The sequence below is a fragment of the Rhyacophila brunnea genome, unplaced genomic scaffold (genome assembly GCF_057557595.1).
Source record: "Rhyacophila brunnea isolate RB1 unplaced genomic scaffold, BYU_Rbru_1.0 scaffold_15, whole genome shotgun sequence".
Lineage (NCBI taxonomy): Eukaryota > Metazoa > Arthropoda > Insecta > Trichoptera > Rhyacophilidae > Rhyacophila > Rhyacophila brunnea.
This window is the reverse complement of record NW_028232806.1, coordinates 11,488,684-11,632,458: the sequence shown is the minus strand read 5'-3', so window position 1 is coordinate 11,632,458 and position 143,775 is coordinate 11,488,684. Positions and strand designations below refer to the sequence as shown.

The window sequence follows — 143,775 nt, the reverse complement described above, 5'->3', positions numbered from 1 at the left end:
TGGTTTAAACTTGACTTTTGATAGCCAACTATATTTATTTATATAGATTAGTGCCTTTAGAATCACTTGGTATATTTAACTCAAAAATTGCAAGAATGAGTTATGACTCTAGACAACTCATATATACATATATATCATCATCATCATCTCTCTCTTTCTCCCTTCTTTGAGCTGTTTTTTTGTGTTCAGCCCATTTCCATTCTAGGTTTTTAGTGAACTCTATTACAGCGTAAACCCTTGTCTGATTCCTTATCCAATCATTCCACTTTTTGTCCTTTCGCGTTATGCCCAGCATGCACCATCTCCATACCACGCTGTGCTACTCAAAGTTTCTGGATCTCGTAATAATATTAGCTATTTTTTTAAAATTTTCAGTAAATTCTGCATTCCTCTGCAGGAATATTTAATACAATAATTACAAAAGCTAGCATGGTATTTCTTCCAATAAAAAAATATACTTATATTTTTAAATTCACAAAAGTATAAAATCGATAGCGTACAAAAGGTCCGCAAGATAGACTTAGAGGCCGCTGGATCGATGACACGGTTAAGTATGTGGCAACGCAACGTACAGGACCCAGCTTGGAGAGGCCTTCAATCAGCCGTGGATATAGATTCAGGGCAATGACGATGATGATTACTTAAATAATATAATATTATACTTAATTATAATTAAAACACAGGGCTTGTTTGATAAAACGATATATATATAATTAAAGGTAAATACAAAACAAAACAATTAAAACTGATAAAAATGTTATAATAACAATGAAGTATGCTTAAAACCTGATTTTAAACAATTTTAAACAAAGATAACATTGACATTCAAATATTATTGTACTTAATTGAAAACATTATTTTTTCGAGTAGTGAGTATTGACTAATACCTTATAAAAGTCATAAAAACATTATATAATATCGTAATAAAACATGTATGTTACCCATCCTTTCAAAGTTTACTTTTAATTTTAAAAAAATACACTTTTAATACGATGCGTGTTGTTTTTCTGGATCTGTTAACATTTATTGTATGAAATGATAAAATTACTAACAATACACAAATTATACTGATTTTTTAAGGATGCCAGTAATAGGTATTCATCTCTAAAGATATACATGTAATGACATCTAGAAAGATACACAATAATATATTTGTTACAGGCTTACACAGTAAAACTTTTTGACTAATAAATATAAATAATATTATATCAAATTAATAGATACTTCATTAATAATTAATAATGTTGTATTAGTTTTGGTAGTTTCATTCACCATTTTAATAATTGACATTTTCTGAATTAATACTGTCCCGCAATAAAATTATATCAATATAGTTGTCAAGTGGAACCATCGTCAATAATAATTTAATTTACCCACAAGTTATTAATTCGTATTATCATATAAAAGTTCGTGAATGTAATATAGCAAAATATATTCAATCAGAACTACGAGTATGCACGTCAGCAATCAGGTATGAATGAATTAAATAGGATTAGTATGCATATTTATTAGTTTTAACCTAATCTGTTAAAAATATTAATCACATCTATGCATTGATAATATGATAGTTTAGATAATTTCCATTACCCACTGGTGACATCTGTCAATTAATTATTAGAGTGAAAGGATATTGCATTCATTTATTGTTATTGAAAGTTTTATGTACAGTGTAATATAGTAACATTATTTTAATCAACACAAAACAATTAAAATATTTTTGATACATGAAATTAATTACATTATTATTATAAGTATTGTCTACAGCAAATAATTATTGTAAAATTACTGAAAGATTCCACGGTAGACCAGTGGTAGATGTCTCGTCTCTTAAGCCGTGGATACAGGTTCAATCCAGCATCTGGTACATGTAGTTTTTCTTTCAGAGCATATTTAATCCAGCGCGAAAACCCGTTGGATTGAGCGAATGGCTGAAAACGTTTCCCCGTAAAAAGTATGTTACGTGTGTGCAGGTCCATCTTAGGAGCAAAAATGCCAATTTACCTTAGTTTAGTAATAGACAGTACGAATGTTAACAGCCATTTTTTCAATAAAACATATAATTGAATGGAGAGAATGTTATATTATTTACAATTTATCTCATTTTTATCAAGCACAAAAACTCGGAGAACAGATAATTTGTAGTGTTTTTTAGTTACTACTAATTAAAACTTTTATTGTGTGGAAGAATACTCGCAAATAATAAAAACACAGAACTATTTTTAACTATTCTTGTTTAATGATGGAATCAAAATGAACAAGAGAAAAAGTGACATTTGTTTCAAAACAAATGAAAAGACGTAATAAAAAGTGAAAGCGCCAACTTATTTATTTTATTTTTAAAACAAATGAAAGTGCAGTATACTGCATTACTGCTCGAGCTTCCATTTATTATTTTCGCCAATTGATGTCACTACAAATTTGATAAACTGAACAAGAAAGCTAATTATTTACAATTTAATTAAAAGTTAACTAAATAATTATTGTGGTTGAGATAGTCTGGCTATTTATAATATACTCGTATTATGGAGAATGTATGAATATTTTAATGATAATGTAATTATTAATATTAAACATGTAACACTTATATATTATTATAATATTGTTAAACAACTATTTTATACAGATTTATTGTCGTCTTCACAACAGTATTTGCCAGACATTTCTATCAAGGCCCTATCCTAGCTTATAACCTAAAACTAATCATGGAAATTCAAATATGTGTTGAAAATATTAAAAAAAGTAGGAATAATTAATTTGCAGATTTGATTTGACTAGGTTTCCAAAGATAATTATTAGAACTTATATAATTTAATAAGTAAATAAAAAGTATAGAAATAAATGAAATCATTTTAAAGTAAAACGTCATAACTTTTATAGAATGCCACTGAAAGCAATTAGTATATTTCGTTAACCAGCTTCTCCGTTTCATTGTGCCCATGGCCCCCCACAAATGAGGGCTGACAGGGCTCTAGCCTGGGGCCCGGGCATATGGCGGGCCCGGCGTGGATAACCTTGACGATAGATACCTAGGGGACGCCGCAAAAAATTCTGGCCTGGAAGCCCGCTTTAGGATGTGGGGGCCATGCCCACCACTAATGGAATGTTTGGCGCCGGAATTGAGTTGTTATTTACTTGGTAACTTACTCTATAACCTCATCACAAGATATTCTACTCGCAGTCGGTACAGTGGAAGAAATACGCTAGTTAACTAAATATTTTTTTTATGTAAGTACGCCATTAATTTCGTTGAAATATGATAATTTTAAAATATAATATACGTATCGATAAGCACAATTTCTTAGATTATAATCGATTATAGTTTAATTAATATTTAATTACATTTTACATTGACATTTTATTGCTACTAAAAGAAATACACGAATTTAAAAGAATGTCTTCCCGCCCTTGATTTTGACAAGGACTGCATTCCTGTAGGTACAGATGTTTGAATGCCTTGCTAAGATTAAAATTGCACATTATACAGAGGAGCTTTTTGCACTTTTATTGATAGTTGCTTTACGTTATGCATTTATAAATCAAGTGAAGTGAAGATAATAATTATCTTTTCATGTAAATATATCAAATCACTGCAATGGAAACACTCACATAAGAACGAGAATATAATACATATTATATAATTTTTATTACCCATTTAAATTTACTAGATGTTGTTCATAGCTCATATTTTCGAATACGTCACTTGATCTACTCCTGCATGACGCGAGCCAAATTAAAGTATACCTCTTCTTTTTGTTTACCTTAGCAAGATAATAAAACCAGCGTTTCTCAAAAATAAGTCATAGATGTGCCATTATATCATATTTCCACTATTAAAAGAATGCATTCTTATATAGCTGATGGCATAGTGGACTATTGAGCTATGTTATGTCCGTCTCAAGTGGGCTACACCCAGATTATTTTGAAAAACACTGATTTAGATGTCAACATATTATTTACAATATAATAATATTATTTTATAATAATCTTTCCCAATTACACGTTTTAATCGTTCAATAACACATTCTTTCCATAAATCAAAATCATTAAAGGAAACGAAGGGGTATTTTTTTTATAATTCAGAGAAAATCTTATTTATCAATAAACTTTTAAGTATATTTTTTAAGTCAGCAGATGTCTACTTTTTAAATGGTCTTGTAATTTAGATACCTGTATAAGTGTTTAGTTTCTTCTTTAATTTAACATACTTACATATATTTGTTAAATGTAGTTTTATCAATCGCTTGGTAAACCATGTAAATTTTCAACATGGCAGATGATCATACTTATTTCCACCGCATTTAAACATAATTAATACATTCAAAATAAGATTTATCTAAAAAAACAAATGAACTTACATATTATTGTATACATTTATACACTCATACCTGGAGAGACCATTTACACACATACATAATATTATATACACTCAAGTGCTTCCTGCAATCATTCCATATACTTAACCTTTTTTTCATTCATTCTCAATTAGTATATGCTCTATGACTAAATAGATATGTTTATGAATCTTTATTCATTAATTTCGGTAGTCATTTAGACAAAATTTAAACCACAAAATCCTTATTTAAAGACAGCAATAGTAACACATATGAGGCGTGTATTTTCAAAGATAACTTATTCCACTTCAACAAATTTTTGGCAAAAGCATACTGTTTTCGGTGTTGATATAACATAATGTTTTTTGTATTGGAATAAGTTACTTTTGTAACTAACACCGATTTTGAAGTTGATTTTTCCACTGGATTGAATGGTATTAGGTTCTTCTATACAAAAAAATACTTGTTCAAAATTGTATCCTTTAAAGTCTGGCATTTATAACTCATTTTCGTCTAATAGTGGAATAAATTCACTTTGAAAATACACCTCTCAATATTTGATGTAGGGTTTATACAAAGACATACATAAAAAGCACGCGTTAGTTGAAAAAGGTTTATATAGTTACGCAACCTGAAAAATCGGCCCAATGCACTGGATCTAAGGAAATTATGGAGTCTGTATATAAGCATACATCCGCGTATGGCGTGAATATATTGTTATCTGTGATAAATCAGATTATATCTATGTTTTTAGATGTTTGTAAATTTGAGTAAAATGTTTGTAACTTCTCAACAATCTAAAATTTAAAAACATTCCTGATTTACCACAGAAAGCCAAACATACAAAGAACTGCCCTGAGAATTGATGTTTTTAGACTTATCAACACATTTACGCTATACGTGGAAATTATTTACTGTCGTCAAAATGAACGGTGTACAATTTTCACTTCGTAATAGTTATACGTTTATGTTGAAATTAGCGCGACAGTGAGTGGATTTTTGACTCATTTATAACGTCTCTATTGATGTTGCATGCATTAGACAGCGAGTTTTTGATTGATAGAAAACGTCAACACAGAAAGTAGAAGTATAAAGGTAGGTACAAAAAATAATATTTGTTTATAAAAATTAAATAATTTGTTGTAAATGAACTCATTTAAATAAAACTTAGCATATTATATTACACGTATTCTGATATTTTTATGTGTATACATACTTACTGTTTTTATTATTAAAATATATACTCTTCACATGCACGAACATACAATGTTTATAATAATTATGTATACCTACACCTTTGGAAGCCCTTCGTGATATTGTGTTTTAATTTTATATTCTTGGTTGTTTCCTATAACTAATCTTATTTTCTAATAACAAAAAGAACATCTTAAAACATTCTTCATAAAAATATAATGAAACATTTTGATAATATTTACCACAAAAACTTAAATTCAAAATAGTTTCCACCTGTTAGAAATCAAATTGTTAAATTTTATACATTATAACTCTTAATGTTTTATTCATTAGTATACCCACATATTTGTTCAAGAAATTATTTGACAGACACTATACAATAAAGAGTTTTAAAAAAACTAAAACTTTTCATTATTATTGAATACATGTGCAACAAGAAAGGGTCGTAAACGAAATGAAATATGGGATCAAAAATAAAACAAATCATAAGGAATTCAAAATAAATTTAATAATAAAGAAACATAGGTATAGGTTAACAATATTCATAATTGGATAAAATATATCGATAATTAATAAAAATCAATTACTTAAATTAATACTAGGTGATACAATTATAAATTGCAATAAATATTTGGATATGTGTTAAGTGCATTTTATTAAAATGGATATAAAACATATTATGCTTTGCCATTAATTCATAAAAATAAAAGATCTTTTTCCAACGCTTTTATTTATATTTGAAATATTCATTGCACACCCCGACATAATAATACGTTTGTAATTAGATAATAAATTAATCTAAATTTCTTAAAATTATTTAAAAACGATAATTTTATTAATTTTATTAGACTAGATTTATATACGCAAGCATCTTTAGAATTTTTGATTTTATTTTGTGAAAATGTCACAATTAGGTTGTATTTTTATTATGAGATAAAGAAATTGTCCGTGATATTAATAATAATCTAACTCCCATATTGTATTTTTGATTTTTTATACAATTTAAAATTCGTGAAATTAAAAATGAAAGAGTTCTTTAAAGTTTAAACGAATGTTGTATGCTTCCATGAACAAAGGTATATTATTATGAAAGATGGTTAGTAGCTTCAGAAAATTGTTCAGTGTACAGTATATTACTGATATGATTTGACTAGCCCAGATATTAAATAGAATACATAAAGAAGTAATGTTATATATTTTCGCCGATTATGTATCCATTTATTAGAACTCAAACCTTTAAGTGATTAAAACAGAGGTGCCTGATCGCAGTTGCAAGCGGCGCCTCCGTCTCCCCGCCTGCATTGGTACGAGCACCACTGCACCCAGATGTCGGAATTCATCATTGAAAAAAGGAGATTTGGTTTCAGTGGACTTGTCTCTTCGATACCCTCGCATGCCGGGCAGCCGCCGGGTCTGTATGGAGACGAGGAGTAGCAGAAGGCGGAGCAGATGGATATCCAGGATGGAGGTCCGGAGTTCGTTGGTTTTGCGGCGCATGTGCAGAGAGGGCGACCTGGAATTTGTATAAATGTTTAGTTAATAATTTTAATTATTCACGTTATATAAACTGATTTAATTTCGTTAGTAAGTTTACGGCCTATTAGAGTCACCTCGCGGCAAAATCCGAAGTTACCAATTGAATTCGTAGGTATCTAAAAAACATTACTTTCAAAGAAAAATAAATATTGTTTCAAGTCAAACATAAAATGTACGTTTTTTAAAGGATCTAATCTTATGATTTTTTATTATTTCATCGATATATTTATCAACTTAGTTTTAAAAGTATTATTGTAATATAAAATATTTTTGAATAATCCGTAAGTAGTTTGAATATTTTATACTTATTTAAAAAGAACGTAGATTTATCTAAATAATACAAATATATTTTACTTTAAATCCTTTTTATTTATATCGAATCTAGTTACGGTATGGTCACAATATTGAAAGTCGATTTAGAGCAAGAAAGTATTTAGATTGATATACAATAAGGTTAGCACATCTAATTCAACACTTCACTGTATCCATTTAAAACCAAAATGTCAAGTTTTTCGCAGTATTGAATAGTCCTATAGCTTAATGAAAGTAATAAGCGCAGGTTCTTGCAGTTCTACGAATTTTATAGTGAGGAGAGTCTCCATATTTCCATATCACTCTTATAAGATAATATTATATAAAGTTTTATTATTGGGTATATGAATGTGAACGCTGTCCAAAGAGGTATATGTGCGAGTTATCAAAATAAGACAGAAAAAGAGCCAAAAGTCATTACGATTTCAAACGTACAAAACTTCCCGATTAATAGTGTCGGAATTCCGATGTATTTGAATGACAATATTAATAATAACAAATAAGCATAAAAGTGTCAAGTTGGGTTTGAAATCCCGAAATCCCAATCGATTTCTTGCACCTGTCCGGAATTGAAAATGATAGAACTACGGGACTTATGTTTTTATAATATTTTTCAGAAAAATGAATGTTTTTTTTTCAAGAAAAGAGGTATTATTGCAGTAAACGTATAGTTTTTAATTATGATTCAAAAGTTTTTTAAATGTAAAATTGGCTGCATTTTTTTAATGGTATAAAATCTAATTATGTTAAAAAAATCTGCAAAATTACACAGATTTTTCGAGACAACTTTTACATGATGCTATAGAAAACCATCTTAATATATTATATATAATCATGGTATCGACATACAGAACGCAAATTATTGTAATGTATCCAAAATTACTAGTAAATTGCAAACTCCAATGAAAATTTTACCAAATATATTCAACTATATAATGTTATTTTTTTATCATTCAAACTAAACGTATAGTGAATGTAGTGATATGAAAATAATTTGAAAATGTGCTATAGGCATGGACTTCTGCTGTACCGAAATATGGCTTCATTCTAAATTTTAAACGACAAAGTTTATAATAATGTATTTTTATGGTACATATTTAATTGTATATACTCATATATTTTATATGCTTTTAGGATGAACGGTTATTTCTTTTTGCGGAAAATATTCCTGGGGATTATCAGTCAGACTCAGAAGAAACCGTAGCACTTGGTAACGATCAGATTTTCAGGCTACGATAGATTCCGGAAAATACATGAGAATACAACCAAAATGTTCGCTGTCTATGAGTATGTGCATGGAGAAACTATTCGGAACACATTAAAATGATTCAAAATCTAAAAGTGCTGATCGACATGATGACAGTGTGGATGGATGCATCTAAAAGCAGGATACATATACAGGGGAATATATTTGAGACAGCTGTACTGAAACAGGACTTCCTCGCTTATTCTGTTTGATCTTGCTCTAGAGAAAGGGATTCCGCGAAGTATTAGACTATGTGCATAATATGTTGGCGATCGTGCGAAAAGAAACACATATATGCGATCTTTTCACTCTTCTGGAGGATGCGACGAAATGAATAAAGCTAAAAGTTAACATGTATAAGAGAAAAGTGTCGAGTAATAATAGATACTAGAGATATAATAGAAGAATAGAGGATCGTTATTTTAAGTACTTGGGAACCGATATCTCCCAAAATAACGAGATGAACCTCGAACTTGCAGCAGATTGATGAGTGGAAATGCAACGTTCTTCACACTGAAGAGTCTATTCAGGTCCAAGCTATTGTCCAAAAAAATAAAATTCCTGATATTCAACGTGACAGTGAGACCAACCTTACTATATAGGTGTAAAACCTGGAGCTTTACGGAGAAATAAGAGAAGGTTATCCAAGTATTTGAAATCAGAATTTCTCCGAAGAATACTTGGACCGGTTAAAGAAAACCAAAGTGGTGCATCCGAACAAATGCTGAGCTTTGTGAACAATTTAAGTCCAGTATAACCAATGTCTTGAGGGTGAGAAGCCTAAGATGCAGTGGCGGCTCTACCTTAAGGGTTCGTAGGGACCATCGCCACACCGTAATAATGTCAAAAATACACGTCCGATATTGTTTATCATTGTCATAATATAATATACCTACCTACTTAATTACATGATTAAATGAACTATTTAATTTATTTTATCCGTCTAAGCCCGTCGCAATTTTATAGAGATGGTTATTATTATTGTACAAATAAATAAATCAATTATTGTAAATTATGTAATAACATAATGACGATTACGCGGTATTAAAATAATTAATTAAATAAAATGCGTTCTATTTGACGGTGACACATATGTACAAATTAAGAAAGATATGGCGTTCATTTTTTGATGACCGGGGTCACTCAGTTCCATCCCGTCGTCACGGTACAAATATCGTTCTACAAAGGATGTGAATGCATTAGGGTTAGTATATGCGTACTGGGGAGCGAATCAAATGACCCCTATGTGTGTAAAAATTCTCACTGTATGTCGTTGTTCAAAAATGATAATGGTAAGTCTGTAATAGTTTTTTTTTTTTTTTTTTTTTCGACCATGTCCAATCCTAATAGGATCATATGGGCCTCTACAGGGTAGAGGTTTGTATTAACAGATTTTGTTTTTACGAGAAATGGATGTCAGCCACTTGCTCAACCTATTAGGTCCATACCCTGCCTCACACACAAATTGAAAAACAATATGTGTACTTGCCAGACCCAGGATTCGAACCTGAGACCCACGGCTTGACATTAATTAAGTTATTATTCTTAAACACGCTTTTTAGGTGTGATTAAGTAACGACTCAGATAATCATATTATTCTGAAAGAGTATTCAAATCATATTATTAGTTAGTAGCTTGATATAAGAAAGTAGGTAGGTATGTATATTTAATAATTATTGGCTAAACCCCACCACCTAGAAAGTCGTCGAGCCGCCACTGCTAAGATGGGCCGGTAACGATGTCTGATGCGATTACTCTCTATAATCCCTGTAAGCTTTTTACCTCTGTGTTGCCCCCGAAGGTTAATAAGTTAAATAAGTAAGTAGTAATAATATGATGATCATAATATAATAATAAGAGCATATCGAATAATAACATTTATATATTTCGTAATCTATAAATTTTAAGATTACGCATCCAAAGAAACCGTAATATGACAGTCCCGATTCTCAAGCATTATAAATAATAACATATAAATACTATATTTGAATTGTAACTCACCTAAGCCATTCTCGCAAAGCTGCGGGCAGACCTCGAACCTCGGGTTTCCGACTACATCCACACTGGTGCTATTATCAGGTGTAGGCGGATTACTGTTATCGTTGCTATTGTGTTTCATGAACAAATCTGCACTCGGGCTGGCTTCTCTGGTTGGCGTAACATCGTGGAAGAGCTCGACTATGTTGCCGGGGCATGAGGGACCGCAAGGGTCACCGCCCAGCCCTGGAAAGATCAGAAATTAGGACAACGTTAGAATAGGTACCAATTCAATCTTAGAATCAAAATTATTTTCATGTTTAATACGTCTTCGATTCTAATGGTTAAAACACATACTGTTAACCGATTATCTATTTTTCTTGGTGTGTATGCAACCTTTATTTAAATTGGCAGCCATTTCTGGACTGAATTTTAAACACCTGGGATAACATAATTATTCGTAAGAAGAACAGTTGTATTGTAAACAGTTAATGGGTGTAATCATCGTCCATAAGGGAAGAATGTCTCAAATTGTTATTTATATTAGATTTTTCAAAACGATATTGATTTATTATTTATAACAATTAACCTTGGATTTTTAAATTAGATTTCCGTATTGAATTAAAAATATAAATATTTATCACATAGAATATAAAACATATGTACTTAACAAAAATAAAATTAACACCATCGACCTTTTGTTTTTTTTTTACTTATTGGCGCTATGAACCGGTTTGGATCTTAACCGCCTCCCAAAATTTGTTTCTTAATATAAATTGTACATAACTCAAATCATTTAGGATTTTTAAATTACCTTTGATGAAATCAAATAAATTAATAATATTATAGCATTTATTCTTGCAATTATGAAAATAAATATTTGAGATATGACACTTAATAACGTTAGGTAGCAACACTAACATGTATTAGTTTATAAGAGATTCGGGAAAACCTCTGATAACTCTCTTAACACACAGTCGATTTTTCTCAAATACATAATTAGGTATGTTTTAAAAAGAGAAATCCGTTTGCCAATGTAATATCTATTCTAGAGTATGAATAATTGTTGAATGTAGACTATTATGTTAATACAATATTATGTTAACACAGTAGGCATTAGGTTACAAATTATAAGAGCTTTAACAATATTGCAGTAGGTTGGTGGACATATTATTATCAAAATTCTACCACGGTTATTAATATTTCTCACAAATTCGAAAATCAAAATATAATTAATTAACGGGATCTAATATTATGTTTTACATACTCTTATATAATATCATTAAACATTAGATAATGGACACTATTTCACTAGATTTATACAATAATTTAATTTCCAATGTGTTATAAATTACATCTAGAGTACTTAGGTAATTAATTCTGCACAATTTAGTATTTATTTTCACTTTATAAGTAATTAAACAGTATTATTCATTTAAATTGGTTGGTACTGTTCGGTTATCAGGAATACAGCGGAAACACATTTTGAAAATAGGCGATAAACTGGATTATTTGTTAGGTTAAAATAACCAAGCCTAACCTAAACTAACCCAAACTAACAAATAATATACAGTATATCGGGTATTTTCAAAATGTGTTTTCCGCTGTATTCCTGATAACCGAACAGTACCCAAAAAACGGACAACTTCAAGTCAATGATTTTTCTAAAAACGAATGGTATTGAAAATATTAATATATAATTAAAATAAAAGATTCGCAGAGCAATGCAATCTATTTATATGTCATCTAATTAGTTTTTAGAATAAAATAAAATTAGAAAAATAAAATCAACGATTAGTGAAAGAAAAACTCACCGGCGGAACAGAGGTCCGTGCACAGCCGCCGCTTGTCCAAGACTGACGGCCTCCAAGAGTGAGGTTGCCCTCCCCTATACCCATCCCCTTCCGTCTGCGAGACCTTCAACTCCTTTATCATCCCTCCCTCGTATTGAACACTAAGCAGCGTCTCAATGGGGAAATCCACAGCGTCATCGTCGTCTCTGTCCAGCGCAAGCGACTTTGGAGCGGCGTCGTCGATTTGGGAGGGTTGTATAGAGCGTCGTGACGCCTTTATTGGATGCCCGTGATGCGAGTGGGCGTCCCCGTTATGGGAACCAGGAGCCGCGCTTGCGTATGAAAATATTGCACCCAACAGCGCCACCCCCGTGAGGAATTTTAAGTGTTTGAGATCCATCTTTTTTTAGATATGGACCTTTTTTTGTTTTTACTGCAGTCTGCAATAGACAAGGGATGATAATTAATATTGGTTACAAGAAGTAAAGGAAAGGCACTGAGAAAACTATTCGTGTGTAGAAAAATCTTATTTTTAAAAAATCTTGACGAACGTTCTATAGTAAGACAGATGACACAAATAACAGTAATAAAAGAAAATATATTTTATTATGAAATATTTTCTCACTACATAATTGTCAATATCATCATTATCTGTCATACAACTCCAATCTCAATTAAAATTAAATTAAATATTTAGTACTTATTCCACATAATTTAATATTATTATGACAGGTTTGATTCGCTTCAATGGGACTTTGTCATATATTAGAATTTTTCAATTAATTATTTTCCATCTTCAATAAATTATTTTGACTTAAAACTTTGTTAGTATTAATAGCTGTAAGATAGCATATTTTGGTATACCGGTCCTGATAATTATTAAGCTATATGGAATAAGTAAGAATTGACAGTCCCGTTAAAGAGATTAACTCCAATCTAATGAAGGCCTTCCAAAGATCTTTCCACTTCAATCGTGACTCCTGCTCCTTAGATTTGCATACATTTTATTATTATGGCCATGTCATATAATGAGTGGAAATATGACTTATATACGACGAGACGAAACTGATCGATTGTTAATGCATTCAACAATACAGGCATGTTATTAAGAGATCGTCACTGTGCTTGGTATACAAATTTAATGTTAGTGGCGAACGGTGGAGGTAGGCTGTTAAGATCCGACATAAATAGTGCACATGAAACTTTGTCAGTCATACGTATTTGTTTTTATTGAACTAAGACTACACTTTACCGATGGTGTTGGTTAGTTTTTAAAAATCAATTAAGCCCTGCCTAATCCAAACTACAATAGTTGTGATTCGACAAAATTATGCACACTTTTTCATTCATATTTATTTGTTTCCGTTGAATTAAGAATACATATTAGGTACATATTTTGTTAGTTCGTTTTTTTTATAAATTCATTAAGCCCTGTCTAGTAACGTCTAGGAACGTAACACTAGACAAACCATAATATATATAAAATATTATTATATCTATAAAAAATCCAAAATTATGTATCATTTAATGGCATAAATTTCAAAAAGTAACTAACAACATCTATAAATTGTAGTCTTAGGTTAATGAAAACAAATACGTATGACTGACAAAGTTTGGCGTGCACTAATTATGTCAAATCTTAAGAGCCTACCTCTACCCTTCGCCATTTAATTGTCCAATGTTGATGCTAGTTAATGCCTGTCACCACCGATGATTTGTATTAGTAAATAATTACCTCGATTAAATCATAATGATGACAACTTCCCTTTGGAAAAATTATGAAATACCTAATAATTATGCTTAGTCAGAATTAAGCTGATAGCTCAATTGGGAGAATCGTCATCCGGATAGTAAATCCAATTTTTCTAGTACCTATGTCTGTTTTCTGATGTTTTGCAAGAATCATATATTTTCAATAATAATAATCTAACATTCTTAAATCTCGTATGCATTTGGTATCGAATAATGAAATAATAATTTTATTATATCAATGTATTATCAAGAATGACCCATTTCTACTATATACGCTACTATACATAAAAGCATTTTTCAATAAACATAACGACACAACAAATATGTAGGTAATAATAAGATGGGATCCTTTAACTAATTCACATTTGAATTCTTTTTTTTCAATTGTAAGTTTATCATTAACTTAATATAGAAAATATTTTTAATGTCTCAAATTCCAAGCTTCGTATTTTTCGCTAGGTACCTCTGGTAGGTGAAGTATTCACCTTAAATTATTCCTTTACTCGTTAAAATTAACGTCAAAAATTTTATAGTGTACAATCATTGCCTATAAAGTTAATTAAGTAAAAACTATAAATATGCTATTCCGTTATTTTAAAAAACCAAAGCAGTCAGGAAATGAGACGAAATATGTGAACAATTTTAAATGAACCTACACAAAGAACCACTTACAATATTTACACCAACCTACAATATTTTAACTCTCAATTAAAAACTTTAATCTTTTCGTATAGTTTGTTTAAGCCCGGGCTTACTTTTTCGGGAATTCTTGCTAGAAAATTGTGGTGGGATATATTATAATAATTCGAAATTTCATATATTACCCCTTCGTAATATATTTTTTGCGTTATCAAAGATCTCGGTCGGAACAAAGAGGCGAGAAAGGGATTGTATGGGTCAGCCGTAATTTATTCCATCTCTCAGTTACGTTGCTTTTGCTTGAGATAGGAACCAACTGTTCTATGAGTATACTATAAGTATCTTCCTGTTACGTGGCAGCCCAAGTTTCCTCGATATTACCAAAGTTTTGTATGGACGTTTCCGGAATATAGTCAGAACAAGTTAATTGAATATATTTTTTATTATTATTATATTCCCAAGCGCCCTGTGAAGAATAAAGAATTTGATGTATATCTGCGGGCCAAACCTGAATAATCTATAGGGTTTATAGGACAAAAATGTATGTCATTACAATTTTATGTGTTTTCACATCTTAGAAATTAACACTACACGATTACATTACAACATATATCACGTCATGTATGTTTTGTCATCTATCGTATAATTAACATTAAGAAAGCCATTTGATAATTTTACCACATACTTTCAAGATGTTTCACTCCTAACAATGTGTCCTGTTTAATAGTGATTTTTGTATTAATAATTAAATAAAACGAAATGTTTAGTAACTAATTTTACTTCTTTTATTATTATAGTGGACCGGTTTTGTTCGCTTCAAAAGAACATTTCGATCCAATATAATAATAAAAAAGTAGATTTAGTTACTAAACATTGGATTTTATTTTATATTTCCACCATAAATTTACAGTTACACCATTAAAGAAAATAAACTTTGTTTTATCATAAGAAGTCACACATGTTTAATATTATCTCAAAATGTATATCCTTATGCATCCTTAATTATATTTTTCTTCATAATATTTCAATCAACATTTAAAAAAACACCTAACCACCCTTTTTTATAGATCTGGTGGTAAAGGGAAGGGTGTATCCTGCGGTGGTTTTATTGTATAGAATGCAATACTACACTTTTGAAGCTAGCGCAGTGAAGACAGCTTGAAACAAACTCAAAGGGGATAAAAACGTTTTCTGGAGGCTGTCAAGCCCCACATTTTGTTATAGTGCTGATGATAAATGGATCAAAAAAATATTTTCACAAATTTAAATAGTTATTTACAATTATTTTTTTCTTTTTTACATGTAGTAAAAAATGCAACGAATATGTAATCGATCATAGCGTGTACCTACCTAATCATTATTTTATAATAAAATAAATACTTATTATCAATGTCAGTGAATGTTCCTCTACGCTCGAATGCTGGTTTGTTTTTCGCTTTTCCCGCCGCTTTCCATGAACTCCCGCCCTTTTCCGAACGGAGCGGTCTATCAAAATGGCCGCCGTGGTTCAAAATGGCGGACGGGGAGTTTTCAGCGGGAAAACGACCGCACGGAGCGGGTGTGAGAAGGAAGAAAACGGAGGCTTTGGTAAACAGGTATTGACGTCATCGGCGACAAACAGGCGTCAGCGGGATAACAGATTACATAATGGTAGGAATTATCATGCCTACAGCTTGAAGAAAATTATGGCCGTAAACGGGGTGCGATTTAATATTCACGTCGCGTTTTTATTGTAATTAAATTGTTGCTTTAATATTAAACATTAAAGCCTATATAGATTTTTGAAGAGTGTTTTTTTATGGGTATAATTTCACTTCTAAATGTCGACCAGCAGGGCCAGATTTAACTAGTTGGAGGCCCTACTCACAGCATCAATAAAATAATAGCATTATACGAGGGTGGGTCAATAATTCCTTAGAAAAAAGCATTAAAACAGTTTTTATTTTTGTATTTTTTTTTTATTTCTCAACATAATCTCCTTGGAGCTCAATACACTTGGTTAGATGTTTCTCAATTTTTTTTAAACCGTCAGAAAAATAAGTTTTCGGAAGGTCCTCAAAATAAGCATTTGTCAGATCGATGACTTCTTCATTTGAAAAAAAACGTTGTCCACTTAGCCATTTTTTTAAGTTTGGGAAAAGGAAAAAGTCACTGGGGGCTAAATCTGGCGAATACGGTGGGTGGTCGACCAATTCGAACTTCAATTCTTCAATTTTAGCCATTGATCGTAAACATGTGTGAACACGGGCATTGTCCTGATGAAAGAGGATTTTTTTCCTGTTTAAATGAGGCCGTTTTTCTTCAATTTTGTTTTTTAGCTGGTCCAATAAAGATGCATAATAATCCCCTGTTATTGTTTTTCCTTTTTCCAAATAGTCAACGAAAATAATTCCACGTGCATCCCAAAATACAGTAGCCATAACCTTACCAGCTGATTTTACGGTTTTCGCCTTCTTTGGACATGGTTCGCCTTTCGCAATCCACTGCTTTGACTGTTCTTTCGTCTCGGGAGTATAGTGGTGTATCCATGTTTCATCTACAGTCACAAAGCGACGAAAAAATTCATCCGGATTGCGTTGCATGAGCGACAACAGGGCTTTAGAGGCCACCACCCTATTGCGTTTATTGTCGACTGTGAGCAAACGCGGCACCCATCTTGCAGAAATTTTTTTCATGCCCAATTTGTCATGTAAAATAGAAATGACGCTACCTTTTGAGATCCCTGTAACCTCAATTATCTCACTCAACTTTAATCTTCGGTCACTTAACACCATATCGTGGATTTTATTGATCATTTCTGGTGTAGTCACCTCTACAGGACGTCCTGAGCGTGGTTCATCCTTTGTTGATGTACGACCACGTTTAAATTCATTTAACCAGTTATAAATAGTTGCAAGTGAAGGAGCAGATATGCCGTGAACTAAATCCAACTCATTTTTTATTTCCTTTGCTGTTAACCCTTTTATATTAAAATGTTTAATAGCAGCTCTAAACTCAATTTTCTCCATTTTCCATTTTTCCATTTTCCACAAGCAAATTTTTTTTTAAATGTACGAGAAACACACAACAACCCGACCAATCTGATTGAAACTTCGCAGCATACTGAATCGGTAGTGCCGCTGCATGAAAACAAACCGCTTACAGTACTAGTCGCGCCACCTGTCGGCTTTTCTAAGGACTTATTGACCCACCCTCGTAATAATTATATTTCAAATTCAGCAAGTAATGTATGACAGACTGTATTATTTTTTTTAAATAAAGGTATCTAAATATTCTTTATTATCATTGAATATGATTTTAATTTTGTATTTTTGCGTTATAATCGAGTTTACCTACAACCTCTTTTGACGACAGTGCGTATTTCTCTGTAGACAAAAAAATCATTTCTCATTTTTATCATACAAATCTGGAGAGAAGATTCTACAACCAGTAAATGAACATTTGTGTGCAATGCATTTATTTTTAATAAGCCGCATTTTTACAGTCGAAGCTTCATTGCCAAGGATTTTGCTATGTATTTTTAATATTTATTTTTTTAATCTGGGGCCCTTATCACCATTGGGCCCTAATATTACGTCCACTCAGAATACTGTTAAATTTGACTCTATCGACCAGGATGTTGTCATTAAAGTGAACTGAAGCGCTGGGACATAGTGATGGAAGACGATATTATCTAATTTTAAAATGTACAGCCCGATAGCTTAAAAATTAAAAGTGTATTTAACCTGAATTTATTCTATACCAAAGCTTGATTCAATATAAAAAAGATCTTCATGTTAAACAAATTGTAAATTTATATAAAAAATGCCTTAAACTAAAATACACGAATAGAATAAAATTATGAATCATTTAAAAGTTGATCGCTCATTTGAGAGATAACTCTATTTTAAATATATAACAAATAATTACAAGATAAAAAGAACTTTATATATATATATATATATATATATACAACGTTTTTAAATTTTCTGTTGAATTATATAAACGACTTGACTAGCTCAAACGATCAAAACAAATTCTACTTGATAGAAATACTGAATAATGAAATGTCATTTCATATTGATTTCCATAGTAAGGCACGTATATATTATTTAATAATTTAGTTTCTAGGACCCCCTAGCAACCAATAATGGTATCGAAATAACTTTTCATACAGAACAGAATTAACTAAAAATGAATTTAATTCTACTTAAAGATGGCTAAAAGTATTAAAAAATGCATTGGCATCGTGTTCTGATATATTCTAAAAGTTTCAAATGTATAGCTAGTCAGGAAGTTAGTTAAAAATCGATTGCAAGATTTGTACCGGACAAATAAGAATACGACCTAAGAAAAACGTTGTAAAATACGATTAAACTATACGTCCAATAATTATAGCATTACACATTACACCTTATACATTAAAAATGCTTTGACTTTTAAGGTGTGTGCTTTATCTAACGTATGATTTAATTATTGTAATGTAGATGAGTATTTTTTCTATCGTAATGGTCATTTTTTACATATATCTTTCAATATAATATAAATGTATTGATCCTGATAAATCTCTTTTTTCTGTGACATTTCCATTATCAGACATGTGCAGTGATTTTGGCTATATTTTTCTCCTCAAAACAGGGATCGAATGCTGAGCGCAAATCAGTCTCTCGAACTCTCGAGCCATGTTGTTCTTTTTCTATTAGAGCCTCGTTTACCGGAATTTCTCACTTAAAATACAAGTAGCAAAAGATATCTCTCGGGATACTGTGAAACTATGACAAAAAATGCCTAATTTTTAGTTGTTACCTCTCTAATTGTGTATTTGGTCTTTTTTATCCTCGAAATTACATCGGCATTCGTAACTTTGTCTTTCCAACTAGGTAATACAAAATATGCATCTGTGAGTTAAAGCTTCATTTTTAACGTTGTTTTTGTGAGTGTCCGCGACTAGACTTTGTACAGTAGGATGGAAAAGACAGCATCTTACCATTCTTATTCTGAGTCTCATGTTTAGGTCGTGGCTATATAATATTTTCGACAGTCGTATAAAAGTAGTCATGGCCATCTCGATTCACCATTTCACTTTGACGGTAAAATCCAAAGTGCAACCTAAGTATATAAAAAAATATGCTCTCTCCAAGGACACTCTATTTAGTTTAAACATTTTATCATCTTTATGGGACTTGCTTTATTGTTAGTATTAAAGTTTGGCCCATATTTATTGCAGGTCACCGTTACCTATTTGAAAACCTTGACAACTTTCTGCAATAAGCACTATACTCTCCGCAAACCGCTACTTATTGAGAATGACTCCATTAACTTTGATCCCATCAGAGGTTTGCCGACAATGTTTTCTCAATATATTATATTAAATATTATTGGAGATTCAATACAGCCCTGTCTCGCTCTTTTTTTATCGCAAAGTTTTCTAACGTTTTATCGCTGACTTCAACAGTGGCATTTTGATGTCAGTTAAATTTTCATATAAAAAGAGACAATCTTATTTTAGATAAACTTTTCTTCATTAACCATATCCGCTCTTCAGTTACAGCATATAGATACCACACAATCCTCTGGATGGTATTTAGCGGTCTTCCAAGACGTCAGAATCCTGTAGAAGCTGCTTGAAAAATAGACAAGCCCATAATGCATCCGCAGTACATAACTGAGCCAGGTCAAACATTGCCTCTTCACTCTCAGCTTTCTTTAGGTACATGGAGATTCACATCGCAAGAGACGGGACATTACATAGACAGCATTATCCGAATGGTAATGGCTGGGGCAACAGTCAACATGATGCGGAATAATCGACGAATGCATTCTGACGGGACTGCTTTACACCTTACAAAGACGTATACTGAGGTTTGAGAACATATCGTCACCTCAATACTACAACTAGATAACTTGATTTTCACTGTTTTTGAGATAGCTATTGAATATGATTCTGAATTTTCTTCTCTAGAAAAAGATAAAACTAGGTAATCCATAAGTTAATGGGAACTGTATTAATTTTGTGTTTTAAAATATTAGATAACTTTAAAACCATAAATGCCTTAAATAAATAAAATAATATATCTACAATATTTTTTCAAACCATTGAACATTATTTAATTGTTCCCAATTAGACAAGCACAATTTTCCTTTTTTATTTTAAATGATAATTTTAGCCTAAATTTATGTTAATCAAGTAAAGTTTAAATTTTATTTTCCCAACAATGACCAAATCAGAGTTATCTAGTTGTAGTATTGAGGTGACGAATTATATTTGCAGCAAATACAGATGTGCAATGTTATAACTTTAGGAATAACAGAGATAAGAGGGCTGACCATGACATACAATGTGCGCATCCTGCATCCCCCCTGGAAAGTACTTGCACACCATGCTATCATAATTTAATTGTGAAATTGTTGGTTTTACACGTAAGAAAATTTTCTATAATTTCGTTTAAAAACTTCTAGGTTTAAAAAAATATCATAATAACTGCTATAATAGGAATGAATTTTAGATATAATTACACACGTATGGTAGAGGAAACAGTTTTCATTAATGAATGGCGCTTTTTCTCTTAGAATTCGTTATTAATTACATTGCTATATTTTATAACACAAAACACATAAAAATATTTCGTGATATTTTACAGTTTTGAAATTTATTTAGAGCCCTTTTTAAGGCCGGTCGTAAATTCATTTTGAGAATCTGAAATTTTATTGAGTGAGAAAATATGCTAAGTACAGTTTCTTGTCGGATAAAAGTAGGCCGCAAAAATATATTTTATTATTGAAGTAAAACATTCTTGTGAAAATACCAATGCACAATATCGGAAGTAGACTCATAAATCGTATATTATTGCGTAGGTAAATCACTGTGTAAAGGTATCTTAACAAACGTTTTACGAAGTTTGGCTGATAGTAAATCTCTTTGCTAACTTTGTCGACCATGCCTACGGTCTAATACATACATTGATTAATTATAGAACATAATTTTACCCGGCCATAGATATTCCTAGAAGCGAATTGGCAAATCCTAGTTGTCCGATAAGAAGAGGCAGGTTGCTTCGCGGCTGGACCACTGCATATTTTGGCGAACGTATTTTAATGCAGCACATTCTGGATGTAGTGCCAAACTCTTCTTATCCACCAGCAGTGTGAAGTTTTTATTCTATACTATCCATGATATTTTTTAAATCTTTACTAATATGGTATTTAGCTTTATACTCTAGTGATTGAACCATATGGTCTGCTACAGTGTTAAAATGAATGAACAAAACATTAAAACCGAGTATATAATATATCTAATAGATAAAATAGATTGAAAACATAATTTATAACATGTATATAGTATCTACGTTAACAAATATTTAAACGAAAATAAATGGAATTGTTTCTTTTAATATATATATATATATATATATATGAATGTTGCCATGACAATGTAAATAGCTGCCATCAAAATGAATAAATACAACGTGTAGAAAAATATAATAATTTTAATAAACTGTAATATAACATACATATTTTTTGGAATACATGGCAGTATTCAAACCGTGAGTGTTAAATAAAAACTCTTCGGTTTCAGTCTGTTGGCAAGTAAGACGTATCTTATTTAGTAATATTTGGCATTACACAATATAGTATAACAGGTATTAAAATGTGTTCGCCAAAATATGCAACGGTCCAGCTGTAAGGCTAACTGGATTTTAGCAGTGCACTTCCAAGATTCATGACAATATAATAAATTGATCGACAACGCAAACATTTACTTCTGCTCAACAATTGACGGTAAATACAATAAAACTTGACATCACATTGCAATGGTACTTCAGTTACTGCCTAAACCAGGTCTACTTAATATTTTAAATGTTGTCCTAATTTAATTAAATTTAAATAATTTCTTATTGTACGTGTATGCATTTCTCAGTCCATAAGTTCTCGCACTAACTGACTGCAAAAATCTTGACCCCATACAAACAGAGATAAATTTGTGTCACATACAGCCAACATAAAGCATAATGTAATAAGTGCATTACAATGTTAACCCTGTTAAAGCGAATAGGGCATAATAATTTGTAAACCGGGTATAAATAAACATATTATGAATATGTTGTATGAAATAACTTTACTTAACTAAACAGTTTTATATCCTGCCTAATGGGTCACACTGCAGAGAGGCTGTTGATTGCTTTCCCGTTTTCCTATTTAGTAGAACGTGGATTTAGTGCAGCTATGAATCTCATCACGAAAAAAAGGAACCGACTGGAAATTAGTGCTCGTGGAAACTTACGAATTCAATGTTACTGACAAACATAAAGCCGAACATATATAATCTGATATCATCTCATCAGGTTCACCCATGTCATTGAAAAAAATAATGTGATTTTGTGTTTTAAATCAAAAGTTATAATTTCAATAAATACTATGTATTTTAAATTATATTTTTTTCTATTATGCACGTATATAGAGTTATTTCACTTGGGGGTTCATGGTCAGGGTTTTGCTTTAGGAAGGGGTCCATGGGATAGAATGTCATATCCATTAATTAAGTTTTTTCAACACTTTTACTCACTGCGGTTCGTGAAAAATTAGAAAATGGATAAATAGGCCAAACTTTCAAATATGTTGTGTTTCACTGGAGTAGACAAACATTATCAACAGAAAAAATATTAAATTTTGTAAATAAAGCGTTATATATTATTTTCTTTATTAATCTAATAACTATATTTAAGTAATAATTAAATGAATATTTTTATTTCATGCTTAATAATACAATTAATATCCAAGATATAAGAATGTTGGATTTTCATCGATTTTCTCTCAATGAAAATACATCATTTTGACAAATTTCAGTGTTAGAATTTTTTCAAAAGAAACCTGAACCGAGTGATATTCATACTCACATCTTTCACTATCCGGGTAAATACTCTAATCTTTTTAACTACCGATCCGTCACTAGTCATGCGAATTAATCTTATCAACTACGTTCTATTCACAAGAGAATATACACGATACTGCATCATTTTGAAAAACGTTTTCAGCAAATCTACTAATATAAGTCCTAGAAAAATACTGGCGGAATTGAATAGACCCCGGTTAATGTAGTTATTAAGATTAATTTCCATGACTTATATATGGACCGATCGCTTAAAGGATAAGATCACACGTCCGGGTAGTAAAATATGTTACTTTTTTAAATTGTGTATTATGTACTTATAGAATACTTTCCACCACGTATTGACAGAATAATTAGCACCATGTTTACAATTAGATATTACGTTTTTAAAATGTTTTGACATAGTATACTATTACTAAGTACTTGCAGTATATTAGTGGAGGAAAATGAACGTTTTAAGCAGTGGGTCGCAGGTTGAAATCCCGTGTCTGGAAAATTCACCTAATTTTTTTCGTTTATTTATTGTACCAAACCAAAATCATTTATATATACTTATATATTTTTAAGTAGGTACGGTGGCCGCGCGGCTTAAGCGTTGGACTATAACGCTGTAGGTCCCAGGCTCGAATCCTGGGTCTGGCAAGTACACATATTGTTTTTCAATTTGTTTCTGTCAGGGTATGGACCTAATAGGCTGAGCAAGTGGCTGACATCCATTTCTCGCAAAAAAACAAAATCTGTTAATACACACCTCTACTCCGTGGAGGCCCATATAATCATATTAGGATCGGACATGGTCGAAAAAAAAGATGTTTAAAAAAAATTGGCTAGAGGGTACGACCAAAGCCCAAACAGGATGATGATGAAATACCATTTAAAAACAATACTTTTTCTTACGATAAATCCAGTGGAGATAAAAATATGAAATAACAAAAACAACGGCTTAAAAATAGCCATTTACGACCTTTTACAGCTTTACCATACATCACAGATAACTGAAAAAGGCTTGTCAGAACCAGAGATACTTTACCTGCTCGTGACGCATTCGGATGCCAGCACTTCAGAATTAATGCTTTGGAGCAGAGTGGCGTAAGTAATTCCTGCACAAGTCGGTAGGAGTTGCACATTGATTTTATAATAGCCACTAGTCTGGCATACATGTATAAATATTTAATATTAAAAGGTTTACGCGAACCACTTGTTAAATTATAGTATGGCTTTCGAAGCGGTTATTAGCGTAACCTTAAGATTTTTTTTTAATTTCTAAGCATCAAAAATAGGTACATGTCAATATTGTGTGACTACATTGACAATTATTATGTGACACCAAAGATGGCCACGCGGCTTAAGCGTCGGCCTAAAGCATCGTGGGTCCAGGTTCGAATCCTGGGTCTGGCAACGCGCGTGTTTGAACATGTACCTAACCGATTTTGAACGGTACATATTCAAACACGCGGAAATTTGGGATCACAGAGGTTATCAATATAATTTTTTATCATAAATATTTCACTTTAATATTGTCAATATTAATTATACTGATGGTTTTATAAATGCGTTTAAAAATTAATAAATGTAAAAAATCTTAACACCACTGCACATTTATGTACTGAAATATGACTATATTATAAAACATTAGAGCGAAAGATTTAAAAGAATACTATTTTATATAATAAAAATACTTTATGCAGTCATCAAATGTTTAAAATAAATATAAAGGATAATAAGGCTTCAAAATTATATATATAGATTATCTACAACGTTTAAGGTATGTCCAGGATCATGCTTTGAAAATAGAAAAAAAGCTCCATTTTGACCCACGCTGAGCATGTCCCCCCGAACATATATTTGAACAGATATCAGTATTGGATTTCGAAGTACTAATTTGAAACCCCCTACCCACTATAGAAAACCTGCCGAAATATTCTTACAAAGTTAGTTTTATTAACACAAAATGAATAACCGGTATGGAAAAACAGGGTACGGATTTCATATTTTGAGAAATATGGAACAAACTTAAACACATGTTAAATAATATGTAATTTTCAATAGATACGTCTGCATCATAATACGACTACCTCGTATAAATCGTAATTCGACTTATACGAGGTATAAATGAGAACTCTGCCATTCTGGGCAGTGTTGACCTGTGTGTCCCTGATAACTATCTTAGAAATAGAGAACATCAGTTGTTTATTCTCCCAAGGTGCAGAACCAACCTGCCACTGGTAATGCCAATTGGGAGGGCGATAACTATGTTCAACGAAATTGCTTCGGGTGTTGATATATTCCACCTACGTGAGGATGAGTATAGGTGGACGTTATTTTATAAATTTTTAAAATAGGGTCTGCTTAACTCATCCGGTGTATTTCCATGTACCTATATAATTAATATTTTTGTATTTACATATTTGTTTAATAACATATTATCTATCTCTTTTTTATGTCATGTTGTGAACGTCTTAAAGTTATAATTTGTAATGTCCACAATATGTAAAAATAAATAAATTGAAATTGAAATTGAAATTGAAAAAAAAAAATCTTATTAATCTGTTATGTGGTTTTAGTGCATTACGTACATACTTATCTGTTTCATATTGTTGTTTTTTATGACATGCTCGAAAACAAGAACGCACAATAACCCGCCAGTGTTAAAATACGGAGATAGAGTTAGTTGTGTTGCAATGATTTTTTACACTTTCTTGCAAAGCGAGCGCCTCCTGCGCTTCAATAAAAACCGTCCGTGACGTATATACAATAAAGTGAATAAAGTATTTTGTACGTAGTATATATATACATAAGTAGGAATGAACTTTAGGTAAACCATAGGCATTATTATGTAAAAACATGTGACATCAATAATATTGTACATAAGGGAATCTTCTAAAATTAGTGAAAGGGGCTAGATTTTTTTCTTACTACTTTCTATATACCTTCTACGTATGTTAGAATTTCTTTATTTTAGCAACTCTTTTGATTACTGGTGTTTACAATAAAATATTTGGTTTGAAAACTAGTTTAAAATTCTTTTTCACAATTGAATTTCTAAGTTTTGTATATTAAATTACTCGCGTGCAATATGTTGCTGACCACTCCCGGATAGAGTATCCCAGTGTGTACTATTTATTTAGTGTTTAGAAACTCGCCTGAGTTTGACTAGTTATGAATTAATAATAGGTGTTTTATTTTTCAAGTTATACAAAATTTTTCACTTAGCATTTTCAACTAATAACGACAAACACGTATTAGGTTAAATATTGTATACTGTACATGTGTTATTACTAACTTCATCGTAGTGAATAGTCATTTTTAATCAATAAACAAAACAAAATGTAACTCACATTATTTTTATACAGTATCAGTTGTTGTGGCAGTCAAAATGAATCAACAGTAAGCGATTCGTCTTTCTTTCATGCGTATTTTTTCAACAACACTTGTATTTGATGCAAAGTAAAAATTAAATGAATAAATTTGCCACCTTGTCGAGCAGTTGTTCCCGCAAGAGTGGTCTATTTTTTATCAATTTTTCGTACATGTGGGGAAATCGGCTGAGTAGCGGTTTTCAGTATACCGTATTAAATGATAAGTAGTTCAGTAAATATACTCAATAACTTATTGATATCGTGAAATCGAAGTGATGGCTACATTAGGGATTTACTGATAGTGAGAAATACGAACGAATTGTTAACTAAATCATATCACATACGAATTTTTTTTCGGCCGAGCCCACGTAATTGTTCATATTAAAGATTCTAAGCAATATTATTAGTCTTTATTAATTTAATATATCTTTTTAAATATATACTTATGTAAGTAACAATATAACTCATGTAATATTACTAAGCCATAACAATATCTAATGTATTATTTATTATAGTGAGGAATATATTTTTTGTAATATAGCATCCCTATTTAATTTTTATTAACTATGTAAACACCGGGAAAAAGCGAAAATGGCTATCATCCAGACACACGTTGTCGTTCTTTTCTGATCCTAGTTTTGCCCGAGTAAGTCGCAACAATAACTATTCCGTACAGCGTGATTGCTTAATTGCAATCTAACCTTGTTAATATATTCCACCATGGTTCCAGATAAAATTAACTTTTTAGTCCTGAGTTAGTTGTCTATGGTTATTTAAATTAAAATAATTTATAAATCATAAATGGTTTATTGTAATCATAAAATTCCTGTATAAATAAATATATTTGTGATTTTTTTATTATTAATAAATGCAACTAATAAATTCAACACGTACCTGGTATATTTTGCAATCATTAGAATATAAGTATAATAGCATTCAAACCGGATTAAATCGAAACCGGTTAACCGGGTAACCACGCATTTCTAAACTAACCGAAAACCGGGTAATTGTATACGGTTAACCAACCGAATTCTTAGGAGATATTTATATGAATAAAACAATATATGTAATTATGTAAAATGAAACACCAACAACTGCGCAGTTTGACATGCCAAAACAAATATTACCCAGTTACTAAATTTGCATACTGTTCTAATTACTGACAATCCTAATTGCCGAGAGCCAGTCTATGGAATATAAATGGAATTTCCAAAAATCTCACATACATCCGAAATATTTTTTTAAATCTGACAGTTTAAACCGGTTAACGGGTTAGTTATTTGTAAAAAACCGCTAATCGGGTATTATTTTTCCCTGGATACCGTAAGAACAAGGTAACGTAGGTAACAGAAGTTTGTGATTATAATAATAATTATATACCTTCTGAATAAGAAACATTTGTTCTTGTCGGTTTACAGGAAGCCAGCGGCAAACAAAATTTGAAAATAGCCGATATACTGGATTATTTGCTAGGTTAGGTTATGTTTTCATTCTTGAATTCATTAATTTTGCCAAAATCGGCTATTAAAATTAGCGCTGTTCCCGCCTGGCTTCCTGTAAGCCGACTTGTACTGAAACATTTTATCACAATATAATGTTAATACAATAATTACGATGGTACCTATACGAATTTGTACTAAAATTCATACATCTCATGATTTAGCGACGTCTCATTAATTATACATTACAATGTAATGCGGCCAAAATAAATTTTTAATAAAATTATTTAAAAAAAATAATTTATAATCAATAATTATTTGACCAATATCAAAGAGAAACACTAATTCTTTCTCACTATAACAATGTATCGGTTTATTTGCATGTGAACTCCATTATACTGTTGAGATAGTAACATAATTGTTAATACTTTTGTCTCCTACTTTAAATTTACTAATTCAATTAGTAACAACAGTACATAGTTTTAATAATGAATTTAGTAAAGAAGAGATTAAGCACTAATCATTTTAATGCAATAATATGTAGATTACCTATTTAATTATAATCCTGTAATAAAACAGTTTTATTTTTATCTTAATCTTCTTTTAGAAATAGTAGACATATATCATAAAAAAAATACGAAACAATGATTATTATTAAATCAATAATTATCTACAAATGCTTGAAATATTTGTTGGCTATAATATGACGTTTTTAATTAAATTATAAAAAACGTATATTTTGTAGACACAAAGTATTGTTTGATTTTGCTGTACGTGAAAATGTTTTATATTATTAAGCCAGCAAACAAAAAGCTCTATAGGAATACCTTATCTTAGTTTGCAAATGGAAAACTTCAACGTCATAATATGATAATTTTATTATTTTACATCTACCATCTGCTAGAGGTCATATATTAAGGTATTCATTGATATTATATTATGACTAATACCTATACAGTAGCGAAACTTGCTTAACAACGATTCAATGTACTTGCACTACTTGGAAAAGTCTGGAAAGATACTTATTCGAAAAATGTTATAATGCACACATATTTTGCTTGCCAGGCGCGTACTTGCCACTAAGCTACCAAATTGATTAGTAACTTCGCATACATCAACTGATTTTACAACCCAGACATAATATCTAGCTAGACGGTCCAAGCCAACATGCCTCGCACCACCTTGGTCTCAATCAAACGTATCACTAGGTCCTACGTTTGAAGTATCAGAAGTTTTTTTACGGCTAGGAATATCTCAGGAGTAGATACCCAAGCTTTGACTGAGTTTACGAAGACTTACTAATAAAAAGTGGTCATAGGTAGAGTTGGGTTTCGGGAATTTCCCGACGGGAATTCTCGAGAAATTTTCTAGATTTTCCATTCCGAATCTCGAGAATTGAAATTTTGAACATTTCGGGAAATCCCGAATCTCGAGAATCTTTTCTCGGGATTCGGGATTTCTTTATTATCAAATAATAATTGAAAAAACGATTTTCTATATGAAAAAAGTGGACGAAAAACACAAAACGTTCAAAGACTGATCGGGGCATTTAACACAATTAAGTCAACGCCGACTCAAAATGAGCGCAATTTTGCAATATCAGGGAATTTCGTGTCTCAAAAGCGTACGCGATTGTCAGACACAGCGATTGACAGTTTGTGTTTTTTGAAATTCCATTTTAAGAAGTAATGTTTTGAATTATTTTTGTTTTACTACTTCTATTTTGTTTGTCTCCTTACATAAATAATAAAAAAACATATTTTTTGGAAATTTCCGGTTTTTACACTGATTTTAGGATTTTTACAGGTTTTTTTTTTTAAATTTCCCGATATCTTGAGATTTTTTTTTGGCAATCCCGAATCTTGAAATTGAGATTTTCTCGGGAAATAGTCAATAGTCATAGGAGAGCGGAGCAATGTGAACTAACAAAAATAAACGATTATACAGTACCAGACATTAAACTAGAGCAATACGGACGTTAACAACTATGTGGAGAGATCTTCAGGTCCGCAATAAGATGCCTCATTTTTTTAATCGCAACAAAATTGGACTTTGTTGAGACCAGGTCGGACGGTCCGATGGCCCCAACATCTAGTTGGACCTATTTGAGCATCCCTTCCGTTTCAGAGCACATTCTCGAAGATGCTTATAGTGTATTCTTCATTAACACTACATCTTGTGTATTTCTTGTTCGGCCATATCCGCCTCTTAGCTGGAACATATGAACAACAAACGATGCCTCTAATAATCCCTGTCGCTCAATAGTTTTTTGAGTCATTTCAGGCCATATCAGCATCCCGTATTTCTACCGTATACACTCTATATTATATGTATTTAGTACTTCCAGTACGCCGTAATCCGGTTGGCTTGAATAACAGGCAAGCCATGTTGAAGTTGTTTTGTGTCCGCAGCATGCAGCCGAGCCAGGTCCAACATCGCCTCTTCAATCTGAGCGTGATGAAAGGCTGCTTGGTTCACTCTCCTTTCTCCTAGTTACTCCTAAAATTAAAACACCGCACCCAGTATCCGTCGCAAACACCTGTTCTTGTAGCTCAGTATACGGTTGCTCTGAGGTGCCATGATTCGCTACCGTAAAACAACACCGCCAGAATGCAGGCGTCGAATAAGTGGCATTTGAATATAACCTACCTTGTACAGTCATGAGTCCCAGACACTTTGCATGGGTTGATTGTTGCTCCAGCCATTCCCATTCGAACTGATAACTCTCTGCAAAATTCCATCTCCCCTGATGTGTACCCCCAGGTATTTGAAGCTGTCGACACTCTCAATATCTTGGCCGTTGCGGGGGAGATCTGGATTAGGATGCTATTGCACGTTGGCAACCAACGCAAGACAAATTCTCATGCAGCCTGTCGATTGTCTCTTGATTGCCCTCAATTGTGTTGTCAAATAGGACAGCGTCACCGTTGTATTCTAGGTCGCACAATAGGTATGCTTCCGTCAGGTAGTATTGACTTTAGTAGTATGAGGTCAAATAGTATGATGAAGAGAAAAGGAGCAAGAACACAACCCTGTCTGACTCCGATCGTGACCCCGAACCATTTCGTGAGTATCAACAATTCTGACATAGCATTCGCTATTCTCATACAGGCATTTGTTTATAACAACGATCTTAGGAAGAATCGCATTCATCATCTCATTATCCTCCAGAGTGAGAGGTGGTACGGACTGTTGAAAGCCTTCTCATAATCTACTAACCAGCAGCCCAACGGGCATGGCTCTGCTGGAGAAGACATCGAAAGTTGTGAATTTGGTACGTGAATGCTCATTCAGGTAGAAACCTGTCGACGTGCATTATCGGATTATTCCCATCAAAATGATGTTCTTTCCTGGAACGCTGAATACTGTAATGCCTCTGTAATAGTCCTAGATTAGAAGGTGACGTATTTACAATCGAGGTTACATTTAAATCTTAATCTACATTAGACAAATTGATTCAATGAACAACGGTTACTACTAGTTCAATATCCTTATTTTCTGACGTTTTGGTCGGTTTATAATCGTATGAAAATATAAGTATATGTTTTTATTTTTTGGGATTAGAGTTTTTTAGGTAAGTAATGCGTTTTTTACGTATGATTCTGTAATAAAATAAAACGTTATATTTATAAAAATTAAATTAAATTCATGAACGATTAAATCAAATTTCTTTTGCAACATTCAATTTATGTGTCAAGATCATTTCGTATGTAATTTCACGTCTATCGTCAAAACGACGTACTCTGTATAATGCGAATTGTAAATACTTGACATTTTACAAACGACCGCCACGACATCTGGCGGCAGAATTACGCGCCTCGGCGGAAAATCAATTTTCCGAGATGCGCGCACACACAACACCGAAGGAATTAGGGCCAAAGTGGTGGGGTTCGGATATTGGCTAAATTTGAATTATTGCCAGGAAGGGAGTGCGCGTTTGGCTCCGCCTACCCGTGGACTCAAACCACGCCTAGGCGGAAAATTTCGCTCGAGAATTTACGCTTTGTATGAAATGCGGTATTGATTTTAATAAGGGTATTTCAAAAATATATGCGCCACGGGAAATTGTTTAAGTATAAAGAATATATCAACGGAAAACTTCTTGTTTATTTAGGGTGAAGCTTCACCAGCTAAATTTACCCGACCGCATAAACGTTGGTGAGGTGGCCTATCAGCGTATATTAATTTAGTTTGGTTATTTTATAAATTCTCAGATTCCTAAACCACATAAAACCAAATACTTCTTAAAAATAAGATTATTTATGTTACTTATTCTTCTTATTTTCGTCTTGCAAACTGAGGTGAACCTTCGCTATCTCAAGCAGAATCCTCCACTCTACCCGGCATTTGACTTTCTTTCTCCAATTGATTACTTCCTGAGTCTTTATATAGCTCATCAAGTCATCGATGTCGTAGTTATACTAAAAACGAGGCATTTCATCGGTGCTTATTCATATATACGTATTACGTGGCCGGCCCATCGCAAATGTTGGGTTTTGATCAATCTAATGGCATCAGACTGGTTGGGGCCTTTCTCCATCTTATCTTTTAGTGCCTATGTTCCCACACCGTAACGGCATATTGAAAAGACTGCCCATCGTAGTAGACATATCTAGTTATGTCGGAATTTGCCACCCCTATTCCTTCAATGACTTCAGGTTTACAACTGACAACCATTTTAATTTAAACGATTTAAGATTTTCAGATCGTTTGGTGCCATTTATACCACTGTTGTCAGCATACCTATTCGATTTTCTATGATCATTTATTTGACTTACTTATCTCGAGATCCAGCAATATTCTTTTTATTTCCATTATTTGAAGGAGTTAGACCGTGTTTATAAGAATATATACAGCAATCAAAGTAATATCATTATAGTAACACTAAGTAATGTATGGCAATTATTTACTCTATCATATTTGACTTAATTCTAACATTTTGTAATAAAATGAATAAGTTTAAATATTTTACTTCTCTAAAGTGTGGTTTTTTATATTAATAATGGTTACGATGACAGCATAATAATTTCACAGTATTTAATGGCATCCTTATGTTGTAATTTCATGACTTATAGAAGGGATGATAAATTATGTTATACTATTCTGTTCTGTCAAATTAATTTACATAAAATAATCTCACAATTATTTCTTTCGCCAGGGATGTATTAGAACTATTAATTGGGAGAGTACAATAAGTAGCATGAAAATTGACAAATTCTTTTATGTTTTTTCGTTGCTTGCGACTATAATATTTTCAAATACAATGTATGGTGAGCACGTAAAATGACTACAATGAAAATGCATCGAAGGTTTAAGTCGACGGCGCATGCGCTTAAAAGAAAACCTCGGAAAATCGGTCATTTAAACGTCAAAGGTCAACAAATACTACCCACTACTGTTGCGTGGGCGACTGGAAATGTCAACTCCCACGCCTGAGAGCCTGAAGAACAAAGCAGCCATTTTATATAACTGCACAATGAATTATAATTACTCCTTATACTACGATTAGTGAATAATTATATACGGAGAAAATGGCTTAAAATAGAATGACTAATTATAATAGATAAGACGGTGGTTTGTCAATGACACCCTTTGTTTAATTATCCAGAGGTGTATAACTGGTTTTATGGAAAACACATCAAATGACCGAGAATATAGTGTTATTTTGCAATAAATTATTCATATTTATAGATCATATAACAGTTTTCTTCTGTAGCAAAAGATTTTATCAGCATATAAAGTATCCTTTGGATCATTATTTAATAATGAAAGTAATATCGAGGAAGAGGTAGTTTCTAGCAATCAAATTGTAATATTTCGTGTATAATTTTATGTTTTTTTTACAAATTGCCAAAAATTATCGGAATACTAAATCATTATTAAAATAGGTACTGCATATTTCATTTATTTTACAATGTTTTTATTAGGTCGTATTCTTATTTGTCCAGTTTTTGTTTATCCAGTACAAATCTTGTAATCGATTTTTTTTCTTGCAAACGACTAGCTAGACATTTGAAACTTTTAGTATCAGAACACGATGGAAATGCATTTTTTTAATACTTTTAGCCATCTTTAAGTAGACTTAAATTCATTTTCAGTTAATTCTGTTTTGTATGAAAAGTTATTTCGGAAGAAATCCGTAATCCAATCCACTTTATTGGTTGCTAGGGGTCTGGGGTCCTAGCAACTAAATTAATAATATATACGTGCTATGGAAATCAATATGAAATGTCAAAATGACATTTCAGTATTGTTTCTATCAAGCACATTTTTTTTTTGATTGTTTAAGCTAGTCAAGTCAAGTTTATGTGATTCAACAGAGAATTTAAAATCGTTGTACATAAAAAGTTCTTTTTATCTTGTAATATTATTTATTAAAACTAACTACACTAAAATAATAAATGACCTACAATATATATTTTTGTCTGAGATGTATGGATGTTCTCCAATCTAAAGACTCATGGAGTTTCAATTCATTTTCTTCACCACTTAGATGCCATTAGCAGGGAAGCGATGACTTAGTGAAGATTTATATAAATAGAAATGTAGCCGATTATGTCAGAGCGCGTGTTTCTGACATGTTTGATTTAATGCTCCACGCATCAGAGAAGGTCAAACTTACTTTGACATAAGTAATTGAAGTTTGAAGTCTCTCAAGTATTTCAGTATTGATGGTGTTTAATATAGCCTCTGCAAAACTTATTTAATAAATCATTTGTATTTGATCAAGTCCTGAAATAGAAAGTTTTATAAATGTATGTGTCTAATCAATTTATTATCATACCTACATGTGTACCTACTGAATATATTTTAAAGCTATACATCATTTGAAAAAATATATTTGCCAATGGAAACATACTGTTGATTTTGAATTAGCAAGCTTTACGTCATAATATGTTTTAAGGGCGGACGTACTCAGCGTGGGTCGAAATGGAGCTTTTATTCTATTTTAAAAGCATGATCCTGGACATTCCTTAAACGTTGTAGATAATCTATTTATATAATTTTAAAGCCTTATTATCCTTTTATGACTTTTATGACTGCATAAAATATTTTTATTACATAAAATAGTATTCTTTTAAACCTCTCGCTCTAATGTTTAAGAATATATACATATTTCAGTACATATATGTGCAGTGGTGTTAAGATTTTTTACATTTATTAATTTTTAAACGAATTTATAAAACCATTAGTATAATTTATGTCGACATTATTATAGTGAAATATTTACGATAAAAAATTATATTGATAATCTCTGTGGTCCCAAATTTGATAAGAATTAGGCATTAGGAATTAACATTTAAGGAATGTCGAGGATCATGCTTTGAAAATAGAATAAAAGCTCCATTTTGACCTACGCTGAGTATGTGGGGGGACAAGATAGGGGGGTTTCTTTTTATTCAACGAATAAGACACGAGATTTCGGAATGTAACGTTCTATACTTACATTGAATATGAATATACATAATTTGAAAACAACTCGTGGATCATGATAAGCATTTCATGTAACAACTACTAGTTTAAATTGTCGTAATTTAGTAAGATGCTCGTAGCTTGATTGAAAAAGCATACTGGCGTGAATCCAGAAGATACACGTTAATATTTTTTTTCTACAAAATGATTTTCTCTAGTGTTTTGATGAGATGAGCATGCGATGTTTTAAAATTATGTATAGTCATAATATGTGTCAAATCGTAATTGAAATGTTTAATATCATGCTTTATTTTTCGACTATAAGCATCGAGTTTTTAAGTTATATTTTGTGATGTTACTGGTTGGGCCAATTATGGCGACCCAAATACAATATAAATGTCTTACCCACCTAACCCCATTATCGTTGCCAGGTCTACTATTAGCAGGTAGTCATTCTTCAACCGTGTTAGTGTAAACACCTGTAATCTGTAAAACATCAAGACGTCAATTGCCGCGACATGGTGGCTCAATAAAAAGTTATCGCGCGAGAGTGGTAGTGAGTGAGAACCAGACCATGGAGCCAGCCTCATCATCATTAAAGGTCAGTGCCTGGCATCCTTGGTATAACCTCCCCCCAGCATCCGAATCATCCTCGTCCTATTACAGTTCACTGAAAAGTACAACAATTTACTATGTATTAAAAAAAAAAAGTACTAACGACCGGCTTTTAAGCCCAATACGGCATAACTGTGAAATCTGAAACCAAACAACACATAAATTCCTCTGCGCTGAACCCACCTGAATAGTACCACTTTTATTATAATTCTCTGTTAATCCTTTTAAAAGACTTCTCAAACTACATTTTAATGAAGAAAAGTATTGGTGAAATACGATGTTTTAACGGTAAGTAAAAAAACTTTTTAATATTATTAGATAAGTGCCTATTTTTTTTGATGAAAATTATCAGTTGAATGAAATAAATTGCAATATTCTAATTCCCTCAGGCAATACGATTACTCTTGAGAATACCTTTCTACTTAATAAATATTAATACCTCCTTAATAATACATATTATTCTTTTATTATATATTTTTTCGACGCTTTGGCATAAAATAGCATTTTCCGAACATAACTTTAACTCAATGATCGATTGATAGTTCATTCTCTTTGAAATATTAAAATACTTTACAGTTTTATACTGTAAGCCAGTCACCATTTACGAGTGTGACTTTGCCATTTTATTACTGATTAACTGGGACACCTAACAAAATAATCTCATAAAACTTTTTATATTTAGGGGAGTCAGAATAAACTTTAAGTCTTTCGCATCCCACGCATCAAGCTTTGAGCTTTTTTACAAGAAATGAGGGATAATTTGGCTTTATTTTTTAAATTATAAATTATCTACTCAATAATGTTACACTTTTATTATCATTAAAAAAACTCAGAAACATATTATCAATTAGAAAAAATCTGAGTGAGTGCTATTATCTTGTATGCTACCGATCCGTCTATTACTCGTGCGAATAACTGCTAATAACTACGTTATACAAGGTTTTTGAAAATTCTGACAACGAAGGCATACATTTTTGTAATTAAATTAATGAAATTAACATATTTTATTAATTTTGTCTTTTAACTTGAGTACGTTTTAAATTAATTTAACTATTTCGCCTATTTCCAGTCAGTCAGAGTCTTCAAATTTAGTTTGCTGTTTCTACATAGCGACTATTTAATCTGCAAACCGGCTAACTCCATTTGGGAAAATTGTTCAGGTAAGAGAAAAAAACTAATAATTTAACTATCGAGCGGAATTTAACAATGCCAAAAAAACACTTGGTTTTTATACACATATAAGCTGCACTATGAACACTATGTTAGCTGCTCTTTTATATATAAAGAAAATTTCTTTAAAGAGCGAAATTGTTCCATTTACGATATTGGAAATATGGCACCTACATTTGGCGGTTTTGTGTAAAGAACGATAACGCATTTATTTATAGGTTTATGACTTTGAAATTTTGTGTGAGCATAGAAAACATGCTTCGTAACAAAATGCCATCAAAATATCCTTTTTGGTCAGAAGTGCAGTAGTGTGCAAGGTGACAGTACATTATATTATTTAAATTTGGGGGCAGTCCGGTCCTCAAAACATGGAATCTTCAGAAGTTCTTACAACAAAACTATTTTTTGTCAATCTGATTGGCCATTTTTGATAAATTCTGAATTAAATAAATATATCATAGTCTCAGGACATAGCCGACAGGAAGCGCCCTCATTTATGGGAATAGCGTAATTACAATAATTTACAGTTTATATTTTAAATAATATGTATTACTAATGATTAATAAACATATTCTCTGGTCGTATTCGTACCTATTGATTCAATGGACAATGGTTATTTTTAATTTAACATATTTTTTTCGAACGTGTTGGTCTCTTTCCATCATTTTGAAAGCTTACTTTTATAAAAAAAAATATATATTATCCCGCATACAAAAAGAAAAATAATTAAAATTTGGGAATTCAAAACATTCGTTTTATTTTATTATCGTTTTCGTTCAATTTCTCCTTTATGTGTAGTCAGCAGTCCACTTCGTAATATCGTTATAACAAGTTTCTGCGAAGGACGTTATAGGGAGTGCCTCTGGAAGGTTTTTACGCTCACGAAAACACGAAAGAAACCTTTGGAAAATCTCATCTGCAAGTCAAATCGGCAAGGCGTGTACTTAATGCACGAAATTATTTCAAATGTATTATATTATTTAAAGCTTCATAAATGTGAAAATTTTTTATTCTAAATACACTTGTGCTGTGTAACGAGATTTAAAATAACTTAATATTGAGTACATTTTTTTGTAAGTAGGTTTAGGTACTTAACTAACTTAAAAATAAATTATTGTATGGAATGCCACTATTTTTCTGTTGGATACTTGTATTGATTTTTTTATTCGATATTATTACTTTTATTATTTTATTCATCGTGTCAAATATATCATACATTTTAACATCCTTAAATAAAAACATTCCTAACATCGTTGACTGACTAAGATTTAAATACTCTTTCGCAAGTGTAATCAAATATTGTATATGAGGTTTTTCCAAGAAGGTATTTTCAATAAATCTGTCGTTATACAGTATTGAACAAAAATAAAGAAAATATCAGGTATGTAACCTGCGTCATGACAAATCATCATGATCAGTAACTTAACAACCTAGAGTGGTTCCTAGCTTCCTTCAAAATACTCCTACTTCTACCATTATCTTGAGTCAGTCACTATCTTAACATCTTTGTTGACGCTGTCCAATCACTGAAGTTGTGGCCTGCCAGTCGATTTGCGTCCATTCAGTACGCTATCCATGATGCCCCATCGGTGGTTGAGCACTGTCCTCACTTTCAACTCTTGACTCCTCTGTTTCAGCAGAGTTTCAGTACACGGCTACAGAAAACACAAGATAAATGACGGTAGAGCAAGTCAAGATTCTTTTTTTATTTTATAAACTCTTTCTTTAAGCACTAAGGTGCATGGTTGCTACATCAGTCCAGTACAGCTTCGTTTCGGGATAAGGAAGTGTGGTATTAAAATAGTTTTATTCTGATACGTTTATAGCGTTATGGAAGGCAACCGTGCACAAATCGCGGCTGCATATACATGGCGAGTGGAGATGGGGTAACTCAAATCATTGTCCATTTTTGCTAGATGGTCCGCTCATCGGAAGGAAACCATTTAACTGTTAACACCTGACGCCATCTATAATCATGATAGTAACATACTTTTACCTTTATTAGCTAAAATATATATTTGTTCTTCTATTATATGGAGTTCAAATATCTCGGATAACGTAATTGTTAAGATTAATTCGCAGATTAGATGGATTGGTTGCAAAATAATAGCACTCACCCGCAATTGACAAATGTGAATTCGAATTCAAAGGTTTTTAAAAATAACTTACCTAACTATTTTTATAATTATATAAGTATATAAGTATTATTGCAACCTTGTGTTGAAAATAAAATATTCGATTTCTTCAAAAACTCATCTTTACATTTTTCTGATAATAGGTTTTGCCATGAATGCGATCTTATTCTTCAATCTCCACCATCCTAGTTGGCTCCAAAAAAATCCTTTTCATGGAATCCATAATTCTAGTAATTTTCCTAGAAAATGTGTATACATTGCTGACACACTTAATACTGTGCCTTTAAGTGATATTAGTCATACACAAAAACCTAATCTAATGGATTAAAGTTTTGCACTATTCCATTTGAGTAATGTGATTCCATTTGCAAACTTGAATCCATTAGAATTTAAATTCAAATTCAATCAAGTATCTTCGGTTGATAGTATTAATATTAAAAACATAATCACTTGTATTTGGGTCTAGGACGATTTGGCGCCGGGGCAACTGGATTTATATTTAAATTATTATATTATGATTTAATTGTTGGTGAGAATTTAAATATGCACACGTAAGTAATGATTTAATCGTGCATATGTTTAAGTTCCAACGAAAAAAGAGTTTTTTTATTTATATAATTATAAAGCCTTAGGCATGGTAATTCTTAATCCGCAATAAAAAAAACATTATGCTAAGAGTAAAATTAATTATTATAACTACTAAGTTGTAGATAGAAAGTGATTAAAATTTATCGTATACGTTCTGTTTACGTGTCTACGACAGTGCGGCGTCCAGTTGTCCCATTTCCCTTGCATTTATACATCAATACATTATTACATGTGACTAAAACTGCAGCATCCCTTCGTTTTGAAAAGTATGTAAGAAAAACGCCTCCGCATTTAGGTGGCATTTGGGTGCAGAAAGTTTCAATCAAAATTCAGTCCGTGTGCCAAAAATAGTGGTTCGGCCCAAGTGTCGCGTTACGTAACAGGAATCAATTTTCTCGCGCCAGACCGGTGACTGCACGCATGCGCTTAGCGACAGTGATTGTAAGCATTTTCAAGCACAGGAAAACGTAATATAAATTTAATGTAATATTAATCGTAGTTACTAGCGTCGTACAGAGTAACTGTCTTTATTAGATTCATCACTTTCAATTCCTGACTCCTCTGTTTCGGCAGAGTTTCAGTACACGCGTACAGAGGATGGAGAAGTTGGGGATGGGACAACTGGACGCCAGGACAATTGGACGCCGCACTATCGTACACACATAAACAGAACGTAGACGAGGAATTTTAATCAGTTTCTATCTACTACTTAGTAGTTTTAAATAATTTTACTCTTAACATAATGTTTTTTATTGCTGATTGAGAATTACCATGCCTAAGGCTGAATAAAAAACTCTTTTTCGTTGGAACTTAAACATATGTACGATCGAACGTGTGCATATTTAAATTCTCACCAACTATTAAATCATAATATAATAATTTTAATATACATAATAATATTAAATATTTTTTTAAAGTACCTATAAGTACCTAACGTCGATTTATTTTTGAATTGCGTGGCGTCCAGTTGTCCCGGCGCCAAATCGTTCTAGACCCACAGAGGATACCTACTCCATGTCATTAAAGATAAATGAGCGAGCCAATATTATTTTTATTTTCTAAGCTCTTTCTTTAAGTGCTAAGGTGCATGTTTGCTACATCGGTCCCGTGTAGCTTCGTTTCGGGACAAGGAAGTGTGGTACTACAATCTTTTCTTTTTTAATCAACTATATTTTTAATTCAACGAATAATTCACAAGATTTAACAATGTAACATTCTAATTATTGAACATACATAATTTTGAAAACATATTATCTATTATTTTCATATATTATCGCGCCCACGCACATATACCACTATGCTAAAGGGGTCATACTTAATTGCGACAAATTTTAACTAATGGATTTTAATACTCACTGAAGCGCTTTCATAATTGAGCTACTATTGGCGATCGGCTTTTGTATTTTTAATCAAAGTAGGTATTACTTTAATTACTAACCGACGTCACGGATCACTCCATTGGTTATAATATATTTTCTCAGAAGTGTTTTCAAAATTATGTATCGTTAAAATCTTTTCATTCTGACACGTTCGTAGCGTCATGGAAGGCGGCTGCATATACATGACGGGCTGAGATGGAGTAACTCAAACCATGCCCATTTAGAGTTCTAACTGAACCAAAAGAATTTTTGGTCTTGCAACGATAAGAAATAACGCATCTCTTATTTCCAGACGTTTTGGTCACTTTATAATGTTAGTGTTTTTAAAACTTGTTGTTTTTTTAATTTTGTAAATCTGCATGAACAATTTTAAGTTTAAACCGGAACTCGCCATATATGATGAGATCGGTGGCTGAACCAAACTGACATGGAGTGCATTTGAGTGCCTGAGTAGTGTCTTCAAAAGTGACGTCCGATTGTATCTTAAGCGTAGAGTGTTCAACCAATATAATATATCACCAATGCTCACGTATATGTGTAAAATAAAATGTAAAAGGAATCCAAATATTACGTGTGTGGCATGGAAAGATGCACGTTGTGCATAACGCCGAAATACCATAAAAAAATCAATGAATAAAGAAGCAGAGAATAATATTTGATGTTAAAGAGGTCGCTCAGCAGTTGAAATGGCAATGGGCTGAACATATAGACTACAAGGATTCTCTAAAAACCTGCTGGATAAACGAACTGATAGAGTTCAGTATATGAAGGTACGTAGAAGCAAAAAACTAGGAACAGAGAAGAGTAGAGAACGTAAGGGAAGTCTTCATCTAGCAGTGGATCGACCCCGGCTGATGATGGTACTGGAACTATTTCCCTTTACTTTTCTATCACTGCTGGTTTTCCTTCACCCTTTTACAAACAATACATCCAAGCCAGAAATTCCTTCCCATAGAAAAGAGAATGTCTACATTCGCTTACTCGTACCTGAATTAATGTTGTTTTAGATTTAGATTTAAATAACAAGAATATATATTTGTATAATACACCCAAAAAAAATGTCTTCAACTTTACGTGATATCTTTTGAACAAACGTTAACTATCGTTGGTTGGTATGGCGAGTGAAGACTGACAATGATTCCTCAGTCAATAAATACTTCTTCTCCTTGATCTACTTTTTTCACTAGATACTATGTACAATTTTCGTTTCAGGATAAATGGGCTCTACAAAGTGAAGGTAATCTCAACCCACTGAGTACTCTGGATCTATAATCACATTAAAAAATCGACAAATGAGTATGATTGAGTCATGGGATTAAAAACAAGTAACCTATTAAATTAGAGACGTTACTCAAATATATAGGCTATGTCAGTTAGAGAATAACATTTCAATTAATATTCTAATTAGTTTTCTCCTGCCGTATCCATGCGATAAAAGTGCCAAAAATTCCCTGGTTTATGAATTAGCCACTTTATGGCCGCGTCATTGACTTTCGATAATGTGTCGCCGAAGATACAGCTGGACGTAACCAACGGAAGTGTGACGGACGCTAGTGACAGGTGACATTTGTCATTTACGACTAATAATAAAAATCTATGGTTACCTTGCAATCGTTTCAAGTACCTATAATATTTTATTATTAACAACGTCGACATCTCAGACATACAATATACGAAATTCTTGCCGTGTCAACAAAAATACATACAAATCGTTTATACCTTACTAGGTATACTGTATCCATAATAGGTCGATTCAGTTGACCGCTGATAGTACAATGATTAAACTATTTAAAGTTTATATTAACTGTTAATTTATAATCATTCAATTTATATGATGTCGTTTGAATTTTTACCGTACTTTTTAGGAAATCTAAATTTAAAAATGCCAATAATTCTGACTTTGTATGCGACGTCGCCTCAACATCTCACCACATATGAAACTGTCATTATATTTTGATATATTCATGTTATGTCAACGTTATTTCGATTTAGCATAACACGGCATTCCATGCGTCTCGTACTAAGTAATTACTATCACCTGTGTTTTTGACAAGCTCTTCTGAATGTTATCTATGGCAGAAGAAGATGTTTGTTCAATATGTGATAAGCTTTATCAACAATCTAACAGGTTTGTTTTACTAAGTGAAAACTTTAAACATTATTTTGATACTAATTATTTATAATCCAAGCTTACCCTACAACTAATACCACCTTCATCTGAACTCAAAATACAACCCCCTCCAATTTTGACCCGGCCTCGGTTTAGTTCGAGAAATGTAAACCTTACTTAATTTATTACCCCTTACTAATTGAACATCTGGATTTAAGAGCCAGATGAATTTACATCATCAATATGACATTCAGTTCATCTTGGCGCCTAAATTTGGATTGAAAAGCATAGATGAAGTACCTACGAAATATATATATGAAGTGTATATCTCCCATTGCAATGTTTTCACATTATATTAAATTATATACAATACAATATGCTCGTGAAATAAGTATATAAATGTACTTTATTTTGAGAACTGAAATGTCTAGCTCTTTATATTTATAATTTAAATACAAAACAGACGCCGTTTTGTTCAATTAATACTTAGGCAAACTTCATTTAAACATTTAAGTATTGAATATACCTCTATGTTACAATAATTTTGAAGTAAATAACTGTAGCTATCTACTATATAATATTAGAGCTATCCGCCAGCTTGTACTTCAGATATGTATGTATATAAATTACATTAAACGGTAATTAATTTTCAGCCACATTTTAAATTTAAGGGGGGACATGCTCGTCGAAGGTCAAAATTGAGTTTTTATTGTATATTCAAACCATGATCCTGGACACTCCTTAAACGTTGTAGATGATCTATTTATATACTTTTGAAGCGTTATTATCCTTTATAGTTATTTTAAACATTTGATGACTGCATGAAGTATTTTTGTTACATAAAATAGTATTCTTTTAAACCTCTCGCTCTAATGTTTTAGAATATAGTCATATTTCGGTACATAACTGTGCAGTGGTGTTAAGATTTTTTACATTTATTAATTTTTAAACGCATTTATAAAACTATTAGCATAATTTATTACGAGATAATTTTTGTAAAATATTCACGATAAAAAATTATATTGATAATCTCTGTGATCCCAAATTTGACAAGAATTAGGCATTTTATTATTCAAAAAATCGGCAAGATTAACACATTTCAAGATGATTCTAAAGATATTTATTATAAGCTATGTCTTTGATTATTCAAGTGTGATAAACATCTTATGAATAATGATTGCTTTATAATAATTATTGACCTAAGAATAAGGTAGTGTTTTTTTGAAATACGCCATTTCTTTTGTCATTCCCAAGTGGTTAAGCTACAACATACGGCCGTAGCCATAAAATGACAAACTATAATTAAAGTAGGGAGTAAAATTATGTTAACGCGCGTGTTTGAACATATACCTAACCGAATTTATTTTTATTTTTTTTTAAACGGTACATGTTCAAACACGCGCGTCAATATCATTTTACTCTTTACTTCAATTATAGTTTGTCAATTTATGGCTACGGCCGTATGTTGTAGCTTAACCACTGGGGAATGACAAAAGAAATGGCGTATTTCAAAAAAACACTACCTTATTCTTAGGTCAATAATTATTATAAAGCAATCATTATTCATAAAATGTTTATCACACTTGAATGGTCAAAGACATAACTTATAATAAATATCTTTAGAATAATCTTGAAATGTGTTAATCTTGCCGATTTTTTGAATAATAAAATGCCTAATTCTTGTCAAATTTGGGATCACAGAGATTATCAATATAATTTTTTATCATGAATATTTTACAAAAATTATCTCGTAATAAATTATACTAATGGTTTTATAAATGCGTTTAAAAATTAATAAATGTAAAAAATCTTAACACCACTGCACAGTTATGTACCGAAATATGACTATATTCTAAAACATTAGAGCGAGAGGTTTAAAAGAATACTATTTTATGTAACAAAAATACTTCATGCAGTCATCAAATGTTTAAAATAACTATAAAGGATAATAAGGCTTCAAAATTATATAAATAGATTATCTACAACGTTTAAGGAGTGTCCAGGATCATGGTTTGAAAATACAATAAAAAATCAATTTTGACCTTCGACGAGCATGTCCCCCCTTGGATTTATAAATACTTCAATATAGTATAAATGTGTAACTATTATTTTTTGTTAAAAAGGATTAAAACTTTGTATTCCTTCTTGTAAATAGAGAAATGATAATGTAATGGATTTTTTTAAACTAACCATCAAATACTTATTTTTTGATTTTAATTAATCAAAAAAAGAGTTCAGAAGACAAACTAAATCTCTATACCTATCACGAAATAACTAATTTTTCACTTACCATAAATTAACCAAAAGCCGGGCCGGTATGGTGAAATTTTAGGTGTGATTAGGTATATTTTATATTTCGGCTGAGAGACTGATTTAATTTTTATTATTTCAATGAATTATAAAACAATTAAAAAAACATTTAAAATCTCTTTAAATGTATTAAAATTTATTTATTCTGTATTATAGATGCTAGAACTAGAACTAATTTGTGAAACTGTGTTAACTATAATTAAAAAAAAAATAGTCTGACTTATTTTATAGTTATATTTAGCGTAATTGGAATTAACAGTAATTATTTTAATATTCTAAGTGAGTGTAAATTGTAATGAGGCGTCTTTTACTTTTGATTGATAATCTACGACAATTAAACGAATAAATACTGTGTTGAAAAATTTATTTTAACTGGCTTGTCAATTATTCACCTTAATGGTGTAGTAGTACTTCGAGTTAGCTAATTAAACCTAACTTTAAGAATTTTAAAAACAACGTTCTCCCAAAATCTTGAGCAATTTTTTTTTCTTTATTTAAATTTAAATTAGTTCTGTACCTTGATACGAGTATTATTACAAACAACTGATTCTCCTGACTCATCAGAGACAAACAGATTATCACAAGCAAGAATGGTACAACTTCTCATTTACACTACGTAAAAAAATCATAGATAAAAATAAAATAATACTCTATATATTATATTAATATTACTTGTATTTCGAAATTATGAATAGTTATTGGTTTTATATTCATTTACAATTATTATTCAAATCGATAAATAAATTACGAGTTATTAGTCATTCCAATCAATTTGATTTAATCAAATTTATCAGAATATATATTACCTTCGATTTAGTGATTAATTGTATACTTCCTACAATAATAAAAAATCACCGGTTAATTAATATTCTTGTTTTTCCGCCCTTCCTCAATCGACACCATTCGCAACGCGCTTGCGTCAAAAGCCTCCCGAATCAAGCGGAGGGAGTGTCTCGGTAACCTCTGGCGCGTCCTTGCCGATCCATACGCTCGCCCACCCTCGAAGCCTTCCTCGAAAGCCTCCCCGGGACTCCAGCGTCGAAGCCTCCTCAGTATAGCTCGGAGGGCCGCGTCCGCTGCTCACACTTTTATCAACCACAGTGCAAGTGCTTTCGGGTTTAGTCAGTTATTTCCCAAGTACACCACTGTAATTTGCTTTAATATTAATTCTATCATTGATTTTTTTACCATTTTAATGTATTTGTTTTTATTTAAATGCGTATATCTATTACATATTTTCGTTGTAATATTTTCAATAGCTGTAATAATCAGTTATATAATATTTTGTTTGAGGAACATTACAAATTCTTTTTTACTGTGTACGAAAATCACTAACCATTGCATATTCTATTACACACATTGCTTAAATTCTTTACCTGTAAAATTATGCTCTATAAATAAATATATCGTATATTATCTTATACGATCCCAATAGGTAAAATGGCCGCACAGTAAAAAGCATATGGATATGGCAGCCATTTTGTTTCGGCGGGAAGAATTAAAAAATCACTAGAGTCCTTCCGAACACAAAAGACAATTACGTATAATATATTTAATTATTTTATTCCTTACTTTGAATTTATAACAGTTTTGTTATAATTATACAAATTCATTTATCATTGTTTGGTATTATTCTTTGAAGTTGTTAATTATCTTCTCAATAATAAAATCAAAAAAAAATGTTTTAAACTCCCTTTCTTTAATGAAAAAATTAAAATATGTCCGTCATTATTTGTGCAATACCATTAAAAGATTATATAATTATTCAGCTTGCAATAGCATTACAATCACTTGTCTTTTTAATTAATTAAATAATTGATGTTACTTGTCGTTTTTATAAAATATTGTTCAAACACACAGATTATTACATACAATACAATATGTTTTATATAAATAAAGTGAAACATTAATTTTGTTATTATTTTATATGGATTTGTAATTCTTTAGATGTCCTATACTTACTTTCTCGTTAATCAAAACTTCTCATCATTAAAATACCAACTTGAATAAATATTTGGTTGATAAATTATTTTTGATACCTTAAATTTTATAAAATCCATTAGGTATAAATATCACGACTATCTTTCTCTCTCTTCTTTCTCGTGTCGCCATTTTTTTTTTGTTGTCTGTCATTTACATTTCTTGTGGAAACTTCCATTTAGTTTTCTTTTATAACTAAACAATTAAATTATCTATTAGCCTTTAAATTGAATGTCTTCCTTTTCTTATAATTGTTTTATAGTTATTATTTTGTATGAACACGGTCTAAATTTACTTGTTTCAAATTATAATTAATATGTCTGTTGGCAGTAGAGTATGTATCACCGTAATGACGTTTAACGTGGGAGGATTATTTTTAAATAATTCATTATATTCAAGTATAAATCTAGAGATCATTTAGTTAATTGTTGCATTTTGTATAAATATTAATATTATATTAACTAAAACATTAAAAAAAATGAACGGATGATACAATTTTGTTATATAATAGAAACTAATTTAAAATATATATATATTCAAAAATAGAACAGTGCTTTTTAGATCTATTAATTTGTTAAAATAAGGACATGTAAAGCATACTTGGGAATTAATTGAATTAACGTTACCTTAATTCTGGCAAGCAGTAAAATTTGATTTTACAAAAGGATAATATTAATTGTATTAAAATCTATAAGTCGGTAATTATTTCGTTTAACACGCATAGAATCCATCCATAGATGGAAACCTTGTGTGATTTTATAGAGTGTACCATACTAAACTGATGAAAATAATTATATTTCCATGAACAGAAATCATACGTTTAGTAAAGCGTACGGTTCGAAACAACATACGCTCCAGTCTCCGGGTTCCCACAAGGAATCTTTATAATGATGTAACAACCGAAATGACATTCTCTTTAATAAATAATTAGGTGTCACTTATATTTTCATTTTTGTAAGAAATCTTAGATAGGAAGAGAAGAAGCTACTTTATTTAACATTAGGTTATACTACAAATCAAATAAATTCCTAGATAAAAATCTGTTTCGTTTATGCTTTGTATTGTTATAATTTGATATAATTTCCGATATATTATTATTTTGCTTGCACGTGTTCCTTTTAGTTTCTAACCATTTTAATTTCACATTCTTTCAGTTGCATCTACATGAAAACTAGTAACTTAATACAACTGACATAATTAAGATTCATTTCGAGTGTCGGGAGGTTCTCAAATGTCAGCTAAATACAGTTGGGACTATTTTGTGCACTACTGTAAAACTTTTGCTGACAATTTACAACTGGTTCGTTCATATTTTTATACTAAGTTTTCCATTTTCTTGTCATTTTATGCATGACCCTTTGTAGACTTTCTAATTGATATCTAGCACACGATAAACAACAAATATATTCACATTACAACTTGATACAATATATAATTACCTATGAACTCCGTTGACTCACTAGTGGATGCGTAATCAGAAAAATAAAAAGACACTCGTAAACGATCCTGTCCATTGCATCAATGTCTGCTCTTAAAGCTCTCGAATTCCTTCATAAACTGACGAATATGTTTAAAAAATTAACTAATTCTCTTTACAACATCGCTGTAATATTCTGCCAACGTGTACACTTATACAGTACCTACCATTTACAATATACATTGTATATGGTATAAAAATAAATGTACAAAAATGTATTCACATTCGTGGCTCTTACGTATTCTACTAAGGTATCCACTTTAAAGTTGAAATTCTGTATGTACAAGTGAGTACCTTACATATATTAATTCAGATTGAGTTATTATACTTGGTCTATTCATTTAATTGGGTAGCATTTGCATTTCTGATCGAAGGGTGTCTGGTTTAAACTCCGTCGGCTTTTTTTAAATTTAGACACTTTATTTCGATATATACAAATATCCGGACCAAAGTATTTAACGAATATGTAAATATCAATCCCTTAATTAGTGTACACGTTATAAACGTCCATTTCTTGATGTGCTCATTTACATAATATTAACTAAACATATTTATAACAACCACTTTTGGTCGTTTTATCATTAGGATAAAAATTAATATATGATGTATGTTTTAACCGCGTAGTAGAGCATCTCCCGTTTCTGAAGCCGTCGGTGCGAGTTCAATCTTGTACCAGGAAAAATACACAAGTCATATGTAATATGTATTTGATCCAGAATATAGATTCAATGGGTATGTTTCCCCACACAAAAAAAATATAAATGAAGGCGCATAATATGATCTGTTTATAATGTAAATGGCAATAGAAACTACACAAAGTTTTAAGCTTATCTACAAAACACCTATTTATCGGTAATATAAGAACTATCTTCTTGCTACTGACTGATAGGCACTGTTAAATTCATATTATATAGGTATTTTTTCTAACATCTGCAATGTATACCATTTTTTCTTTAAAGAGTTAACAATACACTTACTTACCTTTTTCTTTACATTAATTATTCTAAAACTCATATTTTTCATTGTTTATGCACGTCATTTAAAGTAAAATTCTTAAGAGTTCTATGTTCATTTAAAATGTTCCTCCTTTGTAATAGTTTATTTTTATTTGTATTGATAGTCTAGCTTTCTTAAAAACACATACATATTTTTAAAATGATTCTTTTTTTAAGTATTACATTATTTTTTTATTTAAATTAAATTAAAGTATGAAATAACTATCTGTATTAGCTAATAATAATTATAAAATAAACAATTATCTTATACTGGTATATAATATTGCAAAAAAAGCTTCCATAGGGAAATATTGAAACCCTTTACTATTGAAAAATCTAACTATCTTTTTCCGCATTTCATTATTTAGGTAATTATTTTCGATTTGAAAATGTATAATTAACTTCAGACTAAAACACACTCACTAAATATGGTTATTTTATTTTCATATTATTAAAAAAGCTCTTAATATATTATATTATACTAATTATTGAAAGATAAAACCACACAAATGTATATTTCTAATAAAAACAATTGCAGTCTGATTTTCAAAGCATGACAAATGATTTTTAAAATTGCCAAAATAAATCATGGAGAGAAAGGTATCATTCCAATAGCTTCAAAAAAGTATGAAGATGAAATGACAAACAATTAATTGATTTGCCTTTCAAAAATTGATACCATCACTCTAATATTAGAAGAACATCTCTCCAGCTGAAAAGTTTAGTAACAAATAATACTTTAATTCTTTTATTGAGAAAAAAGATGATTTTTGAACTGACTATTAGTGATTTATAATAATTGCATGTTTATTATTCTTTTACAGACAGACAGAATGGCTTCGTTCGGATCCGGTTCATCCTCTGGTAGCTTTCAGCTCTCAGCAAAAACTGGTCAACTCAGATATGACGGTATGTATTCATATAAATTATTTTTAAAATACTTACATAGAAACATCATATAACATTATATTCCGCAACCAACGAAATTAAACAGAACGCTATTTGGTAAAATTATATTAGTATAATTTATAACACAAAAATTTTACAAAGTCTTTGGTACGTTTGTTAAAATGTCTAATGCCGAATGACATAATATATAAACAGTTATGTTACGTAGATTGCATAAAGCTATTCTGGAAAATTCTAGATTTCGTATTCAAGCACAATGATTTCTAACTTAATGTAAAATTTGTAAAGATTATTTGTTGAAACAGTTCATATAAAATGGCTGCCCGAAATCGGATGTTGATTATGATTTCTTCTTCTTCTTATTGTGCCATCCTCTAGCGGAGGTCGGCCACCATCAAGGCGATCTTATCTTTGTCGTCTGCTGGAACAGTTCAGTGGAGCTGTACTCGTAGCAATCACGGAGGTTCTTAAACCACAAAATGCGGCGCCGTCCTATGCTACGCTTCCCATTGACCTTTCCTTGAATGACAAGTTGAGGAATGCTGTATTTTTGTCCTCTAATAATATGGCCGAGGTACTATAGTTTCCTGGTTTTGATACTACGTAGAACTTCTCGGTCCTTCCCCATTCGATTGACAACTTCAACATTTGTCACCCGGTCAGTCCAAGGAATTTTGAGAATGCGTCTATACAGCCACATCTCGAAAGCTTCAAGTATCCGTGACATCTCTTGGTTTAGCGTCCATACTTCCATACCATAGAAAATAATTGAGGAACATAACAACGTACCATACGCAGCCTCAAATCTAGATTAAAATCTCGATTGCTAAGGAGGCGTCTCATTTTGAGAAAGGCGCTCCTTGCGATCTCAATTCTAGTTTTTATTTCTTGAGACTGGTCCCATTTCTCATTGACCCATGTACCTAAATGTTTATAATGGATCACACGTTCGATTGGTTCACTGTTAATGACAAAATTTGTGTTGATTTTTTAATGTAGTAAAATAATCATTTATTGCACAAAATGGGAATAATACATAAAATTCCAAATACTATTACTGTAAAGATGTAACTATTGTATAATATTACTTTAACATGCATCATTTATTTATATTATCCAAATAAATCGATACATTAATAGTATGATTTATCAACTAGATATTTAGAAAGAGGTGCCGTTATTATATAAATTAGTTATAATAGTTTTCTAAGCTTCTCAAAATACGAGCGATAAAGTTCAATTAAAAGCTGCCATCATTACACAATATTATATATAGGTAATACCTATATGTACGAATATACTTACATTGTAAGAGAGCGTGGTATGGATATGTGTTCGTAGGGCATAATGCGCACGGATTGATAAACAAATCAATCGTTGGTTGACCAAATATCGGTGTTGGACCTAATACAAAACGTAAATACCTCGAAGGTAGCCACATTGCTTGATGAAACGATAATCAGTGGGTAAATCTCACCATCCAGTGGTTCCCTAGGGGTATTAAAAGACCTGCAGCGCGACCATGAGCCCGTTAGATATATGAGACAATCATGTTTAGTAGAATTACGTAGCAATGAAATACTAGTGACCGAGAATAGTGGAGCAGGGAGAGTTCTTCGGCCATCACTGATATATACCTACAGATTAGCCTAATGTACAAAATAAATGTAGATAACTCATTCAATTCTGTTTACAACATATTCATTATGACGTATATCTAAAAAAAAGTCAATGACGGTGAACTTTGAATTTATTACTGAAAAAGTAGTTGTTTGGTACTATTTTGTATGACAATGGGTTCATAATATTGAACCAAATAACCGATTACCCAATAATATATATATTACATTATGTAATAGTGTTGATTAGTAGTCCGTAGCTCAAAATGTCTACGCCGTAGAGGAGCTACGCCAGAAAACTAAACACACGTCATCAATATACTGAACACTCCATAGATTAATTATCAATGGCCAAATGCCTTTCTTTATCACCCTTAGCTTGTAACATATATATAACGTGTATTAGAAGGCATAGAGAGATAAATCTGGTTTTATCAAATAACTCTAATTACACTAAACAAAAAAGCCCGCCGTAGACGAATATTCGTTTCTGTGGGTCTATTATATACTTATCGACCACTAAAGTTATAAAGTGATAAATATTATCACTTTATCTTTTAATTTCATTGTTACAATAAGTTAGCTGTCTAAACAGTCAAAACTGTCTATCTCGCTCTAAAGTTAACACAGCCAAGAGAGGTGCTGTTAAAACATAGCACTTATTGTAACAATTACAACTAATTTATTGTAATTTTTACAATAAGTACTAATATTTCGATACAAATCTACCCTAGATAGCTGCCGTAGATGCCGAAAAGCAGTCTTGTGTATAGAATTGACGCGCTGAAGTCATGTATCGAAATCCGCGTGTGGCCAATTTACTTTTTGTTTTTTCACGATAGGCTGAGCGAATACCTAATAACCGCTTCTCGTAAAAAACAAACCTATTCGGGAAGTGACCTAGATCCACGGCAGATTATAGTACCTATCAATTAAGTATATCGTTTTTAAAATAATGTTAAATAATTAACAATATAATTTTTCGGACAAACATTCAAAAAGTAAAATTGTTTTTGACAGCACTGCAATCTGTCGCAAACGTCGGCCATTTTATGTTCATTAATCAAAGAGTTTGAATGTGGACGCCGTCATTAGCGCTTGAGGCGGCGTTCGTTCAAAGCTCAAATCATGTTCGCAGCAAACAACGCCATCTATTGTTGACAATGTGAAACAATGGAGACAAAGAAAGACAATAATTCATGAAAAGGTCGATCTTGCTTTTCATTTTGAGAGCCAACGTTGATTGAAAATGTATGTTCAGAATAATAATACGTCAAACAGTGTAAATGAACAATAGAACATAACTAGAAAATGGTTTACCCTAACAAATTATTGTGTATTTATTTTATAATCGCTATAATACAATAATCACTGTGACCTTTTTTGATAACAACTAGTTTTCGAATAAGTTTTGAATGAAACTTATATATTTGTAATTGAATCTGTAGCAATTTGAGCGAAATATCCAAAAAGACATAAAATTACTAAAAATTAACTTAAATTTTCTACCCCATTGATGGCTTAATTAAATGATAAAAATTTCCCACCATTTTGTCGGGAAGATAAGATGATGGCATTTCCGGCGCAGGAAACTCTCGCACGCTCCTCTAACACTTCCGGTTGTGCGATGCCGGAAGAAAGCGGGAGATAAAGCAAACTACTACGTGTTATACAATATTAGATACATAGGTACCACTTACTTATTACGAGTCCGTATAAATAGGTAAATTTATTTTCAGTTGGGACGGCATCAACAACATAATAAAATTAATAAATTATTTTGAAAATGTGCGACTCTTAACCTTTGGACATCTCTCGTGTTGAGGGTCCACGTCTCGCAGCTATACGTGAGCACGGGCAGCACACATTGGTTGAACACCTTACGCTTAAATGACAAATGCCGTCATCCAATGGTACCCAAGGGGCACGAAACGGCCACAGGGTCGCCCTAAAAGCCGCTGGATTGATGAACTGATAAAGTTCGGCGGAAATACGTGGCAGCGAACGACACAGGACCGAGAGAGTTGGAAGAAGCTTGGGGAGGCCTTCATCCAGCAGTGGATTGACCCCGGCTGATGATGATGATTTTGAAAATGTATATTATGCATTATATAATATTCGCGCCCGGACCCCTCCCCTAGAAAAACAAAAAAAACCGCCTTCTCCACGGACTGACCCCACTTCTCTCGGCATTCTGAGACACAAGATATGTGGCTGTTAGAAAACCCGAGGCACTCATAAATTGGTGCAACTGTCTGAGACATTGCTTTTATATTCCGATGTGGCATGTCTCATGTGACTTCGCGGACGACACAAACGGACATTATCCTGACCGTTATGTCACGCGCTTTCCACCATTTTTGTATGCGACAGCTCTCAATAACTCTTAGTTATACACCCTTAGTTACACCTGTACGCCAAGTATGTATTGTTTGAATCAAAGAGTGGAGAGTTTGTATATTTTATAAAAGTACGATATTCCGCGTGTGAAGCGACTAGAATCTAAGAGTAAATATGGAAGACAGTCGCATCTGATAGGATGTGTTAAATCTGCCTCAATCAATACAAATTTATAATGGATTTTTTTTTCAAAATTAACCCCAACCATTTTTTGATATGCTCTAAACATAATCATCAGCCTGGGCAGTTTAAATTCGTCATCAACTGAATCATAATTTAAAGTAGGTACCTATATATACGTTGATAACAGAATACATTACATCTACCTATGTATAAATGAGTTCAATTCACAATAGTCATATTACGAGTATTTACCCTGTCTAATGGGCTAAGCTATGGGTGAGATGTACAGCTGGTGCTTCGTTGAACGTGAATAAAATAAAATGAACAATTAATTTTCTTAAGCTGAGATCTCGTGACAATATAATACATATAAGTTTACGAAATATTTTTCGGAAGAAAACGGGTAACTAAATGTTTGAACATTTTTAACTTTAGAAAAAAGGGGCGACGTTAATTATAAAAGAGCCATATTTCTTATATTTCTTTTAAATTATTTTCAATGATACAGAATTTTATTTGTATGTACAGTACACTCTCAGTAACCTGCCACGCCAAAAACCAGACAAGTGTCCAATTAGTGAAAACGGCGGATTATAGTGCATACATACAAAATAATATGGTAGAAATTAAAACTGGTACATATTTCGTAAAAATAGTTTTTATTGAGAAATTTGTATTAGCAACTATTTAATGGTTTTTTTTAATCAAAATCAAATATTTATTAAATTATACATATTAAATAAGCAGAGTTTATTCCTACATGTATTAAACCATGGGCGACCAACCAATATTGTACACTTTCGTAAAATTTCCGATGGTTATAGTTAATGTGTCATGTTTACGCTTTCGAGAAGACTCCATTTTGTTAACTTGTTCAAACAAAGAACTAAAAGAAAACGATAATATTATTGACTCGGGTTAAATTTAATGGTCAACGGAACTGGGCTAGACGGCGAACAGCTCATATGAGTCGTAAGTCATAATATTGGCACGCGGTGGACTATTGAATTTTACATACGCATACCAGCGGATTATAGATCTTGATGTTGTGCTTTCAATCAGTAAAAATAACGGCGGATTATAGTAGTTGTCGGATAAGCGAGCGGCGGATTATTGAGAATGTACTGTATACTCGTATGTGTACTTAAACACGCATTTTGCAATTTATTTTAATGCTCTTGCCGCTAAAATACAACTCCTATACCTACGTCATTTTCCGAGTGCTTTCAAAGAATAAGAATTTATATACTTATATAAAAGTAAAAATATTATCAACAGACCATCCTAGACATATTTTTCTACAAGAGTAGTGGGTATGTATAAATAGAAAAAATATTACGGACAAAGGGTATTGTAATGCAAAAAAGCATGCTCAAAGTTCGTCGATTTACTTCCGGTCCGTCGCTCGCATTCCAATTTTGAATATTGCCAAAGCGGAAGTTCAGGAAAAACGAGGGAAATTGAAACAATAGCAGAGGAGATTGAAAACGTTTCACAATAAGAAAAAACGATTTCGCGTTATTTGAATAGTTTTTTGCAGATAATATTTTAGATACCTGCACTATTAATAATGTTTTATAAACAATAAAATGTTATCGGTATACGCCGAGATTTTTTTTAGCAATTAAAAATCTCGGGTCTAGGACGCCGGGATAACTGGGCGCCACGCAATCAAATTAAATTCGAAAATAAAAATAAAAAACGTTCGACGTTCATGAACTATAAGTACTTTTTTATATTTAAATTATTAAGTGTATTATTATTTAATACTTTGTGAAAAAATAAATATGCACACGTAAATAATGATTTATGTATGCATAAATTAAGTTAAAAGAGAGTTAGGAGCGAAATGAATTAAAACTTCTAAGAAACTGATAAAAATTCTTCGTCTACTTTCTGTATAAAATCGTAACAAACATCTATTCATTTCATTCGACAGTCCGGCGCCCAATTTTCCTGGCGAGTTGTCTCATTCCCAAAATGCCTTATGGATAAAAATGTTGAAATAGTGTAAAAATAATATATAATTTTTTATTATATTTCATTTATTTCTTAATTCTTCCGTATAAAACACGTAAAGAAAATTTAGACAGATATAAACCGTGAATAAATATACTGATTCGTATTATTTGTTGCTCGATTCTTAGGCGTGCTTTTTTCAACCCATGCCTTACCTCTTATTGTTACCAGTGCGATATTTTATATATTAAGAAATTTATTTGGCGTTATTAAGAATCAATATAAAAGTTTAATAACTTCTTACCAATAACTTAGGCTATAAGAGTAAAAGCAATGCACGTTTCATCAATGTATCTTCAGTAGATTTTGTATTATAACCGAATAAACGGACAGATAGACACATAGATACTCCAATTATTGTATGATTAGTATATATTATATGGAACGTATGTTTTTTACAGCTAATAATAAAATAATCCTAAATTACCTACAAAATCCATATTGTATAATAATACAAATTAGCTTGTCTGTATAATATATTGCAAATACTAAACGTTTAATCATGCCAATAATAATAAACTGATAGCGCAATGTATTGTCATAAATTATTGAATATATCCTTTTTAATCCACCTGCCTTGTCAAAAATTGAAACAGTCCCCAAGCTCAAACGAGCGCAAATATTTTGTCTATGGTATCATTTAACTATAGAGTATATAATAATACCAAGGGAGCAATCGGTCTATGGATGGATTTTTCCGAGGGGATAACATAACTGATTCAGAAGCTATAATTTCATACATATTTTTTTTTAATTAAAAATAAAAATAAAACTTAGCGTATGTTTAAGTAAAAGCCTTCTTAAAGCCTATTTGTAGGTAGGCAGATTAGGTAGGTACTTAGTGATATTTCTCAATAAATTTATTAAATTTCCAAGACATTTATAGTACCATTTTTTTTAAAGTAATGACAATTTAATGCGCTTTCTGAATGTATTAATAGTGAGTATTTATTGTATCAACGACGGGTTTTCATAAACACTTAAAATATTCAAAATTTATTAAGATTTGTAATTTACCATGATTGCTCCAAAACGAAGCGTAAAAAACTTTGGGAAGATTTGTCATCAGCATGGACTCCATATTGTAGAGAATAAAATTTAACAAAATAACAAGATTTAAAAATAGTTTTATATAAGGACTGATAATGAAAAATAAGATATAATAATAAACACATTGTAAATATAAGTCCGTCACATGGAGATCTAATGTTTGGAGCACTGGACCACTTTCAAAATTTAATAGAATATATATGTATATATGGTAACAGCGATCTCAGTTGAAGAGAAGAAAACTGATAAAAAAACAGATTTATTAAAAACAATAAATTTTTAATACATGAATTTATTATTCACAATAAAATTAATAACACTAAATATTAATTATTGAATTAATTTATTTTTAAACTTTATACTTTAATCGATCTACCGTTTACTTTGTAGAATTACATTTTATAAAAAATAATAATTGTTTTGTAAAATACTCTTAACATTCCAAGATGGATTTTTAAAATAGGTACTTACCAATCTATTTATCAGGGGTATGTGAACACCCCTCCAGTTAGATGTAGATGAATGAGAAAATTTGTTCTAAATCCCTGTCATAAATTTTACTCAACTCAAGGAATGAACATTCTATTTGGTTTCTGTACTGAGAAAAAGAATAGACCTATCTCATGCCACAAAGATTCTCAACTTATTTCAGTTTCATATTTAATTATAAATTAACCTAGAATCAAATCATCACTAATAATTATTGAGAAATATTTTTACGTTACATGAATTTATTAAAAGTTACACGAACGACATATGTTTTCATTTATTTTTAGTGCTTCTTCCACAATTTATTAGTTTATCAAATCAATACCGATATTATCTGTTATGAAAATTTTAACTGAACAGTTTTATTTATTTAATTGCGTTAATAGTTAATATACAGTTAACGTGAATTATTGGGGTAATGACAAATAATATTATTTTGGATAAATCACATCACATTACGTATTATTTACTCACGGTTAAAACACATATAATTATGTTATAACTTTATATTTTTTTAGTCTTTTGAATGTGTACACATTTGCTTCACTGTGTTATCTTAATATTTTAAATGACTTATTTAATTAAATTTACTGACTTAATATATCAAATCTTTGAACGTGGATCCTAAAATGGTATACAAATGTTGAAACGACCATAATTTCACGTCTTGGAAATTACAGTTCGACTTCTTAGAACCCATGAAACCTATCAGATGTTTTAGCAATTTTGAGAGGCTTTAAGCTAAAAGATGATTTAATACGAATCTTCTGAAAACATTTTCTTGTTAATGGCTGTAGAATGTAAATTTACTTTTATTTTGTGTCTCCTGTTAAGTATAGAAAATTGAGATGCCTACGTTTCTTTGGTCCTAAGAGGCCGAGTTTAGCCTCAAATGACACGATAGCTCATAGTATACCCAAGTTTATTAATTCAAATGCCTACATAATTATGATCGCTCAAATTTTACATAAATATTATATGAAATGACTAAAATATTCTACATATCATAAAAATGAAAAAAATACTTAAGCATTGTATTTCTCAATATATGAGGACATCGCATACTTTATTTTATTGACTGTTTATAAACCTTCACGTTATATTTTTTATAAATATCTGTCAATTCTAAATGAATATGATAGACTGCTAAATGCATTGATAGCATACGTAGTTAAATGTACAAGGCGATGGTTTCTCGTTCCGAGGGTTTTGGACTCGATCCTGGTGACGTCGCAATCATATTTATTACGATGTTATCAATCCTGGTTGTTTCTTTCATCATTCCACTACTTTTAGAACATACGGCTTCTTGCAGTATTAAACATAATATTAATTAAAGAACAGGTACATTTACTCTATTTTTTTGAGTTATTTACCCATATAAATAGTATAGGCAGTGTCTAATACCAAAAAATATCATAATAAAAGTTATTTATAAAATTCCGATACATTGATAATCAATACAGTAGAATAAAAATATGTTTTATGATAATTGCGTCAAAACGTTTTAAATATGGGGGGTATTTTTATCACAAAATAATGATAACTTAAAATATTCTACGTTCATATAGTTTGAGAAGAGTATACGTGGGATTAGATAGTAAGTCCCTTTTGTCAGTTGAAATAACATTCGAAATCTTCCCGGATTTACCACGTGATATAAACGCCATCTTTCCCTGTCCGCCTACCTCTCTTTTTTATTCTTTTTGCGAGTAAAATATTTTTATTCACTACGTTCAGGATGCCAAATAAATTCACAGAAAATACAACTCAAATAAATAATATCAAAAAGCTGTCTTGATTTGGGTAGCTGTTTATATTTTTAAGTATATATACCCAAATCACTCTACCATATAATATGACTTTAGAAAAGTCAAATAACTATCTGGTGATTGGAGCAATGCGAAATTGTACCCATCTCAAGAAATATAAAACAAAAATTGAGTTAGCAATGAATGTCTTTCTCAGATAATACCTCTTTATCAGTGGTGCGTTTAGTGATGTAGAGGCCCGACGCACTGGCTGGTTTTAAGGCTTTAAAGAAGAGCTAAAATTTCTTAAATTTATTTTTGGCCAGAAAAGCCATAAAAAGCTCTCAATTTTAACTCTTTCAAATTTTTCGGCATTTTTTTTTTGCCCGGAAGACCTAAAAAATGAAAAAAAATGCATGGGGAGGTAATTACATAATAATTTCGATTTCTCTAGAATCTCAAATGTTTTCGAGAGATATCAAAAAACCAATTTAGAATTCTCGAGAAAACAAATATTCTTGATATCATGAATTTTCGAATCTTAAGAAATCAAAATTTATAGAAATCACAACCTCTATACACAAGGTTTAAGAATGTTAAGTTCTTCTTATTAAAAATGAATAATTGTATTCATAATTTCAATAAAACATAATTTTTACTGAATCAACTTTTTTTATATTAAATAAATTTACCGATACATCAGTTAAAAATGTCCCTCTGAGATAGACGAATCCGGTACAATTATTTAATATAAGAAAGTGGATTCAGTACAAATTGTGTTTTATTAAAATTATTAATACAATGCATTTCCAATTTAAATCCAATTACAATTAAAGAAATTAAAAATACATCATTTTGAAATACTATAAGAAGTTAGATATATCTATGACCGCGTAAATTTAATTCGCAATACTTATCGGCAAACCGATACCTCAAGAGACACGAGCAGAAAAACATATAAGGTCTAAATGAGTTGTGTAGATAATTTAATAACAATCGAAAACAAAATTATATTAAATCTATCCGGACACAAAATAAAAAATAATATTGTTCGCTGGTTCGTAGGTACACCTACGTATGATAATAAACACCTGTCTAATATTTAATAGTACGTATTGTTACTCTTTCCTTTATCATGCTTTTCAATTTGCAAGTAGACAGCAGCTGGGTTCAGGACTAGGTAGTTCGTACCCGGATTAAGCCTTCTATAATGGAAGAAAAACTTTACTTTCCTTCCGTTAAAAGCACCCTCCAGTGAAAAACGTCCTAATGAAAAGCTCAAATCCACCCCTTACGAATAAAAGGTGACCATAATCATTTATCATGCTATTACTACAACTATTATTTTTTAAATAGACAATTTGTAATTATTGATTTCTAGAACAATTTCTCCGACAGTTGGGCATCCAATCAGATATCGTCAGTCCGTATACTAAACGGCGTACATGCAAATATAATGAAAATATCAATACGTTTTCAAGCTTTTTTAACCAAACCTAACCAAATAAAGCCTCCATTTAAGGCATTTAGCTCCTTCTCCGTCGGAATAGATATTAATTTTCAGTGATAATTCCGCCAATTTGAATGAAAAATCACCACATAAATATTATTTTGCCTTTTCGTTTATTTTTTCTCTCCTTCAATTCAATGACTAATAGCCATAAGTTATACAATCGCGTTCCCTACAAATGACCATGATAAAATGCCGTTTGCTCTTGGTGCCTCAAACCATATCTAAATTTACTTAATAAAAATATTTGGAGAGATTCTTATTTTTATCATTCAATATTTGCATTATAATACTTTTGGTCCAATAACAGGATACATTTTTTTTAATCTTCTGATTTGAAAATCTTGAGAAGCTATCTATCTAAGCTCTACATTGTAGAGGGGTAGTCAACCTGGTCCCTACCGCCCACTAGTTTGCGTTCCAGCTTTCATGGTGGGCGGTAGGGGTTTTAAAAACATGTTCATTATATTTTCATAAAATTCCCCGTGACAATTTAAATACGCAAAATAGCTAGCGCATCTCCCCCTGCTTTATAAATTTTATAAAGTAAAGTTACTTCTCTACTTTAAAAATCACCATTACTGTGGAACCGGTGGGTGGTTAGAAAATTTTACTACTAACAGAGATACAAAAGTGGGCGATAGGTATAAAAAGGTTGACTACCCCTGCTCTACAATCAATGTGTTTTTCATTGAAACGTAGATTATAAACACTAATTTTTGTAATGCATTTATTAATAAATGATAAAAAATAAATAACTTTCAGTTTTCTAGACTTTAGATGTTACCAAATAAATATCTACATATTATGAAAATAAAGTGAATACCTTCTCCAAAGAGATAAAAAAATATCTCAGAATTTTGATTTATTATAGATTTATTTCACATAGGTGCCATAATGTTGTGCATTTTTTTTCAAATATTTAAATTTTGAAGAAATATTATATTAATAAGTATTATACTGATAATAATAAAATTATCATACTATAATTACAAAGAAGAAATTAGTTATGTAAATAATGAAAAAATTGGTCTCGGGTCTAAAAATAGTATAATATTATATATAGACTTTGAGGCAATTTAAAATACAATAATATACTACTCCATACGCAGTTTGGTCACCCTTTACTGTATATCCCCATGTTGGAATCGACCCTCGACCTTCCCTGAGGCAAGTAGACTGCTCATTAAGCACAGCAGGCGATGCTTTTGACACAATTCCGATGCTCTCCGGTTCAATGAGAAAGTGATTCCCCCATACAAATAATACAAATACATACGACTGCATCCGGGAATTAATCCGTGATGTAGAGGCAGATTAAATGTTGATGTAAAAGCACCATAATCCTAGATTAATACATCAGCTATCAGAGAGACGTGTGATTATTGATAATAAATACTTATTCAATACAAATAATATCATATAACTATGGTGTGGGTACATTTCAATGCACAGGTGCCGTTTGAAGGTCGAAAATGAAACTTTATGATTAAAACCTGAATAATACGTAAAGTTTATAGAACATTCGTATATATTATTATGACTCCTCGTTTTTTTTTCAAATTAAACATTTCATAATCTAAAAGAATATTACTGTATATTATTGTGTTATAAAATTGAAGTTAAACCCATATTTTGATCAGATGAGATTATAGTTATCGCATTTTTTTGAAATCATTATCTGGTCAGCATTTTCAAACTCAAAGTTATTTATTTTACATATAGTGAACTTAACAAATTATAAATTTAAGACGTTCACAACGGATGTGGAAAAAAATGTATGCAGTTTTAGAAAAACAGTTTAATGAGCAATACAAATATTATAAAGTAGATAACATATGGAAGTATACCAAATGAATTAAGATCTACCTTTTAAAATTTTATAAAACCACGCCCACTTATACTCATCCTCACGTATGTGAAATATATCAACATTCGAAGCAATTTGGTTGAACAGAGCTATTGCCCTCACAATTGGCATCACCAATATCAGGTTAGTTCTGCACCTTGAGAGAACAAACAACTGAAGCTCCCGAGTTATAATATCGTTATCTGGGACACACAAGGCATGTGCAATATATCTTAAATTTATACTTATATTACTCACTTTAGAAAAATTTTCTGTCTGTCGGCTTATCCGCCCAAAATGGAATCGCCTTTTCTCAGTTTATAAAAATTAAATAGCCTTAACTAGAGTAATGATAATAACTTAAAGTGAAGTGATGATATCCATAAATCTCAAGCAACATATCGCTACCTGAAAGCGACAGTGGGATAAGTCAAAAATTATAGTTTCGAGATAATTGAACTTTAACGTTTTTCTCATACAAAGTTAACTACATGTTTATTTTGTTTTATTTTTACAGTTTATAATAGTTATAATGGGAGGATTTTTTGTAATTGTGGATTAACAGTGGGGTATCTCAGTTATTCCACTGTTGCTTTGAAGTTACGGGATAATTTTAATAAATGCAACAGTGACATTTTTTTAAATCTTAAATTGAGTATTACAATTTATAAAAAAAATTCAATGATTCATTATGTAGCTATAACTTTTCGCAATCCATTGGTATTATACTCAAAATCGTCTTCTTTCGCTTTATTTCAATATTGCTTTAAGGTAGCAATATTGAAAATAATACATCACCACTATCAAAAGATTGATTGCCTGATATGAAAACGTTATCAATAAACTTCTCTTCCTCGAATCAATAAACTCTCCCCAGCTTCGTCGTAGAGCCATCGTAGCACCATATGGTACAGGCGTTTGGCTGTCTATCTGTCAAGTTCGAATCCGGGTAAGTCCGCTTATAAAGAGGGCGGATTTACTACTCTTAATATGGGGGATGAAAGCATTTAAACCATTCCTATACGTCTGCTGGAAAAGTACTATAACGCTGTATTATTGATAAGTAGTTTAATTTGAATCTCGTGTGATTGAAATTAATTTCGACATAAAAATATTTCTTTGCCTTAAATTATCCCATAATTTATACAAAAAATTAAAGTTTAAATCAAACCTATTCTTTCATGTATGTATTTTCAATAAGCTTTAATTTTTTCGTAAAATAAATATGACTAATTACTTGTCCACTGTTTACTTATACTACGTTTAAGTATCAGAATTAGGTGATTATATTTAGATATTCACAATGTATATGCTGAGAATTGAAGGTATACAACTGTACAACAGACACGTAAGTAAAAAAAATAGTTTATTCACGGAACGTATATAATTCGAATCTTTCAAACTCTAAATCATTAATAAACATGAAGAAAAATCAATATTTTTTCCTACACATGTAATAATGGATCGTTTAAAAACATAACCTCATTTACAAAATGTATAAAATGGTTTTTTGTAATTGACAATCGCATATTTAACCTTTAAAATATATTTACTGAACTCGGTCACTGATTAACTCATTATCCTAAAATCTCAGATTAGATAGTCGTTTTAAATACATAATCATTCTGCATAACCATTTTACTAATGAACTGACTATAGCTACTTGTTGAAACAATAATGAAATTAATAATTGACAATATATTGAATTACTTGATAAGTTGTAAGTGCGTTGCCAATAAAAGGCAGAGATCAATAATTAACCTCATGCGTTTTATAGCTGTGTATATACTTGGGAGGAAAAAGGTGTTCCAATTAATGGGGAGCACCTCAGTCACCTGTGCTTTGCAGATGATATTGTTATATTCTCACAAGACCCGAAGGACCTCCAAGGTAGAATACAAGAACTCGCAGAACCCTGCGATTATCTGTATTAATGGCACCCAACTCGAGCAAGTCAGCAGCTACGTCTATCTCGGACAGCAGGTGCCCATAGACGGAAGCATGCACGATGAAATTGCTCGCAGAACAAAGCTTGGATGGAGTGCTTTCGGACGTCTGAATAGTATCTTCAAGAATGACCTACCATTATGTCTTAAGCGTAGGGTGTTCAACCAATGTGTGCTGCCCGTGCTCACGTATGGCTGCGAGACGTGGACCCTCAACACGAGAGATGTCCAAATGCTAATAGTCGCACAGCGAGGCATGGAGAGGTGTATGTTGGGCATCACGCGAAAGGACCGTTAGAGAAACGAATGGGTTAGGAAGCAGACAGGAGCACGCGATGTAATAGACGTTGCCAAACAGCTGAAATGAAGATGGAAGGGGCACATTGCTCGCCGAAAGGACGGCCGCTGGACAAATGCCGTCATCCAATGTTACTCAAAGGGCACGAAACGGCCACAGGGTCGTCTTAAAAGCCGCTGGATTGACGAACTGATAAAGTTCGGCGGAAATACGTGGCAGCGAACGACACAGGACCGAGAGAGTTGGAAGAAGCTTGGGGAGGCCTTCATCCAGCAGTGGATTTACCCCGGCTGATGATGATGATGATATACTTAAATAAAAAAAAACTTTTAAAATCGTAAATGTTATTATTTGTAATGGTCATTAAATTCACAATTTCAACAATCTCTTGCATAGCTTTTCCAACCTAAAAACTTTACAACAGTATTTATATTGATTGACCAAATTCAACAATTATTGTATATATTTTATCTTTACACAATTAATATTATATAGGCCTAATCCGTTATCTCTCTACTCTACACTCTAATAAACTCTGGGCTGTAAATAAACTACGTTTAAAATTGACTATATTTTATAGTATTTTTAGCCTGACCCAGCGTAACATAATGTATCCCAATAATCTATCCAAACGTGTCATTTATGAGTTTATAATGTATATAGTAAAGTTACATCAAGTATTACTTAATATTTGAATGATAAATAAAACACTTTGCACCCTGCTCCATCATTTAATAGATATTTTCTTCTCTCATCTCCCATAATCAGTCACTGAGTCTTATCTACACCCACCGCTGATCCATAGAAAAGAATAAAAAGACATTGCAAGCATTTATAAAGTCCCGCTATATCCTGGATTAGTATCCGGAGTGAGCATTGAACAGGTCGATTTGAAAAAGAGCGGGAAAATGTTTTACTCACTTAGTGATTGATAGTAATAATAATTTATTTTAAGTTATCGTATAGGATACAATAAAGCTTATTCATTTAAAGGCAATATTTTGATTTCTACGTATTCGTTTACTTACCACGTATTTTTTGTATGATTGGTTGTTAGCCTATTGTTAATATCTTCTACGCATCGTAAATAAGAAGTTGGTACCATTGGGTCCTGATTATAAATATTAGATTCGGGCCTTATAAATAGGTCAAATGTATGATATATTCTAATGGATTCAAGCTCTGTACTATTACATTTAAGTCGTTTTTTGCGACCCGGGTTTCGCCTTTCGGCACCTTCAGGCGCCGTGTACACTCACCAAAGGTAAACACACACTGAAAACGAACTGTCTTTACTCTAGCTTATATAATAAAGCAATATAATAAAGTTGGTAAAAACTCCATTACCTACCTATCAAGTCAAAGGTTACAAAAACTACAATAAACAAATTATGAATAGTTGAAGTGTCAGTAAAAAACCTAATTAGTAAAAACCCTATCTTATTAATTATAATACACTCGATAGCATATTATAATAAATCGTCAAAACATAATAATAGATCATTATTCTTCATGGACAGTAAAAATACTACATTCAAGAGGTGTAAATCGTCAATTCTATAGTATTAATAGTCAGTCTATATTTCAGTCGATAGTATTAATAGTATAATATATTGTTATTTCAATAAATATATAATATGTTTTACACAAGGTATGGATCGATTGAAAAACAACTGATGTTCATAAAAAGGTGTTCAAATAACTGCAAACAATCGAGATAGTTTTTTTCTTCTACTCATCGTGCCATCCCCTAGTGGAGGTCAGCCACCATCAGGGTGATCTTAGCCTAATCATCTGTTACCCGAAACAGTTCAGTGGAGTTGCACTCGTACCAATCCATGAAATGCGGCGTCGTCCTATGCTACACTTAACGTTGATCTTTCTTTGAACGACAAGTTGGGGAATACTGTACTTTTATCCTTTCATAATGTGGCCGAGGTACTGTAGTTTCCTGGTTTTGATACCACGCAGAACTTCTCGGTCATTTCCCGTTAGATTAAGAACTTCAAAATTTCTCACGCGGTCAGTCCAAGGAATTTTTGAGGATGCATCTATGCAGCCACATATTGAAAGCTTCAACTCTCCGTGACATCTCTTGGTTTAGCGTCCATACTTCCATACCATAGAAAAGAATTGAGAGAACATACCAACGAACCATATGCAGTCTAAGACCTAGGTTAAGGTCTCGATTGCTAAGGAGGCATCTCATTTTGAAAAAGGTACTCCTTGCGATATCAATTCTAGTTTTAATTTCCTGAGACTGGTCCCATTCCTCATTAACCTATATTCCTAAATTATATGTGATTAAAATGTGTATTTTCTATTTTTTTCAGAAATTCTACCAATGAACGAAGAAGGGTTCCCGCAGTCTAAAGAGTTCCTAACTAAAGTGATTGAAATTTTGATGGAATATGTCAAAAACACCAATGATAGAAATGAAAAGGTAAGATTTTAATATTAGTAGGTACCTACATCTACATCAAATGATATACTCTCAAATATAAATATATTATATCACCTCTCTGTTGCTTTTTTAATATTTATATCAGGCGCAAAAATGTCATATTGTTGGTCTATCTTGTAAAACTCAGTTTTTACAATCCTCAAAAACCTTCTAGTACGCACCCATACAACGGAAAAATTGCATACCCCGAAATAGGTGCGAGGAATTGTTGTTGTTTTGTATTTAGTACCTTGGTTATTTGTTTACATTTTTTAAATTTTAAATTTCTATTTATTAAACCAAAATAAGACTGGATCAAATTTACTGTCTCCTGAAAATAGTTGTTTTAAATTTATGATGTTCAAAAGATAGAATGACGATATGGTAAGTATACATTATGTGCGTCTCATTATTATATGGTTAAGGGCGGATATACTCAGCGGTGGTCAAAGTGGAGCTTTTATTGTATTTTCAAAGCATGATCCTGGACATTCTTTAAACTTTGTAGATAATCTATTTATATAATTTTGAAGCCTTATTATCCTTTATATTTATTTTAAACATTTGATGACTGCAGTACCGTTTAAAAAAAATCGGTTAAGTACATGTTCAAACACGCGCGATAACATGGTCTTACTCCCTACTTCAGTTTTAGTTTGTCAATTTATGGATATGGCCGTATGTTGTAGCTTAACCACTGGGGAATGCCAAAAGAAATGGCGTATTTCAAAAAAACACTACCTTTTTTAGGTCAATAATTATTATAAAGCAATCATTATTCGTAGGATGTTAATCACACTTGAATGGTCAAAGATATAACTTATAATTAGTCTCTTTAGAATTATCTTCAAATGTGTTAATCTTGCCCATTTTTTGAATAATAAAATGCCTAATTCTTGTCAAATTTGGGATCACAGAGATTATCAATATAATTGTTTATTGTAAATATTTCACTATAATAATGTCGACATAAATTTTACTAATAGTTTTATAAATGCTTTTAAAAATTAATAAATATAAAAAATCTTAACACCACTTCACATGGACGTACTGAAATATGACTATATTCTAAAACATTAGAGCGAGAGGTTTAAAAGAATACTATTTTATGTAATAAAAATACTTTATGCAGTCATCAAATGTTTAAAATAAATATAAAGGATAATAAGGCTTCAAAATTATATAAATAGATTATCTACAACGTTTAAGGAATTTCCAGGATCATGCTTTTAAAATGCAATAAAAGCTCCATTTTGACCTACGCTGAGCATGTCCCCCCTTAAGTAAAGTTGATTGTGCCACGGGCTATATGGCATGTTGCACCATCTTGTTGATTGATTGATTGATTGTTCTGGACTTTCATCTACTTCTTCATCACAACATCGATATTGACGGGTTGGATACTTAATATCACAAATACTACCATTTGACTCGAATCTTCCAATTAAATTACGAATAATAAGCTCTGTAGGTCAATTATTTTGACCATACATTTCACGTTATGCCCGAAACGTAGCTCGAATATATTCATCATTTCTGTAATACATTTTAACAATTTGTATACGCCGTACCATTGCGTATCTTTCCATGAAGGAATTAGAGAAAAAATGGCTATGACGTTTTAAAAATAGTATTAATTTGATAACACTATAAAAATAATGTCACCGCAGTACCTGTCTTTCTGGCATTTGATATGTATGCTACTATATTGTATTTACCTTGGATACGTTTCTCTAATGTAAATTTAATAATAATATAAATTTGTGGTTATATAATAACTAAATATATTTATTTTTTGGTGATGTGTATATCACACAGTTGGTAGTGTTTTTCAAAGTTATTGTAAAAATGGCATTATTATATATTTTTATTACAGATATTGGAGTTCCATCACCCCGAAGAAATGCGGTCGCTATTGGACCTTGACCTTCCAGAACGAGGTCTTCCTCTTCAACAACTGGTGCAGGATTGTGCCACAACCCTAAAATATCAAGTTAAAACTGGTAAGTTTTTCAAAATCTATTCCCAAAGGGATTTAACAGTTAATTAGGAAGCCTACTGAACCCTTTATATTCCACAAAATACCAATTCCAGAACATTTTTGTGAATGCGTAACTATAGAAATAGTAATTATATTTTCTATTTTTCCAGTAATGAATGAATATCTTCTTATTATTGTGCCTTCTACTTACGGAGATCTAGTTTCTCGGAAATGCACTCGTACCAATCACGAGGGTTCTTAATGAATGAAATGCGGCAACGTCCTCTGCTATTATTTCCGATTGATTTTTCCTGAATGAATAGTTTATTTTTGGTAAATAAAATTTAAACGGTGGCTTGCTGTTGACTATCGTTTGTTTATTAGTTTTTTGCGTTCTGATATTTGAAAATTTTCATTCAGGATTCACTTTACAATGTGTGAAAACGTCTGTTGAAAAAGGTGATTAGTAGATATTAATTATCTAAGTAGGAATACCAAGTCTATTGAAAACAATATGTAATGTTTTGAAATTTCATTAAACACAGAAATATTGTCAGGAATATTTCCATTGCAATTTTTGTGATTTATCATGTTAGGCGTCATCACATACTGCATTTGGCATTCTTGCGCTTTAGCTGTGTCATGCCACTGACATAATATCGATTTACGTGTATATGTAAACATCGGATCAGCTGTGGAATTCATACACACCAAAGTGGCTATCATTTACTCTTAAGAGTACGTATTAACCTATATTAGAAACTTAATTGCACACTTATCTCTTCGTTTCCGTATCCCTCAATATTCAGGTTCGTAACTCTTTTAAAATTCTAGTTACTTATCTCAGGAAATTCCTGCATTTCGCCGTCTATATAACTGAAGATATTGAAAGACCTATTGAAAAAAAAAAGCTTGTAATTCTCGACTTCTTCCATTTCTCGAGATTTGGGAATTCTCGAAATCAAGAATACTTATTTCTCGAGAATTCATGAAATCTCGATGAATCAACATTATTATGTAATGTTTTTTTCTTGCTGAAAATATGTAACTATTTGGGGTTTTCGTTTAAAAAAACTTAGTTCCGTTCAGAATAAAGTCGAGAGTATTCGTTGTATTAAAAAAAACGCCTACGATAACCGAGCGGCTTACGCGTTGGCTTATAATGTCGTGGGTCTCAGTTCGAATCCCGGATCTGACAAACTCCCATATTGTTTTTCAATTTGTGATTGGTATTAGAATATGGACCCAATTGGTTGAGCAAGTTGCTAACATCCATATCTCGTGAAAACAAAAAATCTGTTAATACAAACCTCCACTCTGTGGGAGACCCATATGATCATATTATGATCGGTCATTGTCAAAAGAAGAAATCATTAGTAAGTACAAGTACGTTAGTACAAGTACGCTATAACAAAAATTTAAGGAGATCCTGATACCAGTTGATAAGGTAATTAATTATAATACTTTGATTTAAAAATACAAAAGCCGATTTCCAAGAAGTGACGCAATTTAGAAAGCGCTTCAGAGAGCGTAAAAACACTAGTTGACATTCATGTGCTATTTTTTCAATGTCTGTTTGGAAACAAATTATGGTCCTAATTAATAGACATAATCCTAGAGGTCAATATCCAGTTTTAATTTTGAATAATCTGTCAAGAAACTGTTGGCGACCAATATTCATATCAGAGTTTAGAAAATATGTTAAAGTAAAAGGATCGTCCACGTCCAGTGTATGGTGACATATTGGTACTCGTATTTCGCAATATTCCCGCCCTTTTCATGTTGAATCAGATACGGATCAATTGACGCATGTTTCTGGACAGTTCTTCTCAAACTAAGTCAGCTAGTAAAACTACTTTATAAAATAATAACATAGATTCTATATGCATTTTTAATAATTGTAATATAAAAATACGTCGTCAGCTCTGTATATCTCAACTCCCTGGTGATCAATACGAATGTCACCAATGAAAAAATAAAAAATAAAAAGCAGCAAATGAATGCTATTTTGTCTACAAAGCCAGCTAAGTTCAGTATCCTATCCCGTCATGCAAAAATCTAGATTTATACGTACAAGCAACGGCGATTTTCTTTGACGTAGATAATGCAGTTGATTTGTGAGAAAATTTAAAAGGGGGGTTTCGAATAAGTTCACTCTGGTCATGCAATTGTTAAAATAATCAAAGGTGCCAATAAAATGACCACAAATAGATTTGTAGGTACTTGTACACAAAAAACTAAGACACTAATTAGTAATCTTATTATGTCATAACCGTCATCTTCAATAATAATTATTTTTAGCTAAATGTTGTGGCTCTAGGAAAAGGATTTATTGATATTTGTAGGTAGGTACATTAGTAGTTAGAATTTATGGTTTTAATTTTTTTTTTGATCGTAAGGGTTTCAAAATTAGTTAGTTCGTCGGGTCTCCTCGCCACTAAACCCGCCACAAGGTACAAGACCTTTATCCGACCAGTATTGACTTACGAAGTATTGGGTCTTCAACAAGGTCGATGAGCGTGAACTTAATATATTCGAGAGAAAGGATCTGCGAAAGGATATACGGCTCCGTGGTCCGTTTCAGACATCTGAAGGATATTTACATAGGATAAGGGGAGGTGGAGAAAGTTTGTGAAGGAAATTACGACGTACACTGGGTTGTTTTGCTATTGATGATACTAAAATGATGGTGTTTTGTGGCGCCATTATATTTTAAAATTAAACAATGTGATATAACTTTTGTTTTTATGGCATTTAAATACCTACCTAGTTATATGTAAGATATCATCAAAGCCCATTTGATTAAAAAAAAGCTATTGGTACTGTTCGGTTATCAGGAATACAGCGGAAAACACATTTTGAAAATAGCCGATAAACTGGACTATTTGTTAGTTTGGGTTAGTTTAGGTTAGGTTAGGTTAGGTTTGGTTAGGTTAACCTAATAAATCATCCAGTTTATCGGCTATTTTCAAAATGTGTTTTCCGCTGTATTCCTGATAACCGAACAGTACCAAAAAAGCTTATTAGAAATAATAATTATGTTTGCTTAACATAAGAAATATCCATTAACAAGAGTAGTGCAGTTAATTGGAAAAGGGAGTAAAATATCATAATAATTTGAGAAACTGTGGAGGCTAGTGGAAACCGACGTATCTCTAATCGGAAACAATATTCCGCGTGCGTGGACCACTGTCAATATCCATTGTTTCGTAGACCACCTCTTATCCGTTTTCAAGTACCACAATATAAACTCTTACCTTTCACAAGTAAATATATTGTGAGTAACTGATGCGGAAATTGCGGATATATAAAATGGAACACGCTCACGGAAATTAGTAGAAAAAGAACAGAGTATTCATAAAATTCTTTTTTGTAAGAAACTCGTTTATTTTTCCAGCTTATCGAGAGTCTACATATTTTTTAACTTGTGCGTTTTCTCATATTATAACCTCCCAACGGTTGCAAATAAAGTTTCAGTTATGTCGACATTTTGTCGTGGATAGGGAATCCAATTAACTGGGAGAAAATACTATTCGGTTAGCGGTTTTTTTTAAGAACGTCTAACCGGCCGGTTCAAACCTTTCGAATTTTATGTCAAAAATATTTTGGATGTAGGTGTAGTGTTATAAATTTCTATTTGTTACCATTACGCTAGACTAGCTTCATAACAGTTAGAATAATTAGAGAGTAAGAAGTAAGCAAATTCAGTATATAATATTATTTTATGTTTTGTCATGCCGAACTGTGCACTTGTTGATGTGTTATTTTATAATTTTAATTTTTTATTCATACAAATACCTACTAAGAATTTGGTCGGTTAATCGTGTAAAATTACCCAATTTTCGATTAGTTTAAAACGCGCGGATACCTGGTTAACCAGTTTTTTTCTGTACATCGCTAGTTAAACAGCTGGTTTAACGGACTTGAGCAATTCTTCCCTTTTCGTATACATTTTTGGACATTCCCAGAGGATGTGGTTTGTATCCTGTATTGCTCCGCCACATAGGCATGTTGAACTGGTTCACGACTAAGTTCATAGAGCCTGCCAGCGAAGCCACCATGTCCAGACAAGAAGTGACCTGTATAATATTTCGGTAGATACGGCCTGCCCAACAAAGACTCCCCATTATCACGTGTAAAATGACAAGGGTATCATTGTCCAATACGTACAGTTCGTGGTTTTCTCGCCATGTACCTACCATCTTTATTGCATTCGGCCATCAATAATACCGTCGTTTTACATAATATATCCATTATTTTTTAATCAGACTCAGCATTGTGATTAATTGAGCCATATATCAATTCCTTGTATAGGAATCTTGTTATGAAATATATCTGTAAACCGTAATATTAAGCAAACTATTTCTTTTATTCAACGAATAATTCATAAGGTTTTGAGAATACATACATAACTTGAAAACACCTCAGATATATATATATATATACCCACTAGAAAAAATCATATTTGAAATAAAATACGATGCTCGACGGGATTTGAACCACTGGTATTGCACCAATCTGTGCATTACCAATTATGCTATGAGAGTACGAGACTCCTATCTAATTACGATCATTTAAACTAGTAGGTCATACATAAAATGCTTATAGAAATAATTATAATTGGTTAATGCACAGATTAGCACGACAAAATTTTCGCGGTTCAAATCCCGTCGAGGTTCGTATTTTTTTCAAATATGATTTTTTCTAGTGGGCCTGAGGTGTTTTCAAGTTATGTATAATATTATATATTTGTCAGTGTAATTCTTCTACTAAATTCTTGGTTGATGTCGTTTTAAAAACTAAGTACTCTCTTAATGCTTTTCAATAAATATTCCTATCTGTATTTAATGTCCACGATTCTTCCTGTTAGGGCGGACGTCGAATGGGGAGCCATCGTGTTCGTAAGCAGCGATTATTTCGAGCCATTTGTGCAGATAATTGAATGCCTACCGCGATCGGCCAAGCAGTTAATTCGCTGGGTATTATTTGTCAAGAAAGGGTCCCGATTTGAGATCTCTGTAGCACATAAAACAGACGTCAAATACTATGAGATTAAAGGATTGATAAACCAATCAATGCAATGTTGTTATAACCAATAAAAGAGAATTATCTAAAATATAATAAATCATTAAAATATTTATAGTTTTTAGATGTTATATAAAAACATCGTTGAAAAGGCATCGCCTTCGATTATTATATACCTAGTTATATGTTACACTAGCGATACCTCGCGACTTCGTCCACATGGAATATGAAAATAAAAATTACAGTGATATACAAAATAAAGAAGTAGACTGGTTAGATTTAATTTCTTTCGAAAGCACTAGACGACGGTTGGGTCTAATCGTACGTTTCTTTGCCGGCAACTCACTTCACCATTCCACCGCTGCTATCTACGTATTTTGCGTACTCGTGATGAATTGTCGCTAGTAGCTGCATTATTTTGGAGAACTTTTATCATAACTTTGAAGCCATGAGATATCAAGATGAAAGTGTACTAAATAAGTTTAATTAATATTGGTCTTTGAACTACAATGGAATATACAGAAAGAGATACATACAACTTAATTTAAAAAGATAATATTTTTTATTACCATGGAAATAGTAAAAACGCTGATCAAAAAGGAAATATTTCAATAATAATAAAATGACATTTATCATTCAGAGAGGAACATAAAATATTTTTAGATTTAGATATAAAAAAATATGATAACAGGTGGATATATACCAACTGAACCATATTAAAAATGGCAAGGCTAATTAAAACTATTTTCTGGCAAATTAAAAAAAAAACACCAGATCACTTTTATCGCAGATAAAATCGCCAAAAAATCGTTCCCGCCAAAAACATCCCCTACCCATCGTAGATTTTATAGGTGCTTTTACGAACATCGTACTCAAGTAGAATTTTCGATCAAAATCGCTAAGTCCTGCCACCCGTGCACCCTCGTGTATCTCTCGGAGCGTAGATAAGTCCATAAAAGCGCACAGCGAACTGTAAATAATGCTTTATTTGTTTCGTTTCGACAACTACAATGCATAGTGCGTAGTGCATATTCGAACACCCCTATACAATATTATTTCTACAAAAAATTGTAGCTGACTCCCATATTGCCATTTTACAAAAAAAACCATTTTAATATAAATATTTTGCAATCTTATTATAATGATTGTTAATTATAAATATTAAATTAATATCTTTATACTGATAATAAACTGAAATTTCCTTTTTTTCTCATGTGTTACCAGACGAAGCATAGCATAGTTGTCTTATCTCAAGAAAGTGAGCCCTTATACATTATCGTTTTTTAGAAGCGCCATAAATGTCGGGCTTGTGACATGTGACGCATACATACTTGACGAAAAGGCCACTTTTCGGTGGTCGCGCGTATACCGGCGTTTGTGGCGCTTCGAAATACATGTCAATGTGTAACTAAACTAGACTTATGTGATGCAGTTATGTGATGAAGTTGAAAAAGGTAAATGCTATTGGTTAAATTATCAGCAAGACGTCATTTCCTAGCTTCACAAATGTGCTCCGAGATTTATTTTGAACATCCATAAACACATTCATAAAACTTCTTGTAATAATGTTATATTCCTACATTTTATTTATGCAATGAGCCATAGTTATTAAGATGAATAATCGCATATAACAGTACCTCAGTCAATATTCAAAACATGACGTCGACAGCAGGCTGCCATTTTAATTCAATTTGTCAACAATTCATTGAATACTGTCAACGCAGAAAATATTAATTATTCTATTATTTATTTTCTTGGTGTTTTTATCTACTAAATATAAGTATATTATAATACATATACAACTTTCTGAATGTATATTGTAATATACTATTCATTAGTTTTAATTGTTTATCTCCGTTCAACTCTGCTATTGATATACATGCGCTTTAGGTGAAATAAACCCAAATTGGAATATAATAGCGTTTTATTAACAAATAGAATGATGCTTTATATTATGCCTATACAAAATATCCAAAATTTCTATTAAATGATTCCTCTAACATAGATATATGAAAATAATATAGCTAGATATAAATAAGTTTATAACAATAATGTATAACAGTTTTTGGTCTCACATAATTGATGGCAGCTGATGACTGACGATTAAAAAATAAACTTAACCAAATTGTTACAAAATTCTTTTTACCGAGCAGCAAACTTCTCTCTGTCTCATTTTTTAAACTTCTACTCTAGGGGAAGACCCACCAAAGTCGTTCCCAATGTCAGGAATTCGGATTATATTAAATTCCTCTTCATGAAATAATGTTATTTGCACTTCTAGGGATAACTTTGAAATACCATAGTCTAACAAACTGTTGTTCTATATATTTTTAAAGAATTTAATTTTTACTTTTATTCAATCAAACCATGGTACATAAACCCAGAATATGGAATTTATTAATTTACGTCGCAGTTATATTCAAATTAAGAAACATAATAATACTATGTACCTGTTATAATATTATATTCTGTTTAAATAATTCTATCACGAGTTTTTTTAGATATGCCCATTGTATTTTAAGAATGGAATATATATATTATGTAGCTACGCATTTTTCAAATCCTCAAATCATAAAATACAATAGTTCGTGTTGTTTAACTACCATGAAAAGTTGAATCAATGAACTGGATTTATATGGAAGTGCTTGTGGTAATCTCTTGGACGACAGTAGTGAAAGATACTTCGGAAGACTTTCATCCAGCAATGTATCAACCCCGGTCAACAATAGTGACATGATATTCTTTTTTTTTTAGAATTATTAATAACCATGTCCTTGCTTTTTCGTACAAGGTGGTTGCTAGTAATTTTGAACAATCACAAACACCGAGGCTTTGAGAAAATCACATAAATACTGTGTCCTCGCCGGGAATCGAACCCAGAACTCTCGGGTGGAAGGCCAGTGTCTTACCGACTGCATCACGAGAGCCGCCTTCATTATATTCATAAATAATATACATACAAATAATACATAATATTCACATTATATTCATAAATCTACAAGTAAAAAAATAAACGGCAAGTCCAGACAACTTTAAATATTTATAAACAACTCATTCTATTTTAGTTAACTATTTCATACAGCTGAATTACAATTTTAGAAATCTCAAAAAATAAGACTTTAATTTTTACATGGACACTGAATTTCACCAATATTTTAGTACACAGTTTTAGATTCGAACTCGGTCTTTCAATAAAGCCGGAGATTTGCGTGGAATTAGCCATCGACCAGCGGGGAGCGTAAGCACCCTCACGTCTAAATGAAAAGCTCTTTCACAGAAGTCGACAACATTAAATTAGTTAAAAGCTTAGTCGAAACTTTCACAATATCTCTGCACTTTCAATTAAATCATAATGTTTAAAAAAAAATAGCTTTGAACAACCTCAGATACATCCGTTAGAAAAATTTAGAGCTATGTAGGATTTGCACCAATCAGTTTACCGAATTCAAATAATATCCATGCCGATATGTCTACGAGTTAAGTAGTCTAAGAGTTATGAACATATGTCTAAGAGTTATGTAGTCTTTTTTTTAAATTTCGCCATTGAATCTTGGTTATAATTATAAAAGACTACTGCCATTATTAACGGAATTTTAAAACAATAATATGCCTACGTAGTTTGGATAATACTTAATAGAGTTTGTAGTCTCTCTTCCGATATGCAATAGACGTGGGTTCAAATCCCATTCGGTTCTAGATGTTTTCAATAAATATTTTTTAAATTGGTAATATGTTTTTAATGCTGTTCTATGTTAGGAATGTTCAATGAAAAAATTTCATCTTTAAATCTTGTGTAACATATATTCCTTTTTAAATAATTTACTACGATGCTCAATTTATTTTTAAATACTATATTATTCAGTAGGTATATTCTATACGCAAGGCGGCTATTGACGGTAGTTTATCATATTTCTGTATTGAGGTATTATATTTGTTACAATAAGTTAGCCGCGTAAACTGTATATCTCACCCTAAACATTAACGCAGCCAAGAGAGTGGTTGTTAAATCACAGCACTTTTTGAAAGTTTATGCGGTTAACTTATTGTAACAATTAACCGCATTAATACATAAATATGATAAACTACCATCAATGGCTGCCGATAGCCGCCTTGTGGATAGAATATACCCACAGATACGTAAAATACTTGAACATTTCTAAAATATCCTTACACAATATATGAATCGGTATTAGAACAATTATTAAAAGAATAATAAAAGAAATAAAAGAAATCGATACCTGTTATCGGTATTTTTTGACGGCCCAAATTAGGACTTTGGAAAATTCTCTAAATATGTAGATAATATATTTAAATTCACAATCAAACTCAGGTACTCAAGTAGTCTCATGCCAGCATGGGTGACTTAGTGGAAGTAAAAAAGTTTTTTTTAGTTGTTGTATGTTTTATTAATGTTGGCTCGTGAGCCATTTATTAGCAATGACCTTTTCAAAATACATTCTAAGCTATGCAATAGGGGAACTTGGTAGCACGTGCTTTTAATATTGTTTATTATTTTAGACTTTCTCTAATGAAAAATACTATTATATTTGAAGTCACAAGGGTAGTAGTAACATAAGTTTCATAAAAACGTATACTATTAATAATTGGCATTTTTTACAATGTTGCAAATATATACTTTATACAGTTATACTAAAGATTATAATGATATTTTCGTAAGTTTCTTCTTCTTATTGTGCCACCCCCTAAGGGGCCATCATCAGAGAGATCTTTACTATTATTAGTTTTGCTACTTATTACCCAACAAGTAATGCCAAAAAATTATTGCCAAATCCATTTAAAACGACATGCAATATTTTAAAATTTTATTTATTACTAAAATATTATCCTCTTCCGAAGACTGGCAACCATCGGGCCAATCCTTGCTTTACCCGGAATAGTTCGGTGGAGCTACACTCGTACTAATCATGGACGCGATATTATCCTCCACTATGTTTCCCATTGATATTATCTTAGGTGACAAGTTGAGGAATGTTGTACTTTTGTCCTCTCATAATTTGGTCAAGGTACTATAATTTTCTAGTGGTGATTCTGAGATTTTCACAGTCCTTTCCCATTCAATTTTTAACGTCAATATTTGTCACCCAGTCAGCCCAAGGAATTTTGAGGATGCGTTTATATAGGCATAATAGCTTAATAGCCTCACCTCTCCGTGATATTTCTCGGTACATCATACATATATCCATACTGTAGAAAAAGCTTGAGAGGACATAACAGCGAATCATGCGCAGTCTCATACCTAGGTTAAGCTCTCGATTCCTAAGAAGTTGTCTCATTTTAAGACAGACAAATACCTACTCCTTGCTTTCTTAATTCTTGTTTTTATTTCCTGAGACTGGTGACATTTCTTTTTGGTCCATTTTCCTAAATATTTAGTGTGTCACACGTTGAATCGATTCGCGGTAATAATAAAACTTGTATTGGCGTTCGGTGTCTTTATTTTTGATACTGTTAATATTTTTAATCCATAGAAATTGCTAGCCTCATTAGCCCTTTTTACTATCTCATGTAAACCTTTTAAGCTATCAACACTCAGAACTATGTCATCACTTATCCAGCATACCGAATTTTCTTTATTGGTTTCCCATTAACTATAATACCTGATTATTCACTCTGCCGTTTAATTAGTAAATTATCACACTATGTAATAATATTAATAGCTACATACTTACAATCAAACTAATACAAAATTATTAATACCAAAGAAATATCAACAATAAGGATTATATTAGTAGCAACATTATTTTTATAATACAAGATCACCAAAGAAAAAAATCATACAAATAAAATAAAGTAGACAAAGTTTGAAATATAGCTTTTTAAATGTTCTACAATATTTAATTACTCTGACTGGATGGTAAATTATCCTAGTTTCAGAAGTTAACTATATATATGTATATATATCATTACAGTTTTTAGTGTGTTTTAAATCTCATTATATCTTTAAAATACAGCCACATTTAAATGATAAATAAATAAATAAAACCCTAATATATACAGTAAACACACATGGGACAGACAAAATTGTATCATTCAATAAGCCACCGCAGAATCGCGTATTGAATTTAACAAGCAATCATAGCGCTATACATCCGACGTCATAGAAAATCATCCCCTAGCTGTTTGATAGTGTTTAGGACACGTGGCATCGCACTTGCCCCTCCGATAGTTGCTGTGACAAAGGATTGTTGGGCAAAAGTGTGCGGCGGTATCTGGCCTCCATTCCCGAGGGAAAGAGGCGTGTTTCCGCCAACGGACTTCCGGTGGCTACGGGTTGAACCTTTTTGAGAATAAAATATATTTTTAGCACTTTGACAGTTTCATGAAGAATGTAAAAATATCTTATAAATGATTAAAGTTTTGTACTATTTCATTTGAGACATCTTTTGCGACCACGCTTTCCTTTATATCCTGTCAATACAGATGCCAGATCCTGCCAAACGGCGTACCGATTGGGATATGTGCCACCAGATATTGTCGGGTATAGTAAAATTCCGTGTCTGGTAAATTATACGTATGCAGTCGGCCGTATCACACACCGTGAGTTGTTGTATCGATGTCTAAATAAAACACCGTAATAAACAAAAATACGTAATAAAAACCACCAGAATACAAAGGAAAAACAGAAGAATATCGGTAGGTAAGTAAATTAGATATACAATCATATCGAATATTCCATATAAAATTCTGATCGAGTCGTGCCAACAAATATCTTAATTACAGTATTATTATCAGATATTTGATACCAATCGATATCAAATTAATTTTCTTATTTAAACTAATAAAATTGAAACGTTAACTGTCTGCTATTCTCCAAGAACAAAGAGTACTTTTTTATGTCAGTGCTATACGGCGATCTCTTTCCGGAAAGACAGTTTACGGCGAAATGTAGTACGTATAATTTAGATGTAACTGTAAAATTCAAGCACTTCTACTTCCCACAATTTGTTGCATTTGGCGCGAAAACACTGTCTTTGAAATTATTTTTTGTTGTTCATTTCAATCTCTAGTTTTGACGGGAAGCAGATAATAAAGGGAAGCACAGTTGACATTTACCACACAATAGAAACTATGAATGACTCACATGTAAAAAAAATATTTTCTCTTAAATAAGATCGAATATCTCATTTAAATAATTGATAATCAAGTTAACTTTGTAATTATGTGGTTTAATAATAAAAAAAAGGTGTGTGTACTTATGTACGCGCGTTAGAAGTTATACTTCTTTGGCGTAACAAAACAAAAACAAAACTTATGATAACCTAGATTCTTCGACTAGCTCTTAATTATCTTGTTAAATTACACACTCAAGAAAAGGGACCGCTTATTGGAACGCCGTTGGCTTATTTCTATACACTTTAACTTATATTACTAAATTATATAATTATTTATCGCTGTTTTTATTTTTAAAGTAACAACTGCCACTACGACGTTTAATAGTTTGTTTACGTAAGGAATTGCAAATGGGCGACAATAATAAATTCGCTGCCTAGGCAACGGAACAATTCTAAACTATAATATTATACTGAATAATCGTCGCGATTATAGTATCATACTGTGGCGTAATGGTAGTGCGTTCGGCTGATAACCAAACAATCAGTGGTTCGAATCCAATCGAGTGCGTTTATTTTTGTGTGAAAAAATAAATTATGTGTTACATGTCATACGCCAAAAATACACTCTGATCTGATGTTCTAAACGCGCCTAAAGAAGTATAACTTCTGTTAATGAAATTATGTAGTAAGTAAATAAACTCATCACAAAGCATTATTAAAATATAATATTACACAATTAAGAGAAACCTTGATAATAACAAATTGCATCTAGGTATTTTTGTTTATGGTAAGTTGATTAAATTTTGAAAAAGGATTCCTTATTATTTCTAATTGTCTTTAATAAGCCGAAAAACACTGATCTAGTTGAATATATAAAATAATACGTCATACAATTTCAATGCGGATAATAAAGTCAACTAGTGTAAACTTGTTATAAATGAAAAGGTTGCTTATTACTGTCATAGATAAAAATAAATACCATGGGGATATCATTTCTGCTTTCGTTTTTTTCGCAAACCATTTATGCCAAATATATCGCTCCGAAAAAACATCTTATCGACCTTATTATTAATGGTTTCCTATCAACGGAAAGTAGACTTCATAAATACTGCAATCGTTGACGTAAAAAACTCACATATTTATATTAAATTTTATCATGTCTTTATGATATAAAATAATAGCTGATATTGTGTATGTGATAATTCAGCACAGTTATTATTCTATCATTGATTTGACATAAATAATTGCTGAAAATTAACAAAAATAACCGTGATGCCAATTAGCATAATATTTATAATAATAAAAACCCATGTACCTAAACCTACTTACTTTATTAACAAAATTAATATTTCACAATTTATAATTATATAATATGTACTAATATATTATATTATAATATATATATATATGTGTGTGTTTTCATTGCACATTTCACTGTTATTGCATTATCCATGTGACATTAGATGAAACGTTTAATTATTTATTTGTATTTTAAATATTGAATAAAATGAGTGTATAGTATCCGAGTGACAGTAAGTAGAACGTTCTATTGTTTTTTTAAGTTCGCATACAATGAGTTTTAAAATTGTAAAAACGGAAACGGAAGTGGCTACGTCATAATATAAATATTAGAAAATACCCATTATGATTATTATATAGTTGATAATAAAAAGTGCTTTCAAAATAGTGTACATAAAATGATATCATTTATATTCGATGATTGAATTATATCCACCGCAAATGTTTGAAGGGCTACTGATTGAATTAGGACAGTGGAAGTTGTGAAGCCACTGATTGCACCATTCAGTATATTATATAAAACTTGATTTCAGAGAACTCAATTTTGAGTGTCACAAAATATAGCGGTTATATTCGAATCAAATTTAACTTGCATATCTTTCATTATTTATTAATGCTTATATCAACTATTTCATTGATTTTTTATTTACACATATTTCCAAGACATCAATATTCCTATTAAATCGTCAAATTATGAATAATATGTAGTTATTTCATTATAAATTTGGCAGTATATACTTAACTACGGAATTTTCATGTAAATTCAAATCCACTCAACTAGGTTATTACATGTTATCGAATGAAGATAATGATATTTTAATATTCGTTTAATATAAAAAGACTAGCTGCCCAGTTCTGTTCCTGCAAATGTAGTGTGACTTCGGCCTCGGTATTTGACTGTGAAGAATCAAAATTAGTTTTTTCATTTTGATTTTAATAGTACAGAAAAGTGGTATTTTATCGTCATAATATGTTATTATTTAAAACTAATTAATAAATAAATGAATTAAATGTAGTAAATTGTTGACTCTACCCGCTAGCATCAAATGCTATTATTATTATAAATGCGATATAATTTATTTCATAATTGTTATTCATAAATGACAAAAAATATTACATAAGTACATATTATATCGAAAAATACCTATTTTGCTTTGTACTATAAAAATGTTTATAATTAATAATGTCAAACGCTTGTGAAAGTCATTGTAATTTTATAAGTAAATCGCTGCATTGAACAATAACAAACATAATATTTACATAGTGCCTAGCACAAAATATGTTTTTCAGAGTTACTCATATTCCTTTTTAGAGGAGGGTGCGATTGACAAAAAATATACAAGGGATTTCACTTCAAATCCCGGGGGTCGATTTATCAGTCACTGAGCATTCGCAGGAAGGGTAGCTATCTGTAACCCCGTACCAACTACCCACATCTACAAATTATGTAGATACGTGTATCTTCTATCACTTTTAATTATTTTAAACGCAAGTGTTGATATGAAGGATTTATTAATTAATTTTAATACCTTTATGCGAATAGCAAAGGTTTATTCTTATAAACTTAAAACAACTGGACCTTGTAGATTTACAATAGTAGACATTTTATATAATATATAACATTCAAATATCATGGTGAACAAAGAAACTATTATTATTACGTGCGAAACTTTAGTTAAACGCCATAAATCAAATGGTTTTGTACACATTTTTGCATGACAAACGTCTAATGAATAAAACAAATTTTAAATATTTCGTATGATAGATATATTTCTGTGAATAAAAGTCAAATATTTTTTACCATATTCGTTTCTTTATCAAATGTTGAGATTTTTTTAAACCTTGGCAAACAATATATTAAAAATTTGCGTCGAAATATTGAAGAAATAAAAGCGGTTCTCAATCGTAATTTATTTTTGCTCATTTCATCGGAATAATATTTACAACTAATCAAATAGCTATTTTATTGTTAATTTATAAATGAAATCGATGAGACATTCTTAAATGATATAAGATGGCAATATTTTTTCCTTTGGGAAAATATTGGGTACTGTTCGCTTATCAGGAATACAGCGGCAAACACATTTTGAAAATAGCCGATAAACTGGAATATTTTTTAGGTTAACCTAACCATACCTAAGCTAACCTAACCTAACCTAACCTAAACTAACCCAAACTAACAAATAATCCAGTATATCGGGTATTTTCAAAATGTGTTTTCCGCTGTATTCCTGATAACCGAACAGTACCAAATATTGCGTAATTACGCATTCAAAACAAGTTCGGAACGTAACAATCGTCTTTCAGTGGCATACAAAACATTACCTACGAAAAAACACTGTATGTTTGCACTCAAAAGATAAATTATAGTACCTATTCAATACTTGTTCCAGCATGAAGTGACTATAAAAAATGATGATTTATTTCGATTTAGCTAACGATTGTCTACATTCTTTCCTTACTGCAATTGTGTCGGCGGCGCAAATGTATTGTGGATTATTTCTAAACTAGCATTACACTAGATTCAAACAAATACAAAAAAAAATCAACAGACAATATAAGAACTAAAAGCGATTATTTTCGGAGCAATTTCTTTTGATCAAGGCAAGAAAGAGTAGACGCACCATTTCCACTTGACCCATATGATAATTTATTCTCCAATGAATTTTGCGGACTATGGTACCCATGATTAGTTTTTACTGAGTCAATGAGAAATATAGAAACAAAATGAATGAATTATTTAAAAACAAAAAAAATAGTTATTATTTTTCCAAATTTACAACATTCTCATACCACTTTTCGAGACATGTATTATTTAACCCTCGTATCCTACGTCATTCCACATCAGCAATCAAAACTAAATATTATCAAAAATTAACAAGTCGTATCTTTAATCTACAGGTCATCCGCATTTCTTCAACCAGCTCTCGTGCGGCCTGGATCTGGTCTCCATGGCTGGAGAGTGGCTGACTGCTACCGCCAACACGAACATGTTCACGTATGAGATCGCCCCCGTCTTCATTCTGATGGAGCACGTAGTTATGGAGAAGATGAGGTCCATCATCGGATGGAATACTGGAGATTCAATCCTCGCACCAGGTAAGATCATATTATAACATCAAAGCATTCGTCATTAACTAACTTCTAAAATATATTTCTTGTCGTTTTCATCATTTTAGTATTCAATCAAATTATGTCGACGTAATAATTATAAAACTTATTAATATAAACATTAAAAGAGCATTAATATTAAAATAATTAATAATATACATCTTTGTTACCATGGATATTACTTAGCAAACATATATAAATAAGTAATGATGTTAATATTTAAATCAGCGCATCATATACACAAGACTGCTATCGGCAGCTATCGAGGGTAGTTTTTTATCGAAGTATTAGCCCTTATTGTTACAATTACAATAAGTTAGTTGTAATTGTTAATGTTTTAACAGCACCTCTTTTGGGTGTGCTAAATTTTACAGCAAGATAGACAGTTTTGACTGTTTAGAAGGCTAACTTATTGTAACAATTATAATACTTCGATACAAACATATGAAAAACTACTCTCGATAGCTGCCGATAGCAGTCTTGTGTATAGAATAGATGCGCTGATCAATGAATATGAACATATAACAGAACCTCGATAATTAAAAAAAAAACAACCCATTTGCATTTTTCAGAAATACATAAAATAACGAATTATTTATTATCAAATTTCCTTTATAACACCGAGAGGATTTTAATGATATAATATGTAGTTATGAAAATATATACGTTTTCTTTAAATGTGCGTATAGTTATTAAACATACATAATTTGAAAACACTTCTGTGAAATATTATATAACCAATAGAAAAAATCTTTAAAAAAAAAATACGAAACCCAGCAGCATTCCAACCTGCATCTCCACGTGCACAGATCACTATGATATTTTGTATCTTAAGATGTTCAATAAAAATAATGTTACATTCTTAAATCTTATAGTTGATTATTACAGTTATTATTTAATATTTTTTTCATTTAGATACGTAGAAAATGATTAATTAAAGCAGTATTGACGGTAAAACTTCGGTAAATTATATTTTTAATTTCATGGCTAAATTTCTCACAGCACTATAATTATTGTGTTTGTCTGTTTATCTAGGTGGATCTATCTCCAACCTTTACGCCTTTCTGGCTGCCAGACATAAGAAGTTCCCACACTACAAAGAAAAAGGTCTAAATAGCATTCCCGGAGAACTCGTCATGTTCACATCTGACCAGGTAAGTAAACGTATTTTTTACATTGAAGACACGTATTTAAATAAAATTCGTTTCTACGATACAATTCATGGTACTACACACGGTGAGTTCTCCATATAGTCACATAACGCATCATTCATGTCACACTTCTAAAATGGCTCAGATACTCGGTACTGCATCCGATTAGAATCTTCAATTGGATTAAAAAACATACCAATTTCAGATTCTAATCTGATACATTTGGAATAAAGTAGGACCTGCGTTGACGCGCGCAAACTGCAGAGTCGTGTGTCATAACCCTAGGTCCTTGTATAGATGGCGCGATTTGACCTGTGCATATAAACTCGTGCACATACCAGGTGACCTCATTGAGCCGTCCACATGTAAACGCCATGTGTCACTTCTCGCGCGCGGTCGAGGTACATGTGACCTAATAATTGAACTGTCAACATTCACTCGCGGCGAGACACGCGTCATCAGGACAAGCTCTAAGCTTTTCACGCATTATTTGGAACCAAATTAAATATAATGAATCTTCTGATAAAGTGTTAAACACTCAATTTTATCAGCAACGCTTTATCTTTGACCGTTATATCAAAGGTTATAAGGCTGAAATTCGATGTGAAAAAAATCAAACCCTTACATGGCTATTTTAAATAGTTAATACAGTATCGTTTTTACACACTACACTGGACTTTTTTTATCAAATTAGAGATTGTAATCGGATGAATTTTGGAATCAAGTAAGTAAGACGTGTTAACTGTGTTTACTTTGCAATTTTCTTTTATTCATAAATATTGAAAATTCGAATATGATATTCTCCCAGTGGCGACCGGTGAACTAGTATTTATTTATTAAGTTTTTAACACTATTGTACTTTCCAGTGCCATTATTCGATCAAGTCTTGCGCGTCGGTGTGCGGCCTGGGAACGGACAACTGCATTTGCGTTCCTTCTGACGAACACGGAAAACTCATTCCGAGTGAACTGGAGAGACTCATCATCGAGCGAAAGGCCAGGGGGCAGGTACGTGCGAATCTCATAAAGTTTAACTAATTCTTTCATCAAAGCATTTGTGGATTAATCTTTAATGAATAGTCTTACTTTACTTAGAATACAATTAAGAGAAATGGATAAAGCAGTATAACCAAAGAATTTAACTGATTCTTTCCTCAAAACGTTGGTGGATTAATCTTTAATGAATACAGTTTCAAATTATTTAGAATTAAGAGAAATGGATAAAGCATTATAACCAAACTTATTAAAGAAACCCTTTATCTAGAAATTAGAGCCTAAATATTATTATATGAGACTAACGCTAAAAATAATAATACGAAGGCCAAATACAAATTTTAGACAACCTTCGCTTTATATTATTCCCATGGCGCCCACAAGGGGGGGGGGGGCTGACAGGGCTCTAGCCTGGGGGCCCGGGCTCAGTAGGGGCTCGGCGAGGCGAGTCTACCGGATAAGTGAGATAAACACACATCACAAATTTGATTTAATAGTAAAAAAAATCAATAATATTATTATTTAAAATTATGTGGTTGTACGATACAATTTTTCATTGTGCATCAATACTCGACATCTCCATAATTCAAATGGATGTATTAAAATATACAATAAAACACTAAATATACATATTATTTTTCCGTGTACACCACTTAGAAAACGCTACTGTAGAGCATCACATTGCCTTTATCCTTAGCGATAGGTAGGGGGCCGCCAAAAATCCCATATTGCAGATTAATCACTCTGATAAAAACTGAAAAATTCTTAACAAATTTTAGATTCAATCAGTCAATTCCATAAAGTAATACATAATATGCAGATCTTATAAATGTATACCCTGAAACATGTATTATAAAATGAGGGCTCTGGAAACAAAAACGGTAGTCTCCATTTTCTCAATGTGTTGGCGACTCATTAAAATTTGTCTTACGTCTTGCTTATAAGTGAAAAAAGTATTATAACAAGTTATATTATATTATTAGCATACAATCAACATTTCACTCGCCATCAATATTTTCCAAAAATTATGGTCTGTTCCTATTTACTAGAGAAAAGGGGTCAATAGGAACGGAGAGGTAAAACTGCAAATTTAATTAAAACACATGATTAAATAAAGGAATATTTATTTAGAAAACAGAAACTGTTTTATTTTTTTAATCAATGAGTTGGAACAACAATAGGTACATATTTAAGTGAGTTGAGTTCATTCTTGGCCTAGACATGTTAGACAAGGTTTTATCAGACATGCAAAATAGTTGAAAAGCAACAAACTTTTTCACGTCTGATGAATAACTTACGGTCAAGTTTCCTGTCCTATCGGAGTTTCCAAAAGGCAGAGAATAAATTATCTGTCAAATAACATACATATTGGAATGCAAACGATTGCATCTTGGCAATTGTACCACTCTGAATCTTTTTACCGGGAACTGTTCCTATTCACCACGCCATCCCTATTCACCCCGTTTTACGGTACCTATTTGGAATATTATCTAGACTTCTAGACTAAAATCGCTAACAACAGTAGGAAAACGTCAAAAATTACTGTTATAGATAACAATTTACGGTACTGTTCGGTTAAAGCGGATACAGCGGAAAACGCATTTTGAAAATAGCCGATAAACTGGATTATTTGTTAGGTTAACCTAACCAAACCTAACCTAACCTAACTTAACCTAACCTAACCCAACCTAACCTAACCTAAACTAACCCAAACTAATACATAATCCAGTTTTTCCCAATTTACTTCCGCCATCTTACAAGTGTGCCAACGCACAGAAAATTAAATTGAAATACAAAACGTTTGACTATCCCCATCTAATTAATTATAGTCTTATTTTTATATTGTTAGGTACGCAATATTTCGTAGATATGTACACTTGTCTCAACGCGATAGCCATATGCGACTAAAATATTATAAGCAAACATAAAATATGAATGTATTTTATACTTCTGTCATAGAATATTTATCACGATACAACCAATATGGCGTATTATTACTTTCTTTTCTAGATTCCATTCTTCGTAAATGCGACAGCTGGAACGACCGTGATTGGTGCTTTCGACCCGATCGAAGAAATGGCCGACATCTGCGAACGTCATAATTGCTGGCTACATGTTGATGTAAATATAATTGTTTCTTTATCTTTAATAATTAATTATTCACCCTTACAATTAAGAATATATTAATTAATTAATAATTAAAATATTATATTAAAATGGCGATATTAGAATTTACTTAAGATAAGATAAATATAAATACAAAACACCACAAACAACTACTTCTCATTTTTACAAGCGTTCAAATAATAGATAATGCACAAATTTATCATAATGCATAATATTATGCATATAAGAGAAAAGCACAAACATAAACCCTCCTAACTAACCCACCCCTCACCACACTCAGTCTTAATCGAGCGTATTACGAGGTCCTACGTTTAGGTGTGAAGCATCAGCAGTTGTTTACGCATAGGAATGTCTCAGGAGCAGATACCTAATACTGAGGTCACCACGCTCTCGTGAGCTTCGACTGAGTTTAATAAATGACGTAATTTAATAAAAAGTGCCCAGAGAAAAATTATAAGATAATAAATGTGAAGTCATTCGCCATAGACCAAGACTTTGAAGACAGTTTTTTTTATGACTCGAGACTCCTGAATGTCTTGAAATTTTACTAATATTGAATGCACGTTTTGTTTAAATATTGAAAATAACATATTATTTAACATGTGTTTAGGTTTATCCCGTATTTCTCTACACTCGAGAATTATACCTTGAGTGGCAAGTGGGTCACCTAAAGTGTGACCCACTTCCCTTATATGTGTACTCTGGGAAAACGGGTTCACATAGAAACATAATAAGTTCCCATAAAAGTTGTCCAACACTCAATCGTCTTTTGACTCTCGTAACAAGTAATGATCTTAGAGTTATCGCTGTTTATCTGTCGCAAACAGTAATAACTCATACTTAATCCAAAAATGTATAATATATATGTCTACATTTTTTTTCAGGCTGCTTGGGGTGGTGGAATTCTCTTCTCAAGGAGACATCGTCATCCAAGACTGCGGGGAATCGAAAGGTTAGTTATAAATAATTTAATTTAATTACTGTTATTGATTGTCTCCATCACTTACACATTGAGATATGCGCAGAAAAATAATGAGTTTTGAGGGGTATATAATTTATAGTGTAGTAACCTACAATGACCATTGTTAAAAATAAAAATAATTATATTGTTTGATTTGATTTGAACATTTTAAAGAGTTGCTGCCTTTTTACTTCTAACTTAATCAATTTATACTGTAAACTTTACCCCCCGCACCTTTCTAACCTTCTGAGTCGAAGTCAAATGACTAAAGAGTACGTCAATTCATATATCACTCGCAATAATATTGATCGAAATCCTTTCCCATATAACGTTGCTCATTAAATTATATTAAGCTGGCGCTACAGAACATTCAGGCTCATAGCCGACTGCACAACAATTCTCAACTCATCTCTATCGAGCTCTCTCTCTCCCGTCGGTCACACTCAGCCTCTCTGCATCCCTCTTGGCGTTATCCACCCATCTCCTCCGTGATGCGTACGGGGGTTCCTTCATAAACTTTATAGAAAACTGTATATCCATCGCATCTAACAACGTGACCGGTCCATCGATCTGAGTCTTTGCTCCCTCAAGACATTTACTATATTGGTTTTTTTTTTCGGATAACTCACTATGCGTACGGGTGCACCCTTTTTGTTATCTTTACCTGGTTCAAGTATTCTTCGGAGAATTTTGTTTTGGAATACTTAGATAACCTTATCTTGTTTCTCCGTTAGGCTACTAGTTTACTCACAAGTAGGGAATCCAATCCCGAGCCAAAATTCTGATACCGGGATTTCAGGATTACAATTTGACAATCCCGGGATTGGCATTTTTTTTTCATTGTTAATATAAAAAAAATATATTTACAAATAACATCGATAAAATCGCCCAAAAATAAATCTAGTATAATTTATACTACTCGTATTTAAGACATTTATTGTTAATATTGTATTACGTTCAATCTTGGAAATACATGACTTTAATGGAGTAAATAATTTGTAATATAAATAATAATGTGAGTTTAATATGAGATTGCAGTTTCTGATAGTAAAGCAAATCATGGTGTACTTATGGCCTTTCCGCTTTATAAATCTAATTAGCCAAATACAAAGCTGCCGTAAAACGTATGAGATCATGGTGGAATTACTTTGTTAAAAGTGCGAAGCATTGTTTTTTTCCAATCTTTCTCATTTTTAATAATTTATGTGAAAAAATAAAATGAATCGGCAACTTACACATGGGTATAAATCAAACCTCAATCAAACTCAATTTATTTCTAATGTAATTATTTGTTATTAAAAGTATTGTTTCTGTTCTATTTTCGTTTTTTTTTATTTTCCATAAAAATTGATAAAAAAATCAATCCCGAAAGTTTCGGGATTATGTTTATCAATCCCGAGATTCATAAGTATCGAAAATAGCTCGGGATCCCGGGATCCCGGGATTGGAATCCCTACTCACAAGTACTAAAAAAACAAAGATAACAGATTTGTGGCATGCCGATAAACACTACGTCCCAGAGACATACCTACTAGAATAAAATATGACTACCGTGTGAGACCCCACCACACATCCGTAGGATTCTGGCCAACACTTAAACCTTGTATAAATTACATAGATCGCTTTAAAACTGGCGTTGTTTAGAAAAACTAGTGCTTTTAAAACGATAAGCCAAGTTCTTTCAAGGGATTTTTAAGGTTTTAGAGAGTAGGGTGGAAGCTTTTAGCTATTTGGGCAGATTAACGTCGGGAAAGTGTTTTACAGATGCGAATACGTTATACGTACAATATAGCTGTCTGCATGATATCGCTCAGGTATAGTTTCACTTCAATATTTTCCCGGCTAATTCCTAGAGAAACACTTACCTGAAAAATACGTAATAACTAATCCACATAAAAATGGAATAAAACTTATTTAAATATATGTATTGTTTAATATTATAAAGCCGTAGGTGCAGGTTAAAATTACGATATCTGATCCAGCAAGGCTATTCCAACATATCACTTAACTACAAAATCACTCAAAAGTGATAAATATGCTGTATCTTGTTCACACAGTTAATTATCACAGGATGTTAACTGTCTGGTGTGTTTTTTAATATGACCGCTCATGACCATGTTAACTGTTTTAGGGCAAGATAGAGTACGTCAATTACATGTTGAGAATTGAGATGCAGCGATTTTTGAAATTTATCGCTAGCTATCAAATATCGATGAGTAGTTTCGCAACATATTTTTAATGTGTTATAATAAATTCATCAGAATATAATCTTCAATTAGATTTAAAAATCTAATCGTTTGTATTTGGAATCAAGTAAGACGCTGGTCTGTGTTTTACTAGTGATATCTGTGTTATTTTGGGTCAAGAAAAATAACGGAAGCGTGTTACCGGATTAATTAGTTAGAATAGCCCCGCAGGCAATGGATTGGTTTACGTTAATTTCTACTAAACAGTATTATAAGCATAACCTCTACTAGTATGCTCAACGTAGAATCAAATCTCATAATTCACATTGATTATTTACACAGATTTAAAACGTAAAAGATACATTGAAATATCAGAAAATAGAATGATTTCAAAATGAAAAGATAGCCACGTTTGATCAGAGACTAATGATTAACATAAATGTTGAAGAAACTCTTCTACCAAATAAAGCTTTCTGTGATTTTCTTATTAAAATCTTTAAAGCAAGTTCCAGTTTGTCATAGCTGCGATTTTGCTATGCAAATGTATTTTATAATTATAAATATAATGCAATCATTAGTAATCATACTATAATACATTTTATAGAAATACTAAATATATTGAATTTTAAACTAATTTTACATATACGTAATATATCTACACCAGATAATATTATGATTCAATGTTTGGTCTTACAAATATACCTAGAGGATAATATAGATATATATATACACATATTATGTTCATCGTACTTAATATGTGATATGTTATTTTAATTATAATCTCTTAAGCTAGGCATCGCATAACAAAAGAAAGCTTTCCACGGGTGAAAGAAAAACTAAAAGCCGTCCGTAATCAATCAGTTTAAGCTTTCAAAAATGATTGATATGCATTGAAAAGTCTATAGAATAACTTTGAAGAAAACTCTATATCAATACCTAGAATAATAATGTTAACTAGTTTTCTTGATAAGAAGTCATATTTACCACAAAAGGCCTAGCTCTCTCAGTGGCGTGTTTAGTGACGTAGAGGCCCGATTTTGAAGCCCAGCAATAGCAATCTAATTTTAATTATCTAATTTTAATTATCTAATTTTATTAGATTCAAGATGAACATTAATTCAATTTTCAAGGCTGATTTTGGAAAAATTCATGAATTCAAGAATGAAAACTTAACCTAACTTAACAAATAATCCAGTAGTATATCGGCTATTTTCAAAACTTGTTTGCCGCTGGCTTCTTGTAAACCGACAATATCCCTGTTTTATTTAGATATCATTTTTATCTCAGTACTATACTACCCAAAGAGGTTGGGCGGTCTTTAATATACGACAATATATTTCCGATATAACAAAATACGTCCCAGTGTGCCATTATGTAAAAAGTTTGGCAGACCTGTTTTAGACTGTACACAGTAATTCTTTACGTTCTTGAAATAATGCCAAATCACTACACATTATTTAAAATAATATTAAAACACTTAAAATGTTATTATTCAAAGCACTATTTTTCAATAAATAATGCCAGAAACAACTTGCTATTATATTTTGTGGTATAAATCATCCGTATTTCTTGCATTTTTTTACTTCGCTTCCATTATGTCGTAAATTGTTTTAATGTAATAAATAGCTTTAAATTTACACGGTAAAATAAACATCTGTGATTGAGTAATAAATATTCTCTCCCGTATAGCAATTTTAGTTGGATATATTTCTTTTTCCCTATTTCCCACTAAGTCTTTAAAATAGACCGAGCTATAAAATATAAAAAGACAGAAAACACCCCCTATATTCTGTGGCAAGCTTTTCTTTTTTTATTATATTAAGAGAAAACATGAACGAAACAGAACCGAAATCTTCCATCGCTGCTGCCTTTTGAAACTCATCCCAGCGTAATAAACTTTTCTTACGTTTTCAAAGTTTTATATTATTTATTATGAGAATTTACTTTAGTGTTACCATAACATTTATGTTTTACTAACACAACAAATAAATAAGAATGAATGTAACATTATTCATAATATTGTGTACATTTGCATAATTGAATGGTTAATTTGGAACCACACCAGAAACTAAAAGCACACTAACCTGACTGCAATACAACATGTAGGTATTTGGATTAAAATTTCATAACGTGCAAATTAAAAAAAAATCTAGTAAGTAATTATGTTTCTGTGATTGTTTAAAATAATACATAGCAATGAATCAGTCTAACGGTCAAATTTAAGAAACTGTTTTTATCCATTTAAATAATAATTTTAATTAAAATTACAAAACTTTTAGTTTATTACTATTATTATTATTATGATCAGAGGCTTTGTTTATATATGATTGGATTTAAAGTACATTCACACCTATTATATCACTGGTTAATGTGTTTTTTTTTTTTAATAATTGCAGAATAATCACATTCAACGAGACAAAGAAAGCCTTATATGGCTGTATTTGTTTTCTGAAATATTGTTTTGAAGTATCTGAGATCTTAGTTGTGTTTATTTTATGTGGATTTTAGCCGAGGCAATAGATTTTCTTTTATCCGAGACGCAAACCCAAATTACTTTCCGTGACACTTTCCCCATCTGGTTTTAATTTTAAATTAATTATTTTCAAATGTGTTTATATAACGATCTATGTTCCTGTACAATAGTATAACTTATTATACGTACAACGCTGCTTCTGTAGCGATCGAAACATCAAAATATAGGTTACTTGGTCAGATTTACAGTTTCAATTGAGACTAATTATTTATTCATGAGTGTTGCACTCCTACGCCAATCAATTAATTGCTACTGAGCTTAATCTGCTTAGTCTAAACAAGTACAATAGAGTTCGACCAATGACTGAATGAATTGTAGTTAAATACGTTTTATGAGTAGTATCGATTGTTTTAAATAATTTATAATTTATGGTGAAGTCTTTACTGAGCCTTTTTTAAAGAGGCACCTAGCGGAAAAATACAAAGCTTGCAATTTGAGACATTTTTTTGAATTACATAAATAAAAAGGATTTCAAATTATACACATTTATATTTTTTATAAAAATCGATGTTTTTTAAAATAGATATAAAAAATATTAAAACTATGAATTAGTCAAAAATCGCTTAAGTGATGCTTAGAAAACTTAATAAACTAAATTTTAATAATAAATATGACCATAAAATATATGTAATAATAGGGTGCGGTCCGATTCAACAAATTCACATTTTATTACATTTTTTACAATTGTAAGTTTATCTTTGACTTAAAATAAAAAATATTTTTCTTTTTAATGTTTTCAGATACATATTTATTCATTAATACAATTGAAATTGTAAATTACTAAAAAAAAATCTCAAATTGCAAGCTTCGTATCTTTCCGCTAGGTGCCTCTTTAAAAACGGCTCAGTAAAGGCTTCACCTTAAATGCATTTCTTAAATTAAAAACAACGATAATTGTATAAAATATAATGGGTTATAATTATTAAAGTTTATATCAAATCGATCCTCCACACATGGACGGTCATTTTTAATATAGTTTATCGGAGTACTAAGCCTTATCAAAAAAGTCGAGATGAAAATATGATATTGAAAAGTATCTTCTGGATTGTTAGCGCTGAAGATAGTGCGTAACATGAAAAGTATAACCATAAACTTTACGCGTTGGTTTTTCAGTGATCACAATATCACCTTAGACTTGAAATGACTCCATTGGTCAGACCATGTCTCATGGAGAGAAATCACGCAATCACGTAAGTGGTTCCTCTTCAATATAAGGATAGGGACAATGAGGGTTGGAAGACCCGACTCAGGGGTTTGGACAATCTAGAAAGAGATATTTTTAGAAAACAGCCACAACACATATTCTGCTGGATTTGTCAATGATTATGACATATTATGTTGTCCATTTCCTAACACATTGAAATTATGAAATCAAAGAAACGTTGAAAAACAACACATAACTGTGATGCAGCCTTTGTATAATTATTGAATACGCTATCCACTACTCTACTAAAGGCGCACTATAACCTCTATTAAATTTATTTTTCTAAAAGTTATCGAATTCAGTATAATTCTCCGAATAAATATAAAAATACTAACGATTTAACATGTAAATTACCTTTATAAATTAGTTTTACTATACGAGTGAGCTTAAAGCACAGTGGCAAAGTGCATCTGGCTTAATCCAAATTGCAATTTAATGTATGTAAGTAGCACGGTTCGCGTAGCAACCATTACAAGTCGCGAGTGAGAAACACTAATGCATTTCAGAACAGTTGACAGCTGCCTGAAGCCTGTTTGGGAAAGGTCATTGTGCCACTCTACGCAGTTTACTTTCAGGGTGCTACGTCTGGCGTAGAGGTCGTAATAAAGACACTTTGGCGTAGATAGAAAATAAATAAATACTTTTTTATATTAAATGGATATTTTTCAATCAATTGAATGTAGTAAATACTTATAAATCTGTTATTGTGCTGTCAAATTCACATATTGCTTTATTTCAAGGTTCCAATATATTGAGATTTTTTTAAACATACATCATTAAAAAAATCTCTGTTATTTTTGTGTACCTGAGTTTGTAAAATACCTTAATCCCTGAAAAAGCATGGCCGTGAAGGATGTGATAGAGATAAAATAGCAATATAACATTTTTTGGCAATCTCTCACAGTTTAGTCTACCAAAAAATTCAATGGTAAAATAGGTATGACGGTTTGTCCCTTTTGAGAAACGTCTACAACTACATGGTCCAGAATATACTAAATGTGAAGTGTAATGCGCGAATAACTAACAACCATTTTTCGTAAATAAATTCCAATGATAGCGTCCACTCTGTAGAAGCCCATATAGTCAGCTTATAGACTGACAATATACATTCCTGTAAACTTATTAACGCCATTTATTACCGAATTTAAAGACCACATTTATTATTCATATTATCGTATTTTTTATCTCTTTATTTACACAACATACATAAAATCTTTCATTGGTAATGCCAATTGGGAGGGCAATCATTATGTTCAACCAAATTGCTTCGGATATTGATATACTCCACCTACGTGAATATGAGTAAAGGTGGACGGTATTTTGTAAATTCTTAAAATATTTACTTCTATGTAGTTCCTACTTTATAATTTTTGTATTTACTCTCTATACTGATTTTCTAATATTGTTTTATTTCGTTGTTTTTTTAATGCTATTTTAATACTGTTCCTTTGTTCTTTCATGTCATTATTGATTAATTTAATAAAACGAAAAAAAAATAGTAGTTATTCCACTTTTAATAAATAAATTTGGACGGGTTTCGTCCGCCTCAGAGAGACATTTTTAAAAGCGGAATAACTATTAAAAAAATAGCGTTTTATTAAATTGATCAATAATACAATGCAGTTCCAACATGAATTAAAAGTTAACACAAAAAAGAAACTTTCATGTCATATAATGAACGTCTTGAATTTGTAATTTGTAAAGTTCACAATATTTAAATAAATAAATTTGAATTTGAATCAAAAATAACTATTTGTGAAAATATTTGTTACATAATTTACGAGACACAATTTATACCCATTCACATAAAGTTATTTTTATGGCCCATGGCCGAGCGGCTTAAGTCTCAGCCCCAGGTTCGAATCCTGGGTCTGGCAAATACACACATTGTTTTTCAATTTGTGTTTGAGTCAGACTTTGGACCTAATAGGTTGACCAAGTGGCTAACATCCATTTCAGGTAAAAAACAAAAACTGTCAATACAAACCTCCACCCTGTGGAGGCCCACGTGATCTTATTAGGATCGGACACGGTATATATGTATTATACCGTGTCAAGTTCATGTTCAAGAATATACGAAAAAATAATGGAAAACTGTCACATATGATAATGTTTTTCCTTTCATTCTAAAACAAAGTGACATTAAAATAATCTGTCACTTGTTCAACCCTTGTCAATGTAGATGACACACTAACGATGTAATATTCATTAGATTATGTGTAAACTAGTATTGAATCGATTAACACTATTTTTATAGAAACTTTGTACGTTATGCAATTATTTATATAAATGATCAGTGTAGCAATAATTTAAATTATATAGTTTAATTGTCTGTGAAAGAAAGTTCAATGGGACAGCAGACATTACCAAAATTTAATTTAATCTCAAAAACTAGATTTGTTTTAATGTGTACCAGAGTATCATAGCATGCTCTCTTCGCAAGTACCTAAAATAGCGGTATACAGTTTGAATCTGTGCGAAAATTCACCCCTACATCTTTACCCTTGTATAGCATATTGAAATAAACTAAAGTCAACATTACTTAACGTAATCTGGGAACTGCCGCGCGCGCTAAACTCTTGCGTAAATAAGGGTCACCCTAATGTGCGAATAAGCATGCATACTTACGTACTGTACCATTATTTTATACACACTATAATTTGATACAGTGGAATAGTTGCAAAATGTCCATATCTGAAGACGTGAATCCTAGTTCGAATTCCGTATCTGGCGAGAATCACATTTTTTTTCAATTTTTTTTTACCCAGAACACTGAATGAATTGAGCGAATTCCTAACAACCATTTCTAGTAAGTAATTAAAGTAAACATTCAGTTGGTGTATGAGTTTATCGCAGTGGTGAAGGGTGGGGGTAGGCTGTTGAGATTCGATATAAATAATAGTGCACATTAAACTTTATTAGTCATACGTATTTGTTTTTATTGAACTAAGACTACAATTTACAGATGGTGTTGGTTAGTTTTTAAAAATCAATTAAACCCTGCCTAATCTAGACCATTATCATACAACGACATACAGCGAGCGTTTTTACTCACCTATGGGGTTATTTGATTCGCTCCCCAGTATGCGTATACTAACGCTAATGCATACACATCCTTTGTAGAACGAGATTTATACCGCGGCGACGGGATGGGACTGAGTAGGTCCAAAAATAAACACCTTAGCTTTCTTAATTTGTACATAGGTGTTACCGTGAAATAGGGCGTATTTAATTTTAATCAATTATTTGAATACCGCGTAATCACCATTATGTTATTACATAATTTACAAGCATTGTTTTATTTATTTGTATAATAATAATAAATATCTCTATAAAATTGCGACATGTATAGATGGATAAAATAAATTATATAGTTCATTTAATTAGGTATTTTATGACAATGATAAAAATATCGGATGTGTATTTTTGAAATGATAACGATGTGGGGATGGGTCCAACAAACCCTTAAGGTAGAGCCGCCCCTGCGTGTTTTAATTATTTATTCTTATATTTCATCAGGGTCTCTAAATGCTTTAAGCCTCATTTTGCAAGACCTTTCACTTTTAGATAACCATCAAGTATCCCTATAACTTAGTAAGACCGACAAATAAATTTATCTTTTATCTTCTAATGGATTCAAGCTCTGTACACCATTTAAGTCATTTTTTGCGACTCGTGTTTCGCCTTTCGGCATCTTCCATAAACACACACTGACAACGAACACTCTTAACTCTAGCTTATATAATAAATCAATACAATAAAGTAGGTAAAAACTCCATTGCCTCCCTATCAAGTCAAAGGTCACAAAAAAAAACAATAAACAAATTATGAATAGTTGAAGTGTCAGTAAAAAACCTAATTAGTAAAGACCCTATCTTATTAATAACAATACACTCGATAGCATATTATAATAAATGGGCCGGGTCGCAAAAAACGACTTAAATGGAATAGTACAGAGCTTGAATCCATTAGAATTTCAATTCAAATTCCATCAAGTACCTCGAGTAAGTCGATAGAATTAATATTATCTTTTATCATTTTTCGATAATATTGACTGTCATAAACTATCAAATATTTTAAAACAAAAGTAGACATATTCAATAGTTCCCATAAATTTTGATTCGTAAATCTAATCTCAATCCACTCTACCGCAGGCTTCCTTAAACCTTTATTGGATATCCCGCACGCAGATAAAGCTGCGAGCCCTTTGTCATAAAGCCCTTTATCCCTGGATCTATTGAAATGCTAATTTTTTATCACCCAACCCTAAGTAAATTCACACATTTTGAAGGGCTTATAAACCATTAAGTGGCCGATTTTCTGAGCCTGATGTATTTGTGCTATCTAGTCAGAGTTTCTTGGGAAAATAAATATGTAGTAAGGTTTTGCGAATCAGTCTGTACACCCAACATACGGGTGTGATCATTTGAGCAAGCTTTAATGTACCTAATCAACTTTTAAAAAAATGTTCTGATTTTAGTGTGACTCCGAATTGTGGACTCAAAGTTTTTCGAAATTTTTCGTCAACATGTCTATTGCAAAACTGGTAATTTTAAGATAGGTAGGTATTGATACTGATTGTTCATGTCAGTGGGTTTGTTTTCACTTTAAATTAAAGCTACATAAATGTGAGTCAATTGAATATTTTATATATTAAATAATAATTATTATGAGACCACGGACAAATCATTTGTTGTGATGGATAACCGTCGCATGTTTAAGTTTTGAGATATAACTAGAAGCCAATTTTGAGATTTGGCGACGACTGAATATTTATTTTGATTTTCGAGCGCCACTAGAGCACTTACTTTCTTTTTATAGTTTGGTCAAAACTGGTAGAATTAATTGTTGTTGTGCAAATGAGCAACTACTAGTCCAGCGTTCCAATTAAAATTTAAAATTTATATCATTAAATATTATGTAACTAACCTAACCAAACAGTGCACTTTGCGAGATTGATGGATTCAGGCATCTATAACATTAATTGGTATCAGTAAGTATATAATTCTACCAAGTTTTTAAGAGCTCTTTCGTTTGTTCAATTTAATCTTTTAAATTAATCATAGTAGTCTATGGTAAGTTCTTTAAAATTCATCATACAGAGAGAAATTAAAAATTCAAACTTGTATAAATACACAGCAGTTTGTTGAGTAAACAGTTGAGTAAAGAACCGAAGTTTAAGGATGATGTAGATTGCGTGTTGATTTTCGAGATTGACGGAAGTACAGTGATACAGTAATACAATGTTAAAATATAACAGGGAGGTAGGTATTATTGTCCGATGCACTAAGTTCTCTAACAATATACAATGTGGAATGAGTCTACGAAGTGAAAAGGTCGAGTGAGAATTACAAGTGAGACATTTGTTCGATCGTTCTAGCCTTTTATTTAACCCAACACAGTTAAAATAAATGCACAAGTATCCCAGGTTTTTGGTGAGAAAACATTTTATTATAATGTTACTGAGGTGACAAAGTGCTTACTTGCAAGAAGTAATTTGACTGTGTGAATTTTGTATGATAAATAATATATGTACTGAACAACTTGTTTTATGCTTTTCTCACCAATTCAGCGTTATACAAAACTGCTAACGGCCTGTGGGCTGTGAATCATAAAGAATGATATTAATTAGAGAACTGGGTCAGTCGGATCCATTGACAGCCACATATATTATCAAAAACCTCTACCATCGCTAAGTTAAAACTAAAAAAACGACAATACGACTATTGAAACCGAACCATAAACATTATTTTATGGCATCCATATTTCAATACGCCAACACACAGAATATTATTTTTCTACGGGTGCCAACACGACCGCATTGAATACATTTTAGAATCGTAATTAAATTTGTAATATTAAAAGTTCATAGGACTTTTCTAACAGGGTTTTAACAATACATACACATAAGTAATTTGAAACTATCAAATGCATCTAAAGAAATACTATAATTATGTATAGTATAAAAAAATCGCTACACTCTGTATTTCTTACCCCTGTTGTGGCAGTATCTTTTAAAGTGTCCTAACCATATTGGGGCAGGGGTCCCGAATGATTAATTGAAGGTAATTAAAAACAGAAGCCCTCGCTTTCGTTTCAATTGCCCATTTAAACCAGACGGGAACCGCGAGATTCTTTTCCGGAAAATGGATTATGGAACATTATTAATTGCGGCTCAACTAAACCTAATTCCATGTAGATGCATTAGCTTATTTATTATTATTTATGGTTGACTTTGTACTGCCATTTTTTCATTTGTCAATCTGTTAATTAATTTTTCAATTATCATCAATCGTACCACACAAAGTTAATGAAAATTATTGTTAGCATAAAGCGAGCATTGCAAATTATAAATTTAAGACGTACACAATATGACACGATTAAAGAAAATAAATGACAAAGTTTAGTCACATAACAGCGTAATAATAAAATTCAAAATCATAAAAAGTCCAAAGAGTGATCGAAGTAAGTACCTATCTTAAGAATTTATAAAACAACGTCCACCTGAACTTACTCTAACGCAAGTGGAATGTATCAGTATTCCAAGTCACCATAATCCACATGGTTTTTTCAAAACTTGAGTATTTATATTTTTCGTTCGCTGCTACTACTACACTACTTTCATTGGGCTTTACGGTCTTTTGCAGTATTTTCAAGAAGAGTAAAAAACTCAATATCACCACATTGTCTCGTTTGCAGATTATCCGTGTTTCCCAGTTTATTGAGGCTTTATTTAATATAATATCTATCATTTTCAACAGAAGACACAAAACTAATGATAAGTAAGTAAGGGTGTGGATGTAAGAAGGTACGATTTTTGAGTATGGATACATTTATAATAAACTTAAACACGTTTTAAAGAATATATTATTTTGAATAGTTACTGTAAAGTTTGACACGTCAACGCAACGCGCATTAAATATTTGTATTATTTTAAATTATTCCGAGGTTGCGTTTAATAGTTCCCCCCCCCCTCCACTATGTCATAAACCAAAACTGCTGTCAAATGCTGGTTTTTGAATTTGAAAACCGTGGAGACTAAATTTTTTACATGTCCTTTTATATTCAGAGCACGGGTGCCTGAAATGTTATCCTACCGCATGTAGGTTCTCTATTTTCCTACAATTATCTATTTATCGAACTACGTATCCAGTCTATATCCATTTCAGTCATTTGGTGTGTCTTCCATTATGTATATATGATAATACAATCAAAATATAACCCTCATGGTCCCAAAGAGGGTAAATAACAATGTAAACATATTTGGCGACTGAACAAACACTGATAACTAAATCCAGCCCTGTTTTGGTAGCAGCCACAATATTAAAAAGTGACAAATATTTTGAATACGTTATTAAAATAAGAATATGATTCAGATGTTCTTAAACATAAATAAATATGGGCCATTAATTATTTTTATATAATAACGTTAAACAAAATCATTTTATAGAATATAGAAAAAACCTGAACATATTAAGCTGAAGCTGAAAACGATTACAATGACAAAGTATTATTAAATTAACTACAAGTCACTTCGCACTGCAGAAACGATAGAAAAAAAATAGAAACGCATTGCATTAGTGATAAAAGAATTATTTTAAACAGTGAACTGTCAATATTTAGATTAACAATTGCAAATAAGTAAGTATGTAAGTAAGTAATCAAAGCAAGACGTCAAGAGCGGGCTTCTATTTTCTTTTGTAACTACGAATAATGCATAGGTATACACTATACATAGTTATACACAGTGCTAATATTTTGTGTTGTCACTAACTTATTCAAGTACGCCGTAAACGTTTCTGCGAATCTATTCTATACACAAGACTGCCATCGTCGGCTATCGAAGGTATTTTATCACATTTATGTCAGAGGTATTATAATTGTCACAATAAGTTAGCCGTCAAAACTGTCTACCTTGTTCTCAAAGTTAACACAGCCAAGACAGATGTTGTTAAAACATAGCACTTATTGTAACAATTATAATAGCTCAATGCATAATTATGAAAAACTACCTTCGATAGCCGCCAATAGCGGCCGATAGCAGGCTTCTGTATAGAATAGAAGCGCTGGAGTCGCTATCATGATTATAGTTTGTTTTTATGTATTGTATTGTTGTTTTTATTTAATAAAACGCAATTTTTTTGTAGTACTTATTCCACTTTTAATCAATGGATTAGGACCGGTTTCGTCCGCCTCAGAGGGACATTTTCAACTGTCCTCAACTGTCAACTGTTGAAAATGTCCCTCAGAGGTGGACGAAACCGGCCCTAATCTATTGATTAAAAGTGGAATAAGTACTACAAAAAAAAATCGTTTTATTAAATAAAAACAACAATACAGTGCAGTTCCACCATGAATTGACAGTTAACAAAATAAAAGGATATAAAAAATAAAAGAAATTATATGTATTGTATTAATTTTTACTTTATCTTTTCTTTCAGAGCTGACTCCGTTACATGGAACCCCCACAAGTTGATGGGAACGTTGCTCCAGTGTTCTACCATTCACTTCAAAGAAGACGTAAGTAGACCATTGTTGAATTTAATATATCAATGAAGTAAACATATATTGTTTAAGGAGCAAAAATGCATATTCAATATGGATAAATGACTAAAGAGTGAAGATAAACAGTATTAACAACGATTGAAATGAAGTACAGCCTAATGTGTGTACAGAAATGAAAAGAAAAATGTAATTAAAAAACTTGATTTCCTACTGAAATAATAAACACTGTACAGAAATCTACTAGTTCACAACTATGCCAAGTTTTGGAAACTCTGCATAGTATCGTGATGTGTGTATATTGTGTCATTGTTTGCGTGTGTGTGTGGGTACTCTATCGATTTGAATAAAGAACGGGGCGGTTTTTCAGAGGACGTGATTGATTGAACGCCGGTCGCAGATGGCGGGAAAAAGGTTAGGTTATGTCTACCGCAAAAGTTAAATTAGGAACTGCTTTTATTATATGAACACTGAGAATACTTGCCTGCTGAATTTTAAAAAGTTCATGAAGGGTATACTGTTTTATATAGGTACATAGACTGTTGATTTATCAATCAATTGAAATATTCGTTGCATAACCATCTATGACTGTTTTAATAACATTAAAAATTTATAAAATTTGTAGATGTCCAAAGGTATTTATCTTCTGGCTCGGTTTTATGGCTATTGAACCGATTGGACACAACCGAGTGTCACAATAAAAAAATATCAAAAAATGCAATTAGAGATAGAGTGAAGTTGATGTTTATTACCTATTTAGTAAACATTTAAAACGCGGGAAACGCTATTCAGGAACTAAATTTATTTTTTAAAAAATTTAAAAATACATTTTAAATGATCTCTTGGGTATATAATGGAAGATTGAAGTAAGTACAAAACAATATTGTTTGACAAATGAAGATATGTAGAATTTTGCTATTTTGCTTTTTTCTGTTAATTTTGTGTTCTGAAAGAAACTAAAAGCTTAAAAAGGGCAAGAAAATGGATTTTTTTATTGGGTAAATATTTTCGTTATATTATCAAAATATCCAGTAAATAGTTTTATTATCAGTTAATTTGTTGTTGATTTTTTTAAAATAGTTATTTCAAGTAAACCAAATCCACACTGATAACTAACATTTCGTCAAGAATTTTTGGAGGGGAAAATATTAATTATTGTGATCCATACCTAGGTGAGTTGACCGTATGCTCTGATCAGGCCTTGCAATTATTACTATGACCAGCATTACCTATCGTGAAGTCCAGTAATGTATCTACATAGAAATACATAGATACTGATTTGCAAAACAATCATCAGTACAGTAGTATTCTATTTGGGTGAATCGTGGACCATATCGCTGGCGAATACCGACGTAATGTATAGGTTTCAAAAGAAAATCGTGCGGCCAATCTAAAATAAAGAGTCCGGCGCAATGACAATTAATTGTATAATCTATAGAAACATTCGAACTGTAACACCATCAAACTGTAACACATCCAAAATTTTAATAAAATTTACTTTTACTGTCAATTCTTTGTTTTTCTCTGACAGTCATGGTTCTAAAATAGAACATAATCCATCCGATCAACATAATACTAGAGTTCATGATTTGGATACAAACATACATTGAAAAAAATGCGAACTTGATCGAGCCGTAAGATTCAAAACTAAAGCCCGTTTCAGACGGGACACCGGTGTCGCGCTCTTATATAATAAGGAGGCTATTGTATTCGAATAAAAGGGCCTTTGTATTATGTTTATGAACGCCCCGAGCTAATGAGTCAATGCGTGTCCGGTACACTTTTCCGTCGGCCGCTACATTCTCAAGCCGCCGATACACATGTTTTTATGACCGCAGCCAGTTTTATGTTCTAATTTATATCGCTAAATTATGCGTTGACTCATTAGCTCTGGGCGTTCATAAACATAATACAAAGGCCCCTTTATTCGAATACAAAGGCCTCCTTATTATATACGAGCGCGACACCGGTGTCCCGTCTGAAACGGGGGTAAGACCCACGGGACGGCAATTTTATCTACTACTCCTTCGTGAACGCGTAAATTAATAATTATTGAAGTTATACTTCTTTAGGCGCGTTTAGGAAAACAGATCAGTGTATTTTTGGCGTGGGACGAAGTTGCTCGCGCAAATATTAATTTGGCGTGGGACGGAAGTTTTGTCCGCCGATGCAACATAATTTATTTCGCGCGGCGACGTTCGGGTGTTCTAAATGCTGGAGGTTTGTAATTTTCAGCTGTGATATTGAGGGCTGTGACTTGGGGCGGTTGGGTAAAGACTGAATGTTGCAACTTTTATTTATGAGTAAAATTATATAGCAATAAATAAATAAATTTTCTGAATGTTGAGTTGCTAAATAATTCAAACAATGGTATGTTGTACATTTACAATATTTAGACACTCCATACACAAAGATACATATTTTTATAGTTTCGGATAATATTTGTCGTATAGCCCATGTCAATTTATTTATTAACAGTTTACAATAATTGAAAACAATAATAATTATTATGTTTCATCACAAAAGCCAAAATCACGTTTCAGTTAAACCATTAAATAGGGCATAGGCGATGTTTTACTTTAGATTTGTAATAAATTATTATTGTTAACGAAAATAGTTGTACAGTCATCTGTTTAATCAAAGATGGTCGAAATAGCGGTGTGCTAAATTTTTCAAACACAGGTTTTGAATTTTTTTTTCTTCCAAAGTAGGTACATTCTGCAATAATAATTTTGTTTTGTTACGCCAAAGAAGTATAACTTCTACCGCGCGCACATAAGTACACACACCGATTTTTTATGTGATATTATATTAATTATATAACTTTGGCCTAATATGCTATTTTCATATAATGTAGGTATAAGTTAATCGTTCTACAGTGGCACCATAGTCTATTCGTGGGTGTATTGGAATTGATGCTACAATAGGTATTTCAATAGTTATGGAAACTACAAGTAGCTGGTACAACGTTACATGAGACGATTAGCCAAAGTAACTAAAAATAATAGTTTTAATATTTTAGATTTAGATAAAATTAAAGTAGTGAGAGACAATATATTTTATCCGTGGTCATCTGTCGCACATGGCGCACGGTGCGGGCGCCATCTCGTTTTGGCGGGCCGGAAATTTTTTTCGGAGGGAAGTTTGACAAGAGACGAGGAGGGTTGCCAGTTTAATTAAATTCCTGAAAGCTGTTTTGGCATGCGCCCTTAGCATATGTTGCCAAATCGCTGCTACATTTCAACAGGGTTGTCAGCTCTGACATTGGGTAGTGTAAAGAGAAAAATTATATTTGTTCAATCTCAATTCAATTTTAAACAGTACAGATTATAATTCCAAGACGTTCACAAAATAATAGGTATAAAAGACGTCGAGGATAACCTTGAGAGGCGGGAGCCTAAATATATTAAAATAATTGTAATGGTCTAACTATCATTTCTTGATTCAAATGTATTTATTTTACATAATAGTGAGTTCATAAAGACGTTTACAACATAACACATACATAAGTAACAGTATTAATAATATTTAAATAAAACAACGTCAATTTAAACCCACTCCACACAAGTGGAATATATAAATATCCGAAGTGATTTGGTTGAATGTACTGTACCTTGTAATTCAATTAAAATAGAATCCGAATCCGGTCTTGACTTCTGACCGTTATTAAATTATGTGTTTTATTTTAACTTTATATGCATGTGGACATTCTGAATACAATATGGTTACTAAAGCTAATGTCATTTCACACTGCAGATTCATTCGTGGCAAACGTTACACTTTTGTGCTCTCAGATTAATTTTCCAATGCTGCTCTGAGACAAAAACGCCGTAAATTTGTGATGCAAGCGAAAATTTTTGTACTACAATGGTCAAAAATCACGAAAACCGCAAATAACTGTTTGCAATAATATGTAGATTTTAACTAAATGTCAAAAAATGCTCCCATCTTGTTTATAGCTAGGATTTTCAATATCTACACACAACGTACAGTATATTAAGTATATTATAGCTGATAATTCAATCATACTAAAACACTTTGGAATCGCCGTCAAGTGTTGTTATGAAAAAGATCATATTATGTAACCCTCCAGTTCTATTCCAAACTATTTAGTAGCATGGTAAAATATAGCCGAAGGATACAGTTTTTTTTTGCTTTTGTAGTTAATTTAGCCTTATTATTGGCAACATGTCAACTTTGTCAACCCACTATGGCCGCGCGGCTTAAGCATCGACCTATAACGTCGTGGGTCCCAGGTTCGAATCCTAGGTCTGACATGTATACATATTGTTTTTCAATTTGTGTGTGAGTCATAGAATGAACCTAATAGGTTGAGCAAAGGGCTGACATCCATTTCTCGTAAAAACAAAATCTGTTAATACAAAGCTCCAGTCGGTGGAGGCCCATATGATCATAGGATCGGACATTGTCGGGAAGGATTGGCAACTTGGTTAATCCAGGAAATTTGTATCGTACTCCAATACAGCCACATCTTGAAAGTATGTTCCAGTGGTCAATTCCTTGTCCTGGTTTCGACTACAAATACGAACACGAATATAATGTGCTAATATAACATCTGATCGCCTTTCATCAGATGCCCAGACTTATATTATGTGATATTTTTTCTTCAAAAGTGCTTCTTGCCATCTTAATTCTGAGCTTGATCTGATGGTCTAGACTCCAATTTTTTTTTGTAAGTGACTGAAGAGTTTTATCATCCGAATTTGAATCCAATTTTAAACATCCGCATATTTAATAAAAATGGTTTTTTCGGTGTAATAAAAATAATAAATGCTGACGTACGAATTAATATATACAAACGAAGAGGGGAGGCATTGAAATATGTGCTCAGTTCAACAATCGGAATTTTCTAAATGAAAACTAACATGCCGTGAAATAATAGGGGCACACTGTTCAACGCAAATTCCTGTGCTTACAATGTTCATTCTACAGACGTACAAAGAAAATCCGAGAATATTTCCTTAGAAGTGATTATATACGGCAAGATGTTTGAGGCCTTCGTAATTATTTTAATATAGGTACTTTTTAATTCAAAGAACAACGATTTTTCTTGAAAATAAATGTATGTTAACTTGAAATGCTTTTGTTTTTATATAATCTAGCTTTGATATTATTATCGTCAAAATACAGAAAATTTATTCAATTTAATTAAAAATGATTTCAAGTAATACACATTTTTATTTTCTATATTAAAATAATTTATATTCAACGAATTTACGTAGTAAACAAAGATAAACTTACAATTATTAAATTTACGTTTCTTGAAGGGATTACAATGTTGTTATATGGTAATGTCTATCATAACTCGATAAAAAAATATTTTAAGTTAAACAAAATATTTTATTTTGAGAAATCGGTTTTTTTTTAAATTAAATATATAATATAACCATGAAAAATGATTCGAGATTACTAATGAAATTATCATAAAATAATAATAATCATTTAAGAGCATACATCAGTGAAACGGCAAATAATTTTCAACAATGGGTGGAACGAAATTTCGCACTAGTTGCCAATCGGAGAGAGGTAGTCGAGATGTAAGCACGTCAATTTGTTTTGTGATGGTGTCGGAGGAATATATTCTTAAATCGTGTAAAGATGACTAAAAAACGTCATGCATGTACTCGAAAAAGAAAATATGTCAATGAATATATTATTATTATTATTACTGATATAACAATAAACATAACATTAAATGGACGCATGTTGAATTTTTATGATAAATTATGTTTTGTTTGGCACGATCTTTTTAGACCATGTCTCAGCTGAAGTATAGCCTTAACAATTACATAAGATGATTCCGAACGCACCTTAGGTATATAACGGTTTTTATTGTAAGTTTTGCTTTGACTCAAAAAGGTCATTATTTTTCTTAATCATTAATTATTAAAACACAAAACTGTATTTAATTACATGCTTCGTATTCTATCGCTAGATGCCCCCAGTAGGGCAAGCTTAAGCTAGAGGTGATGAATATTGCTGGTGATACTTCCTACTACAATTATTTCGTTTTCTCTAATTTGGTTGAGAAATAATGTTGATGTGTTTATCATTTCCAGGGACTTTTGATCAGCTGCAACCAGATGTCAGCGGAATATCTCTTCATGACTGACAAGCTGTACGATGTCCAGTATGATACGGGAGACAAGGTTATCCAGTGCGGAAGGCACAACGACATCTTCAAGTTGTGGCTGCAATGGAGAGCTAAGGTATGTAGCTCAGGACATTTGGTAAATGAATTGGCAGAGATGCCATTTAAGTATGTATATTATATATTAGTCATCACGAAATGATCGTAACTAAAAGTGAAAGTTTCTATGAAGTGGTTTAACAGAACCTTCACCGTTATCCACAGGGAACCCAAGGTTTTGAGCGTCTCATGGATCGTCTGATGGAACTGACAGACTACATGGTGAGCAAAATAAAGGCCCAACCCGACAAGTTCTACCTCATCCTGGAACCCGAGCTGGTGAACGTCTGCTTCTGGTATGTGCCCAAGAGGCTGCGAGGTCAACGACATGACTCCAGACGAGAGGAGGAACTTGGAAAGGTAAATATAGTACCTATAGTTACCATCGTAATGCTATTGAGGAAATTATTGTTTTGGTTTTTTAAAATAAACATGACCATAACGTCTCTGTTCTGGCAGAACACACTAACTGGAGAATACTAGTTTTGAGTAGTTTGACTTTGAAGTTGTTAAAAAGTTTGAAATAACGGTCTATCATGTGAGTTTATTAAGTAATCGTAAAAAGGATAACTTTAAAATAAAGACTGTTTATTTATTGAGAAGGTTTCCAGACGGTAAAGTTTGAAATAAGGAACATTTTGGTACTAACTCAATATGTCATTTTTTTCGAATTAGTGTCTTCTGCCAGAACAGTGACGATAAAATAATATGTACTAACGCAAATTGTATGTAAGTTCATCCTCTACCTACCAGAGGCGCACACCATACCTATATTATCTAGTTTTTAAATAGCTTTTCAAAAATCCATACAGATGTCAGTAAAGGGAAAAGTTTCAGTTTTCATTCTTTATTCATTGAGTAGTGAATCTTTGACATTATTTCTGTACCTGTGACGCAGTGTATTTGTTCAAAAAAATCACTTTCGAGAAAATGCAATTTTAGATTTCTAGCCGCTGATATCTATGGAGTTTTGGTTTTAGAAATTTCAAGTTTTTACTATACTATACACAAAAGTCGAATCGACTCTGAAAGATGACACTTTAGATATTTACTAAATCCGTTGTACTCCACACACATGTTCTACAAAATCATACATACGAGACACTGGCTCAGAGGTGGTGTGGATTTTAATCGCCAAAAAATATACAAGCGCACAGTGGCATACCTAGGCATAGTGCCCGCCCTTAAGGTAACTTATATTGCCATCGCCTTTCGTTGCTGGTTTCTAATTGTCTGCAAATTCGTTAGGTATCTACTTCATTATTTTATTATTTATTTTTGGCAAACTAAAACACACAACTAAACCAAAATCGTTAAATTGACATCAACATCATCTAATGAGAATTAGAGCATTTCCACGAAACTTGCCCTCAAACAGTGGTGTTTTAGGTTTGTGGCGCTGACAGGTTTGAAGGCACATTCTGTATTACAATATAACAATAATTATGTTGTCAGGATTTTTTATGCTTTGATTATTACTTTCTAATAAAAAGACTGCTTCGTCTGCTTCATAGAAAACCACCACTGCTATTAAAAGTTGTAATATTTGTATTCGTTCCTTCATTTGCTATCCTTTATAATGTACCGCTCTTATGCAACGCATGACCTGCCTACATCACAGGACGTCACTGAAAGTGCAATAACATAAGACTTTATTTATTAGAATTTTTTTCATTATTTAAAAATGTTCACACGTCATTATGTAACATTGCTTATAATATGTTTTATTTCAAGGTATGCCCCATCATCAAGGGTAGAATGATGCAGTCAGGGACATTGATGGTAGGCTATCAGCCAGACGACAGACGTCCCAATTTCTTCAGGAACATTATATCGTCAGCGGCAGTCACAGAAAAAGATGTCGACTTCTTGCTGACCGAGATGGACAGACTCGGAAGCGACCTGTAAATTAAGACACACCTAATTAATCACCATCATATTTCATCGATTACCTATATTTTAATTTATGAAACATTATCAACAGATTATTGATATTTAGGGTAACAGTGTCTAAGAGCACCCGATTTATTATTCATAAAATCCAATATGGTGGCAATTTATAATCAGCCAAATAAAACAATCAAAACTATAGTAGATTGTATGCACCACTGTCAAAATGTATTCTTAACTGAACGTTTGGCAAAATTTATTGAAGTAATAATATTATCTGTCTAGATGTTGTCTGTCATTTCTTCAATGTCTGCCATTAAATAGTCGCCATGTTGAATTTAAACCTTGTAACCTTGTTCGGTTATTTTCTATAGCTACCATTACAAATATATTATAATATTAATAAAACACTGTCTACTTAACTATCTATGTGCAAATACTGTGAATTATAATATAACTTCAATATATTGACCATTATAATATCTGCACCTGAGAGCCATTGCATCTTAAGTCCAAAACGAATATTTGGGGGAAAAACAATTTAATATTTTTCATGTCATTATGTAAATGGACGGCCTGGCCTTATGGTTTTCAGAAGTTCAAGTTGCTATTATGTAGAAGATTAAAAGGCTCTTATAAAATGAGAATTTATGTACAAAATCTATACCTACTTAACTCATTTTCAGCAAAATCGTACTTACGACACATTGGCTTTGAGATACAGATATTATTATAATGGTTATTTATTTACATTCATAGTAAATCGGTAAAACTTTTCTTGCACTTTATAGCACCCGTTATGCACTTTAAAATATAGTTTATAACATATTATAATGCACTAAGAAACATAATGCAATTACAAAATATTAAAAATATATTTAACATTTTAATTTTTGTTTTATAATAATATATATTATATTACCTATAAGTATTATTGTAAAGCACGCTAGCACAATTATTAATTTTCACTGAATATTTATTTATATTACTAATTGCTTCCACCTCTTGTATCCAAGACATGGTGGAATTTATTTTGAATCATCCAATCATGTTGTTGATTGCCTCGTTCTAAAAAAATTGAGGTTATATTTTCTAAAATAAATAATGTTCACGAAATATCTGTTCCTTTCAAATGAATATATTAAAGATGTTACTCGATAAATGTTGTTTCTTATTATTCTTGTCGAAGATTAACTATATATAAAGAATATCTATGACACATGATCTATGGCGTCTAAAACTATATATCGAAGATTGTCTAACTATAAACAGCTTTTCATGTGTCTAAAATAACTAAATGTATCCTTTTGAAGTGAACGTTTGTTTGGGTACATGTTGTAGCATTAGTAACTAAAAATACACGTAAATAAAAAATATATAATGATATATTCTATAGGATTACTATGAAATATTAGAATTGCCAATTAATGAGTGTTGAATAGTATTAAAACGAGTGCTGTAGTTGCCATCAAAATCATATCAAATGAAACATTGTTATATGTATAATGGAGACTATTTTTTCAACTGCACACAGGCTGTCATTCTGTTATAAACCACCATTTTGCTATTTACTATTGCTCTGAATAAAAAACAGTTGACAGTAGACGAATGCCATCTGAAATAACTTATTTAAATATTTTTTTATCTTGAATGTCACACAATTGATTATTTCTATCATTATCCTACTGTCTATCAATACATACAATGTGTTAGTCCAAATTATTGTTTCCAATCCAAATGCATCTTGTGTGCGGTTCTATATGTAAATAAAACTTTATTATACAACTATATTTAAATTTATTTTATAGATTGTTAACGTGTTGGCCTATTTACAGAACGAGGAATTGCCATGATAAAAAAAAAAATATTTTAATCTGTAGTCATAAGAATAAAGTGAATAGATATTTTTTAGATTTGTTTTGCTTCAGAGTTTATCTAATATGTACTATCGCCGGTGTTCAGGAGATACAGATATCTTAACCGATATCTATTTTCATGTTCTATCATTGAATAAATACTAATATTTATTGTCTATATAAAAAGAATTTGGATTTATCTTTGACGTGACAGATGTATCACATTTTTTTTTTAAATTACCATCTTTCTGGACACCTTATTATTAAGTAGATATAATTTTATTATTATTAAAGTTGGTCGGGTGAATCGAAAGTTTGAAATTCTAATTGATTAGTTTAATATTGTCTTCATTTGTTGATCGATGAAGAAACAACATCACTATTTATGTCTCCCATTTTGCCAATTATCAATGTATTATGTAAAGAAATGAATTTTATACGAAACGATTATGACAATGTCTGAGGACACTTCAGAATGTCTGGCTTTTGTATGGAAAGTAAAGATGGCAGTATAATTTAAACATTTTTGAATTACATATTATTTCTTTGGCTAATAAAGAGAAAAAATTAAATCACATGCCGGCGTTATTATAATAAATAATTTATAAGTTACGAAATGTGAAATATCTGCAAACTCATATCAATTTACTAATTCATGATTTAAACTGACATCTGTTGTGTAATTTAGCAATGAATAAATTCTGTCTGTGTCTTTACATTCCATTCTTAGTTTCCATCTGGGCTTTAGTTTTTTTACTGAATTAGAAGCAAATAGATGTGGTTGTGTAACAAAATGTGAGAAAACAATAATGTGACAAATAATTTACATTTAGTATTCTTTACTATATAATTTGCTATTAAAAATAACATGTAAAAAGTATCAAACGCTTTTATTTTTGAAATGTGCTTATTTGATTCTTTAAGAAGTTAGAGCTTTCAAATAATATATATTATAATAATTAGCCATAGATTATGAAAACTTGTATCCAAATATTATGTGTACGGAAATTTAATGTAAGTATTCGAGATTTTGGTGCCATACGAACCCAGTGCTACATTGTCAACCCTATTTTATTTGTAAAGAATAAATTAATATTGCATGCACTATATTAATAAAATTATATTTAGTTAAATATATTGTGGAATATTCATATTATAACGTATTTTGTTCTGTAAATGAAATATTGAATTCATCTTAATATGAGATCGAATCTCTTACACAGATACAGGGAAGGTTGCGTGAAATGTAGTATGTTTCAAAGTAATTATGGCAAAAACATTATTATGTATGTATTGAAATAAATACAGGACGTGTTAAGCAAAGAATATTTTTTAAACTTTGCCATGGACAAGTTTATTAATTTTTGAATATATTTGAATAATTGTGCATTGAAACCCCGATTTTACGTTTATGAACAGACTGAGAAAAAAAACATTAAAAACTTGAAAAGTAAATTAACTTTGTCTTAAAAAAAATCATACATATTGGTTTAGAGCAGTGTACTTCTACCGATGGTCCGTGGACCAATGTCGGTCCACAAAAGCTTTCACCATGCTTTCAACTAACTATACGACTATATGACACGGGGGATTCCCACTATATTAAATGCTGGCCACTGAATCAGCATTGTCTCGTTTACTGAAATTTCTGTAGGTCTATTGTATATTTGCTTACAAAGAAGCAACGGCAGATGTCGCACTAACCAAAAATTTATCTATATTGGTTTTTATTTCTGGCTAATACAGATCCGTGAAATATTTCTCCTATGTTCGCCAGGCCATCGGTGCTAAAAGGTTGAAGAACACTGGTTTAGAAAATATTAAGTGAACATGTTTTAATTTTAATATGTAATTACATTTTACTATTTCAGACGTAAATAGCGGGGCAACATGAATTCCACGTTTGTAAAATCAGGGTTCTAATGTTTAAATATATTGCACTTGCATAATATTGCATGACATCTTGTCCTATTTATTGTTTCAAACTAAACTGCACGTTTGGAGCATCAAAATATAATATGCACCACGAAATTAATTTAATAGAATATACTGTTCCACCCAAATTTGTTAACAATTTCCAGTATATAGTTTATTATATAAATATATTAAAATTTGCATTGTATGCATTAATATTATTGTATGTATGGCTTGTATAAAAATGTTACCACAGAAATGATATTATATTTTGCAAAATTATTTTTATCCAATTGACAAGAAAAAAATATTTATTATGATAATATTAAATAAAATTTAATATATAACTACGTATTATATTTTTCAAATAGTTATTTGAAATTTTACGCCAATATCACCTGTAATGGGTTTAACAAAAATATACACTGAAATTAGGAGGTGCTGATGATAATGATGAATGATCATATAAAATTAAATACTTCTAAATTCTCATTTATACGAATTATATCTGATATGAGATTCTTCTTTTACGCGTTTTCATGATGTTTAAACTGTAATGCCTAATGAGCGCCTATTATTTTCATAAAAGTAGTCTTATTTCCAGAGAATAATAATATTATATAATATGTAACTTATAGATTATAACATTATGTCAAGCACTTACTTTGGATGACATACTCCGCATAAATATCTGAGATCTATTGCATTATCAATAAATTACTATTATGTTGCCTTTTTTCTTCTGAATATATTTACTTTTATGTAAATAATGGCTTTTCAAAATGCCTTATATAAAAAAAATTCTCAGCAAGTTATTATAATGTTGCATCAATCTCCACCAAACACTTTTAATATTATGTAATATTATTATTAAAATTATTACACCCTGTATTTGAAAAAAGTGTGAATGCTAGTTTCTTTGAAACATCATAGATGTCTATAGCTTTACTTATTATGAAAAATCACAGATGGACAACATAAAAATAAATTGTTGCATTTTATTTCTATAATATCCGATGTTGGCTGAGAGTTTCTTCGAATATTTGAATTGTATATGTTATTAACAGTGTACAATAGTTATGTGTAGTCGCGCAATAACTCATAATAATGAATTAACACTTAATAATATATAAATAAAATATTTATTGCAATTAGCTTAGGAGTTAAATTAATATACATACTATGGTGATGTATAAACTCATATTGTAATGTGAAGCATTGAAAACTTCTTATTAATTTGTTATAAATGTATAATTATTTTAATGTTTCATCATTCTTTTATGGCAGATTTTTCATTTCAACCAATGACTAAGAATTGTTCTAGATTGCTTTACCATTTATTATGAGAGTATGGCTTGAAAAACATTGTAACTGTTATAGAGTTATTTTTATCCAACAAAACATTTAAATTAATTAATATTTGACATCATTGCTGTTTGAGTATGTATAATATTTTTAAAATAACTTTGGAATTGAAACTGTTTTTGGGAATCAAATTTCTAAATCTATAGTAATCGGATCTTTTAGACTTATAATATTTTAGAAATTGTCAACGTTTCGATGGAAATTTCTTTCTTCTATTTAAATAATAAAAGTTCCCAAAAGTAGATACTCTTGGTATCCCATAGGGATTAGCATTATCTTAAATTCAAATTAAATAAAGTGAAACCAAACAAAAATATCATACATTTAAGATGTTGCCTTCTCTTCTGACTGTTGACTGATTTTTGTAAAAACGATTACGGACTCAAAATCACAAAATTCTCCATAATTATTTATATATTGTCTTGTAGAGATAATAATTAATCAATTCAGTATTTAAAGCATACAAAATAAAATAATCTTCCAATATGGTTTTCTTTCTACATTGGTATGTAGGTACCTACTTTTACAATTTTAAAATTTTAATTAGATATTACTATATTTAATTGATTGAATTGAATTGAATGATTATCTAAAATAATTTCTAATTCTATAAACAGAAAAAATAAGTAGCTAATTAATTCTGATAATTTTCTTAATAAGTTCAATGTTTTTATTTAATTTTAGTACCAATCTGTTGTGTTCTCGATGTTAATATTTTTTTTAATATTATTTTAATTAGGTCTTAAAATAATGTCTATTTATTGTTAATACCTATGTCTTCCATAGTATTTAAGGGTTCGATTGAAGCCTTTAGTAAAGAGAACTTCTAAATAACGTATTTATCAAATGGATTTAACTGTTTGTGTTAGAATAAGTCAATGTAAATTTGCTAGCAACACACTACAGCACACATCACAACGTCTTCCATAGTCTTTAATAAAATATGTAAGTTAACTATAGTGTTAGTTAAATTATAACATATTACTGTAGTGAAATAGAAATACAATAAAACGAATTAATTATATTGGTCTTAATTTTAAATAATATTTTATTAATTTTGACAAATACACTACTCTATTTTTATTGTTACAAAATAAAGCGAATGTTTATAGTTCACAAACAAAAGACATGTCAAATTCAAAAGAAAACAAATATTGATATTATTTTTATCAAACACTGTTTCAAGATACCAAAATATTATTCCATTTCCATTCCAAAAACATGTTAACTCCGATTAAAGTAAATTTGTAATATTTAGTTCAACATATAGTATTTTATAAATGTACTTAAAAAGTTAGGGCTCTAGTCAGCCAAAATATATTGAATAAGCACGAGTGGCAGTTGTGAGTCTGCATGTTAATAAATTCCTTTCATCGCTGGCAGAATTATGTACCAATGATGCCATCATGTTAGATGATATTATTATTATTGTTGGTTATTTTAATGGCTTTGTTTAGGGATAGTTTTGTTGCCAGAAACTGATATGTAATGAATGTTGCAATGATTGTATACATTAAAAATAAATAAATAAAATGAACCCTGGCCAATGAAAGTTTTAATTCCTACATTATTTCCTATTTAACCAGTTGTGTTAACACACTCTACAATTCCGTGTGCGCAGTACCGGCTATAGAAAATAAGCGTATATGTACGCTCTACTTACACTAAGTATTCTACGCAACGTATGTGGTTTTAATAAATCATACATAATAATATAGATAGAGTCATGGTGTAATACATACAATAAATATACCTAACTTATGTCACACGTTTGCATGTATGGCATATATTTTCACCGAGATAATTTGAAATTCCCCGTCATGCAACTTATCAGTGAGTTTCTGTATTTGTGTTTGACGTACCTAATTTTATTTTATGGCTGGAATATTGTGACTTTATAGTTTATTTCTTTATATCTATCTATTTATTTTTTTATAATCATTACTTGTAGACTTTTGGCAAATTATTATTTTGTAATTTACCGATGATGAGGAACAGGATCTCTTAATTCCCATTCTTGATGAACCTGCACCCGTTGATGAATCTGCACAAGTTTTATCAGTAATAATCACGTATGTGAATTTTCTTTTGTGACAACCATGACTTTTTGTGAACCATTTGGTTTTGATTTTTTTGAATAAACGGCGGCGCATATAACACACCGTGTATTTATTTGCTAAGTCTATATGATATACTATCAATTTATTGCAAAAAATATTTAATTATTAGGTTTTATTTTCATTTATTATTTATGCACAAAAAGGAGAATGATTGGATAAGAAAACAGACAAGGGTTTGCGGTATAATAGAGTTCGCTAAAAACCTCAAATGGAAATGGGCTGGACACATAGCTCGAAGAAGGGACAATCGCTGGACAAATATCTAGTCATACAGTGGTAACCAAGAGGTACCTACAAAACATCCGCAACGTAGACTTAGAGGCCGGTGGATCGATGAAATGCTTAAATTCTGCGGAAGTACGTGGAAATGCAACGCACAGGACCGAGAGAAGTTAAATAAGCTTGGAGAGGCCTCTATCCAGCAGTGGATATATTCAAGATGATGATGATGACAGCATCAACAATTTTATATATTCACATGATTTTTATAAAAATATTACAACAGAAAATAATATTATGTTATCTACATATTATAATTAACAAGATACAAAATAAATGTTTAAAAATATTATCAACTATTATGAAAATAAATATTTATAACATATACTGCCATCTGTTTCGAATATTATGTAACAACGTCGATTTTGGCAATAAGGTTTGTTCAGAGATGTCTATCGCAGGCTACCTATTATATTTTTTATGTTCCTATCATTCAAGTTGGTTCATAAAATCTTATTAATTTTGACAACATCTATACTAAGTTTTATTTATTATTTAAAATAGAAATATAATAATATAAAAGTCGTTCACTAAAACAGCGGATATTGCTGTGTGTGATCTGTGAATTTAACGTAAAAGCTTTTGAACACGATGTTCTACTTATAGTATATAACTTCTTCAATTGGTAGATGTCTATATATGTTCATTTCCGATTAGAAATGAGACAGAATTCGAGTCAGTTAGTTATATTCTCGACTCTCGTTCAGCTCTCGTTTCTTTTGTGATGATAAAAAAGCTGTGAATTTACGATGGACTAAAACAATGGCATAACATTTTTATAAAACCATTAATAGTATCTTAAATGAGGGCTTCGTAAATTATCTATCACTTACATATACCAATAATTTGTAGCTATCATGTCATGTAAATATGTAATTAAATGTAATGTACATACTTATAACAATTATTATTTATTATACATGTTATCATAGGTTAGGTATTAAAAGATTTCTTAAACAGATCAATGTATATTTTTTTGTTCTTAGCATGACTATAACATAACTGTGTAGGTATTAGAAAAATCGAATTATGTAAGTAGGTAGGTACCTACCTATTTGAATATTTTATATTGCGATTTTGGAAAGATCACGGTACCTTTATTACAAACATTTTTTTCGCTAGGTAAACGAAAATTGTTAGAATCCTCCCGCTTCTCTGTGACGAAAACCCGTCATTATTTGCTTGATAAACGAAATAAAAACCAAAGGTTAGATCCCTAGACATTGTGATAATCAAGGGCGCACGTTGCCGATTATATTATTCCGGGGTGAGTCACACTTTTTATCTTTACGATCGATATGGAATCGATATGGAATAATACTATTATTGTAGACACGAACCTTTTAATAAATCTATCTATTTCAAAACCATTAATTTTTGTTAGTAATAATAATAACAGGTGACAATATAAAAAAAAATGGTTGTCATTGTACTGGCATTACTTATAGCATGTACATTTTAACCATTCAGTACTTTATTGCACAATAAAATAATTACAAATATCATTAAAAACTTGAAAAAAGTGCATGCAATTTAGTACCTATGGCATGTGTTCGGCAATGAAGAATAAAACAACAAGTTTCACTTCTGTTGTGTGCGTTTGGCAAACACATTAGCATATAATTATTATGTACCTAACGGATTTTAAAAAAGATTCTGTAAACATAAAAATGCTGTATTTTTTAAACTTTTTTTAATAGTTAATCATTGCTTAGGTAAAGTACAATATATTATTATGTACTTAGATGATTTGGTGTCACATTCATTCTAGGTATTACAGATTAAATATTTATTATACGTGATGCCTAACCGTTTTCTGTTAGAGGATTCCTTGGAATATTTTGTAACATCTCAGAAACCCTTGCTTAAGGGGGATGCTTATACTATCAGAGGCGAAAAGAGGCACCTAACGGAAAAATACGAAGCTTGCAGTTTGAGATTTTTTTTGATAATTTACAATTTCAACTATAGTAATTAATAAATATGTATCTGAAAACACTAAAAAGATTTTTTATTTTTTTTTAAATTTAAAGATAAACTGGCAATTGTAAAAAAATGTAATAAAATGTCAATTCGTTGCAGGTTCAAATCTTATTATTACATTATATTTTATGGCCATATTTATTATTAAAATTTAGTTTATTAAGTTTTAGATTTTATGTGGTGTAGATTTTTGACTAATTCATCGTTTTAATATTTTTTATATATATTTTAAAAAACATCGATTTAAAAAAATATATAAATGTGTATAACTTGAAATCCTTTTTATTTATATCAAATTTTATTTTAGGCATGGTCACAATATTGAAGCTCGAGTTGATATAAATAAAAAGGATTTCAAGTTATACACATTTATATTTTTATAAAAATCGATGTTTTTTAAAATATATATAAAAAATATTAAAACGATGAATTAGTCAAAAACCTACACCACATAAAATCTAAAACTTAATAAACTAAATTTTAATGATAATTATGACCATAAAATATAATGCAATAATAAGATTTGACCCTGCAACGAATTCACATTTTATTACATTTTTTTACAATTGTAAGTTTAGCTTTATGTTTAAAAAAAATAAAAAATCTTTTTAATGTTTTCGGATACATATTTATTAAATAATTCAGTTGAGATTGTAAATTATCAAAAAAAAATCTCAAGTTGCAAGCTTCGTATATTTCCGCTATACAATTCATATTAATAATATAAATAATATTATAAAAGTATTTAATAATACCATTACGCAAATATCATATTTTCACATGAAATGTCATGTATTTTATTATTGCTCTTTTACCACAATATTTCTAGCGCAAAAGCAACTGAAAGTAAAGTAAAGTAATATGACGTAGACAGCGGCAAGTTTAACGTGAAGCGTGGCCGTTTCGAGAACTACAATACTGACAATCTTTTCACAATAGATCGGAGCTCCACGATGGCGGCCATGACACTTCAACTAGTTCAACTTATGATCTTCGCACTCTAAAGTTTACATCTCCGCCGAAAAATTTTATCTGCGTAGTTTTTAAAAGGTATTGTTACAACGCAATACTTAGGGATCTGCGATTACATTAATCCTCCCTGCACTCTCTAAAGTAGTCTAAAGTACTCTAAAGCAGTGGTATTCAACTTCCAGGGGCACCGGGGCGTTTTGAAAGAGGTGTTAATATAACTTTGGTTCTGAATGGAAAGAACGTCATTGCCATTGGTGAAATAAAAAAAAGCTTTCGCCCTCAATTCTGGACAGAATTTTCATTTTGGGCGGAAAAGGCAACAGCATCGAGTAAAAATTGAAATGCTAAAAACTAAAAAAAATACAGAGCTGTGAAAGAACTTTTAATAAAAAAGTTTGAAAGCCACTGATCTGAACAATAATAGCTATTATAAATTTGGATCACAAATAGTTTAACATTGTGATCAGGTATAATATTATTTCCCATGATGAAGATACCTAGTTGGCTGGAAGTGGTAGGTATACCTAATGCGCTTGGCGCCCTAAGAGTCGGCCTTCATAAACCGAAAGCAACCACAATCTGAAACAACCTGTGGCATTCTGTGGCTGGTCTTGGCTATATGCATCAGTAAAATTTAGTCCCGCATGAATTTCTGTAGGTACTTGTAAAATTATACTATTATTTTATACAAATTAGGTACCTACATACGCCAAATTCTGTAATTTGTATGCAGCCAAAACGAAAATATAACTGCATCACATGGATTGTGACTGATCTACAATGTGTTGCATACATTTAACCGAATGCGGCCTCAAGAAACCTCATTTTTGTGGACTGCTTGCGGTCTGTGTCTTGGCCATAAGTTTCAGCACCACAAACATAATATTATAAAAAATCGTCTTCAGTGTACTTTGTCTCAAAAGTAGTGAATTGGTATCAGGGGCCCTACATCATGAAGCGGGCCCCTCTAACTATCGCTGTGTGATACTCGACAGTAGCGTTTTCCAAATTCTACATGTGAATTATCATTTTTAAAATATATATATATATCATTCAGGTAAAATAGCGCTGCAGGCGTATTCTTTTACTTTCCGTGTCTATCTCACTTAGCTGGTCGACGCCCCACACTGGGCCCCTCTAACGCCGGGTCCCCAGGCTATACCCCTGTCAGCACCCCTTGTGAGGGCCATGGTGGTATGGCCGGAGTGTGCCGGGTCGGCGCTCCGGTACTTCTTCAACCAGTTATTTAATATCAATATTATATTATACACAGATATAGGTACATTATATTATACAATACTGTTGAACCACGTGAATACTGAATATAGACATTTGTGTTGTTATTTTTAACCTGGGAAACAAACTGAGAACACATATCTACCATACCATGGCCCCCAAAAGGAGAGGGGGTGACAGGGCTCCAGCTTATTGTCCCTGGCTCAGAGAGGGGGTCGACGAGGCGGGGCGAGCAGATAAGTGGGATAAACACATATTTGTTATAAAATAATTTGGAATAAAAAAAATACATAATAATATGTAATAGTGCAATGCATATTCTGTTCTTTGCTAATGTCCAATGGCGATTGAATATAACCAGTTCGACTCCTAACCATCACACCAGTCAATTTTTGACTGGGCACGGTGGATTCGCTGTCAAGTTCCTTGAGCTTGGACATGTCATCCGACCAACATGTCCATGTGACGGAGAACTACTAGATGCAAACCACATCCTATGGGAATATCCGAGAATGTGCTCCGATAAAGAATACATGCTCAAGTTTATTCAATCAGATGTTGGGCACATCAGGCCGTCCGACCTGGTCGCCATAATCCGACTATAATGCTTTTAAAAAAAAATGCGGCGTCTTATTAGGGACATGAAGATCTATTTATGTCCGTATTGTTTTAGCTTTGTTTTTTTATATCAAGGATATTCATACGTAAATTAATTAGAATCATTTATTTTTGTTAATTATGTGTGCTCCTCTTTCACATGGGTATTTTTTTAATAAATTAAGTCTCAGTAAACTCAACGAAAGCATACTTGAATTCGTGGCAACTTCAGTCTTGGGCACCTGCTTCTGAGATATTCCCAGGCATTAACCGGTTAAGTGCCCAAAGGGTCTTTGGACGCCCTAATTACACCAATTCTTATGTTAATTACTATCAATTAACTAGTTGCGGCATAGAAAGGATTAACTGAGGCTAATGCTTCACACCAAACCTAGGGCCTCGTGATACGCTTGGTTAAGGCGAAGTCTTCACTGAGCCTTTTTTAAAGAGGCACCTAGCGGAAAAATACGAACCTTGCAATTTGAGACATTTTTTTGATAATTTACAATTTCAACTGTATTAATGAATAAATATGTATCTGAAAACATTAAAAATAAAAATATTTTTTATTTTAAGTCAAAGACAAACTTACAATTGTAAAAAATGTAATAAAATGTGAATTTGGTCTATCGATCCGCACCCTATTATTACATATATTTTATGGTCATATTTATTATTAAAATTTAGTTTATTAAGTTTTCTAAGCATCACCTAAGCGATTTTTGACAAATTCATAGTTTTAATATTTTTTATATCTATTTAAAAAAACATCGATTTTTATAAAAAATATAAATGTGTATAACTTGAAATCCTTTTTATTTATATTAATATAAATATTTTATTTATATTTATAAAAATAATTGATTTGATATAAATAAAAAGGATTTCAAGTTATACACATTTATATTTTTTATAAAAATCGATGTTTTTTTAAATAGATATAAAAAATATTAAAACTATGAATTTGTCAAAAATCGCTTAGGTGATGCTTAGAAAACTTAATAAACTAAATTTTAATAATAAATATGACCATAAAATATATGTAATAATAGGGTGCGGACCGATAGAACAAATTCACATTTTATTACATTTTTTACAATTGTAAGTTTGTCTTTGACTTAAAATAAAAAATATTTTTATTTTTAATGTTTTCAGATACATATTTATTCATTAATATAGTTGAAATTGTAAATTATCAAAAAAATGTCTCAAATTGCAAGCTTCGTATTTTTCCGCTAGGTGCCTCTTTAAAAAAGGCTCAGTGAAGAATTCGCCTTAAGATCGAGTGTAGTGCGGGGCGGTTGGCTTGAAGGGACCTATTAGGTAGTGAGATGCAGTTTTTGATTATTGTGTGGCGATACTCGACAACTCCATAATTCAAGCGAATGTATTAAACTAATTAAACAAAGATCGCTAAAAATACACACGGTATAATATAGGGGGGGGCGCCAAAGATCCTGGCATAAGGGCCCGATTTAGGGTGTGGGGGCCATGTACCATACTCAATAAACTAGGTATGAAAATGATATCCAATTCCGAATTGATTGTACGAAAATTTAATTTATAGTCTTTGTTCCTTCAAGCGCTTTAAAACCCAATTTGGTCATTCACATCCACATTACGTTGACACATTGACTACACGGTCAACTTATGACTGATTGTAGTTCTAAAATTCTTAAAAAAAAACTACACAGTTAGGTACGCAAGATATTAGTAATTTAATTATTTTTATATTGATATAGGAAAAAGTCGCATCGCCGTTGGTTGTTTTTCAATCATCAAGCCATCAATAAATTTCTGAAAATTATACTTTATGTTTTTCGAGGGACTTAAAGGCTGTATGCAAGTCCACGACCAGATTCGAGCCTGCAAGATAATCCGTGATTGTATACAGTAAACCGCTGTATACTTTCCCTTATAAAATTGTACCTTAATGAATTAATTTAGAAAGATTATTTTAACATAAATTTTGCCTAAATATTTAACTCAATATTGTTTCAAAGAGATCCTACAACCTAACATTAATATTCCTCTCGTCATTGAACAGCAAAATATATTAAATAAATTTGTATATTTAAGTGAATCAAGTATGGGTACTTATATCGGGATTATAGTAACACATTATCATTATATTATAATTTGTGTAAAGCCAGGGTAAGTATTCAAAATACTAAATTTATCGTGATTTAATTGGTAACTTTTATGGCGTCTCGGCATGACGTCATCGCCCCTACCCCTTCCGAGTTTTTAGAATTTGATTCAAAATAAAATTAGTAATTTGAATATTATGTTTCCCATCACGTCACTATTTTTGCCGCGCCGCATCGCCAGGGTTGCCACAAACTTTATCTAATAATAATTATTATTAAACAGGGATGTCTAAAGGTCGATGACATAACCATTAAATGATTCTTTATATGGGTGAAGAAATAATACGCTTTCAGGGTGGTGTCATTAACCAGTTGCCCACCCTATTTAAAAAAAAGTACCTACATGTTTTAATATTTATATTATAAAAGACAAAAAAATCAAAACGACAGGATGTTAAAAATCAATACATTTTCCGATTTTCCCATAATCAGTTAAGAGCATACTTCAGTGAAAGTCGAGCTGTGAACACGTCAATTTGTTTTGTGATGGCGTCGGGGAATTAATTCTTAAATCGTGTAAAGATGACGAAAAAAACGTTACCCATTTACTTGAAAAAGAAAACATGTCAATGAATATATTATTATTATTACTAATAGAACAATAAACATAACATTAAATGGATGCATGTTGAATTTTTGTGTTTTGTTCTTCACGCGTCGTTTGCACCATCTTCGGGTCGCGTAGTCACGATCGTTTTAAACCGTGCCCCAGCTGAAGGGAATTGAACCGACTAAAACGGTTTCTTTATATGTTTAAGCCCGAGGACTGGTTTCCAAGGTTAAAATAACAACACATTCACATGGACTCAAAACTATTGTATCTTTTCACGTCACTTCTACGGCTTTGCATGCGAGCAAGCTTCTAGGAATCATATAATTTTATTCAGACAAGCCAAGCCATTCAATAATCTCTGTGTTAGTACGGAGTATTCTTGAATATGGGTAAATTGTATCCTTATGAGATTTCCTACAAGCTTGTTTTAGAGCGTGTTCAGAAAAAATTTCTTCGACATCTTTATTTTAATGTACCTACCTATATAAATATTTTCCTCTTGACAATTTCCCAAACGAGTATTTTCCGACTAGCTTTCTTCAGTGCATGCTCGCTTTTCATTCCCTTTAAGCTCGTAGGTCACTTAAAGCATTTTTCCCTGCTCTCACGTGGTATAATTTCCAATCCTGATATTCTGAAAAATTTGAATTTCTATGCACTCGTCAATTATTACGCCATAACCTATTTCGGGTGAAAACTGTTTCCCCATTTAAGGCTCACCAGTAAGTAGAGTTGGGTATTTCCCGAGAAAATCTCAATCTCGAGATTCGGGATTTCCCGATCAGTCTTTGAACGTTTTGTGTTTTCTGTCCACTTTTTTCATATAGAAAATCGTTTTTTCAATTAATATTTGATAATAAAGAAATCCCGAGATAAGATTCCCGAGATCCGGGATTTCCCGAAATCTTAAAAATTTCAATTCTCGAGATTCGGGATGGAAAATCTCGAAAATTTCTCGAGAATTCCCGACGGGAAATTTCCGAAACCCAACTCTACCAGTAAGTTACCAATAACGAGGGCTGTGTGGCTGGTCAATGCACTCGCTAGAGAAGTAGACATTTTTAGTGATGTGCTATGTATTTTGATTTTAAAATTCTATTTTATTGTTTAATTTGTATTTTTTTTTTTTGAATAATTGTTGTTTTTTTCATTTATTTATTTTTTGCTAAAGGGATCCGGGAGCTCCTTTCAGGATTAATAATACAATCTGTTTAATTTTTTTTTCTCTTTCCCAATATCATTGTCGAGATTGCCTTTCAAAAAAATGTTTCCCTGTAATTGAGGTTTTACGGGCACTTTTAATTGATTTGTAGTTAACGTGTTATTTGCATTTGAAAAGCGATTTGCAGAAACTCAAATTTGTGCGTCCCGTAATACGACATAACCGAACCCCAAACAAATTCGCCACAAAAACAGAACCTAGAATCGAACTTTTACCTAATAATTTTGGGGTTCTACCTCGGGTGGCAATATAAAGTATTGAAACATTTAAGTTAGGTATCATAATTTTAAAGATACCGTTCACTAATCGTAGATCTTAACAAATATCATTTTTGACAGTGTTTTCAAATAATATTGTCCAAATTTCGTTACTTGCCACGTTTCTTTGTCTTGATTAATTGTCAACCCTGTTTCACAAACTTCCCTTCAAAACAGAGGGGTATATAGCATAATAAAACGGTACAGTCGCGGGCATTTCAGATGGAACTCAACTTCAGCTAGCCGGGTATCACCAGGGCCGGCACGCACCTATTGGGCGATGCTTTCGAATCCACTGGTAGTAGGGAGGGAAATTTAACACACAGCGGGACTATGTTCAGCCACCTACCACATATTCTATGCCGCTGGGGTTTGATGAAATATTTTCATGTAATTTTGTTGGGTTTACTTACTATCGTTACGGCTGTCAAAAATTAACCTTTCAGTACCTATCTAAAGTTCCCATATAACAGGGCCACATCTAGCGGTTTGTTGTTGAACGATGATAATAACTAAAGCTATCTCATATTTAACGTATGTCTGTGGATGGGTTTGAGAAGAAACAATTCAGAATTAATTTGTTTTTATTTACCTATACTATAGGTACTCAACTATACCCTACTGAGGTTGCACCGCATTAGATATATGGCCATGCACGCAGACTTCTTTATATTGGAAGAGCTTAATAACGCCCATCATCTACATCACGATATCCGAGTAATTTGGAGAGGTGCCTACTATATAGTATTTATTCCTGGTGGCGACGAAGGAAGGAAGTGGCGATGCATTTCAAATGAAGTAACATCCATCATCAAGAAAGCGATTTATGTAACAATGACTACAGCAAATAACATGTAGGTAGATCAATACAGAATCACTCAAGATGGCAGGACGTCTTTGGTGCCATCATCGCTAACAATACAGAGGTATGACAATATCCTAAATCAGACTACCTTTATTGGAAGGTGCATTTATATTAATTGCCTGATTATTCATTTGGTGCACAGGGTGGGGGGGGGGCTATGAGGCAGCTTGGCCAGCTAAGTGAGTTAATGTGATATTATAATGATTGATATAGGTACTTCACGTGTAGTTTTTTTTTATATTTTTAGATTTTCCTGACTCTAATAAAAAATTATATTTTTCGATTATAGCGAGGGGTCGGATGTTATTTGGCTACCACAGAAGGTGGTCATGAACAGTGATTCATATTTGGAGAACGCCTCTTTAAAGGATATCATTGCCCTTAACTTATCTATAGGATTGAGGCCCGCATCAGGATGTGGGGGCCATGGTGTCGAATAATCGGGTAGGTACCTATAGGTAAATCATTATACAGTGGCAAATAACACCATGGATACGGTAAAGGCGGCTTGCAGTTATACTTATATTGATTGCTAGCATTGAAACAGGCATTACAATAAACGAATCGCAATACATTCGCGAATCCACTGCAGGCGCACACCAAGAAAAAGTGTTTGGGGGATCCATTTTGAAAAAATATCCATAACGTGTTTTTATTGATTTTTAAGGCGATACCCAGATACTCCGAACTTTGGATCTAGCAATAAACATTTGACCTGTAGGTAGAATTAAATGTATTCACCTTCGAGTTATTGCAAGCTGTCGCATTCATAATATAGGTACCTAACCGTCAACATTATTAGGATTGTTGATTAGCCGTCTGTGTCGTCCCTGCTGTCGAAGTCTTTTATATACGCCACGTCTGGATATTATTAAAGGAAACATTGAATGTCCCAGATAATTGAACCAATTTATGAGTGCCAAAGTTCTTCCAGTGGCCACTGAATACCGACAGCAAATCATCCGGGTCTCGATCGTCAGTCATGAGGTCCTGACGAAAAAGTAGAAGAAGTAGTACTCTATTCACTTAATTAATTTGTATTATTCTGGTGGGAGGTCCGGACCCGAAATCCCCTCCTTGTGTGCGCGCCTGTGCCACTGTACAATGATTTACCTATATATGAGGGTGATTGTGGTGTGTCCCATTAGGGGTGGCCCTTTCTTCGCACCTGAAAAATTCCTAAGGTCGGCTCTGCCTATTCGAGAGGGGAGAGGGGCAAGGAGGGCCGTCGCAGACATTACATAAAAGTGGAGTTAACGCCGGGCGGCCAAAATCAATATTTACGAGTCACCTTTCGCTTGTTTTTTTGCGGTCCGAAGTTTTGCTCGTTCCCACCCTCCCCCGAAGCTCACACTGCGCGATCGCAGGACGCATCATCCTTCAGGACAGATTTCAGCTGTTTATATCCGTTCTAATTCATTTATACCGCAACATACGCGGCCATAATTCCGATCACTTCAAAATGCGTACTATAAACATGAAACTAGATCAAATAAATAGAGAAGTACATATCTACGTCTTGTACCATTCAGAGAATCTTGAATAAATGACATCTAAAGAAAAACTTTCATTTTTATCATAGACGAGATATTAGCGTTATGGTTATCTCTAGCTTTTTACACACTACACGACTACACGGATTACTATTAACAATTTTAGTGTGATTAACATAACTGGGGCATGTGGGGTATATTACTTTCTTCCGCGCGATAGTAATTTATTCAGTAGATCGACAACACAAACAAAGACATCTCGAAACCAACCCGCTCCTCACCACACTCGGTATTAATCGAGCGATCACGAGGCCCTCCGTTTGTTGTGATGCATCAGTAGTTTTTTTACGTCTGGTAATGTCTCAGGAGCAGATACCGAAGACTGAGGTCACCACGCTCTCAAGTGAGTTTTAACTGAGTTGACTTAAGTTTTAATAAAAAGTGCCATCGGAAAGAAAGGCACGGAGAACTAACATAAGAGAAAATGAAATTAATTATAAAAATAATACAAATAATTACAAGATAAAAAGAACTTTTTTATATAAGTACAACGTTTTTAAAGTTTGTGTTGAATAATTATTATGCTCAATATGCTCAAACTTGTACTCGATATGAAGTAAATAAAAAAACAACAAATATGGAATACCTACTACATTTTGATTTCCACAGTAACGCACGTATAGGTATATTATTAATAATTTAGTTGCTAGGACCACCCACTTAGCAACCAATAATAGCGGATTGGATTACGGATTTCTTCCGAAATAACTTTTCATACAAAACAGAATTAACTGAAAATATATTCAATTCTACTTAAAGATGGCTAAAAGTATTAAAAGAATGCATTGGCATAGTGTTCTGATATATTCTAAAAATTTCAAATATCTAGCTAGTCGGGAAATTAGTTAAAAATCGATTACAAGATTTGTACCGGACAAACAACCACCGGACAAATAAGAATATGAGCTAATAAAAACGTTGTAAAATAAACCTAATCAATACATCGACAGTAGCAGATCGCAGTGGCGAAGGGTGACTTTTGGAAAGAGGTGAGCTTTGGAGATCAGAGAAAAAGAGCACACTTGTCAGGTAACTTACGAGAAATAAGAAGATAATACTTACGATATTACTACTGATGAATAAGTGCACATTAATGACAACGACATACTGGTCATAGGTTTCACCGCTGAATTTGTCAAATTATTTAAATCACTTATGGCAGTAGAATTCCACTTTTCTTTAGCAAACAATACGCACTGCCAACAAAAAAGTTTGTTTAATGTATAACTGCCTGTTAAAAACGAATATTTATTAAATAAATTGTTGTGAAAATGTCTAATATAAGTTTTTTTGCTGTATTCAAACCTAAATGAAACCCTTGGAAGGTCAAGCTTTGATAATTTTTAATTTTTGAAGAAACGTCAAACTCGGGAATGATGGGAACGAAAACACTAGACAATTTAATAACTACTTATATATTTAAAGCACTGACGAATGATTTCGGTACAATATGAGATAATTTATCCACATTCAAAACACAGTAATACACTGAATTTTGTATTATAAAATAAAACTTTATCACCCTCTTTGAAATGTCAATATGACATGAACTGTGAATAGCATGTTATGTTTGTCTATGACTAAAGTAATCTAAATAATAATCACGAAATACAATATTTATTTTTAATAACAATTTATAAATTATATGTGATCGAACACAATAGTTTTTTTTAATCTTCCTTAATATTTATTATTTGCTTAAAAAGATAGTCATCGAAAATAAACAAATCAACATATAGTGTAAGCTTGTCCTGTAGCGCTTACTAGTCTGGAACAAATATGCAAACATGTATGAAGTTGGCAACGGAATCGCGGTAGAGAATTCAGCGAGGATTACGTTCGACATAATCCTAAAAATAGCACTCACGTCTGTGACCTTTCGTCATTTATTTTTGATTCGAAACATGACTAACTCTACTACTTCTAAATGCCGACGATAGATGACAACCAATATTTTTATTATATTACCTAGTCCTAGACAATATAGATATTTATTTATTTAAATTAAATACTTAAAAATAGAAGGTAAGCTTTAAATAATCGCTTAGTATGGAGCCTTCACCACTGCCAGATCGTGATGCTGACCTAATGGTATAGGTACTGTTACAGATTTATCGTAATAGGTTTTCCACCGCGTGTACTTCTTCCTTCTTTCCTCGACGTTTCGGGCTAGTTGCAGAGGCGATTATCAAGACGTTTCACGTTATCAACGTCGAAACGACGAGGAAAGAAGTACACGCAGTGGAAACCTAAGAATCTATTACGATAAAAAAAACAACCGTGAAAGTCTCAAACATTATGTTACAGACTTGACAGGATCACAAAACCTTTTTTTAACGGGTGATTGTATTTCTCACTTTGTAATGTATTATTCATGTAATATGACTGTAATGACTTATTTCAGGCGCACACACGGAAAAAAGGTACGGGGGTGGGGGTACATTCCTAAAAATATTCATAATATGATTTTTTATATTGATTTTAATGGCCCTTGGAATGGAGAGGGTCAGCAAAATCTAGAATTCCGAGTAGGTACATTTCGCACTTTGTCTCAATCAATATCATGTCAAATTGAGACATTGTAGACATATAAAATTATCTTTATGAGAGAAATGCGTGAAAATACAGCTCTACTAGATTAACAGATGATATCAGATAACATTGGCCCTGAGGCCCCTGAGAAAGCACTGTCCAATAAATTCTAGAGACGTATAATAGGTACCTACTAACTATGACAAGTATGCTATTTAGGTTGTTCGACGGCCAAATTATCGGGGTCACGATCCTCAGTCATTACATCCTCATGAAGAAGAAGGAGAAGTCATTTTCTATTCACCCATTTATTGTATTTTTTGTTTGTTTTTGTTTCCGGGGGGTTCGGACATGAGGACCCCCCTCTGTGCGCGCGCCTGATTTATTTCAAATATTCACCAAAATATTAAGTGCATTTTAACGCAACGCGGTTTATTTTTATTGGGTACTAGCTGAAGTACCCGGCTCCGCACAGGGTCGCTTCGTGGTTATATGTATCTTAGATATTTAAAAAATAATAAGAGGTAATTATTTTTTTAATATTAAAATATCTGTGTAATACAATATGGCAATATAAAAATAATTCTAATAGGAGTAAAGGTCAAACAAAAGAACACTTAATTAAATTCGAATCCAAAATATGCAAACGTTATTAATGTTATTAATATGTAGTAAAAAAAATCACAATTGGAAGGAACAAACAAACAACAAACTTTGTATTTTATATAATACAAACTTAGAAACCTTCGCAGGTGTGCGCACAACAACTGACAAAAGTTTCATCGCCATCGGATGAATGGTATAGGAACGCATACGAATAGAAGAAGAAGAAGATGGTTTTACTAATTCAGAAACCTTCGCGGGCGTGCACACAATTGATCAAAATTTCATTGCAATCGGATGAATGGTATAGGAACGCATACGAATAGAAGATAGAATAGAATAAGAAGAAGATGGTTGTACTAATACAGAAACATTCGCGGGTGTTGACACAATTGCTGACGAAAAATTTATTGCAATCGGATGAATGGAATAGGAACGTATACGAATAGAAGAATATAGAATAGAAGAAGAAGAAGATGATGATTGTACTAATTCAGAAACCTTTGCGGGTGTTACCACAACAACTGACGAAGGTTTCATCGCAATCGGATGAATGGTATAGGAACCATACGAATAAAAGAAGATATAATGATAAAAAAGAAGAAGAAGATGGTTTTCTAATTTAGAAACCTTTGCGGGTGTGCGTACAATAACTGACGAAAGTTTCGTCGCAATCGGATAAGCGGTATAGGAACCATACGAATAAAAGAAAATAGAATGAAGAAGAAGAAGAAGATGTTCATGATGATTTTTCTAATTCAGAAAAATTCGCGGGTGTGCATACAACCACTTACCAAAATTTCATCGCAATCGGATGAATGGTATAGGAACGCATAGGGGACAGACAGACAAACAGACAGACAGGCATTCATTTTTATATATAAGATATAGCCTATACTCTTCGCGCAAGTGCAAGCAATAAGTTGACAAAACTTTATCGCAATCGGATGAACGGTATGGCAGCGCATAAAACACGAACAAACAAACAAACAAATATTTATTTTTATATTATAGATTTCGTAGAGCGAAAACACTAATTGTTACTATGTGATGATTATTGTAGACGCAATGGTAACTGGTAAAGGTTTTTAGGGGCATCAAAATTAATTTGAGCTTGGAAGGCCTCGAGGTAATTTTACAACATTTTTCTTAGCTCGTATTCTTATTTGTCCGGTGGTTCTTTGTCCGGTACAAATCTTGCAATCGATTTTTAACTTCCCGACTAGCTAGACATTTGAAACAGAACACGATTCCAATGCATTTTTTTGATATTTTTAGCCATCTTTAAGTAGAATTGATTTCATTTTCAGTTAATTCTGTTTTGTATGAAAAGTTATTTCGACACCATTATTGGTTGATAGGGGTCTGGGGTCCTAGCAACTAAATTATTAATATATAAGTATGTGCGTTACTATGGAAATCAATATGACATTTCAGTATTATTTCTATCAAGTACCTACATTTTTTTTTGATCGTTTAAGCTAGTCAAGTCAAGTTTATATGATTCAACAGAAATTTTAAAAACGTTGTATATAAAAAGTTATTTTTATCTTGTAATTATTATCCGTTGAGACGCACGTACAAAGGGGATAGGGATTTCGGGTCCGGAAATGAGATAGGCCGTAGTGACTCTTTGGTAAGCTTTTATCCGGATGCCAGGTAAGCATTGTTATAATCAGATTACGTAGTGTCTGGGAATAGGGAATGTGCTCGGGAAAGTGCGGGGGTGGAAGCGACGAGGCTCAATTTTTCTATCTGTGCGCCTGAATCGGACTGATGATCGTTACGAGATAATTATTTTGCCAAGTTGATATTTTTACCATGGGAAATTAAAAAAAATCGTGATTTAGGAACAGAAAACGCATAGTTCAATATTTCTAATGTTTAGTTCTGTAATAATATCAATCATAATTACAAGATAAAAATAACTTTTTATATACTTACAACGTTTTTAAAATTTCTGTTGTTTTATTATTAATTATTATGCTCAATATGCTCAAACTTGTGCTTGATATGAAGTAAGTAAAAAAAAACAAACAAACAAATATAGAATACTGAAATGTCATTTTGATTTCCATAGTAACGCACGTAGGTATATATTAATAATTTTGTTGCTAGGACCACCCCCTTAGCAACCAATAATAGTCTTACTTTTTACGGATTTTTCTGAAATAACTTTCCATACAAAACAGAATTAACTGAAAATGAATTCAATTCTGATTAAAGATGGCTAAAAGTATTAAAAGAATGCATTGGCATCGTGTTCTGATATATTCTAAAAGTTTCAAATGTTTAGCTAGTCGGAAAGCTAGTTAAAAATCGATTGCAAGATTTGTACTGGACAAACAACCACCGGACAAACAAGAATACGGGCTAATAAAAACGTTGTAATAGATGACATAGCACAATACTTCCTGAAGAGTTTATTTCTGCTACGTTATGTATTAGTACACTTCAGCACTTGAGTAGGTATAACAATTTATTATTATCACGTCGAATTGAATAATTTAGTATATGTAGTAATTAGATGTTGGTATGCTTAAAATAAATGAAAATATTTTTAGTCCGTTTTTCCGGGAACATTTTATTTGTATTTATTGAATTATCGTCAATTTAGCTGTCCCGCGCGGGACAATCTATTTTTGTTTATTAAAAAGCCTCTGGCAACGCTGGTACATATTATTATTATCATACTAAGATTCGTTCGCTTTATAGGGACTTATGAATTAATTAATTACTAGTACATGGGATAAAATACTAGAAAAATGTGTATTTTTAGTACTCTTACTTTAAGAAGAGTGCTAATATAATACTACAAAGTAAACCTTCTTTATAATATAGGTACTATACAACTCTATATTATAAATATCCACTTTACCAGCCATCTAAATCTAGGTAAATAATATATGAAAATCTTTTTATATGGCCCGGATATATTTACAAAAACGTTGAAAAAGTTCAATGAGTCATTTGAAAATGGCATGACCTGAGTCACCGCCACTGTTTGGGAAATTTACTATAAATTTGAACAATTTTCTTTTCAGCATATTTTTTTGGTTATTCTTCTTCTTTCGCAGACATTCAATCGGTCGCCTCTAGAAGATTCATCTGCTTTTCAACGCTGAAGGACGTGCTAAACGGAGATGTTGGGGGTCTTACTTGATTCCAAATGTATCATATTTGAACATTAAATACGCCAAAACAGGCCTCATTTAAGGATTGTATCTAAAAGTAAATAAATACAACCAAAACATAGACATATCAAGTACCTCATGGAATAACCCATAGTCCCCAAAAGCTACATTGATTTAGGCGCGTAAATTGTCTCTACCTTGCTTAATGATAATAGATTAGTAGGGTCTGTCAGGACACAACTCGGGAAGAACAGCAATTATCAGAGATACTTGAAGAAGCCACGCAAAGTCCATTATGATCTAGGTACATAATACTAATATGGAGATATCAGATAACAAGATCCTAATGAAGAACCAATATTAAGTAAAAAATGATCATAGAGATCTTAATTACGCTAAAATCTTTTTGTACGTAGAAACTCAAACTTCCGGAAACACATGAGTGGAACCTTTTTACAACTTCTACAGAAAATATCAAGACATGTAAACTCGTGGCTTTTCGTTTATTAACAAACATTATTATAACATATCTAATGTTTTTTGTATAATGTTTTGAATCATAATAATACGGTATAATAAGCCCACCAGTGAAAACCTGTTGCCAATTGCAAATCAACTAATCAACTGTTTGAAAGTCAATGTTTTAGATTCAAAACTCTCCTAGAACGCCGATAACGGGTTTTATACATAATATATGATTTATAATAGTGTTATTTTCGGACGAGACTTTGCACCCTGCATAGGTATATACCGTATGGTGTTATTAGCCCAGTAGCAATAACTGCCAGTAAGACGAAGATAAACAATTATACCAAACGAAAAGAATACCATACACACATCGACAATGTTTAATGGCGTATTAATTTTAATAAGAATAAATGCAGTACCTTTATACTAGCAGCGCTCGAAATGGAAAATTTTACGAGCCGGAGCGCTCGGAAATTCAATCAAATTTATAATTCATAGCGAAGAGTGGAGGTAGCCCGTTAAGATCTGCCGTAAATAGTGCACAATTTTACAAATTTTTCAGAATATGGTGTTATATGTATTCTTAATCCAACGAAAACAGATAAGTATGAATGAAAAAGTGTGAAAAATTTTGTCGTATCGACAAAAATATACCAAAGCTGTTATGGTTTAGTGTTCAGGGTTTCATTGAATTTCAAACACTGACTGGCTCCATCTGTAAATGGTAGTCTTATATCAATGAAAACAAATACTTGTGACTAACAAAGTTTAAGGTTCACAATGTATGGCTGATCTTGACAGCCTACCTCCACCCTTCGCCCCTGAAGTATATTGTAATACGCCATGTAATGTGTGGCAATTTGTTCTACGCATAATTTAGAAAATTTCAGAATAGGTACCTGAACTGAGCCTTTTTGGAAAAAGATTAAACAGTCGATGCGATCATCCTGAAAATGTTCAAGTGTTTTTTTTTAATTTTATTAACTTTGCGAGTATTATTCTTGTAAATATATAAAACCAATCTTTTTATTTCTGTAAATTGATTTATTAATTGCATATTCATACAATTATTCAATGACATTATTAATGGACAACGCACTCAATACAGTAGCTAGCAAGTAAATTCGCATTTTTACAGTAGCTAGCAAGTAAATTAAGCATACGACATTCGCACATGTATTATAGGTAAACGTCACGCAATTTCCATTATGCGATATCACGCATCGGGAATTTATAGCAATATCACCTTTATTGTAGTGGCGTTAGAACAGTGTTTCTAGTGTCAATGTTCATTTGAGCGAATCCGTTCGAACCGAACCATACGGCAGACCGACAAAAAGCATCGGGAATTTATAGCAATATCACCTTTATTGTAATGGCGTTAGAACAGATTATGCCATTCGGCAGACCCGACAAAAAAGTGAGTGTCATTTTTTTCCCAGATGCTTCGTCCATATTAATGTCATTGCAATTATTGCACTGCGATGCAGGCCTAATAGTTTCATAATAGTTAAATAATGGTCTTACTAGGGTTATATTTGCATTACCTAATTCCAGATGAATAAAATTATAATTTATAGCAATTGCCTTAAAGGTTATTGTGATTATGTAATTGTCATATTGAAATTATTTTGGCGATAATAGCTTAGTAACGAGTCTTCCCCACAGGTAAGTGTTATGCCGGGTCCACACCGAAAACAAGTCGCGCGACAACTCGTTAAATTTTACGATAAGCATGATAATTATCGTAAAATTTCTTAAGCAATTATGATAATTATCGTAAAATTTAACGAGTTGTCGCGCGACTTGTTGCCGGTGTGGCCGCACTTTTATGCGACAACAATAATAGAAATGAGATAATCAAAGAGTCTGCGTTGCGCAAATAAATTGATAGCCCATTATGATAAAACAATCTTATAATAATGAAGTCGTAATAATAAATCTTATTATTTAATATTTAACCAGGGCCGCTGCTAGGGTTACAGCTGCCAGTGTGCGAAAATATTTCGCCCTAAATCAGTACCTATGTCAACTACTAAAAACAGTTTAAGTATTAATTTATCATCAAAATGTATACAAGACGCATTCCTGACTTGGAATTATTTGAAAATATTTTTTCAAAAATAAGTAAGTACATAATGTACTTATTACTTATTAAACATACAACATACGTGCACAATACTGACAGGAGACCATATTATGGTCGCCCTCATCCCGTTATTTCCCTCCTACCTCAAATCCTTAGTATTGTCGCAAGATCAGGCGCAACGCAGTTACGAGTCAGTAGTCGACCGATTATTAATATAAAAACTCAAAAAAAAGTCATTCATCGACCGCGCCATTATAAACACTTACAACCGAGACCACATTTGAAAATCAAGTGCCGCGCACTGGGTAATCCAACAAATAATACCCCGCGAGCAGTGGCGCACATTGAAATTGAAAGCCAATAGATTAGAAAAATAAAAACACGGCAAAAAAATGATTTGAAATTCTCCAGCACCCTCATTAGAAAAAATTCTTACATTGTAATTTCTAACACAAAAATTTCGAAACACTAATGTCGGGTTTTTTTAGAAACTCAATCTCTAATGGAAATGTCAAAAAATTCTCGGTGTCCACTCGAATTCCAGAGTGGTTTATACCAGTGGCGCACCCAGGGGGGGGGCAAGGGGCCCTGGCACCCCCCAAACATGAAAATTATCAGAATGATTTTAAACATTGACATCGAAAGCCAATAAAACACGGCAAAAAATGATTTGTAATAATTCTCCAGCACCCTTTTTAGAAAAATTTCTTAGATTTTAATTTCTAGCACAAAAATTTCGAAACACTAATGTCAGGTTTT

At 31.8% G+C, this 143,775-nt stretch overlaps 2 protein-coding genes across 3 annotated transcripts; one reads left to right on the top strand and one right to left on the bottom strand.

Annotated features, from left to right (window-relative positions):
* Positions 1 to 6,393: 6,393 nt before the first annotated feature.
* LOC147074915 (uncharacterized) lies at positions 6,394 to 12,450 on the bottom strand. The gene is made up of 3 exons (XM_085943097.1): positions 12,411 to 12,450; positions 10,621 to 10,842; positions 6,394 to 7,038 (listed from the first exon to the last, which is right to left on the bottom strand). Exons 2-3 carry the CDS (start codon positions 10,736 to 10,738, stop codon positions 6,770 to 6,772), a joined length of 387 nt encoding a protein of 128 aa, XP_085799223.1. The 5' UTR covers positions 10,739 to 10,842; positions 12,411 to 12,450; the 3' UTR covers positions 6,394 to 6,769.
* Positions 12,451 to 47,212: 34,762 nt separating this feature from the next.
* Gad1 (glutamate decarboxylase) lies at positions 47,213 to 121,941 on the top strand. Of its 2 annotated transcripts, XM_085942982.1 has the most exons (14): positions 47,222 to 47,311; positions 49,299 to 49,444; positions 51,441 to 51,525; positions 68,913 to 69,022; positions 70,899 to 71,025; positions 87,302 to 87,499; positions 88,547 to 88,665; positions 89,529 to 89,669; positions 91,665 to 91,775; positions 92,666 to 92,733; positions 107,107 to 107,185; positions 113,248 to 113,397; positions 113,544 to 113,738; positions 115,113 to 121,941. In XM_085942982.1, exons 2-14 carry the CDS (start codon positions 49,376 to 49,378, stop codon positions 115,284 to 115,286), a joined length of 1,626 nt encoding a protein of 541 aa, XP_085799108.1. In that variant the 5' UTR covers positions 47,222 to 47,311; positions 49,299 to 49,375; the 3' UTR covers positions 115,287 to 121,941. The 2 variants fall into 2 exon arrangements, with proteins under 2 accessions (XP_085799109.1, XP_085799108.1); XM_085942983.1 differs by lacking the exon at positions 49,299 to 49,444 and having other exon boundaries at positions 47,213 to 47,311.
* The last annotated feature ends 21,834 nt before the right edge of the window (positions 121,942 to 143,775 follow it).

Bases quoted from the DNA above. Each gene is read 5' to 3' on its own strand.
- LOC147074915 (XM_085943097.1), bottom strand. From the start codon at position 10,738: ATGAAACACAATAGCAACGATAACAGTAATCCGCCTACACCTGATAAT. The intron at 7,039-10,620 runs GTGAGTTACAAT...TACAAATTCCAG, and splicing joins GCTTTGCGAGAATGGCTTAG to GTCGCCCTCTCTGCACATGC.
- Gad1 (XM_085942982.1), top strand. From the start codon at position 49,376: ATGTCAGCTAAATACAGTTGGGACTATTTTGTGCACTACTGTAAAACT. The intron at 49,445-51,440 runs GTTCGTTCATAT...ATTCTTTTACAG, and splicing joins TTGCTGACAATTTACAACTG to ACAGACAGAATGGCTTCGTT. The intron at 69,023-70,898 runs GTAAGATTTTAA...TTTTTATTACAG, and splicing joins CCAATGATAGAAATGAAAAG to ATATTGGAGTTCCATCACCC.